Raw genomic sequence first — 125375 nt, 5'->3', positions numbered from 1 at the left:
CAGGCGAAGAAATTGTGTAAGGGTACATGGTAATATTATGTGTGTATCATTTATAACTATTAGTCAAAGAAACTGTTACGCATTTTTGTGAAATGTAAACTCTAACGACTCATTCCCAGACTTTTTACTTTATTTAGGCTGTCAAAACATTTGTTTTAAAAAATATAAAAAGAGCCACCTGTCATATGCATGTGAAACAGTATCACAATGAATTTTTAAAATTCATTATTCTATTTCATATTGCACAGTGCACACAGAGATTATTGCTGACAGCATGTCAATTTCAGTTAAATGTAAGTAAATCAACACATGTGTTTAATAATTGTGTGGTTTAATAAGAAATTAAGAAGAGTATTGTAGCTCAATCAAATCGTGATATATATATATATCAGTCTAAAGATTTGCACAACGGTACTGATATAAGATGTTATAATACGAAAATGTTGTTATTAAATCGTGTTGACAAATATTTCGGCTCAACAAATGGCCTTCTTCAAGTGTCACAAGTTTTAACAATACTGATTGAGGCGTTTGTGGAAAGGCTGCTTTGACTCACCAACATATTGGAGGCCACAAACCGAACATTCTAGTATGTAAATAACATTCATACTTTTGCAGGTAACATTGCAAAATATCTTATAGTTGTTTTCGGTTGCCTTACTGTGAAATGTTGATGAATGCTGCATCTGTAGGCAGCATTTGCAGCGTTTTTCTTCACACGAACGACATTCTCCAGAAGTACTTCTATTATCAGACACTTCAGCCCGCACCAGCAGGTTCCGCAGACTACTAGGTTGCCTAAAAGCTATCATTGGAGGCTCAGGAAAAATCTTGGATAGTTTGGAATTCTTTTCAACTGATTTCCAATGCTCACGAATGACACCAAAGCTGTTTTTGAGAGATGGGTGGTAAGTAAGAACACATGGAGTCCTTTTATTTTTCTTTTTAACTTTGTATTCCAATAGTTCACTCCTGGGAATTGACTCCGCTTTCTGAAAGCTTTTTTTTGATATTCCTGTGTTTGTAGCCCCCTTTCTTCAAGCGAGTTTCAAGTTGACGTAGTTGTCTTTTAGTTGTTTCTGTGTTGGAACATATTCGCTTGACTCTAAGTGCCTGACTGTATGGAATGCTTTTGGTAAAATGAGCAGGATGGCAACTTTTAGGGAACAAATATTGATGAGTGTCAGTAGGTTTAGAATATAAATCTGTAGATATGATGCCCTCTGTGAGCGAACTTGAAGTATCGAGGAAGGCGATTTTGGATTTAGACTTCTCATGAGTAAATTCGATACTAGGATGTATGTTGTTGGCATGAGTGATAAAAGTATCTAAATCCTCGTCGCTTTTATTCCATTTCATATCCACATCATCTATAAATCTAAACCAGGAAAGCGGTTTTTCGATGGAAGTTTCAAGGAGTTGTTTCTCTAATTTGCCCATAAATATGTTATCATATGACGGAGCCATTTTGGTGCCCATGGCAGTTCCATTTACTTGCAAATAATGATCTCCATCAAAAGTGAAGTTGTTTTTCTTAAGTACCAGCGTGAGCATTTTGACCAGGCATTCGGTGGGTGGATATTTCACTGGTCTGGAATTCCAAACTTCTTTACATGCATCGATGCCATCTGCATGTGGAACATTAGTGTAGAGGGAGGTGACATCCATGGAAACAAGAGTCGTGTCGGAGGGGAGTGGATTTAAGGACTGCATTTTTCTAAGATAATCGGTTGTATCTGTGATGTGAGATGGTAAGTCTTCATCATGTTGACGAAGATGGAAGTCAACAAATTCCGATATTTTTTCCGTCGGATGACCGTTCGCTGAAACTATAGGTCTTCCTGGGTTATTGGCCTTATGTATTTTAGGTAAAAGATAAAATCTGCCCGGTTTTGGATTTTCTGGTTTCAAATATTCAAGAGTTTTGTCATCGATGAAACCATCGTCATGCATTTCTACCAAACTATCAGTAATTTCTCTGCTAAAAGATGTTGTAGGATCAGAGTCTAGTTTTTGGTAGAACCTTGCATCGCCAAGTTGTCGTTCAGCCTCTTGAATATAGGCAGATTTATCCATGACAACCACTGCACTGCCTTTATCTGCAGGTTTAATGACGATATTGTTGTTAGATCGTAAGTTGTTTAGTGCAGTCCGTTCTTCATTGGTAAGATTGTCAAAAGGTTTATTGTTATTTTTAGTATTTCTAATAATGTCCGACTTGAAGTTATCAATAAATGATTCCAGGGTAGCATTTTTGCTCGGTCTAGGGATCCAAGAACTCTTTTTAATAAATTTGTAGTTGTTCTCGTCTTCTGAAATTTCTGAGTCCCTCTCCGAGCTTATTATGTTATCCTCCTTCGACGCGAAATATTCCTTAATACGTAGACTTCTAGCAAAATTGTCAAGGTCTTCCGACAATTTGGTGTCATTGACAGGAGCAGGTAGAGGACAGAATTTAAGGCCTCTAGAGAGAAGAGATGTTTCCGATTCCGTTAAATGGTGTTGAGAAAGATTGACAACGATGTTGGAGGGTGAATCAGTCTTTTGAGGTCTACGTTTAAAGCGTCTAATTCGTTTGGTCTTTCTCTCTGATGGTAAGGAAGGGTGGATGTATTCCATGCCATCCCTGCGGAATTTTCGTTTTTGTTTTTCACTTAAATTGTTGGATTGTATAGTAGTTAAGTCCTTGAGGCGAGTGTTGATAGCATCATAACTGTCAGATGTTAGATCTATTTTGCAGCTATTCAAAAGGGTGTTAAACTCGCCAGTGAGAGTTTTGAGATGTCCTTCGCAGTGTTGTTTGAGGAGGACCACTAACCGCTTTGAGCAATGAAAGAGGGTTTGGTCCCATTTGCGAAGTAATGTATTGGATAAAGAGCCAGGTGCTTGTGGCTTGATCTTGATTTGTAGTCCGTTAGGAATACTTTCATTATACTCGTAGTTAATCAAATTAGATAAATGGTGTTCAGTTCTAATTTGTTTTTGTTTAATAGCTCTAAGTTGTTTAAAATAATCATTGATGTTCATGATATTGGAGCTAAAAACTTAAATTTACTGGGATTATGTGAGTAACATGATACAGGTCATTCAGAGGAAAAATATATACATATATATGAGTGCTTATAAATAGCAGCACATGACATACAAATCTATGGGAGTGAGGGTTAATCAGTACAGAGATTAATTCAATTACACAAATAAAATTATAGATTGCCTAACAATGTAATTTTAACACACTATTTAGTATGAAAATATAAGAATGTTTAAAATATTTACAAATGATGAAAATAAACGCAATATTTCGCTAGACCAACTAGCTTTATCAAGCGTGCATCTATCCAGGTGAAATCAGATGTAGATAATAAGAAACTTTTGCAGCTCAACGTCTATGTTGCCCTGAACTGCCTTTAAAATAAGAAAATTTTGCAGCTCAATGTCTATGAGCTCCTGCATTTAGCTGCTTTGAAAATAAGAAAATTTTGCAGCTCAATGTACATGTTGCACTTGGATTTAGCTACCTTAAAAATACATAATTGGTAGTTGAAGTTAGCAACGTCCATTGGCCAATATTACGGGATAAAAAGGACGATGCTTTGTTTTAAATTATTCTTTATCTTTCCTGTATCTTTTTTCGTCTTTTTCGTTAAGACCATCAGGTTCTAAAGTGTGGAGTTGGTGGATCCAAAAGTGTTCTCTTCTCCTTCTCGCCGTGGTGTCCCATTCGGTGTTGACTTCTATAATTTGGAAAGTGAAATTATCAAAAGGATGTTTCGTTTAACGAAGATGTCTTGTGAGAGGACAGTTTTTGTTGGTTTTGTACGCTGAACGATGGTTATTGAGCCGAATATTAAATTTGTCCATTGTTTCTCCCACATACTGAATGCCACAAGTGTCACATGTTAATATATAAATTGAGTTCTTCGTTTTACAGTTGGAATTAGAGTAGATGGTATAATTTTGTTTAGTAACAGAGCTGATGAAAGAACTGCTTGTATTGGCAGCACATTTTTAAAATCAAGATGGTAAGTGAGTACAAGGGGTGTTCTGTTAGCTGCTTTATTCTTATCTTTGTACTTTTAAAAGAAGTTCTTGGATACAATAACAACATTATTGATAGCGCTTTCGAAAGAGCAAACAAAACTAGTCGCCAAGAACTTCTTGAGTACAAAAATAAGAATAAAGCAGCTAACAGAACACCCCTTGTACTCACTTACCATCCTGATTTTAAAAATGTGTCATCCATTGTTCAGAAGCATTGGAAAATTATAGAAAATGATTTAAATCTAAAAAAAGAGTATTTTCTTCACCACCAGTCATGGCCTTCAGAAGACCTAAAAACATCCGTGACAAATTAGTGACATCTGTATTAGCAAAGCAGCCTAATCCATCGCCCGGTTGCTACAAACAATGTGGTCGAAGGAATTGTTTGTGTTGTAAAGCTGCCAATACAAGCAGTTCTTTAATCAGCTCCGTTACTAAACAAAATTATACCATCTACTCTAATTCTGTAAAACTGTAAAACGGAGAACTCAATTTATATATTAACATGTGACACTTGTGGCATTCAGTATGTGGGAGAAACAATGGACAAATTTAATATTCGGCTCAATAACCATCGTTCAGCGTACAAAACCAACAAAAACTGTCCTCTCACAAGACATCTTCGTTCAACGAAACATCCTTAAGATAATGTCACTTTCCAAATTATAGAAGAAATTGAGCTGCAAAATTTTCTTATTTTAAAGGCAGTTCAGTGCAACATAGACGTTGAGCTGCAAAAGTTTCTTATTATCTACATCCGATTTCACCTGGATAGATGCACGCTTGATAAAGCTAGTTGGTCTAGCGAAATATTGTGCTTATTTTCATCATTTTGTAAATATTTTAAACATTCTTATATTAACATACTAAATAGTGTGTTAAAATTACATTGTTAGGCAATCTATATATAAACTTGTGACACTTGAAGAAGGCCATTTGTTGAGCCGAAATATTTGTCAACACGATTTATTAACAACATTTTCGTATTATAACATCTTATATCAGTACCGTTGTGCAAATCTTTAGACTGATAAACCAGGATTGATATTTAATATCTACGCCAGACGCGCGTTTCGTCTACAAGAGACTCATAAGTGACGCTCGAAGCAAAAAATGTAAAAAAGTCAAATAAAGTACGAAGTTGAAGAGCATTGAGGACTCAAAACTCCTAAAAGTTTTCATAAAAGAAACAAATTTAATTAAAACTAGTCGGCAACGTCATGTTAAGAAATATGCCTTTAGATTAGTCGTTCTGCGATTTATTGAATTTTGTTTAGATATCAATAAGTTTGTCGAACACTTACAAGATCTTACTAAACTGACAAACGAGATTCTACTCGATGAGGCATTGCAGTTAAAAAAATAATAATGATGTTCTGTGTTTCTGTTCCTTTTTTACAAGTAAACTGCCATAGGTGTTGGTAGCAGTTAACGAAAGAAAATAACATCTACAGTAAACAATTGAATAAATAAATAGACTTTAAAGAACATAGTGTACTACCAATCTTGCAATGATGCCTAATGAAGTGAATGTTCATACAGCTTTTCATTAATTTTTTATATGTTGCTAACAAATAGTCTCGATGTTTTTTTATGCAGTCAACATGTAGTTTCATGCCGTGTTTTACAAAATATATTTTAGATTTAAACAACTTGGTCAAAGTTCCATCTGAGAATTTCATATGACAGAAGTATCTCATAATCACAAAAAATAAAACATAGTACTCTGGTCAAAATTACACGTTTCCTTTTTCACAATTTAATCGACAGCCGGATTTTAAAAAAAAAATCTCATAAGTGAAGAAAAGAGTTGCAATGATTAAATCTGATACACCAATACTAATACCTATTATAAATTTATTTAAAGAGATAAAATGGTTAAATATCAAATCTAGAATTTCATATAAAAAATATATTCTTGTTTATACAAATTAATGATGTTCAAGAAATACAATGATATTTTATTTCAGTTGACCAAGCGAACCTTATATGCCATTCGAGTTGTTTAAAACCAATCCAGCTCGATGCAGTTACCAATTGTTACAAACCATGTGATACGATTATCGATGTTACATCAAAGATTCGACAATTACGAAAAGACTTGACGATTAATCGGAAAAATACAACCTGTAAGAAGTTATTTCTATAGTATATAATTACACTGATTTAAATGATATATAAATAGTTATAATATGCTTATAAACGTTGAATCAAATGCGTTATATATATATGTTTGTATCAGTTGTCACTTTTGTTTAAGTCACGCTGACAACATTTTGGTGATTATCAAATTACAGTTGATTATTCTTTAAAACCTTGAGGACAAGTACAGAGCACAGGTATTTGATTCTGTTCAATTATCAGCATACTCACTTTTAACGGAATAATAATTTCAAGATTTTTTGTTTTGCAAAAAAAAAAAAATATCCATGCGATTTAACATGACAACAAAGCCTCATGAATAACGTGCCCGATTTCAGAATAATTATCTGATATCTATCACGCATAATATTTATTTTAAGTATGCGCTAGGATTCCATCCCTGCTCTCAACTTTATCTTTTTAGTTTGTTTTCGTAATCCTCCCTTTTCTATTTTTTTGCGTAAGCTAGTTCATTTTTTTTCCCACCAAATGTCATTTAAAAGTTTATATACTTTTCTATTTTTAGCATATAGGAGAACTTTACAAAGTGTTTATGAAGATAGAACCTCCGCAAAGACAATGGGATTGACAGGAGCTACATTTCTCGTCTCTGTTGTTTGCGTATTTATATATTTTGACTGCGTTCGATTTCAAACTGGCAGGTCTAATACCAAAATGACATCTGCAAAGGACAACTGATTATATTTTTAAAGTCGTCAGTAGACTAAAATTTAAACCTGTAAAATGTATAACCAGCCTAACATCCAGTTCTATGGCACTGGCGTGAAAATATGAGTTTTGTGTAATTAAAATTTGCTGTTACAACATTTTTGAAATTATTTAAAATCAAGGAATATATGTTCCTTTAAGTTTATAGCACTTTATTTTTTAATAAACCATGGATTTTCAATTAATTTTTTTCGCCTCGATCATCACTGAAGAGATATTTATTGTCCAAAAGGGCAGCTGGTGCAGAAAATTTAGTCTTTTTACAACACAATGGCAGTTTTTAATTAGAATTTTGGGATACATAGCTAGATTTTAGTTATTTTTCTCACTTTTTCATGTTGTTTCATAACATAGGTGTATACCACAAAGGGTAAAAAAGGACCTTAAATTTCGGTAGAATTTAACATCAGTGATAACAGTTATCATAAATTTTGATGGGGAAATATGTAGACTTGTCTTTCCAAAAAAAACAATCAACAAGATGTCATACATTATATTGTCATTATGAAAAAATAAATGTATACTCGTACGATAAAAAAAATCACCACCTTTTTGGCTAATTTCTGATAATTTACCTTCACGTTTATTTCCGTTTTACCTTGAAAGAAAACGCTTTCATTTTTCGAATTTGGTTGTTATTGGAAAAGCACATAATACTACTCTTTCCGGTAAACGCACGTTAGCTTTGTTTGTCATGGTTCATCATATCACAGAACTAGAGAAATTAAAAGTTCTCTTACTTACAAATTTCGATAAATGGATTAAGATAATTTGAAAATTAGGAAAAAAGGTACATGTAAACTTAATTGATTTTTTTATATAAACTTCTTCTTAGAGGGTAGCAAATAAATTGAACACTGTAAAAGATCTATGATAACATTGTCTAAATCTGTATTAATATTGGTTTTTTTCACCAATTAAGATATTTCCCAATATATGGTGCAATGTATTTATTAACACTTCTAGTTCTACACTCTGTCATTCCACAAAGTTGACAGTTAGTTGGAACTGTACTGATTAGTAATTTAGTCTGGAAAAACATAACTTATGATAATTAGTTGTAATTGCCTACATGCAACCAGCTTTCAATAACTTCGATTACTCTTTCATAGGTACTTTGTTTTGTAGGTTTGTCTTTGTTTATGTATAATGTTGTTTTTTGCTGCCATGTCCGGGGCTTTTGAAGCTTATTATAAGGTATAAAGTTCACACATTGTTGAAGATCACACTGTGACCCAGCATTCTTTACAAAAGGAGCTTACGGTAAAGCAATTTAAATCAGAATCATGAACCAGTTCTTAAAATCAGAACTTCTTGATTTATAAATCCGTCTACAGTTGAAAGAATTCTGGTCGTGATTTAGGAAGAGTGCAAATCATTATTCTCTTTATTGAAATATAGTTATTAGAAGTCAGTACTTTTGCATATAATGGGAACAGAACAAATGTGCTAGTCTAAAGCTTATATAATTTGTGTGTCATCAATGAAGAGTGCCAATATTTTTTTCTCATGTCAATGAAAAAGTGAACCAGATACGATCCATGTAAATATATTAACTCTATGAATAAACTTATTCTTAAAGGTTAGCAATTTAACATTGTAATAAGATCTTTGAATACCGTCTATATCGGTATTAATATTTGTTTCGTTTTAAATAAAACAAAAACGTACTAAATACGCGGTGCTTTGTATTTATTAACACTTCTAGTCCTACGCACTGCAATTGCGAAAAGTGGTTCTTTTCTCTAACTATTTATTACGTCTTTACTCTTAAGTTCGTTGAAATTATAATTGAGAATGGAAACGGGGAGTGTGTCAAAAAGACAACAACCCGACGAAAGAGCAGAAGAGATTTAGCTTGCCCCTAAACAATAATGATTACTAGTTCAGCGAAATGAACGCCACACTAAACTCTGAAACATATAAATGAACCAAAATTTTTTAAAAAGATTTAAAAAAAAACATATAAGATTTACAAAGGCTAGAAATTAACAGATTGTTATTTTACTCTAGTAAAACATCATTTATCATTTCACACCATTGTCCAAGGCTAAGGATAGGGGGTAGGCGCTAGCAAACATGTTTAAGTCCGATACATCTTGTATGATACAGTCCAAAAACAGAAAATTTAATTTGGTGGTTGTAATTGGTTGCTGTCAATCTTATTTATATTTCGTTTGTTTTTATAGCGTAAACAAGGCCGTTGGTTTTTTTGTTTAAATTGTTTTACATTTTGTTATATCCGAGCCTTTTATACTTAATTATTAAACGGTATACAGTTTGCTAGTGTTTAAAAACCTTACGGTGAACTATAGTTCATTTTGGTCTCTAGTAGATAGATGACTCATTGAGAATCGTACCAAATCACATGCATTATTATTATGCAGAATGCCAATATTAAATTATGATCTTATCTATGAAAGAAACTTGACCTGTATTAATATTATTGTTCGTCGTATTAGAAATCAGAACCTCTAGTAACTATTGGTGGATCATTTTACTTAAAATGTGTGCAATGTGTATGACTGCGTCTGTATGTGTAATTTTCTCAAATTTTGTAAGTGTTATTTTGTTCAAAATGTGTTTTATTTGTTTAAAAGAACGTTTAGGGTTTGTAGTTTGTAATTGATTTTTTTTATTACATCTTTTTCTACTGTTTTGCACATTTTGCTCAAGGTAATGTAATTGTTTGCATCTCTTTTCATATTGACACTGTATTGAGAAAATGTTAGTGGTTTTATATTTGTCTTATGACATTGTGCTTTGACTAGGATTATCAATAAACCTAATGGAATTGCAAATTTTTGTATTATCATAACTCATCTAACTTGTTATCAAATAATTTGTTAACCTACTAATAGCCCAGTAGTCAGCACTTCTGTGTTGACATGCAATATCATTGGCATGGTCATAATAATAGTCCGGCCGATTGGTGCAGATGTAGAGTAGAATTGCTCACTTGATGAGGAAAACATGAAACTTTGCAAATATGGCTGCATATATAAACAAAAACAAATAGTGAAATTCAAAATGTTGATCAATATGTTACATGTCATTGTGATTGTTCTTTAAATCTTTCAGTTTTAATGATTGGAATGAAATAGGTTGAAACGAGTCGATTAAAAGTTAATATAGGTCGCTTAAATGTAGTGGAAAAGTAGGTAACTCATCTGAACCTTGAGGCAGTGCAGAGGGCACCTTGTCCTGGGTATATTCAATGCCACGTTTTACGTCACTTATCGCGTGTTCATCTGCAGCACCCACAACATCGTCCAATTATTTTATGTAATCAATATGTGTACCTTTCTTCAGGCGGATTAGACGATTGCCAACATTAAAAATGGTTAAGGGGCAACTATTTCCTTTTCCAACTACGTGCGAAACCAATTCGCAACTATTCAGCGAGCATGGTCCTAAAATGCACTCCTGGTCAGCATTTTTATTAGTTTTAATGGTAACAGTTATTTCTGAGTTTGGTGGAACTGTGATGGTTTGTTTTATGCAAACTTGCTGAGTTGAAATCTCGTTTCCACTGTTAACAAATGCCGTATTTATCACTTTATCACTGCGCTAAGTGTGCCCAAAATATCTAGCCTAAGTATAACATCGTCTGTTAATGGCTCTTTGCACACATCCCATTGCATGTTTACTCTAATAATGTCGAGAGTCGTTTTTTTATAATCTTCCCAATAACAAGCTGTTAACATAAACCACGTAGCGTTACAGTCTCAAAATCTCCGATTCTGCCGAAATTAATTTCTCAGTTATCATTGCAGCAGTGTCAAAAATCATGCTCACATTCTGGTCATGTATAATACCTCGTACTGCTAAGCTCTTTCAAATTGTTCGTCTAATGACAATATTGGACGAGGCCCCGTGTGCCTCTGTTCGATTTTGTGATGAGGTGATGTTTCATGGCCGATAGACTTTGGAATCGTGCGTTGGCCTGCTGACCCGACATTTTGCTGTGTTAAGATTCCATTGTTGGGTTGCACTTTGATTTGCTCCGTATTTGGTGAAGGTGACCGTTGTCTGAAATAAACGGGATTTCTGGAGTTTGTCGATGGAGATGATAACCGTTGTCTTTAGGGACTATATGATCTCTAGCTTAGTGAGGTGTTGTGTTGCTCATCGATAGGCATTAAGCTTGGGTGTATTTCTATCTGGCGATCTACCGCGATTGTATTGCTCAGGAAATCTTCGACGTGCATATTGATCAGGTGATCTTCCACTAAACTGGTGATCGTCCATGATAATCAGATCAGAAGAACCGAGGTTACATTGATCGGCCAATCAACGGTTATGCTGATTAGTTGAAAGCATAACATCAGCTAGTTTTGTGAGAATTTGTGTGAGGTTATGCATCTCATTATCCAAAGGACTGCTCATACTTTCTTTATCGGTCGGTGATACTGCGCCATCAGCAAAGTAGACTTGTCGATGGTCATAATTGGCACTTTTTGATTCATATATCGCAATCTAGTTTGCTATTGAGGTTTTCAACTGTTTTAACGCCTTGTTGAATGTTTCTGGGTTCCTCTCTATTATGATTACTGCTGTACCCATATGTTGACTATTTGATTTATTATGTCTGTTTATTTCACGCATCTTTGTAAATATAATGGAATTTGATTAGACTGTCGTACAAAGTGAGAAGTTTAGCGCTATGAAACCAGGATTAATCCACCATTTTCTACATTTGAAAATGCTTAACCAAGTCAGGTATATGACAGTTGTTGTCAATTATTTTTTGATGGGTTTTGTCATTTGATTTTGCCTAGATTAGGGACTTTTCGATTTGATTTTCTTCCGAGTTCAGTATTTTTGTGATCTTACTGTTTACATGCCATGAAGAATCTTTTTCTTTACATCCTCGGTCGACTGCTTCGGTTCCAATCTTGTTTGATCGTCTTTCTTGCTGAAGCGCTGCTCCAATGGGTTTTTTATGGCCTTGAAATCATCATCTGTGTTTACCTTGCGAGCATACTCAAAGCCAACATCGACCTGGCAATCTGGGGCCTACACACATTTTTCCTGTTTCCCATTGTCATCATCCGGCAGTTCGTTCAAATTGTTAAATGAACGCCTCCCAATTCAAGGATCCTCTTCAATTGAGTTTTTGCATTTTTGGGAGCTGTGGGCTTCGGCTGCGGTCCCTTGCACCAAGATATTCTTGCCATCGGGTATATTCTCTCTAAAATGAGGAGTCTGAAGAAGAGCTGTTGCCACACTCTTTTCGTTTCCTCTGCCTTTCCTGGATCGGTCAGTGGAGTCAGCTTATTGTTATGGGAAGCCTGCTAGAACTCCAGGAGCTGACGAGGTTGTCATAATTGGAGTGATAAAGGTGGGATTTGCCATTGACTCGACGGGATGATACCGTAAGTAGGCACTGCATTCAGCATTGGAGAAACTTGATAGGATCAACTTGCAGTCAATTGTTTCTGTAATGGTGTGCTTCTCGGAACCAAATATTATTGGCTCACAGTAGATGGTAAATGTGCGTAAGAAGACACATAGGCCTTTTGCTGATATCCTTGATTAGTACTAGAGGTTTACAGTATGTTCTTAAATGGAGACTGTCGTTGAATAGTTTGAACTGTCTCATGCAGGGCCAAGAAACCTGACATAGGAATTTTGACCTAAGGTGAAGACACCTTCAACAGAGTTGGCGCGGTTGATGATTCATGCGGACTACAATTGGGGAAAGACCCAAGGCATGGATTTTGTTGTGTACTTTTGGCAAACTTGCTTTGTATTGGCTACTGTTTAGATGATGTGTCCATTGCAGGAATTTTTACTTCTTTATTTCGATTGTCCACTAATTATTTACAACAGATGCCAGTTGTTGGAAGGTATCCTGCTGTTCAAATACACTTTTAAATTGAACTGTGTCTCCTTCCGCATTTGTTATCAGTTTGTCAATTCGTCTCACCACAACACGGAATATCTTATTGGTCTGACCATCAATTCCGCCAAGCAATTACCACTAGCCTTGTGGTGTATCCTGTCTTCAGACTGCTGAAGCTGCTGAGATATTGCTCCCATCTGTTAGTTATTAATATTCTTTGCCTCTTTCTGTTCAGCTTGAATCGTAATGAGACCAATACATATTTTATCAAATTCGGGCTTCGCTCTGTTTTATTTTGCGGTAAATCTCAACTGTTCTTTGAGCATTAGATTTTCTATCTGCTAAAAATTCTTGGTACAATTGTTTAAAAGTCATTTCTGAGCTGTCCTCTGTTAAAGCGTCTTCAGCTGTGGGTTTCTCCATTTCCCCAAGTGATTCAGTTTCTACCATTTCAAAGTTCTTGTCCTTGTTGTCCTCCTTTCCTGCCATTTCACTGATATGAGTTTAAATGATTTTCAATTCATAGTATAATATCTCAAATTGCAAAATATTGCGACTAAAGAAATAACATAGGCACTGAATAATATCTTAAGACAGATAAATCCCAAATCACAGCTTTTATGTGTGACCCAAGACAACAGATAGTGCAGCTTTTAATGAAAGCTACTACTACAGCTTTTTATGAAAGATACTACTTTGTGAATGAAATGGCAAGCCAAGCAAAATCAAAAACGACAGAACTGGGACAGATGCTAAATGAATCTATACATCAATAAAATGCTAATATTCAGGTCAATTCTCAATTATGAAAATTTGCATATTTTTCAAGGCGGCCAGTTTGAAAATAGCCGCCATTTTGTATTTGAAAGATAGATCAAAACAAAATCTTGCTAAGTACACCAAGTCATTTAAATATGTTGATTTTGGGGCTTTCAGCATCAAATCCACTGTGGTTTGTACAATACTGGAAATTATTTTAGAACGTACGGCAGCCATCTTGAAATAAGCCGCCATATTGAATTTTGACGGTGGGTCCATAGCTAATACTGCTCAGTACACAAAAAATGTACCATCATGCAAAAATTGGTGCTTGTCCCTAATCAAATGGCAAAATCAAAAGCTCATGCAAATCAAGCAAATGAAAAACAACAATTATAGACCTGACTTGGTAGAGGCATTTTCATTTCTAGATTGATTGATTGATTGTTGGTTGCTTTTCGCCGCATTAGCACAAAAAGGCTATATCGCGGCGAGAGCTAATTCGAATATTTTTACAATTTAAAGCATATTTTTAAAATAAGACAAAACGTCCTTCAATATACTAAAGTTCTTGACTAAGGTAAATTGATTATATACAAATAAAAATCAACAGTAAAATAACGTAATAAAAATTAAAAACGATTTAAATATAATAACAGTTTTATATTCTATAATAAATTCCAATTTCTTTTAAAAATGCAACACTATTTGTAAATGGAACATTTTTGAATAAATCATACATATTATTGACATTGAAATGCTTTTTACGAATATCAGCAAAGTCAATACAATTAAATAAAACATGTTTAATAGTATACTTGCAATTGCAAGGAACACATTGTGGTTCATCTTCATTTTCTAAAAGATACTCGTGTGTTATTCTAGTATGACCAATACGACATCTAGTAATAACACACTGATCTTTTCTGCACATAATATTATTAAAAGGTTTGCCTAAATTAGGTTTAATTTCATGCAATTTATTATCCTCTTTTTTACTCCATTTATTTTTCAATATATTAAAAACATATTCTCTAATATTAGATTTAAAATCAGTATATGGTATATCACAGTTAGATAGAGGGTCACCCAGGGCATTCTTTGCCTCAAGGTCTACAGCTGTGTTTCCAAGGATTCCAACATGACTCGGAACCCATAGAAATATTATTTCTTTCAGAAGAATTTTTAAATTCCTCATTACATATAAAATTTCTAGAAAAAGGTGGATTAAACCTGGTTTTAAATCTAGCTAAACTTCAGGGAAACACACTAGGAGTTAATTGGAATTGATTTAAAAGTATCTTCAGCCTTATACTCCTAAAACGAATTCGCAAATAGCTTTTATATTCTATTCTCTTTTTTAAAGACATGTATGCATCGTTTTCTAATTAAAGTGTAAGTAAAATATATTGCAAGTCTGCACTGAAAAATATTATATAAAATTGACAAAGGTCTAATCTAGTTATATATGCTACGTTATTTAACTAATCAATAACGTCCATTAACAAAAGATGTCGTTTATTATTGAAATACTCGGTCAAATTCACAGTTTCATTTTTATATAACAAGCATAAGTTATTTACAATTGAAAATACTTGTGGAATCGAATAATACAGATAAATACATTTTGTAAATACACTTACTACTCAATACAATATGCATGCAATCGATTTAAGTTTATACTCACCGACTTTTGGAAAATTTAATTGTATAGCAAATTTATATTAGAAAGGGAGATAACAGTTTACGTTGTTATGGTTATGTTTTCAATCAATCATTATAATTGATATAAGGTATACTGTACTTACACCTGCTACGATAGAGCTTTTCGGATTCATATGATGAAATGATCATCCACTATTCTACTAAGGCATATGTGAGAGGAAGCTTATCCATGAACTACTAATTACTTTGTTTTTACTTAATATTGATATAATTGCATGATCATGAACACTGTGCATATGGTTTGCTTTTGTGAGTTGCTTTTAACACTAAATATTGTTGGCGAGGAAGACTGGCATATGGTATTCAAAGTAGCAACAGGGGGTAGGCATATTTAACGTTTTGAACATATATGTACTATTGCTTTTTTTAACATAGATAAATTAAAATAAAATAAAAAGATAATAATTATAATACGAGGAGAGTTAGTTGCAATTGTATCTTTGAATAAATTAAGATCAACCTAATTTGATTTTAATTTATTTTTTTAAGTAATGATTTTTTTTTTAACAAAACAGTAAACAGTAAATGATTTATGTTTCATTTTTAGTACTTCGATACTGACATGATTTTTACACCAAAACAAATCTTAAATTGTCCGGTCACAAATTAATGAAGTATTAAGAAACGGAGGTTTCATCTTCATAATTGACCCCAAACTAATTGCCGACTATTTGTAAGTTCTTTTTAGTCATATAGCTAGCTCTTTGTCTTATCTGGCTCTTAGATATCCTTTGCTGTCAAACATTGTGATTTTTCTGTAAATCCAGAAAAGTTCTTGTGACGCATGCAATTTATAAAGTTATGTTTGGTTAAGTATGTCTGATATCTGAAACATTAAAGTTAATATTGAAAGGATATTGGATGTCGTAAACGCTACTCTTTTTATACTGTATTTGTTCATATTTAATGAGCTAGTATTAATCCACAACTCGTTGATCGCCTCGTTTTCATGCAATGGTGATAGTTCATTATATAAATTATTTACATCAGGCATTGTTTGTCACCTAAAGATTCAACTGCTTAAATTTTGAATTGCCATTCACCATTTTTGTTTATTCCAAAAAAACAACCTCAACAAAAGAACTAGTCTAACCCCATGTCAAATCAAGTCTAAAAATGTAGTTGCCCTTTTTGTGAAATGTTTAATATTAGTAGAAGCATTCATTTCTGAATGCCAATGATCAAGCAGAAGTCCGTGTATTATACATATAATTTAACGTATCTACAGGTACACTATCGACACCATGTTACGTTTCAGCCAAGGTTAGAATATAGATGTGTGTCTACATGCATGAAACATAGACAAAAAATTCAAATGGTTTGTGACTATATAGAAGCACATGCAAATCGACAAATTATTCTCTACGTTCATTGTTTAAAGAGCGTCTTTATTAGAACGAAATGTCTCGTAAGAAGAAAAGGTTTTTCGCATACTTTTGCTCCTTAATTGTTCTTTCTATTTCATTAGAATTCAAACAAATATATGAATTTAACAGATATTTGTTAGCGTGGATCATTCATTATTATAACCATTCATCAAAATCATTAGATATCTTATCAATAATGTATTTGCTTTTTCTAATTATTCAAAGGATTTTATGTTAATTATAAGTACAACAAGATAAACACGGCGAATTAACCTTTTGAGCAAGTTAAAGTTTGTTCATAATACTTTGATAATTATGTGATCTTGCCCTATTTTCCTTTTTAATCTTTTAAAGATAGAAATGCATGCAGTATATCCATTTGTTGATCCTTACGATCGTGGACGTATACTCTGTCTAGTATAAAAGTCACATAAAATGTAATTACATGTTTCACATCAATCATCATTAAAAAAAAGCACCAATATTGTCATATTGACTTCTACTTTATTTAATTTTTTTATATGATATATTTCTAGCATAGAAAAACACACAAAGCTTCTGTTGAAACTAAGTTCAAATTTGACTGGTAGTAGAATTTTCAATTATTACCAGTTCTTATATGATATTATCTACTAGAATAACAACGTTTTTACTTATATGTCTCATTTTTGTCAGATTTTTCATTGAAAAATATATTGTGGCCCAAACAAAATTAATGATAATTGTGTTCCTCTTTTTTTTCTACATCTTTAAAAAAAGTAGGATGTTTTGGTATAAACCAAACTTGAATGTATTAGTGGATAAACATGAACATTTTATGACTCTCCCACATAACTTACTTAGCTGGTTGAAAACTATATTTCAAGTGAGCTTTAGGAATTCCCATGCATATAAGTATATGCAAATGTTCCAAATGTTGCAATTACAATCCCATTTCCCAGAATATGGCTTACCAAATTAGACTTATTATCGAGTTCGCACTATCACGAGCTACACGAACGACGCCACATGTGGAACATGATTTGCGTATCTTTCCAGAATACCTAAGATCACCCATAATTTTGGGTACGGTTCGTTGATATCATATACCAGTAATACTTTACATGTTTCATTGAGTTCAGTCTTCAGTATTGCAACACAAGTCATCAGGATAGGTCTTAATTGTATGTATTAACATGAAGATGTCGTATGATTGCTAATGACACAACTCTTCAAAAGAGACATAATGACACCGAAATAAGCATTCGTAGGTCACCCGTACGGCCTTCAACAATGAACAAAGACAAAACTGCATAGCCATCTATAAAAGGTCCCGAAATGAAAAATGTAAACTTATTCAAACGACAGCCAGATGCTCCGCAGGACGCAACTTTATACGACCACTGAGGTCGAACCCTGAGCAATTGGGGCAAGTATGGACACAACATTTAAGCTTGATACAGCTCTGAATTTGGATTGTGATTAAACAGTTGACACAACAAAGGTTTCTGACACAGAATGAATTTGGTCTAAGATTTAAACTTTAAAACTTTAAAAAAAAAATCAAATTGAACATTTACCTATTATGGTCCAATATCCAAAATCTAAATACATGGTTAGATTCAGCATATCATAGAACCCCAAGAATTCAATTTTTGATGAAAGAATGTTCAATTTTAGACCCATTAGACCTCAATGTGGACCAATGTGATAACCAGGCCCAAATATTAAAAATCTAAAAACATTGTTAGATGAGGGTCTGGATGGGGGTCTGTTATTCTGTAAACATTTAATTTTCTCCCCTTTTTTCTCTAATCTTCAAATAATTAACCCCTTTTTTCTCAAATCTTCAAAAAAATAACTCCTTTTTTCACTAATCTTCATTTTTTTTTTGCCTGTTATTCTCTAATCTTCATTCTTTAAGGGCATTAATCATTTAACCCCATCCAAACCCTCTTAGATTCAGCATATTGAAGATCCCGGCATATATTAATTTTTTGTTGAAATCAAACAAAGTTTACTTTTTCACCCTTTTGATCTTAATGTAGACCAATTTGAAAACAGGACCAAAAATTAAGAATTCGAATACACGGTTAGATTTGGCCAATCAAAGAACCCCAATAATTTATGTTTTGATGAAATCAAACAAAGTTTTATTTTGGACCCTTTTGGCCCCTAATTCGTTTTGACCAAAACTCCCAAAATTAATCTAAACCTTACCTTTGTGGTCATCAACCTTGTGTTAAAATTTCATAGATTTCTATTAATTTATACTAAAGTTATGTGCAAAAACCAAGAGAAATGCTTATTTGGGACCTGTTGTTGGCCCCTTATCCCTAAACTGTTGAGACTAAAACTCCCAAAATCAATCCAAACCTTCCTTTTGTGGTCATAGACCTTATATTAAAATTTCATAGTTTTCTATTTACTTATACTAAAGTTATTGTGCGAAAACCAAGAAAAATGCTTATTTGGGCCCTTTTTAGTCCCTAATTCCTAAACTGTTGGGACCAAATCATCCGAAATCAATCCCAATCTTCCTTTTTTTGTCATAAACCTTGTGTTTAAATTCATAGTTTTCTGTTTACTTTTACTAAAGTTAGAGTGCGACAACCAAATGTCTTCGGACGACGACAGCGGCGGCGGCGACGACGACGACGACTACGACGCCAACGTGATACCAATATGCGATCAAAAAAATTTCAATTTTTGCGGTCGTATAAAAAGAACTCTTCAGATAACATTTATGATATATATCATTTTAAGCAATAGCACATGTATAATCATTTAATGGCCATTTTCTTGTATATGAAAAATTGATTTATAGTCATAATGTTGTGTGTATATTAACATGAAAAAGGGGTAATATTTTAAGGGAAATATTTGAGGTTCTCAAAGGGAAAACAAACAAGAAAGTGTTTATTTAATACATAAAAGTTTTTTACTGCACACATTTTATTTTCTTATCATTAAATAAATGTTTATTACTGCTGTTTTTTTCTGTAATATTTCATGAAGAACTAGACACTTTGAATGGTCAGACTTATAACTGGAAGTTTGCGTTCGTTGGTGACATTATTTTGGGGCATTTAAATACAAAACTGAGAAGAAAAGTACCACAATTAAAAGGGAAAGCAATAGATATAGTTCTTCATTGCATGTTTTTACCGGGTGTGAACAAAACTTTGCTGTAATAAATTATTTTTAATGTAACTTTCAATCAATTTTTCACACATTATGTTGTTAAAAAGTAACAATTAAAATTTCAAATAAAACTTCCTATTTTTTGTAGAATTTTTAAATAAATTGATTTTCATGAAATTCATAAAGTCTTCTCCTTTGTAGTTTTCAAGTTTTACAATGCTCCTAAGTGCCCAAGTCAGAAATAATTAATGGGCACATGTTTACATAATAAAATCTGTTCTATTCTATTCCATATTTTATGGAGTAATGTAAATATTTGGCCATTTCCATCAGCTTTAACATGTACATGTATATATAGCATTTGACTTGTGTAAACAAATGTTTTAACAATTACATTTTAAAAGAGGTCATAGTTTGGCCTTCTTAATTTCTTAAAGTGTATATTTTTAACTATGAAAATTGAAGAGTGTAGAATTTAACATTGTTTTGAACAATTGAACTTTTTGTGAAACCAGTAAATAGTTATAAAAATATGATTCCCCTTCACAGAACCCATATGAAACCCTGTATGCAGGTGTGCACATAAGAAAGATTATGTAGAGATAAGGCTAGTAAAACATTCTGAGAGGCCCAAATAACTTATCTTTCAGCTTTTAACCATTAACCATAAACCTATTTCAGAAGTGAAATCTACACCTAGGTGAACATGTGTGTCATGTGTGTTTCATTGAAACAAAGCATCCTCACTTTTTCTGACTTAATTGTTCATTAGGCTTTAGAATTGCTCCCCATTATATCAATTGCAACATTAATACTAACCAATTTAAGATGAGTTTAATAAATGGATGCTAAAAAAGAAATTTATCTTAAATTTGATTTTTTTTCTTAATCTGCAAGATGTTGGAATTCAGAATTGTGAAAATGAAAGAAGTTTTAGTCCCTATTCTTAATTATCAAGTAGCGATAATAACTCATTTCCATCAATGAACACCAAACTTATTTTTAACAAAATTGTACTAAGCCGACTTTTAACACTTTCTGCAAGTTGTAAACTTGAACTTTCCAACTTAACTTGTATGAATCGGGATTTAGCCCTAAGCTAGATGCATCTATTCAATCAAAAATTTCAGTTTTTAAATCACAACAGACAACATTTTGCAAATTGAACTTTTCGAATGCGGTCAACCTTAAACCAGATGCTTGCAGGGCACAGCTTTGTACGACCGCAGAGGTCGAACCCTTAACGGTTGGGGCTAGTATGGACACAAATTTCAAACTGGATACAGCTCTGAATTTGGATTGTGATTAAATAGTTGACACATCATAGGTTTATGACACAGAATGAATGTGGTCTAAAAATGTTTTTTTTTTTTTTTTTGCTTCTGGGCAATTCACTATGCTGTTGAATATTAATCCTTTGATATTTGAAGAAATTTTCTTTTTCATTTCTGAAATCTGAAATATGAAAAAATGAACCCCACCAATTTTTTTCCCCTCTCCCTTTCCCTTATTCCAAAAATGATCTCAAGTCAAATTTCTAAGGGAGTTTTCAACAATAACTACTCATTTTTTTAAAAATACATCATAAAATATAAAATGTCATGATTTAAGTTGATTTAACTACTATTCTGGACAAAGAAAGATAACTCCAATGCAACATTTTTCTATTGGCAAATTTCCAATGAAGTTCATTAAAATAAAGTTTTTGGCAAATTTCCAATATACATAATTTAAGATCAGTTTAGGTGAGATATTAAAATGAGTTTCAAATACAAACCTTACACTGCTTTTAAACTATGTTTTGTATTTAAGTTATTGTCCATTAACCTGGAAACCCTTTTTCCCCTTTTTTGCACCTTATTCCATAACGGTTTGAGCCATAACTCTCAAAGACAATTCTTACCATCCCTTTGTGGTATTCCAATATCCAAAATCTAAATGCATGGTTAGATTCATCATATCAAAGAACCCCAATAATTTAATTTTTGATGAAAATCAAATAAAGTTCAATTTTGGACCCTTTAGACCTCCATCTGGACCAATTTGATAACCGGTCCTAAATATTAAAAATCTAAATACATGGTTAGCTTCAGCATATTGAAGAACCCAATATATTCAATTTTTATTGAAATCAAACAAAGTTTAATTTTGGACCCCGATTTGGACCAACTTGAAAACTGAGCCCATAATCAAAAAACTAAGTGCATGTTTAGATTCAGCATATCAAAGGACCCCAAGATTTCAATTTTTGTTGAAATCAAACTAATTTTAATTTTGGACCCTTTGGACCTTAATATAGACCAATTTGAAAACGGAACCAAAAATTAAGAATCTAAATACACGGTTAGATTTGATATATCAAAGAACCCCAATAGTTCAATTTTTGATGAAATCAAACAAAGTTTAATTTTGGACCCTTTTGGCCCCTAATTCGTTGGGACAAAAAATCCCAAAATCAATCCCAACCTTCCTTTTGTGGTCATAGACCTTATGTTAAAATTTCATAGATTTCTAATAAAATTGAGAATGGAAATGGGGAATGTGTCAAAGAGACAACAACCCGACCATAGAAAAAACAACAGCAGAAGGTTACCAACAGGTCTCCAATGCAGCGAGACATTCCCGCACCCGGAGGCGTCCTTCAGCTGGCCCCTAAACAAATATATACTAGTTCAGTGATAATGAACGTTTACTTATACTAAAGTTATTGTGCGAAAACCAAGACAAATGCTTATTTGGGCCCCTTTTGGCCCCTTTTACCTAAATTGTTGGGACCAAAACTCCCAAAATTAATCCCAACCTTCCTTTAATGAAACCTTGCGTTTAAATTTCATAGATATCTAATTACTTTTACTAAAGTTAGAGTGCGAAAACAAAATGTCTTAGTGATACCAATATACGAGCAAATTTTTTTTTAATTTTTGCGGTCGTATAAAAAGGCTGTCATCTTACACCATCGTTATCATGATAACTATCATTAATCAATGTCTTGATTACTTACACCAATGTGACAAATTTTCTTCGTAATGGGTACGACTCAAACATCTGATTTGCAAGAGCATTTTAGTATATGCTATTAAACCACTTATTAAACGCCTCATTGGTTTCTGCAATTTCAAGCATTAACAGCTACCTCATAACGGATATGACAATACCAAGGGTCATATGAAAATAGCCCATAATACTTGAAGTTCCGATAAACTCACAACATGTATGAAGGCTATAATAATTTCGGCTATCAGAAAATGAATTTTATTGCACACTTTTTTTTTTATTTTTGTAAAAAAAACATGGACCAAATTGTGAGACTACATATCTCATTATTGAGTGCTACCTGAATTAGTATGTTAATCATTTATCTATCTCTTTGATTTATTATTCAGGTCCTGGAAATGTGTATGACCTCTACACTGGCGACAGTGTTTTGAATGTTGACAACGCACAAGCACAGTCTCTAACGAAACCAATCCAAGAACATTTCAAATAGGAAATTGTTAATAAATGGACTTCAGTCGGAATTGTTCAGGTACATGTTATATATAGTATTAACACATTTGACTTTTCTACACTTTACACAAGTATTCCACTTTCCAAACTAAAAGACAAATTGAAAGAGTTGATATTGCTTTGTTTCATAAAAAAGAATTGCCAACGTAGATACAAGTATCTTGTCTCAAGGAGGGATAAATCCTACTTTGTAAAGGATCACTCTGATTCAAACAAAAAATTCTCTGAAACATTATCAAGATGCTTGAATTCTTGATTGACAACATATGTGTTACGTTCGGAGGACGTGTTTTTCAACAGACTGTCGGCATTCTCCAATTGAAACCATCTGTGCCCCTCTTCTTGCCGACTTGTTTCTTTATTATTTTGAGGCTGAATTCATACAGGAACTTCTTCCGCTAAATAGATGATGTTCTCTCATTAAATAATTCAATCAAAATTTGGTGACTATGTTGAACACATCTATCCCATCGAACTAGCGATAAAAGATACAACAGATACAGTTAAGTCGGTTGAAATAAACTTCACGACAAAAGAGATGATTTCAGCTTTCCAATTGTGAACTTTCCATTTCTAAGTTCCAACAATCCAGTAGCACCTTCATACGGGGTATATATCTTCCAATGTATACGATATTCCCATGCTTGTGTTTTCTATCATGAATTTCTTGATAGAGGGTTGTTGCTCACAAGGAAGCTATTAAACCAAGAGTTTCAAATGGTGAAGTTGAAATAATCCCTTCGTCAATTTTACAGACGACATCACGAGTTGGTTGACCCTTATGGAATACTCGTTTCACACATAATATCGGATATATTCCTTACTTCGTAACTACAATCTCCTACCCTTTCATGAATGTGACCAAGCGAATTATACTATTTACCGGATTTGTTATAACATGAGCAACACGACGGGTGTCAATTTTGGAGCAGGATCTGCTTACCCTTCCAGAGCACATGAGATCACCCCTAGTTTTTGGTGGGTTTAATGTTGCTTAATCTTTAGTTTTCTATGTTGTGTCATGTGTACTATTGTGTGTCTGTTTGTCTTTTTCATTTTTAGCCATGGCGTTGTCAGTTTATTTTCGATTTACGAGTCTTACTGTCCCTCTGGTATTACTCATGTAGCAGTATCAAATATATGAAATAATAAGATCGATGCACCAACACACACATTCAACTTGAAAAATAGAAAAAAATGAAATGATATGTTTGAAATGAAACATTAAATGTTGCCTTCATAAACAGGTTTGCAAGATATACAGATGTTTCACAAAACTATTTCATATCTTTGAAAACATATAAGCTCCTACAAATTGTGTCCGAGAGAAATGAGAAGTTCTTAAAACATACTTCTTACATAACAACACAAATGTTCAACTTGGTATTTTTTTCAATTTTCATTTTAACTTTTAATTTTAAAATTTAGTCCATACATATCTATATTTCAAGTACGTTTGAAAGTGTAAACGCCAAGCATATACACTATATTTGTGTTTCACGATATTTCAAAGTTATACAAAATGGCGCATATTAAGGGCATATGATACAGAAAGAGGTGGTTTTGGTGTATTTTATGTTGCTCAGTCCTTAGTTGTGTGTGTTATTTCAGGTATACGGACTGTTATTTGTTTTTTTTTAATTTTGGTCTTGGTTTTGCAAGTTTATTTTTGAATAAATAAGAAATATTTCAAACGGATGAGTCTTGTATTCGTATGGTTTATTTAGGCTTTCAATTTTGCCATTTGATGAGGTACTTCCCATTTTGACTTTTAATTTTGGTCTTGGTGTTGCCAGTTTATTTTTGAATAAATAAGATGTATTTCAAACAAATGAATATTCTATTCGTACGTTGTAATTATGTTTTCAATTTTGCCATTTGATAAGGGACTTCCCATATTAACTTTTCTTTCAAGTTCGGAATTTTTGTTATTTTACTCTTTAGATAGTGTACTTTTACTTTTGAGGAGGTTCCTTTGAAGACTTTTATAAATTAATAACAATGCTTTCAGTTCAATCATATCAATTTGCTATAATCATATTAGTCCGCACTATTCAATTATTCAATTTATATAAATAATTTTGAAAAAAAGGTTCGATTGGCCATCCACAAAAATGGAACAGAGGTTGCATACTTCCTATTTGATGGAAAAGAAAGTAACAAGACTGACTGGTTTCTCAAAGAACGGTTACAAAATTCAAGCTATACAGATTTACAGAATTCAACAAGCAATGTACCAACAAATGTATTTTCAATTTATGGGTATGTCCATTTATTCAAATAAAAATATCATGTTTTTCATTTCAGTGCAATTTTTCACGTGTATCAATATCAAGATTGACTACAGAAAAAAAACTAGATTATTTTAGTTTAAAATGCCACAAGTTATATCTAAAATAGTCTCAAAAAAGGCATAAGTATTATTGATTTATCGATTAAAAATTATTTGAAAAATGTAAATATAATTTTGGTTAGCATTTTCAAACCTGCAGATGATTGTTCTTATTTATCTTTCTAGTGTAAACGGTCGTATCTTATTATTTTATTTGCGAATTTATTAAGGTTTATCATATGCGGTAATATTTACTGAATTGAGAACTCTAAATGTTGAATCCGTAATGTAATCAATATCTGCAGATGCCAATAAACGCAAATTCTAATCGAAATATTTTATTAGTAAATCCGAGTGTTCCCTTTAATGCATTCAAGAATCTCTTCTATAATCTTTGGTTTTAGATTGAATGGGGTAATTAAAATGATGATGTAACATCATGATCGCTAATTTTTCTATCAACTTTGATGACATCTACAAATGCCATTTCATTTACATGAGATATTAACCATATTATGCCTATTGACGTATATGTTCTGTAATCAGTTTTTCAGATTAAAAGTGTGTATAAGTTCATTCAATATTTGATGAATTTATACGAACAGATTAACATTTAAATCTCTCGTTATTTTATCAAGGCAGACATTCAAATGCTTATTTAACTGATCCATGAAAATTTCTTCTGACAGGGGATTTCCTGCAATACATAATCCATAAATTGCATATAAAAATACTTAATACCTAGGTTTAAAGTCTAACCAAAGTATTTCACCATTATTAAATATTAAGACTAACACTCTTTAGCAGTTAATACTCTGCAACATATACCATCACATTGCTAACGTTATGCAATTTCTGACGTTCCGGATTGGCTCGTAATTATACTAGTAATCAAAACTGCATATTGGCTTTATAAAGTACGAATGTCTAAATGAATTAATATGTTGCAAATTATGAAGGAATCTAATTGTTAAAGTTGTGAAAGTGATCAATTTTGTAGTTAACTACATTTCTAATTCATATGAATAAGCAAAATCAAATTATTACATAAATTTAAAAAGAACCATTGTGTTATTTGTAACCAAAATATGTATTATTTGTTTTATGTGCTTGATATTATTACGATTATTTATTCAATATTTCATTGGATGCTAAATATTCCATTTATTGGCTTTCATTGTCTCTTAATACTTATGGTTTACGAATATTGTAATAAACCATGGTTAGACATTCGTTATTCATCAATCGACGCTTGAAATATTTTGATATGTATCATTTTGATATGAGCGTCATTGATTAGTCTTATGTATTCGAATCGCGCGTCTGGCGTACTAAATTATAATCCTGGTACCTTTGATAACTATTTATACCACTGGGTCGATGCCACTGCTGGTAGACGTTTCGTCCCCGAGGGTATCACCAACCTAGTAGTCAGCACTTCGGTGTTTACAAAACTTAAATTTTTTTAACTAAGAATTTTGTTTCCCAGGGATAGATTACCTTAGCCGTATTTAGCACAACCTTTTGGAATTCTGAATCATCAATGCTCTTCAACTTTGTTCTTGTTTGGCTTTATAACTTTTTTTATATGGGCGTCACTGATGAGTCTTATGTAGACGAAACGCGCGTCTGGCGTACTAAATCATAATCCTGATACTTTTGATAACTATTGTTACCGCATATACACTGGACGTAAGGTAAATATATTTAAGCAAGGAAACCCAACTGATGTCACTGTTGGAGCAGGCAATGAACTGAACACCACAAATAATCAAACTTTTCTGATTACAATATAGAATTATAATTAGAGTTATGGGAACTTAAATTTCTAGCTATTTAAAATTGAGTTTAATCAAACAGACAAATGTATTTTCTGCAATGGTGATAATGATAACATTGAGCACATATTTTAGACATGCATATAATGCATTGGTGATGTATTTTATCAAAAAGGTATATTCATACTCACAAGACGAAACCAAACTGACATTTTCATGGTAAAAAAAAGGAAAAAATATAAAAAGACAAATAACAGTTAGCAAAACACATCTTAGAAAAAAACAAAACTCAAAACAAATCCTAACAAAACTGAATTGATCTAATTGTTCCGGGAGTCTAGCAGATCTTAAAAGAAATGTGACACAAGTCATACTCATTAGTGTTATCAATATATCGTATGCCTGTGGGATCAGTCCCATTGAGAAGCATCAGCTAGCATTTTCTGCTTATCTAAATGGGTGCAATTATGTGGTTTCTTCCAAAGTGCATACTGAAATTCATTCAAGCTCTTCTTATTGTTGGACATCGTCACTTGGCTAGGTTATATTCTGTTACATCAAACGAGACTATAACTATTATTTATCATCTAGTAATCGGCAATTTTACTAAACGCGCGTCTTGCGTACTAAATTATAATCCTGGTACCTTTGATAACTATTTACTGTACAAATACAGGATTTAAAATGAATTATGAAATGTTCGAAGAATTGGTGTTTTTTTTTTTATTTTGAAAGGCAGTATATATAATAATCCCCACAACTATTATCGTTACGTTTTATCTCTTCATTTTATGTACTAACATGTGCATATAAATCATGATAATGTATGAATTCGTGATTATTTTTTTTATATACAGAATTCAAGGATTTCTGAACATTTATAGGAGTTTTTATATAAACTCGGTGTGGGGTGGTTGTCCAACTGATGCAGGCTGGCTAATGGTTCTTGACACACACAACATGCACAATTTTTTCGGATGTCCTTGGGAACAATATTACCTTTCACATAAGCCAGCAATAATATATAGTCCCATATCAACTCGTGTGCGCTTTTCACAGAGTGAGTTTAGATTTATCATAATAAATATATTACATGTTATTAAGATAGTACAAATATTCGAAAGGATATTTCGATTTCACTGAACAAGTAAGTGTGTGATACTATTCAAACGTCTACATACGACTGTAATCGAATGAAAATATATGTATAGAAATAACAATTTTAATATCTTCTTTTCAGTAATACAAGTAATTTCAAACTTTATTTGTGACATCCTTTTATGATAGATAAAAAGGCTACATTTTAGCCATTTGTCGGCATTACTTTTAGAATCAGGATACAAGAGAGAGGCAAAAAATAACAGAGGGACTTTCAAACTCATAGATCGAAAATATACTGACAACTCCATGACCAAAAAAGAAAAAGGCAAACAAACATAAGATTGTACACAATACACAACATAGAACACTAAAGACTATGCAACACGGACCCCACCAAAACCTCGGGGTCATCTCAGGTGCTCCAGAATGGTATACCCAGCAAATCATGATTCACATTGCTCGTTGCTCGTGTTATTAAAGACTAGGTTTATAGTCTAACTCGGTAGGTAACATTCATGAAAAGGGAAGGGATTGTAGTTACAACAAAAGGAACAATTCCAATATCATCTGTGAAGCGGCTATTCCATAACTATCAACCAACTCGTGATGGCGTCCGTAAAATTTACGAATGGATGATTTCCATTTTAACATTTGGCTTACTTGATTTATTAGCTTCCTTGTGAGCAGCAACCCTCTATCAGGGAAATAGTGATATGAAATACAATCCCGTGAATATTGCTTTAACTGGGAGATATGTATTTCGTATACATGCGCTGCTGGAACGTTGCTACATAGAAATCGAATACACAATTGGAAATCTGAAATCATTTATTTCGTGGTGAAATTTTTTTTTCAATTCACCCTCGTTGTCAATTTATAGATGTAAGTCAAGATATGAGGCAGATTTCACTGTATCTGTTGTATACGTTATCTCTAGTTCGATGAGATAGATGCGTTCAACATGGTCACAACATTTTATTTAGTTTAAGAACTTCATCTTTATATAGTGAAATGGAGAGTTAATGGATATTGTTAATTTCTTTGCTTTCGTAACAAATATGTTGTCAATCAAGAAATCACACATCATAATAATGTCAGTTTTAGAGAATTTGTTGTTAGAATGACCAATCAGAGTTTATTTTACTAAGACAAGTTAACTATATCTACATTGGTCATTCTTTTTTTATGAAACAAAACAATACCAACTCTTTCAGTTTGTCTTTTTGTTTGGAATGAGGAATATTTGAGTAAAGTGTAGAAAAGTCAATTGGTTTAATACTTTTTCAAAATGAAATAGTTTTAGATTGTGCATGTTGTATGTACTCTAAAATATCTTTGGATTTTTTTATTATCCACATCCGATTCACGCCACCTCTAGAATATGCTGTTTTACAAAAACTTTGCAGCTCGGCTTTGATTGCTGACAAATAAAGGCAGCAGTAGTATACCGTTGTTCGAAATTCATCAATCGATTTAGAAAAAAAAACAATTCCGGGTTACAAACTAAAACTGTGGGAAACACATTAAATATAAGAGGAGAACTACGACACAATAGAAAGACATCATTAAAATGTAACACACACAGAAACGGGCTATGATATAACAATGGCCATTTTCCTGACTTGGTACAGGGCATTTTAAGAGGAAAAAGATGAGTTGAACCTAGTTTTGTGGCTAGCCAAACCACTTTTATGGCAAAGTTAAATATAACTTTAAAATGACAACATTACATGACAGGACTACAATACAAATAAATGGGAGAACACATAGGACAGAGAAACACAAAAACAATAGCTATCAATAACATTTTTGATAACATTTGTGTTAGCAATATACCGTTAGGTGTATGGATACATATGTAGTTAAGGTATCCAATACATGTTTGAAGACTGCTTTGACAAGGTTGTATATTGTGGATTCATTATTATTCGTTGAATACGAATTTTCGTGGGTTTCGTGGGCACAGGTGAACTACGCATTCAAATGTTCAACGAATTACATTTTTACAATATGCTTTGTATAGAGAGATTGGCAAAAACCACGAATTCAAACATACACGAATATGTAAGTTTTCAACAATCCACAAAAAATTGATATGCACGGAAATAAATGAATCTACAGAACATTTTGATAATTTAAACGGCTTTATTAGCAACAAAGCAATCGTGTATTTTTTTAACTATTCATACGATTACTGCACAGTCGTTCTTGATTAGCAGACTCCATGACACCGAAAATGTATATGAAAGCCTTTTGTGACGTAACGAGTAGGAATCACTACACAGGCGAAGAAATTGTGTTAGGGTACATGGTAATATTATGTGTGTATCATTTATAACTATTAGTCAAAGAAACTGTTACGTATTTTTGTGAAATATAAACTCTAACGACTCATTCCCAGACTTTTGACTTTATTTAGGCTGTCAAAACATTTGTTTTAAAAAATATAAAAAGAGCCACCTGTCATGTGCATGTGAAACAGTATCACAATGAATTTCTAAAATTCATTATTCTATTTCATATTGCACAGTGTACACAGAGATAATTGCTGACAGCATGTCAATTTCAGTTAAATGTAAGTAAATCAACACATGTGTTTAATAATTGTGTGGTGTAATAAGAAATTAAGAAGAGTATTGTAGCTCAATCAAATCGTGATATATATATATATATATAAGTGCCTATAAATAGCAGCACATGACATACAAATCTATGGGAGTGTGGATTAATCAGTACAGAGATTAATTCAATTACACAAATAAAATTATAGATTGCCTAACAATGTAATTTTAACACACTTTTTAGTATGTAAATATAAGAATGTTTAAAATATGTACAAAATGATGAAAATAAACGCAATATTTCGCTAGTCCAACTAGCTTTATCAAGCGTGCATCTATCCAGGTGAAATCGGATATAGATAATAAGAAACTTTTGCAGCTCAACGTCTATGTTGCACTGAACTGCCTTTAAAATAAGAAAATTTGGCAGCTCAATGTCTATGAGCTCTTGCATTTAGCTGCTTTGAAAATAAGAAAATTTTGCAGCTCAATGTACATGTTGCACTTGGATTTAGCTACCTTAAAAATACATAATTGGTAGTTGAAGTTAGCAACGTCCATTGGCCAATATTACGGGATAAAAAGGACGATGCTTTGTTTTAAATTATTCTTTATCTTTCCTGTATCTTTTTTCGTCTTTTTCGTTAAGACCATCAGGTTCTAAAGTGTGGAGTTGGTGGATCCAAAAGTTTTCTCTTCTCCTTCTCGCCGTGGTGTCCCATTCGGTGTTGACTTCTATAATTTGAAAAGTGACATTATCAAAAGGATGTTTCGTTTAACGAAGATGTCTTGTGAGAGGACAGTTTTTGTTGGTTTTGTACGCTGAACGATGGTTATTGAGCCGAATATTAAATTTGTCCATTGTTTTACCAACATACTGAATGCCACAAGTGTCACATGTTAATATATAAATTGAGTTCTCCGTTTTACAGTTGGAATTAGAGTAGATGGTATAATTTTGTTTAGTAACGGAGCTGATGAAAGAACTGCTTGTATTGGCAGCTTTACAACACAAACAATTCCTTCGACCACATTGTTTGTAGCAACCGGGCGATGGATTAGGCTGCTTTGCTAATACAGATGTCACTAATTTGTCACGGATGTTTTTAGGTCTTCTGAAGGCCATGACTGGTGGTGAAGAAAATACTTTTTTTTTAGATTTAAATCATTTTCTATAATTTTCCAATGCTTCTGAACAATGGATGACACATTTTTAAAATCAGGATGGTAAGTGAGTACAAGGGGTGTTCTGTTAGCTGCTTTATTCTTATTTTTGTACTCAAGAAGTTCTTGGCGACTAGTTTTGTTTGCTCTTTCGAAAGCACTATCAATAATGTTGTTATTGTATCCAAGAACTTCTTTTAAAAGTACAAAGATAAGAATAAAGCAGCTAACAGAACACCCCTTGTACTCACTTACCATCTTGATTTTAAAAATGTGCTGCCAATACAAGCAGTTCTTTCATCAGCTCCGTTACTAAACAAAATTATACCATCTACTCTAATTCCAACTGTAAAACGAAGAACTCAATTTATATATTAACATGTGACACTTGTGGCATTCAGTATGTGGGAGAAACAATGGACAAATTTAATATTCGGCTCAATAACCATCGTTCAGCGTACAAAACCAACAAAAACTGTCCTCTCACAAGACATCTTCGTTAAACGAAACATCCTTTTGATAATTTCACTTTCCAAATTATTGAAGTCAACACTGAATGGGACACCACGGCGAGAAGGAGAAGAGAACACTTTTGGATCCACCAACTCCACACTTTAGAACCTGATGGTCTTAACGAAAAAGACGAAAAAAGATACAGGAAAGATAAAGAATAATTTAAAACAAAGCATCGTCCTTTTTATCCCGTAATATTGGCCAATGGACGTTGCTAACTTCAACTACCAATTATGTATTTTTAAGGTAGCTAAATCCAAGTGCAACATGTACATTGAGCTGCAAAATTTTCTTATTTTCAAAGCAGCTTAATGCAGGAGCTCATAGACATTGAGCTGCAAAATTTTCTTATTTTAAAGGCAGTTCAGGGCAACATAGACGTTGAGCTGCAAAAGTTTCTTATTATCTACATCCGATTTCACCTGGATAGATGCACGCTTGATAAAGCTAGTTGGTCTAGCGAAATATTGCGTTTATTTTCATCATTTTGTAAATATTTTAAACATTCTTATATTTTCATACTAAATAGTGTGTTAAAATTACATTGTTAGGCAATCTATTTATATATATATATATATATATATATATATATATATATATATATATATATATTCATAAGTACGTCTGAGTCAGTGACAACCCTACAACAGATGTATCCATCGGATCGCCATCAATGATGGTGATACATGGCTGTGTACATAATGTATATACAACTCGTCTAAACATCAACCCAGGGAGCCCAGGTGGTCGTGTGGTCTAGCGGGACGGCTGCAGTGCAGGCGATTTGGTGTCACGATATCACAGTAGCATGGGTTCGAATCCCGGCGAGGGAAGAACCAAAAATTTGCGAAAGCAAATTTACAGATCTAACATTGTTGGGTTGATGTTTAGACGAGTTGTATATATTTATATATATTTAAGAATGAACTTTAGTTTCACTTGCGAGGAAAGTCACGAGGGTGAAAAAACTAACCATAGAAACCAGGATTGAATTTTATATCTACGCCAGACGCGCGTTTCGTCTACAAGAGACTCATAAGTGACGCTCGAATCAAAAAATGTAAAAAAATCCAAAAAAGTACGAAGTTGAAGAGCATTGAGGACTCAAAACTCCTAAAAGTTTTCATAAAAGAAACAAATTTAATTAAAAATCGTCGGCAACGTCATGTTAAGAAATATGCATTTAGATTAGTCGTTCTGCGATTTAATGAATTTTGTTTAGATATCAATAAGTTTGTCAAACATTTACAAGATCTTAATAAACTGACAAACGAGATTCTACTGGATGAGGCATTGCGGTTAAAAAAAATAATAATGATGTTCTGTGTTTCTGTTCCTTTTTTAAAGGTAAACTGCCATAGGTGTTGGTAGCAGTTAACGAAAGAAAATAACATCTACAGTAAACAATTGAATAAATAAATAGACTTTAAAGAACAGAGTGTACTACCAATCTTGCAATGATGCCTAATGAAGTGAATGTTCATACAGCTTTTCATTAATTTTTTATATGTTGCTAACAAATAGTCTCGATGTTTTTTTGTGCAGTCAACATGTAGTTTCAGGCCGTGTTTTACAAAATATATTTTAGATTTAAACAACTTGGTCAAAGTTCCATCTGAGAATTTCATATGACAGAAGGATCTCATAATCACAAAAAATAAAACATAGTACTCTGGTCAAAATTACACGTTTCCTTTTTCACAATCTAAACGACAGCCGAATTAAAAAAAAATCTCATTAGTGAAGAAAAGAGTTGCAATGATTAAACCTGATACACCAATACTAATACCTATTATAAATTTATTTAAAGAGATAAAATGGTTTAATTTTAAATATAGAATTTCATATAATAGATGTATTCTTGTTTAAACAAATTAATGATGTTCATGAAATACAATGATATTTTATTTCAGTTGACCAAGCGAACCTTATATGTCATTCGAGTTGTTTAAAACCAATCCAGCTCGATGCAGTTACCAATTGTTACAAACCATGTGATACGATTAACGATGTTACATCAAAGATTCGACAATAACGAAAAGACTTGACGATTAATCGGAAAAATACAACCTGTAAGAAGTCATTTCTATAGTATATAATTACACTGATTTAAATGATATATAAATAGTTATATATGCTTATAAACGTTGAATCAAATGCGTTATATATATATATATATATGTTTGTATCAGTTGTCACTTTTGTTTAAGTCACGCTGACAACATTTTTGTGATTATCAAATTACAGTTGATTATTCTTTAAAACCTTGAGGACAAGTACAGAGCACAGGTATTTGATTCTGTTCAATTATCAGCATACTCACTTTTAACGGAATAATAATTTCAAGATTTTTTGTTTTTCAAAAAAAAAAAAATATATCCATGCGATTTAACATGACAACAAAGCCTCATGAATAACGTGCCCGATTTCAGAATAATTATCTGATATCTATCACGCATAATATTTATTTTATTCATGCGCTAGGATTCCATCCCTGCTCTCAACTTTATCTTTTTAGTTTGTTTTCGTAATCCTCCCTTTTATATTTTTTTGCGTAAGCTAGTTCATTTTTTTCCCTACCGAATGTCATTTAAAAGTTAATATACTTTTCTATTTTTAGCATATAGGAGAACTTTACAAAGTGTTTATGAAGATAGAACCTCCGCAAAGACAATGGGATTGACAGGAGCTACATTTCTCGTCTCTGTTGTTTGCGTGTTTATATATTTTGACTGCGTTCGATTTCAAACTGGCAGGTCTAATAAAAAAATGACATCTGCAAAGGACAACTGATTATATTTTTAAAGTCGTCAGTTTAAACCTGTAAAATGTATAACCAGCCTAACATCCAGTTCTATGGCACTGGCGTGAAAATATGAGTTTTGTGTTATTAAAATTTCCTGTTACAACATTTTTGAAATTATTTAAAATCAAGGAATATATATCTCTCCTACAAATATCTGATTCCTTGCCCTACTTTGACTATAAATGTTGTCCCTTTAAGTTTATAGCCCTTTATTTTTTAATAAACCATGGATTTTCAATTAATTTTTTTCGCCTCGATCATCACTGAAGAGATATTTATTGTCCAAATGGGCAGCTGGTGCAGAAAATCTAGTCTTTTTACAACACAATGGCAGTTTTTAATTAGAATTTTGGGATACATAGCTAGATTTTAGTTATTTTTCTCACTTTTTCATGTTGTTTCATAACATAGGTGTATACCACAAAGGGTAAAAAAGGACCTTAAATTTCGGTAGAATTTAACATCAGTGATAACAGTTATCATAAATTTTGATGGGGAAATATGTAGACTTGTCTTTCCAAAAAAAACAATCAACAAGATGTCATACATTATATTGTCATTATGAAAAAATAAATGTATACTCGTACGATAAAAAAAAATCACTACCTTTTTGGCTAGTTTCTGATAATTTACCTTCACGTTTATTTCCGTTTTACCTTGAAAGAAAACGCTTTCATTTTTCGAATTTGGTTGTTATTGGAAAAGCACATAATACTACTCTTTCCGGTAAACGCACGTTAGCTTTGTTTGTCATGGTTCATCATATCACAGAACTAGAGAAATTAAAAGTTCTCTTACTTACAAATTTCGATAAATGGATTTAGATAATTTGGAAATTAGGAAACTAGATACGATACGTGTAAACTTAATTGATTTGTTTATATAAACTTCTTCTTAGAGGGTAGCAAATAAATTGAACACTGTAAAAAATATCTATGATAACATTGTCTAAATCTGTATTAATATTGGGTTTTTTTCACCAATTAAGATATTTCCCATTACGTAGTGCTATGTATTTATTAACACCTCTAGTTCTACACCCTGTCATTCCACAAAGTTGACAGTTAGTTGGAACTGTACTGATTAGTAATTTAGTCTGGAAAAACATAACTTATGATAATTAGTTGTAATTGCCTACATGCAACCAGCTTTCAGTAACTTCGATTACTCTTTCATAGGTACTTTGTTTTTTAGGTTTGTCTTTGTTTATGTATAATGTTGTTTTTGTGCTGTCATGTCCGGGCCTTTTGAAGCTTATTATAAGGTATAAATTTCACACATTGTTGAAGATCACACTGTGACCCAGCGTTCTTTACAAAAGGAGCTTACGGTAAAGCAATTTAAATCAGAATCATGAACCAGTTCTTAAAATCAGAACTTCTCGATTTATAAATTCGTCTACAGTTGATAGAATCCTGGTCGTGATTTAGAAAGAGTGCAAATCATTATTCTCTTTATTGAAATGTAGTTATTGTAAGTCAGTACTTTTGCATATAATGGGAACAGAACAAATGTGCTAGTCAAAAGCTTATATAATTTTTGTGTCATCAATGAAGAGTGCCAATATTTTTTTCTCATGTCAATGAAAAAGTGAACCAGATACGATCCATGTACATATATTAACTCTATGAATAAACTTATTCTTAAAGGTTAGCAATTTAACACTGTAATAAGATCTTTGAATACCGTCTATATCGGTATTAATATTTGTTTCGTTTTAAATAAAACAAAAACTTACTAAATACGTGGTGCTATGTATTTATTAACACTTCTAGTCCTACAAACTGTAATTGCAAAAAGTGGTTCTTTTCTCTAACTATTTATTACGTCTTTACTCTTAAGTTAGTTGAAATTATAATTGAGAATGGAAACGGGGTATGTGTCAAAAAGACAACAACCCGACCGACGAAAGAGCAGAAAACAGCCCAAACCCACCAATGTGTCTTCAACGCAGAGAGATTTAAAATAAAATTGAGAATGGAAATGGGGAATGTGTCAAAGAGACAACAACTCGCCCAAATAAAAAACAACAGCAGAGGGTCACCAACAGGTCTTCAATGTAGCGAGAAATTCCCGCACCCGGAGGCGTCCTTCAGCTGGCCCCTAAACAAATATATACTAGTCCAGTGATAATGAACGCCATACTAATTTCCAAATTGTACACAAGAAACTAAAATTAAAATAATACAAGACTAACAAAGGCCAGAGGCTCCTGACTTGGGACAGGCGCAAAAAAGCGGCGGGGTTAAACATGTTTGTGAGATCTCAACCCTCCCCCTATACCTCTAACCAATTTAGTAAAGTAAACGCATAACAATAGCTTGCCCCTAAACAATAATGATTACTAGTTCAGCGAAATGAACGCCACACTAAACTCTGAAACATATAAATGAACCAAAATTTTTTTTTTAAATTAAGAAAAACCATACAAGACTAACAAAGGCTAGAAATTAACAGATTGTTATTTTACTCTAGTAAAACATCATTTATCATTTCACACCATTGTCCAAGGCTAGGGATAGGGGCTAGCAAACATGTTTAAGTCCGCTACATCTTGTATGATACTGTCCAAAAACAGAAAATTTAATTTGGTGGTTGTAATTGGTTGCTGTCAATCTTATTTGTATTTCGTTTGTTTTTATAGCGTAAACAAGGCCGTTGGTTTTCTTGTTTAAATTGTTTTACATTTTGTTATATCCGAGCCTTTTATACTTAATTATTAAACGGTATACAGTTTGCTAGTGTTTAAAAACCTTACGGTGAACTATAGTTCATTTTTTGTCTCTAGTAGATAGATGACTCATTGAGAATCGTACCAAATCACATGCATTATTATTATGCAAAATGACAATATTAAATTATGATCTTATCTATGAAAGAAACTTGACCTGTATTAATATTATTGTTCGTCGTATTAGAAATCAGAACCTCTAGTAACTATTGGTGGATCATTTTACTTAAAATGTGTGAAATCTGTATGACTGCGTCTGTATGTGTAATTTGCTCAAATTTTGTAAGTGTTATTTTGTTCAAAATGTGTTTTATTTTTTTAAAGAACGTTTAGGGTTTGTAGTTTGTAATTGATTTTTTTTATTACATCTTTTTCTACTGTTTTCCACATTTTGCTCAAGGTAATGTAATTGTTTGCATCTCTTTTCATATTGACACTGTACATATTGAGAAAATGTTAGTGGTTTTATATTTGCCTTATGACAATGTACTTTGACTAGGATTATCAATAAACCTAATGGAATTATTATTATTATTATAATTATTAATATGATTCATATTTTACTATGTTTGCAATTTTTTGTATTATCATAACTCATCTAACTTGTTATCAAATAATTTGTTAACCTACTAATAGCCCAGTAGTCAGCACTTCTGTGTTGACATGCAATATCATTGTCATGGTCATAATAATAGTCCGGCCGATTGGTGCAGATGTAGAGCAGAATTGCTCACTTGATGAGGAAAACATGAAACTTTGCAAATATGGCGGCATATATAAACAAAATGTTGATCAATATGTTACATGTTATTGTGATTGTTCTTTAAATCTTTCAGTTTTAATGATTGGAATGAAATAGGTTGAAACGAGTCGATTGAAAGTTAATATAGGTCGGTTAAATGTAGTGGAAAAGTAGGTAACTCATGTGACCCTTAAGGCAGTGCATAGGGCACCTTGTCTCGGGTATATTTCATGCCACGTCTTACGTCACTTATCGCGTTTTCATCTGCAGTACCCACAACATCGTCCAATTATTCTATGTAATCAATAGGTGTACCATTCTTCAGGTGGATTAGACGATTGCCATCATTAAAAATGGTTAAGGTAACACGATACCGAATGACGTTACGCCATGAGTTATCGTTCCTGACGTTATCGAATAACGTTCACACATATAAGCCAATGCAGCGGGTTTTGTGTGGCATTTTTAACGGTAACTTTCCCTTGATGCAGAGTGCCGAGAGTTTTGATGCAATACGTAGCGATTATTTGACAAAGATTGTTTTATCGTTTTCCGGCAATCATTCGGCTCATTTTTAATCTTTAAAAAGTATTACTTTACTTTTTTAATATTCTGTTTCTTTGATATTTAAGCATCTGCACGCTTTATCTATATATGTTCTTATGCATAACAGACACAGTTTTATCACTTTATTTTTATTCTTGGTTTAGATATAGGAAGATGTGGTGTGAGTGCCAATGAGACAACTCTCCATCCAAATAACAATTTATAAAAGTAAACCTTGGTTTATTTTTGCAATAAGTACTTATTCATGATTCACGCCGTATCCCCATGAAATTTTGTTTTGAAAGTAGAAATCTACTTTTTAAGCTTAGGATGATGTGTGAAAAAAACCGGGGAATTTTACAACTATTAATTCGTTTTAAAATGGTCATCAAAAACACCGCTCGGACAAAATTGAAATTTATTTGGATGATAATACGGATATAATTAGGGGGAAAAGCACAATACAAGCAGACGTTGAAAATCATACAGAAAATAGTTTGTTTGTATGGAATGTAAAAAAGTGGTTATTAAGCCGAATAACTTTTCCTGTGTTCCATGTGTAAACAGTTTCTGAAATTCATTGGTCTGTACAGAGTAAATTCGATATAGTTTCGGAAATATTTATAAAATACAGTGCCAGCTTTGTAATCGTATAAACCACGTCTACTCCGGACAGACAGCAACATCGGAATGAAGCATTAGAAAGTTAACGAAGGCTGAGAAATACATGGGCACTTGATTCGGCAGAAATAAAATAACAAAATTCAGGTTCCGTTACAGTCTGAATAAAGCCAGCCCCGAGTATCCACTTGCGTCTACAAACGCAAGTTGATAGTTGGGGCTGGCTGTAGTCAGACCGGTTCCGTGCTCCCTGATTCCGTTATAATTTTTTTCTCGAAATTTACATGCAAACGGCTGACTTTTTATTATTCAAACGGCAAGAGACTGTAAAAAAGCTAAATCTTGAAATCATTTAGATTTTATATTCGTGTTAATTTACGCTTGCATGGGTATTCGGTGTTTTTTTTAGTTTTGAGTTGGAAATAATGTACATGTCCAAGTTGGGAGACAAAACGACTGAAAGAAAATTAACAAAGATACCTTTTAGGGCTCTGAGGGCCATATTGCTCGCATACTAGGCGTCGGAAAAGGCCCGGAAAGTTTCTTTCTTAAAATTCGTTTTTAGAACAAGTATACAAGTATATATATACATGTATAGCGTCAGTTCAAATTTACCTGACCATCATCGCGGATGCCCTGCCTCTCTTGCAAAACCTACCTATTGTATTTATTATTAAATTGTTCTCGTCCTGAACATGCATAAAATATTTTCCACTGGACGTTAACTAACCAATAATCAAAGCAATCAATCCTACAATTTACACCCGTCACTTGGAACTTTAGTTGTTAAAATTTAAATCATTGCCTCTAATTTTTTCAAAAAAATCGACAAAGTTTAAACGCAGACCACGAGGAAGACCAAAATTGAACAGTTACGCAAAACTAAATATCTACGTTACCGCTTGCTCATTTTGGAAGTGGGGTAACATGAGACTTTATTTGTAAAAGTACAAGTACAAATACAAAAAAAAATTGTGTACATGTACATGTTATTTGTACAAAAGTTGGCTGATAGAATGATAATATCAGATTATAACATGGCATTTTTCATATTGCATGTATTATCAGACCTAGGTTCAATATCAGCCCAAGAGCCGCATGTCTCAAGGGCTGATATTGACCGAGGGCTGATAATACATGCGATATGCAAAATGACATGTTATGATCTTTTTATCATATGCTTCAACAATGGAGAAAATAACAGATTCATATATTGATCCTTTTACGTTGTTCCCAAAAAGAAGTTCAAAGAGTGAAAAGTTCACGGACGTCGGACCCCAAATTAAGTACATTCGATATGAAATCTTTTTAGCATATGCCCCCATAGAGTAAAGAAAACAACATTTTAATAAGGACAAATCGACAATAAAAAAATAATCCAACAATATATAATGCACACTGTTTGAAAAGATCAACCTCTTTTAAAGTAACTTTCTAAATTATGTTTGAAACTTTTAAAAACGGCATTTATTTAATAATTTGTTTTGTTGTATTTTTTATGTTTTTTGTTATTATTATTTTACACTATATACTTTCCAATATCCATGTATCCAAATAATTGGTTTGTGTACAATTATAATAGGCAATATAAGAAACGTGTACTGACATAATTATAATACTTTATAATGTTTTTCACTGAAAACGTAGCATTGAAGTGTATTTTCCGGAATTTACCGAGTATCACCGGAAAGCCATGCGATAACGTTACGGAAAGGCATGTGATAACAATCGAAGCATGTGATAAACTTTTCATATCAGCCCGCTAAGCACCAATTCGAAAAATATGAAGTTTACGTAAATTTTAATGCTTTTATCATACAGTAAAATTCATATGTTATTTAGTCTAAGTATATAATAAATGGAGATATGTGATATGCAATTTACAAGATAGCAACAGCTGGGCATTAATTAACTGACATCAATACCTTGAAGACATCAAGAAAATCGTGACTAATGCTCATTGGAGTAGTATCTTTACACTTCTTATTTGTAGTTTTAGTAAACGTTGGAAAATTTTGAGTATGTGTAGTAAAATTGTCACAGTAACATTTCAGTCTCTTGGTAAATATTAGTTAAAGTCTTAAAACTTTTGATTTCAAACCATTATGAAATATAAGGAGATGCGGTAAAATTTCCAATTAATCAACTTTCCACCAAAGACGAAATGACGGAAATGCTATCCTTCTTACATTGCTACTACATTTCAGATCTCCAAATTACCATTCCATTATATGAACTGCATATTCAAAAATATGCATTGTCACCAAATTACTTATAGAGCACGTATAATCATATTGTTTTACATTTGTCCGTTTGACCGTTAATCCCGCACTTACTATACATAGGGTTAATTCGTCTAATTATTTAGAACTACAGTAGTTTTGCTTCAGCTTTAAAACTATGTACCTGGTGTTACTACTCATATCATAGGTGCTCATATCGTCTCGAGTTTTTTTTTTTTTTTTGTTTCATGACAGGCTGCTGGATCAGGCATTTTGATAAAATACAAAGGCACACAGAGTACAGACTCCGGCTTACATCTGATACAGGTTGAATTTCAAGCTGGAACTTTTAAATTTAGCAGTTGTTTTACTTATATAAAGAATGTATATATGATCTCAAGATTTGTTATGTAAATAATTTTTCACAAATGACAGAATGTTGAAATTTGTGAAATTTTGCATACAGTTTGCTAACCCGAATAATTCAGTCCCTCCCCGTAATCGATCTCTGCTACTTACTTAATGTAGTAAGCGGAATATAACGACTGAATTATTCGGGTTAACAGTTTGCAAGGTTTGTCCGACTTGCTGAGCAAACAAGTAACACATTTACACCACGCAGAGTACATTATACTACATGTATTGTATGTACCAAGTCAAGAATATGACAGCTGTTTATCATTCTTTTGATGTTTTTCAGCTTTTGATTTCGTCATTTGATAAGGGATTTTTTCGTTTTGATTTTTTCTTGGAGTTTTGTTATTTTATTTTTTGGAATGTGTATTTTATCATGATCATTATTTTTACTCATAATTTTCACAAATAACAGAATATTTAATCTTTTTTTACTGGTGCATCAAATCTGTCTTTTATGTTCGTGTTGTTTATTCTTTAGTTTTCTATGTTGTGTCGTGTGTACTATTGTTTTTCTGTTTGTCTTTTTCATTTTTAGCCTTGGCATTGTCAGTTTGTTTTAGATTTATGAGTTTCGTCCCGAACATGCATGAACTATTTGCCACTGAACGTTAAGCAACCACCAAACCGAATAATTAAAAAACTGTTAAATGAATCAAATTTTTTAAAATACTATATTTCTGCATCACGGGATGCAGTGATGATACCACCATTGTCTAATATGATGGAGTTAAAAATCAGCAATTCGGATGAATCTCACGTGAAATGTTTCATTTAATTTTCACGTAAACTTAACAAAAATCTGAAGGTATTTTTTATGGTTTTAATCAAATTTTAGAACAAAGATATTATTTAAATAATTGTATTTCAAATATTTACGTGAATTTAACGTGTACAAAATTCCGGTGATTTATGCATGAACTATTATCATAAGATTCACATGGAACCTGTTCACGCAAGTTTTAAGTATATGCTCGTTTGATGTGAAAATCGGACGATATTGATATTAATTCATATGAGTGAAATTCCATGTGCAAGAGGAAATAAAATTATATCTGATTCAGTAGAATTTTATATTGCATTACTAGGAACTTTACGACAGTCGACAGGGGAAATGAAAATAAAATATACTCATTCAGATCCCGACACATATTTTTTTCTCCATTTCTCTGAGAAGGAATAACGTTATATTCCATACACCATAACGTCACACGTTTTTGGTCAAATTATAGGCCTATCGATCAACTTTGAAGCCATTTATTTCAAAAACAAGGATATTGACATATGAGTTTCTATACGTGAATGGATTCATTATGCAATCCTGGATATTATGTTAGTTTTTTGTTTTTCTCCGTATATAAGAAAATAGCCATCCATTCGAAAATCTAAAAAGGTAAGCCGAAAAAAAGGCATTTCCCCTATATACCTAAGTAAATTTGTCTCCAAAATTGACGTTTTCCTTTGAAAATTACAAAAAAAATAAAATGGTGAACCCTATTTTTTATTACATATTCCGATGTAACTCGATTCAAAGTACATGTATGCCAAACAATTTTGGAAATCGGGAGATATGCCATTCGGTATTGTGTTACCTTAAGGGGCAACTATTTCCTTTTCCAACTACGTGCGAAACCAACTCGCAACTATTCAGCGAGCATGGTCCTAACATGCACTCCTGGTCAGCATTTTTATTAGATTTAATGGTAACAGTTATTTCTGAGTTTGGCGGAACTGTGATGGTTTGTTTTCTGCAAACTTGCTGAGTTGAAATCTCGTTTCCACTGTTAACAAATGCCGCATTTATCACTTTATCACTGCGCTAAGTGTGCCCAAAATATCTAGCCTAAGTATAACATCGTCTGTTAATGGCTCTTTGCACACATCCCATTGTATGTTTACTCTATAGCTAGTAATGTCGAGAGTCGTTTTTTATAATCTTCCCAATAACAAGCTGTTAACATAAACTACGTAGCGTTACGGTCTCCAAATCTCCATTTCTGCCGAAATTAATTTCTCAGTTATCATTGCACAGTGTCCACAATCATGCTCACATTCTGGTCATGTAGAGTAACTCGTACTGCTAAGCTCTTTCAAATGGTTCGTCTAATGGCAATATTGGACGAGGCCCCGTGTGCCTCTGTTCGATTTTGTGATGAGGTGATGTTTCATGGCCGATAGACTTTGGAATCGTGCGTTGGCCTGCTGGCCCGACATTTTGCTGTGTAAAGATTCCATTGTTAGGTTGCACTTTGATTTGCTCCGTATTTGGTGAAGGTGACCGTTGTCTGAAATAACCGGGATTTCTGGAGTTTGTCGATGGAGATGATAACCGTTGTCTTTAGGGACTATATGATCTCTAGCTTAGTGAGGTGTTGTGTTGCTGATCGATAGGCATTAAGCTTGGGTGTATTTTTATCTGTGGATTTACCGCGATTGTATTGCTCAGGAAATCTTCCACGTGCATATTGATCAGGTGATCTTCCACTAAACTGGTGATCGTCCATGATAATCAGATCAGAAGAACCGAGGTTACATTGATCGGCCAATCCACGGTTATGCTGATTAGTTGAAAGCATAACATCAGCTAGTTTTGTGACAATTTGTGTGAGGTTATGCATCTCATTATCCAATGGACTGCTCATATTTTCTTTATCGGTCGGTGATACTGCGCCATCAGCAAAGTAGACTTGTCGATGGTCATAATTGGCACTGTTTGATTCATATATCGCAATCTAGTTTGCTATTGAGGTTTTCAATTGTTTTAACGCCTTGTTGAATGTTTCTGGGTTCCTCTCTATTATGATTATCGCTGTACCCATATGTTGACTATTTGATTTATTATGTCTGTTTATTTCACGCATCATTGTAAATATAACGGAATTTGATTAGACTGTCGTACATAGTGAGAAGTTTAACGCTATGAACATGATGAAACCAGGATTAATCCACCATTTTCTACATTTGAAAATGCCTGTACCAAGTCAGGTATATGACAGTTGTTGTCAATTATTTTTTGATGGGTTTTGTCATTTGATTTTGCCAAGATTAGGGACTTTTCGATTTGATTTTCTTCCGAGTTCAGTATTTTTGTGATCTTACTGTTTACATGCCATGAAGAATCTTTTTCTTTACATCCTCGGTCGACTGCTTTGGTTCCAATCTGGTTTGATCGTCTTTCTTTCTGAAGCGCTGCTCCAATGGGGTTTTTATGGCCTTGGAATCATCATGTTTCTTTACCTTGCGAGCATACTCAAAGCCAACATCGACCTGGCAATCTGGGGCCTACACACATTTTTCCTGTTTCCCATTGTCATCATCCGGCAGTTCGTTCAAATTGTTAAATGAACGCCTCCCAATTGAAGGATCCTCTTCAATTGAGTTTTTGCATTTTTGGGAGCTGTGGGCTTCGGCTGCGGTCCCTTGCACCAAGATGTTCTTGCCATCGGGTATTTTCTCTCTAAAATGAGAAGTCTGAAGAAGAGCTGTTGCCACACTCTTTTCGTTTCCTCTGCCCTTTCCTGGATCGGTCAGTGGAGTCAGCTTGTTGTTATGGGAAGCCTGTTAGAACTCCAGGAGCTGGCGAGGTTGTCATAATTGGAGTGATAAAGGTGGGATTTGCCATTGACTCGACGGGATGATACCGTAAGTAGGCACTGCATTCAGCATTGGAGAAACTTGATAGGATCCACTTGCAGTCAATTTTTTCTGTAATGGTGTGCTTCTCTGAACCAAATATTATTGGCTTACAGTAGATGGTAAATGTGCATAAGAAGACACATAAGCCTTTTGCTGGTATCCTTGATTAGTACTAGAGGTTTACAGTATGTTCTTATATGTAGACTGTCGTTGAATAGTTTGAACTGTCTCATGCAGGGCCAAGGGCCCTGACATAGGAATTTTGACTTAAGGTGAAGACATCTTCAACAGAGTTGGCGCGGTTGATGATTCATGCGGACTACAATTGGGGAAAGACCCAAGGCATGGATTTTGTTGTGTATTTTTGACAAACTTGCGTTGTACTGGCTACTGTTTAAATGATGTGTTCATTGCAGGAATTTAAACTTCTTTATTTCGATTGTCCACTAATTATTTACAACAGATGCCAGTTGTTGGAAGGTACCCTGCTGTTCAAATACACTTTTAAATTGAACTGTGTCTCCTTCCTCAGTTGTTATCAGTTTGTCAATTCGTCTCACCACAACACGGAATATCTTATTAGTCTGACCATCAATTCCGCCAAGCAATTACCACTAGCCTTGTGGTCTATCCTGGCTTCAGACTGCTGAAGTTGCTGAGATATTGCTCCCATCCGTTAGTTATTAATATTCTTTGCCTCTTTCTGTCTAGCTTGAATCGTAATGAGACCAATACATATTTTATCAATTCGGGCTTCGCTCTGTTTTATTTTGCGGTAAATCTCAGCTGTTCTTTGAGCATTAGATCTGGTAAAAATTCTTGGTTCAATTGTTTAAAAGTCATTTCTGAGCTGTCCTCTGTTAAAGCGTCTTCAGCTGTGGGTTTCTCCATTTCCTCAAGTGATTCAGTTTCTACCATTTCAAAGTTCTTGTCCTTGTTGTCCTCCTTTCCTGCCATTTCACTGATATGTGTTTAAATGATTCTCAATTCACAGTATAGTATCTCAAATTGCAAAATATTGCGACTAAAGAAATAACATAGGCACTGAATAATATCTAAAGGCAGATAAATCCCAAATCACAGCTTTCATGTGTGACCCAAGATAACAGATAGTGCAGCTTTTAATGAAAGCTACTACTGCAGCTTTTTATGAAAGCTACAACTTTGTGTATGAAAAGGCAAGCCAAGCAATATAAAAAAGGACAGAACTGGGACAGATGCTAAATGACACTATACATCAATAAAATGCTTATATTCAGGTCAATTCTCAATAATGAATATTTGCATATTTTTCAAGGCGGCCATTTTGAAAATAGCCGCCATTTTGTATTTCAAAGATAGATCAAAACAAAATCTTGCTAAGTACACCAAGTCATTTAAATATGTTGATTTTTGGGGCTTTCAGCATCAAATCCACTGTGGTTTGTACAATACTGGAAATTATTTTAGAACGCACGGCAGCCATCTTGAAATAAGCCGCCATATTGAATTTTGACGGTGGGTCCATAGCTAATACTGCTCAGTACACAAAAAATGTACCATCATGCAAAAATTTGTGCTTTCCTCATTATTTGAGCAATTTTTTCACCGATCCGGCCGGACTAAATGTTGAATGTTTCGAATAAAATATTAAACAGAGACAAAAGATACCCAAAGGGACATTCAAACGTCACGGGAAAAAAATCGACTCAAAGACAAAACAACAGTTCACAAAACACATCATAGAAATAGAAATTTTGGGGAATGCGGACCCCATCAAAATTAGAGTTGATCTCATTAGCTCCGTAAGAGTACGCAGATCTTGTTCCACATGTGGCACTCGTCTAATTACAGCTTTAACCTTTATCACTTTGTCAAACGAGAACCTTCTAAAGTTAGCTATACGGAATCTTTTTTGCGTAATTTCATTGTTGAAGGCCGTTGGTGACTCACAATTGTAATCATCCCTACACCCTTTAGTATATTGGGGATAGTTGTCTCCGTAGAAATCATATTACTTTTGTGATTTCTATACGTCTTTGAACAGTGGTACCTATTTTTTTGTATAATTCGAATTCCGGAAATCCTACTGAAAATATTTACCACTTATTAATTAACTTGTTGATTAAAACCAAACTTATTGCAGAACTGTTGTAATCGGAAATACGTATACCTGTCATATACGTTATATTGATAATATCAGCACTTTAAGAAAAACAAACGATGTATATTCAAGAGGTTACTTGGTACAAATACAGTAACAAAACAAATAAAACAAGACTATATTAAAAGTTATGTAAACATAGCGAGCAAAAGGAAGAGCTTGTAAAAAACTCTTTTAAGCACGTACGTTAAATTCAAAAAGGAAAGTCCCTAATCAAATGGCAAAATCAAAAGCTCATGCAAATCAAGCAAATGAAAAACAACAATTATAGACCTGACTTGGTACAGGCATTTTCATTTCTAGAAAAATGTGGATTAAACCTGGTTTTAAACCTAGCTTAACTTCAGGGAAACACACTAGGAATTAATTGGAATTGATTTAAAAGTATCTTCAGCCTTATACTCCTAAAAAGAATTCGCAAATAGCTTTAATATTCTATTTTCTTTTTGAAAGACATGTATGCATCGTTTTCTAATTAAAATGTAAGTAAAAAATATTGCAAGTCTGCACTGAAAAATATTATATAAAATTGACAAAGGTCTAATCTAGTTATAGTAATGCTACATTATTTAACTAATCAATAACGTCCATTAACAAAAGATGTCGTTTATTATTAAAATACTCGGTCAACTTTCATTTTTTATATAACAAGCATAAGTTATTTTCAATTGAAAATACTTGTGGAATCGAATAATACAGATAAATACATTTTGTAAATACACTTACTACTCAATACAATATGCACGCAACCGATTTAAGTTTATACTCACCGACTTTTGGAAAATTTAATTGTATAGCAAATTTATATTAGTAAGGGAGATAACAGTTTACGTTGTTATGGTTATGTTTTCAATCAATCATTATAATTGATATAAGGTATAATGTACTTACACCTGCTACGATAGAGCTTTTCGGATCATATGATGAAATGATCATCCACTATTCTACTAAAGCATATGTGAGAGGAAGCTTATCCATGAACTACTAATTACTTTGTTTTTACTTAATATTGATATAATTGCATAATCATGAACACTGTGCATATGGTTTGCTTTTGTGAGTTGCTTTTAACACTAAATATTGTTGGCGAGGAAGACTGGCATATGGTATTCAAAGTAGCAACAGGGGGTAGGCATATTTAACGTTTTGAACATATATGTACTATTGCTTTTTTTAACATAGATAAATTAAATTTAAAAAAAAAGATAATAATTATAATACGAGGAGAGTTAGTTGCAATTTTATCTTTGAATAAATTAAGATCAACCTAATTTGATTTTAATATATTTTTTTAAGTAATGATTTTTTTTAACAAAACAGTAAACAGTAAATGATTTAAGTTTCATTGTTAGTACTTCGATACTGACATGATTTTTACACCAAAACAAATCTTAAATTGTCCGGTCACAAATTAATGAAGTATTAAGAAACGGAGGTTTCATCTTCTTAATTGACCCCAAACTGATTGCCGACTATTTGTAAGTTCTTTTTAGTCATATAGCTAGCTCTTTGTCTTATCTGGCTCTTAAATATCCTTTGTTGTCAAACATTGTGATTTTTCTGTAAATCCAGAAAAGTTCCTGTGACGCATGCAATTTATAAAGTTTTGTTTGGTTAAGTATGTCTGATATCTGAAACATTAAAGTAAATATTGAAAGGATATTGGATGTCGTAAACGCTACTCTTTTTATACTGTATTTGTTCATATTTAATGAGCTAGTATTAATCCACAACTCGTTGATCGCCTCGTTTCCATGCAATGGTGATACTTCATTATATACATTATTTACATCAGGCATTGTTTGTCACCTAAAGATTCAACTCCTTAAATTTTGAATTGTAATTCACCATTTTTGTTTATTCCAAAAAGAAACCTCAACAAAAGAACTAGTCTAACCCTATGTCAAATCAAGACTGAAAATGTAGTTGCCCTTTTTGTGAAATGTTTAATATTAATAGAAAAATTCATTTCTGAATGCCAATGATCAAGCAGAAGTCCGTGTATTATACATATAATTTAACGTATCTACAGGTACACTATCGACACCATGTTAAGTTTCAGCCAAGGTTAGAATATAGATGTGTGTCTACATGCATGAAACATAGACAAAAAATTCAAATAGTTTGTGACTATATAGAAGCACATGCAAATCGACAAATTATTCTCTACGTTCATTGTTTAAAGAGCGTCTTTATTAGAACAAAATGTCTCGTAAGAAGAAAAGGTTTTACGCATACATTTGCTCCTAAATTGTTCTTTCTATTTCATTAGAAGTCAAACAAATATATGAATTTAACAGATATTTGTTACGGTGGATCATTCATTATTATAACCATTCATTAAAATCATTAGATATCTTATCAATAATGTATTTGCTTTTTCTAATTATTCAATGGATTTTATGTTTATTATAAGTACAACAAGATAAACACGGCGAATTAACCTTTTGAGCAAGTTAAAGTTTGTTCATAATACTTTGATAATTATGTGATCTTGCCCTATTTTCCTTTTTAATTTTTTAAAGATAGAAATGCATGCAGTATATCCATTTGTTGATCCTTACGATCGTGGACTCTGTCTAGTATAAAAGTCACATAAAATGTAATTACATGTTTCACATCAAACATCATTAAAAACAGCACCAATATTGTCATATTGACTTCTACTTTATTTAATTTTTTTATATAAGATATTTCTAGCATAGAAAAACACACAAGGCTTCTGTTGAAACTAAGTTCAAATTCGACTGGTAGTAGAATTTTCAATTATTACCAGTTCTTATATGATAGTAACTACTAGAATAACAACGTTTTTACTTATATGTCTCATTTTTGTCAGATTTTTCATTGAAAAATATAATGTGGTCCAAAACAATTTAATGATAATTGTGTTCCTCTTTTTTTTCTACATCTTTAAAAAAAAGTAGGATGTTTTGGTATAAACCAAACTTGAATGTATTAGTGGATAAACATGAACATTTTTGACTCTCTAACATAACTTACTTAGCTGGTTGAAAGCTATATTTCAAGTGAGCTTTAGGAATTCCCATGCATATAAGTATATGCAAATGTTCCAAATCTTGCAACTACAATCCCATTTCCCAGAATATGCCTTACCAACTTAGACTTATTATCGAGTTCGCACTATCACGAGCTACACGAACGACGCCACATGTGGAACATGATTTGCGTATCTTTCCAGAATACCTAAGATCACCCATAATTTTGGGTACGGTTCGTTGATATCATATACCAGTAATACTTTACATGTTTCATTGAGTTCAGTCTTCAGTATTGCAACACAAGTCATCAGGATAGGTCTTAATTGTATGTATTAACATGAAGATGTCGTATGATTGCTAATGACACAACTCTTCAAAAGAGACATAATGACACCGAAATAAGCATTCGTAGGTCACCCGTACGGCCTTCAACAATGAACAAAGACAAAACTGCATAGCCATCTATAAAAGGTGCCGAAATGAAAAATGTAAACTTATTCAAACGACAACCAGATGGTCCGCAGGGCGCAGCTTTATACGACCACTGAGGTCGAACCCTGAGCAGTTGGGGCAAGTATGGACACAACATTTAAGCTTGATACAGCTCTGAATTTGGATTGTGATTAAACAGTTGACACAACAAAGGTTTCTGACACAGAATGAATTTGGTTTAAGATTTAAACTTTAAAACTTTAAAAAAAAATTAAATTGGACATTTACCTATTATGGTCCAATATCCAAAATCTAAATACATGGTTAGATTCAGCATATCATAGAACCCCAAGAATTCAATTTTTGATGAAAGAATGTTCAATTTTAGACCCTTTAGACCTCAATGTGGACCAATGTGATAACCAGGCCCAAATATTAAAAATCTTAATACATTGTTAGATGAGGGTCTGGATGGGGGTCTGTTTTTCTGTAAACATTAAATGTTCTTCCCTTTTTTCTCTAATCTTCAAATAATTAACCCCTTTTTTCTCAAATCTTCAAAAAATTAACTCCTTTTTTCTCTTATCTTCATTTTTTTTGCCCGTTATTCTCTAATCTTCATTCTTTAAGGGCATTATTCTTTAATCATTTAACCCCATCCAAACCCTCTTAGATTCAGCATATTGATGAACCCGGCATATATTAATTTTTTGTTGAAATCAAACAAAGTTTACTTTTTGACCCTTTTGATCTTAATGTAGACCAATTTGAAAACAGGACCAACAATTAAGAATTTGAATACACGGTTAGATTTGGCAAATCAAGAACCCCAATAATTCATTTTTTGATGAAATCAAAAAAAGTTTTATTTTGGACCCTTTTGGCCCCTAATTCGTTTGGACCAAAACTCCCAAAACCAATCCAAACCTTCCCTTTGTGGTCATCAACCTTGTGTTAAAATTTCATAGATTTCTATTAATTTATACTAAAGTAATGTGCAAAAAACAAGAGAAATGCTTATTTGGGACCTGTTGTTGGCCCCTTTTCCCTAAACTATTGGGACTAAAACTCCCAAAATCTAACATTACCGTCCTTTTGTGGTCATATACCTTATGTTAAAATTTCATAGTTTTCTATTTACTTATACTAAAGTTATTGTGCGAAAACAGAGAAAAATGCTTATTTGGGCCCTTTTTAGTCCCTAATTCCTAAACTTTTGGGACCAAATCATCCGATATCAATCCCAATCTTCCTTTTATTGTCATAAACCTTGTGTTTAAATTCATAGTTTTCTGTTTACTTTTACTAAAGTTAGAGTGCGAAAACCAAATGTCTTCGGACGACGACGACGACGACGACGACGCCAACGTGATACCAATATGCGACCAAAAACATTTCAATTTTTGCGGTCGTATAAAAAGAACTCTTCAGATAACAATTATGATATATATCATTTTAAGCATTAGCACATGTATAATCATTTAATGGCCATTTTCTTGTATATGAAAAATTGATTTATTCATAATGTTGTGTGTATATTAACATGAAAAAGGGGTAATATTTTAAGGGAAATATTTGAGGTTTTCAAAGGGAAAACAAACAAGAAAGTGTTTATTTAATACATAAAAGTTTTTTACTGCACACATTTTATTTTCTTATCATTAAATAAATGTTTATTACTGCTGTTTTTTCTGTAATATTTCATGAAGAACTAGACACTTTGAATGGTTAGACTTATAACTGGAAGTTTGCGTTCGTTGGTGACATTTTTTTTGGGAGCATTTGAATACAAAACTGAGAAGAAAAGTACCACAATTAAAAGGGAAAGCAATAGATATAGTTCTTCATTGCATGTTTTTACCGGGTGTGAACAAAACTTTGCTGTAATAAATTATTTTTAATTTAACTTTCAATCAATTTTTCACACATTATGTTGTTAAAAAGTAACAATTAGAATTTCAAATAAAACTTCCTATTTTTTGTAGAATTTTTAAATAAATTGATTTTCATGAAATTCATAAAGTCTTCTCCTTTGTAGTTTTCAAGTTTTACAATGCTCCTAAGTGCCCAAGTCAGAAATAATTAATGGGCACATGTTTACATAATAAAATCTGTTCTATTCTATTCCATATTTTATGGGGTAATGTAAATATGTACATGTATATATAGCATTTGACTTGTGTAAACAAATGTTTTAACAATTACATTTTAAAAGAGTTCATAGTTTGGCCTTCTCAATTTGTTAAAGTGTATATTTTTAACTATGAAAATTGAAGAGTGTAGAATTTAACATTGTTTTGAACAATTGAACTTTTTGTGAGACCAGTAAATAGTTATAAAAATATGATTCCCCTTCACAGAACCCATATGAAAGCCTGTATGCAGGTGTGCACAGAAGAAAGATTATGTAGAGATAAGGCTAGTAAAACATTCTGAGAGGCCCAAATAACTTATCTTTCAGCTTTTAACCATTAACCATAAACCTATTTCAAAAGTGAAATCTACACCTAGGTGAACATGTGTGTCATGTGTGTTTCATTGAAACAAAGAATCTTCACTTTTTTCTGAATTAATTGTTCATTAGGCTTTAGAATTGCTCCCAATTATATCAATTGCAACATTAATACTAACCAATTTAAGATGAGTTTAATAAATGGATGCTAAAAAAGAAATTTATCTTAAATTTGATTTTTTTTTCTAAATCTGCAAGATGTTGGAATTCAGAATTGTGAAAATGAAAGAAGTTTTAGTCCCTATTCTTAAATTCTTAAATATCAAGTAGCGATAATAACTCTTTTCCATCAATGAACACCAAACTTAATTTTAACAAAATTGTACTAAGCCGACTTTTAACACGTTCTGCAAGTTGTAAACTAGAACTTTCCAACTTAACTTGTATGAATCGGGATTTATCCCTAAGCTAGATGCATCTATTCAATCAAAAATTTCAGTTTTTAAATCACAACAGACAAAATTTTGCAAATTGAACTTTTCGAATGCGGTCAACCTTAAACCAGATGCTCGCAGGGCACAGCTTTATACGACCACAGAGGTCGAACCCTTAACGGTTGGGGCCAGTATGGACACAAATTTCAAACTGGATACAGCTCTGAATTTGGATTGTGATAAATAGTTGACACATCATAGGTTTATGACACAGAATGAATGTGGTCTAATGAACTTAAAATGTTTTGTTTTTTTGTTTTTGGGCAATTCACTATGCTGTTGAATATTAATCCTTTGATATTTGAAGAAAGTTTTCTTTTTCATTTCTGAAATCTGAAATATGAAAAAATGAACCCCACCAATTTTTTTTCACCTCCCCCTTTCCCTTATTCCAAAAATGATCTCAAGTCAAATTTCTAAGGGAGTTTTCAACAATTACTACTCATTTTTTTAAAAATACATCATAAAATATAAAATGTCATGATTAAAGTTGATTTAACTACTATTCTGGACAAAGAAAGATAACTCCAATGCAACATTTTCTATTGGCAAATTTCCAATGAAGTTCATTAAAATAAAGTTTTTGGCAAATTTCCAATGGAATTTATTAATTATTAAGTTTTTGGCAAATTTTCAATATACATAATTTGGCTATTTATTTTAGGTATTATTAACATATAGCTCTTCAACGATTTTCGGTACTTATACATCTTCGGATTTCAAATGTTTGGCTTTGAGCGTTCCTGATGAAGGTAAATCCAGAAAAGCGCTTCGGACGCAATAAATTATAAAACGTGTTGTTTTCCATTTTATACATCACTGGGTCGATACCTCTGCTGGTGGACTATCAGTCCCCGAGGGTATCATCAGCTCAGTAGTCAGTGCTTCGGTACTGACATGATTTAACAAACTTTACTAAAATTGTCTGTTTATAAATTTTGTAATTATTATGAAACTAAGGTTTCAACTCCCTCAGGCAAAGTTGGCTTTAGATGAATTTGGCTATTTATTTTAGGTATTTTTAACATATAGCTCTTCAACGATTTTCGGTACTTATACATCTTCGGATTTCAAATGTTTGGCTTTGAGCGTTCCTGATGAAGGTAAATCCAGAAAAGCGCTTCGGACGCAATAAATTATAAAACGTGTTGTTTTCCATTTTAAGAGCAGTTTAGGTGAGATATTAAAATGAGTTTCAAATACCAACCTTACACTGGTTTTAAACTATGTTTTGTATTTTAGTTATTGTCCATTAACCTGGAAACCCTTCCCCCCCTTTTTTGCACCTTATTCCATAACGGTTTGAGCCATAACTCCCAAAGACAATTCTTACCATCCCTTTGTGGTATTTAAATATCCAAAATCTAAATACATGGTTAGATTCATCATATCAAAGAACCCCAATAATTCAATTTTTGATGAAATTCAAATAAAGTTCAATTTTGGACCCTTTAGACCTCCATGTGGACCAATTTGATAACCGGTCCTGAATATTAAAAATCTAAATACATGGTTAGCTTCAGCATATTGAAGAACACAATATATTCAATTTTTGTTGAAATCAAACAAAGTTTAATTTTGGACCCCGATTTGGACCAACTTGAAAACTGGTCCCATAATCCAAAAACTAAGTGCATTTTTAGATTCAGCATATCAAAGGACCCCAAGAATTCAATTTTTGTTGAAATCAAACTAAGTTTAATTTTGAACCCTTTGGACCTTAATATAGACCAATTTGAAAACGGGACCAAAAATTAAGAATCTAAATACACGGTTAGATTTGATATATCAAAGAACCCCAATAGTTCAATTTTTGATGAAATCAAACAAAGTTTAATTTTGGACCCTTTTGGTCCCTAATTCGTTGGGACTAAAACTCCCAAAATCAATCCCAACCTTCCTTTTGTGGTCATAGACCTTATGTTAAAATTTTATAGATTTCTAATAAAATTGAGAATGGAAATGGGGAATGTGTCAAAGAGACAACAACCCGACCATAGAAAAAACAACAGCAGAAGGTCACCAACAGGTCTCCAATGCAGCCAGACATTCCCGCACCCGGAGGCGTCCTTCAGCTGGCCCCTAAACAAATATATACTAGTTCAGTGATAATGAACGTTTACTTATACTAAAGTTATTGTGCGAAAACCAAGACAAATGCTTATTTGGGTCCCTTTTGGCCCCTTTTACCTAAATTGTTGGGACCAAAACTCCAAAGTTAATCCCAACCTTCCTTTTATGGTCATAAACCTTGTGTTTAAATTTCATAGATATCTATTTACTTTTACTAAAGTTAGAGTGCGAAAACCAAATGTCTTAGTGATACCAATATACGACCAAAATTTTTTTAATTTTTGCGGTCGTAGAAAAAAGTAAAATCACAAAAATACTGAACTTAGAGGAAGATCAATTGGGAAAGTCCATAATCACATGGCAAAATCAAATAACAAAACGCATCAAAAACAAATGGACAAAAACTGTCATATTACTGACTTGGTACAGGCATTTTCAAATGTAGAAAATGGTGGATTAAACCTGGTTTTATAGCGCTAACCCTCTCACTTTAATGACAGTCTCATCAATTTCCGATATTTTTACATTGATGCGTTAAATAAACAGACACAATAAAAAAAAAAGGGGGCTGTCATCTTACACCATCGTTATCAAGATAACTATCATTAATTAATGTCTTGATTACTTACACCAATGTGACAAATTTTCTTCGTAATGGGTACGACTCAAACATCTGATTTGCAAGAGCATTTTAGTATATGCTATTAAACCACTTATTAAACGCCTCTTTGGTTTCTGCAATTTCAAGCATTAACAGCTACCTCATAACGGATATGACAATACCACGGGTCGTAGGAAAATAGCCCATAATACTTGAATTACTCAATCTTGAAGTTCCGATAAACTCACAACATGTATGAAGGCTATAATAATTTCGGCTATCAGAAAATGAATTTTATTGCACACTTTTTTTTATTTTTGTAAAAAAAACATGGACCGAATTGTGAGACTACATATCTCATTAATGAGTGCTACCTGAATTAGTATGTTAATCATTTATCTATCTATTTGATATATTAATCAGGTCCTGGAAATGTGTATGACCTCTACACTGGCGACAGTGTTTTGAATGTTGACAACGCACAAGCACAGTCTCTAACGCAACCAATCCAAGAACATTTCAAATCGGAAATTGTTAATAAATGGACTTCAGTCGGAATTGTTCAGGTACATGTTATATATAGTATTAACACATTTGACTTTTCTACACTTTACACAAGTATTCCACTTTCCAAACTAAAAGACAAATTGAAAGAGTTGATATTGCTTTGTTTCATAAAAAAAGAATGGTCAACGTAGATACAAGTATCTTGTCTCAAGGAGGGATAAATCCTACCTTGTAAAGGATCACTCTGATTCAAACAAAAAATTCTCTGAAACTGACATTATCAAGATGCTTGAATCTTTGATTGACAACATATGTGTTACGTTCGGAGGACGTGTTTTTCAACAGACTGTCGGCATTCTCCAATTAGAACCATCTATGCCCTCTTCTTGCCGACTTGTTTCTTTATTATTTTGAGGCTGAATTCATACAGGAACTTCTTCCGTTAAATAGATGATGTTCTCTCATTAAATAATTCAATTCAAAATTTGGTGACTATGTTGAACACATCTATACCATCGAAATAGAGATAAAAGATACAACAGATACAGTTAAGTCAGTTGAAATAAAAACTTCACGACAAAAGAGATCATTTCAGCTTTCCAATTGAGAACTTTCCATTTCTAAGTAGCAACAATCCAGTAGCACCTTCATACGGGGTATATATCTTCCAATATATACGATATTCCCATGCTTGTGTTTCCTATCATGAATTTCTTGATAGAGGGTAGTTGCTCACAAGGAAGCTATCAAACAAAGAGTTCCAAATGGTGAAGTTGAAATAATCCCTTCGTCAATTTTACAGACGACATCACGAGTTGGTTGACCCTTATGGAATACTCGTTTCACACGTAATATCGGATATATTCCTTACTTCGTAACTACAAACCCCTACCCTTTCATGAATGTGACCAAGCGATTTATACTATTTACCGGATTTGTTATAACATGAGCAACACGACGAGTGTCAATTTTGGAGCAGGATCTGCTTACCCTTCCAGAGCACATGAGATCACCCCTAGTTTTTGGTGGGTTTAATGTTGCTTAATCTTTAGTTTTCTATGTTGTGTCATGTGTACTATTGTGTGTCTGTTTGTCTTTTTCATTTTTAGCCATGGCGTTGTCAGTTTATTTTCGATTTACGAGTCTTACTGTCCCTCTGGTATTGCTCATGTAGCAGTATCAAATATATGAAATAATAAGATCGATGCACCAACACACATTAAACTTGAAAAATAGAAAAAAATGAAATGATATGTTTGAAATGGAACATTAAATGTTGCCTTTATAAACAGTTTTGCAAGATATACAGATGTTTCACAAAACTATTTCATATCTTTGAAAACATATAAGCTCATACAAATTGTGTCCGAGAGAAATGGGAAGTTCTTAAAACATACTTCTTACATAACAACACAAATGTTCAACTTAGTATTTTTTTCAATTTTCATTTTAACTTTTAATTTTAAAATTTAGTCCATACACATCTATATTTCTAGTACGTTTGAAAGTGTAAACGCCAAGCATATACACTATATTTGTGTTTCACGATATGTCGAAGTTATACAAAATGGTGCACATTAAGGGAATACGATACAGAAAGGGGTGGTTTTGGTGTGTTTTATGTTGCTCAGTCTTTAGTTGTGTGTGTTATTTCAGGTATACGGACTGTTATTTGTTGGTTTTTTTTTTAATTTTGGTCTTGGTGTGGCAAGTTTATTTTAGAATAAATAAGAAATATTTCAAACGGATGAGTTTTGTATTTGTATGGTTTATTTAGGCTTTCAATTTTGCCTTTTGATGAGGGACTTCCCATTTTGACTTTTAATTTTGGTCTTGGTGTTGCCAGTTTATTTTTGAATAAATAAGAAATATTTCAAACGGATGAGTCTTTTATTCTTATGTTTTATTTAGGCTTTCAATTTTGCCATTTGATGAGGGACTTCCCATTTTGACCTTTCTTTCGAGTTCGTTTTTTTTTATATTTTAACCTTTCGAAAGTGTACTTTTACCTTTGAGGAGGTCCCTTTCAAGACTTTTTTTTTCTAAATGAAAGACAATGCCGTAAGTTTTTGAGAACTTATACAAAAATTAATTACATCAATTTGCATTTATTCTGTCAATTTGCTTTAATTCTATCAATTTATACTAAGCATATCAATTTGAATTTTTCAATTATTCAATAAATATATGATTTTTGAAAAAAGGTTCGATTGGCCATCCACAAAAATGGAACAGAGGTTGCATACTTCCTATTTGACGGAAAAGAAAGTAACAAGACTGACTGGTTTCACAAAGAACGATTACAAAACTCAAGCTATTCAGATCTACAGAATTCAACAAGCAATGTACCAACGAATTTCTTCTCAATTTATGGGTATGTCTATGTATCGCAAAAAAAAACAACGATCATGTTTTTCATTTCAGTGAAATTTTTAAAGCGTATCAATATGAAGATTGACTACAGACCAAAACTATGTTGTTTTAGTTCAAAATGCCACAAGTTATAACATAGTCTCAAAAAAGACATGAGTATTCGATTTAATATGATTTGTGAAATGTATACATAACTATTGGTTCGCATTTTCAAACCTGCTGAATATTGTTCTATTTATCTTTCTAGCGCAAACGATCATATTTTCTTATTTTATTTGCGAATTTATTAAGGTTTATCATATGGTATACTATTGAAAGTATTACAATGTATCTACTCAATTGAGAACTCTAAATGTTGAATCCGTAATGTAATCCATATCTGCAGATGCCAATAAACGCAAATTCTAATCGAAATGTGTTATTAGTAAATCCGAGTGTTCCCTTTCACAGGTAGTAAGGTCGTCATATTGAGGAGCGTTTATTATAGTGATTTTGTCATAGTTTGGTTAAGATGGTCATGGATAAGTTATGTCACTTCCCAAAACATTTGCCTCAGTTCTTTTAAAAAGAGCAAGTGAAAAGCAAATTTAATGTTTGAATCTATATTGTAAGTCAAACTATCTAAATTGAAATTGATTTTTTTAAGAAATTAACGCAGGATAACCAAAATATCCAAATTGGTATGGTTTGGTTAAGAGATTGACATGGTTCAGTTAAGAGTCTAGAAATTCGTCATGGTTTTGGCTACATCTGTCATGGTTTAGATGCAAACAAATTCAATTTTTTTGCACCTTAATATTGATAGTTTGTTGGAAGGCAGTTGTGAAAAGTTAAAGTAACACAATTAACTAATTGATTAAAGAGAAAGAAAGGCCTTTTAACCATATTTGGTGGGCGTAAACGGCAAATCTGACATTTATATATTTTTGTACCCCGCGTATCATAGTTTTTTAGTAATATATTTGGCTAGTTCGAAAATCAGTGCCGATCATTTATTGGTAAAAGAGTTATGCCCCTTGCTGGTCAATTTATTTTAAAAGAATTGTGTTCCTTAGAAATATAATTATATGGAGAACTGCATTTTAAGCGCTCTCAAATGTACAATTCATACAAGAATTTTATGAAAGTTAAATCATAGGTTGATATCAGCAATGTTTTTATCTACTATCTAACTGTTACGTTTTGCAACTCTAAGTAGACGTCATTAATCATTTCTCACGATAATTATCCCCGACAGAGTCCACCTACTTAGAAATGATACCGTCCTTGATACAATAACTCAACTATAAAATTAAATAAAAGATATCGAGGTTACACCATCAGTCTTCAAACATTCACGGAACAAAATGTTAACCCGAACAAAGTTTAAACTTATTTATCTAGTAAACTGTAAAATTAATTTCATAGTGTGAATTTTAAATGTATTTAAGATCGCAAGTTCGAATTAGAAATAGGTCCACAATGTCTATTTTAACGAACGAATAAAAATGATTATGTTTTTTTTTTTCATATTGTCTAAGTGCATTATGCAGTACCACTCAACTCGTTCAATCATTTTTTTTGTATGCCATAAAGTTCCGATAATATCAGAAAATAGCTCGATCGGTCTACTAGTACTCAGTGTGAACAAATTATTCAATAAATGTGAATGAAAAATTCAATGATACACGTACTGTTGTGCTTAGTACAAGTACATTTAAACTGTGTACATTTCTCATTCCTGACCCGACAAGGCGAGAAATCACAGACAATAAGATGAATATTGATAGCAGTATTCCATCCTGAAATTAATAAAAGAAACTTTTTGTCTTATATAATTATTTTGTTCTTTCTATTAGTTGTTATTGGCTTGGAATATACTCATAGATCAGTACTTTCTTTGGTGTTTTTGTTATTTGTTTACTTTGCTCTGTATTGATCTGATTAGTCAAGTTCTTTTATACTATCTTTTATAGTGTGTTGTGCTGTAACTTGTATGCCCAGATTAACTGTTTGGGAGCCCGCAAACAATTAAACCACGTCATATTCTGTATGAATTCTACAGTCTGTGATGAACTGGCTTTCGTTTTTTCCTGTATATCATATTAATTTCTTGCTTATTGTTTTCAACATAGGTCAGGCTGTAAGTTTTCTTATTTGAATTGCTTTATCTTTAATTTTTTCTGAGCTTTTAATTATTTGCTAAGAGGTATGAGTTTTGTTAATTGTTGAAGCCCGCACGGTGACCGAACATATACGTCATTCGGTCTAGGGTGCAAAGTTGTCTCATTGAAAATCATACTGTATTTACTAATGTATATTACTATATGCTTTCTAAGGTCAAAGTGTATTCCAGCTTTTAAAGATGCATCAAAATATTACTCTTGTGATCTCTTATACGTGCTTCTTCCTATATATATATTGTTCTATAAGTATGATAATTATAATGATAATATCTTAGCTTTACTGTAGACGACTTATTTTCACGAGCGGTGTAGTTTTGCGAGTAGAAGATCAACGTTAATATATAAAACTCAGATCTACTCGTCTAGGAACAAAACAACAACATATAAAAATATCGACACTACTAGTATATTGAAGTAGTTCAAAATAGGATAGAATGTATCAGCGAAAATATTGATTTTTAGTATTTTAATAGTTGTACATTATGTCTGTTTATTTTGATCGTAACATTTCCATCATTCACGACAGAAATTTCATAACTGAACCATGTCGAACATGAACTAAAGCATGACAATAATGAACCAAACCATGACACCGAATTTTCTGTAATCTTAAATTGTGTTCAAATGTAGGTTTTTTTTAGGAATAATTGACTGCAGGTTTATACCATAACGAAATATGGGATGTAACAGACAGTAAAGAAACAACTTTACTTTATGCATTAGAAACGAACAATTATAAATTTCGATATACACAAGCATTATTCTCTGTCAAATTATAATTTTATAATGATAACATTAATGTACTAATATATAAGCAATACACAAAGATACATACCAGCTTGAATTTATATTCAGATGTTCCTTTAGCGAAAAATCCGAATGCTTATATTGTCTCATTAAATATCAATAAAAACTCTTAACACAACCATGTCTAACTTAAGCAAACTATGACAAAATCACTATACTTAACGCCCCTCGATATGACCACTTTACTACCCGTGCCTTTAATGCATTCAAGAATTTCTTCGGTAATCTTTGGTTTTAGATTAAATGGGGTAATTAAAACTGATGACATCTACAAAAGCCATTGCATTTACATGAGATATTGACCATATTATGCATATTGACGTATATGATCTGCAATCTGCTTTTCAGATTCAAAGTGTTCATAAGCTCATTCAATATTTGATGAATTTATACGAGCATATTAGCATTTAAATCTCTCGTTATTTTATCAAGGCAGACATTTCGAATGCTTATCTAACTGATCCATGAAGATTTCACACAGGGGATTTCCTGCACTACATAATCTATAAATTGCATAGACAAATACTTAATACCTAGGGTTTAAGTCTAACCAAAGTAATTCCCCATTATTCAATATTGATACTAACACTCTTTAGCAGTTAATTCTCTGCAACATATACCATCACAATGCTAACGTTACGCAATTTCTGACGTTCCGGATTGGCTCGTAATAATAATCAAGAATGCATATTGGCTTTATAAAGTACGAATGTCTAAATGAATTAATGTGTTGCAAATTATGCAGGAATCTAATTGATAAAGTTGTGTACCGGTAAGTGATCAATTTTGTAATTAACTATATTTCTAATTCATATGAATAAGCAAAAACAAATTATTACACAGATTTAAAAAGAACCATTGTGTTATTTGTAACCAAAATATGTATATATATTTTTTTTATGTGCTTGTTATTATTACGATTATTTATTCAATATTGCATTGGATGCTAAATATTCCATCTATTGGCTTTCATTATCTCTTTATATATGGTTTACGAATACTGTAAAACAATTTATTTTCGCGGATACTTTATTTCGCGTTTTGCCCTTGATAGACCACTTCACGGCAATTTAATTTCGCGATTTTCTGACTAACTTGATGAAAGTCGGAAAAATAAATCGCTCTCGAAAATAATTTGGTTTACAGTATTGTAATTAACCATGGTTAGACATTCGTTATTCATCAATCTACACTTGTTACCGTATATACACTGGACGTGAAAATATATAAGCAAGGAAACCCAACTGATGTCACTGGTGGAGCAGGAAATGCACCGAACTACGCAAATAATCAAACTTTGCTGGTTACAATATAGATTTGTAAATAGAGTTTTGGGACATAGATTTCTAGTTATTTAAAATTGAGTTTAATCCAACAGACAAATGTACTTTCTGCAATGGTGATAATGATAAAATTGAGCACATATTTTAGACATGCATATAATGCCTTGGTTATATATTTTATGAAAAAAGGTATATTCATACTCACAAGACGAAACCAAACTGACATTTTCATGGTAAAAAAAGGAAAAACTACGAATAGACAAATAACAGTTAACAAAACACAACATAGAAAAAGCCAACCTCAAAACAAATCCTTATAAAGTCATACTCATTAGTGTTATCAATATATATCATGCCTGTGGGATCAGTCCCATTGAGAAGCATCAGCTAGCATTTTCTGCTTTTCTAAAAGGGTGTAAATATGAGTTTTTATCCAAAGTACATACTGAAATTCATTCAAGCTCTTCATATTGTTGGACATCGTCAATTATCTAGGTTGTATTTTGTTAAATCAAACGAAACTAGCACTATTAGTAATCATCTAGTAAGCGGCCATTTTGGTGTTCGAAGAATTGCTTTTTTTTTATTTCGAAAGGCAGTATAATAATCCCCACTACTACTATAGTTACGGTTACTTTTCATTTGTATGTACTAACATGTTCATATAAATCATGATAATGTATGAATTTATGATTAATTTTATTTTTTTATACAGATTTCAAGGATTTCTGAACATTTATAGGAGTTTTTATATAAACTCGGTGTGGGGTGGTTGTACAATTGACGCAGGCTGGCTAATGATTTATGACACACAAAGTGCTGCAGGATGTCCTTGGGAACAATATTACCTTTTAGATAAGCCAGCAATAATATATAGTCCCATATCAACTCGTGTGCGCTATTCACAGAGTGAGTTTAAATGTATCAGAATAAATATATTGTATGTTATTACATGTATTATGATAGTACAAATATTCGAAAGGATATTTCGATTACACTGAACAAGTAAGTGGGTGATACCATTATAACGTCTACATACGACTGTAATCGAATTGGAAATATATTTATAGAAATAACAATTCTAATATCTTTTTTTCTGTAGTACTAGTAATTTCAAACTTTAATTATGACATCCTTTTATGACAGATAAAAAGGCTACATTTTAGACATTTGGCGGCATTACTTTTAGAATCAGGATACAAGAGAGTGGCGAATGATATCAGAGGGACTTTCAAACTCATAGATCGAAAATATACTGACAACTCCATGACCAAAAAAGAAAAAGACAAAAAGACAAATAATGGTACACAATACACAGCATAATAAACTAAAGACTATGCAACATGAACCCCACCACAACCTCAGGGTAATCACAGGTGCTCCGAAATGGTATTCCCAGAAGATCATGATTCACATGTGGCACCTATCTCGTTGCTCGTGTTATTAAAAACTCGGTTTATAGATAAATTCGGTAGGTAACATTCATGAAAAGGGAAGGGATTGTAGTTAAAACATAAGGAACATTTCCGATATCATCTGTACAACAGCTATTCCATAACTATCAACCAACTCGTGATGGCGTCCATAAAAAAATTACGAAGGATTATGTCAACTTCACCATTTGGCTTACTTGATTTATTAGCTTACGTGTGAGCATCAACCCACTTTCAGGGAAATAATGATAGGAAATACAATCCCATGAATATTGTTTTAACTTTGAGATATGTACTCCGTATACATGAGCTGCTGGAATGTTGATACATAGAAATAGAAAGTTTACAATTGGAAAGCTGAAATCATTTATTTCGTCATGAACTTTTGTTTTCAACCGACCCTCATTGTCAATCTATAGATGTAAGTCAAGATATGAGGCAGATTTCACTGAATCTGTTGTATACGTTATCTCTTGTTCGATGAGATAGATGCGTTCAACATGGTCACAACATTTTGTTTAGTTTGAGAACTTCATCTTTATAGTGAAATGAAGAGTTAATGGATATTGGTAACTTCGTTTCTTTCTTCCTTATAAGTTTCTGTATGAAGTCAGCTTCAAAAGAATAAAGGAACAAGTCAGCAAAAAAAGGGGCACAATTGGTTCTCATGGGAATTCCGATTGTTTGTTGAAAAACACGTCCTCCAAACGTGACAAATATGTTGTCAATCAAGAAATCAAACATCTTGATAGTGTCAGTTTCAGAGAATTTTTTGTTAGAATCAGAGTTTTTTTCCTAAGGCAAGTTAATAGTGTTGTCAAATCGTACACTTTTGCGTAACAGGTTACTCGGATAAACATTCGACCGATTAACCGGTTAACCGGTATTTAAAGTTGATGTTTGAAGGCCTTATCTATAGTACCCTACATATAGATATAAGAAATGTGGTATACGTGTCAATATGACAACCTTCCATCCAAGTCATAAAGTTACGTTTTTATAATACGATGAATTGAAGTTTTTCCTTTGGCCTTAAAAGGCTTATCTGTGAGGATTCATGACGAAGTTTGAGTTTTAATAATCAATTATGGCGTTTGTACTTACTCATTGTTACTTCAGATTGAAAAATAAAAAAAGCCTTCTTGATCTCGTAGAATTGAATGTCTGAAACAATTGATTCTTTTATTTTCTCCTGTTGTCTCCGAATATAATGTGTAGTGTTTCAATTTGAAATGATTAAGCATGTTACTCGAACTATCAAGTATACATTGGTTACATTTACAATTTTTTAGTTAGCCTTTCTTTTAAAGTATGACAAAGCCTTGCACAACAGAGGTTGCACACTGGATATAGGTTTACTCAATATTAGATTAAAAATGAAAGAATGAAGTAAATCATAAAATTTAATTGTATTACTGATTTAAAGTCACTGTTCAAAAAACATGTATACTGATTATGTTTCCTCAAGATCTTGCCCCGAGCTAACAGACAAGTTCTAATTAATTTTATGTTTTTTTGGATTAACAATAGCAATCGATATACTGGACAATTGACTTAATTACCACGACGACATTTTTTTGAAATAAAACATAACTATTTAATGATGTCAATACGAATTTATACTTAATCTATTAAAATTGAAAAAAAGAGTCCGGTTAACCGGTTAGCGTTTTTCGTATTCGGTATTCGGTCGTTCAAACGGTTAACCGGTTAACCGTTGACAACACTACAAGTTAACTGTATCTACGTTGGCCATTATTTCTAATGAAACAAAACAATACCAACTCTTTCAGTTTGTCTTTTTGTTTGGAATGAGGAATATTTGTGTAAAGTGTAGAAAAGTCAATTCTTTAATACTTTTGCAAAATGAAATAGTTTTAGATTGTACATGTTCTATGTAGATCTTTGGAATTTTTTGTTTATGATCCACTTCCACATCCGATTCACGCCACCTCTAGAATAATCAGTTTTACAATAACTTTGCAGTTCGGCTTTGATTGCTGATAAATAAAATTCATAAATCGATTTAGAAAAAAACAAATTCGTGTTACAAACTAAAACTGTGGAAAACACATTAAATATAAGAGGAGAACTACGACACAACAGAGAGACATCATTAAAATGTAACACACACAGAAACGAGCTATAATATAACAATGGCCATTTTCCTGACTTGGTACAGGGCATTTTTAGAGCAAAATGGTGGGTTGAACCTGGTTTTGTGGCTAGCCAAACCTCCCGCGTTTATGGCAGTGTTAAATATACCTTTAAAATGACAACATTACATGACAGGACTACAATACAAATAAATGAGAGAACATATAGGACAGAGAAACACACAAATAATAGCTATCAATAACATTTTTGATAACATTGGTGTTAATAATTCAGAAAGATGTTTCGTGGAGGACTTGGAAGACCTAGAAATAAACCGTATGGACACTTATTCAGTTTAGGTATCAAATACATGTTTGAAGACTGTTTGACAAAGTTATATATACTGTGGATTCATTATTATTCGTTAATTACCAATTTTCGTGGGTTTCGCGGGCACAGGTGAGCCAAGAATTCAAATGTTCAACGAATAACATATGTTCAATATGCTTTGTATAGAGAGATTGGCAAAACCACGAAATCAAATATCCACGATTATGCAAGTTTTAAGCAATCCACAAAATATTGTTCCGCATGGAAATAAATGAATCTACAGTACATTTTGATAATTTAAACGGCTTTATTAGAAACATCGTGTAATTATTTAACTATTCATCCGATTAATGCACAGTCGTATTTGATTAGCAGACTCCGTGACACTGAAATTGTAAATGAAAGCCTTTCGTGACGTAACGAGTAGGAATCACTACACAGGCGAAGAAATTGTGTAAGGGTGCATGGGAATAATATGTGTGTATCATTTGTAACTATAAGTCAAAGAAACTGTTACGTATTTTTTTTATATGTAAACTCTAACGACTCATTCCCAGACTTTTGAAGTTATTTAGCCTGTCCAAACATTTGTTTTAAAAAATATAAAAAGAGCCACCTGTCAGATGCATGTGAAACAGTATCACAATGAATTTTTTAAATTCATTATTCTATTTCATATTACACAGTTTACACAGAGATTATTGCTGACAGCATGTCAATTTCAGTTAAATGTAAGTAAATCAACATATGTGTTTAATAATTGTGTGGTTTGATAAGAAATTCAGAAGAGTATTGTAGCTCAATCAAATCGTGATATATATATATATATATATATATATATATATATATATATATATATATAAGTACGTCTGAGTCAGTGACAATCCTACAATAGATGTATCCATCGGATCGCCATCAATGATGGTGATACATGGCTGTGTACATAATGTATATACAACTCGTCTAAACATCAACCCAACAATGTTAGATCTGTAAATTTGCTTTCGCAAATTTTTGGTTCTTCCCTCGCCGGGATTCGAACCCATGCTACTGTGATATCGTGACACCAAATCGCCTGCACTGCAGCCGTCCCGCTAGACCACACGACTACCTGGGCTCTCAATAAAAGAGCTTTCGCTGACCGTGTGTTACCTTTCCAAGTCAGTTTTAATCTAGCGGCGTACTGCAGTACATGATATATAAGGCATGAAGATGTTATTGTTACAGATCAGCTAAATTATCTATAGTAAAGGATCCTACAAATGAATGTAAGATACAGACACAGAAAATAATTATATTTATAAGTACGTCTGAGTCAGTGACAACCCTACAATAGATGTATCCATCGGATCGCCATCAATGATGGTGATACATGGCTGTGTACATAATGTATATACAACTCGTCTAAACATCAACCCAACAATGTTAGATCTGTAAATTTGCTTTCACAAATTTTTGGTTCTTCCCTCGCCGGGATTCGAACCCATGCTACTGTGATATCGTGACACCAAATCGCCTGCACTGCAGCCGTCCCGCTAGACCACACGACCACCTGGGCTCTCATTAAAAGAGCTTTCGCTGGCCGTGTGTTACCTTTCCACGTCAGTTTTAATCTAGCGGCGTACTGCAGTACATGATATATAAGGCATGAAGATGTTATTGTTACAGATCAGCTAAATTATCTATAGTAAAGGATCCTACAAATTAATGTAAGATACAGTCAAGATACAGACTGTATCTTACATTAATTTGTATATATATATATATATATCAGTCTAAAGATTTGCACAACGGTACTGATATAAGATGTTATTATACGAAAAAGTTGTTATTAAATCGTGTTGACAAATATTTCGGCTCAACAAATGGCCTTCTTCTGTATCACAAGTTTAACAATACTGATACATAATGTATAAAGTGTAAACATAGATCAGTAGAAAAGAGTTGCAAAGATTAAACTTGATACACCAATACTAATACCTATTATAAATTTATTTAAAGAGATAAAATGATTAAATATCAAATATAGAATTTCATATAATAAATGTATTCTTGTTTATACAAATTAATGATGTTCATGAAATACAATGATATTTTTATTTCAGTTGACCCAGCGAAACTTATATGTCATTCAAGTTGTTTAAAACCAATCCAGCTCGATGCAGTTACCAATTGTTACAAACCATGTGATACGATTATCGATGTTACATCAAAGATTCGACAATTACGAAAAGACTTGACGATTAATCGGAAAAATACAACCTGTAAGAAGTCATCTCTATAGTATATAATTACACTGATTTAAATGATATATAAATAGTTATTTATGCTTATAAACGTTGAATCAAATGTGTTATATATATGTTTGTATCAATTGTCACCTTTGTTTAAGTCACGCTAACAACATTTTAGTGATTATCAAATTACAGTTGATTATTCTTTAAAACCTTGAGGTTAAGTACAGAGTACAGGTTATTTGATTCTGTTCAATTGTAAGGATACTTACTTTTAACGGAATAATAATTTCAAGATTGTTTTGCAAAAAAAATTAAAATAAATCCATGCAATTTAACATGACAACAAAGCCTCATGAATAACGTGCCCGATTTCAGAATAATTATCTGATATCTATCACGCATAATATTTATTTTATTCGTATGCTAGGATTCCATCCCTGCTCTCAACTTTATCTTTTTAGTTTGTTTTCGTAATCCTCCCTTTTATATTTTTTTGCGTGAGCTAGTTCATTTTTTTCCTACCGAATGTCATTTAAAAGTGAATATACTTTTCTATTTTTAGCATATAAGAGAACTTTACAAAGTGTTTATGAAGATAGAACCTCCGCAAAGACAATGGGATTAACAGGAGCTACATTTCTCGTCTCTGTTGTTTGCGTGTTTATATATTTTGACTGCGTAAGATTTAAAACTGGAAGGTCTAATAAAAAACGAACATCTGCAAAGGACAACTGATAACATATTTTGTAGGTAATTAGTTCACGCAAACTATAATCCTTCACTTCTTCATTTATTATTTCGTCTGGCTATTTTTTTTTACATGAATCAAACAAGGGAGCAAAACAGAAAAAAATATTGGCAATGCTTTAATAAATATGTGCATATCATGTGTATAGTTATACTTCTTAATAGGGATGTCAACTCGGTGAACAATTAATAATCGAGTATTCGTTTAATCGAGCGATACTCGAGTATTCGTTTAATCGAGCGATACACGAGTATTCGTTTAAAAACAAAAAATACGTATTTTACATTCAATGGTTTGTTGTTCAGCGGATGAAAACCGTTCACATAAGTATCTTAGACAATGAATTAAACACCCGCATTAATCATCATAATTAAAGTATTTGTTAATTCTTACGAAAATACATGTGTTGTTTTGGTGTCATACCACCAATTACTCCCTCAAATTTAGAACGTATGTGAAAGTAGGGCTACTCGGACAAAAAAAAGTGCATTTGATGTCATTGTTCACCTAAACTAACTAACAAATTTGCAGAAATGAAAGGTTTGTTGAAAGAGAAATATATTAAGACCATTTTGAGCCAAAATTTACCTGTCTATGAGTTTGCATTAAAAATTGAGGATTAATGCGCTCCATAGTATACTAATTTAAGATTTCCAGAAAACCAGGGGTTATTTTTAGTGGTACCTCCTTTCGGAAGCTCTCTGCTTTCTTATATGATTTTGAATGTATGTTGAAAATTGGCATGCAGAAAGGTGACACCTGTACAATTCAGGATATACCTAGTTTCTATGAAGTTAAACTTAAGGTAAAATATTTAGAAAGCTGTGAAAATTGCAAAATTTGGTTGAACAGATAGGGACTTTTAATTGGTGGTATGACACCTTTAAGCAAAATGCGGTGAAACATCAAAATCAGAAAACAATTGTTTTTTTTTTGTCTTAACTGATCATTTGAGATAATAGTGGCCACATTTCAATCTTTTTGGGGGCAAAATGTCACATATTGCAAATTTAGAGCCTAAAACTTGAGTTTGTCCTATTTTTAGCTTTTCCCATCCTGACAATATGCTTTTATATAAAAAAATGTCCTAAATAATGTTATAAATGCACAGAAAGTTATTCTGTGGTGTTAAACATTGAAACATAAGTTGTTTACTACCTCCAAAAAAATTTTGTCATGCAGATTTAATGAAATTATTTGATTTTTACCCCTTATAGCATTGCGTCATACTATGTACTTGGCAGATAGCATAGCCTAATGTAATCACTGCAGAAACTCACAAAAGCACCATTTATTATTCCTAATGAAATTTTTATATCTTAAATTTTATTAACTGATGTAAATAAACACAGCTAAATGACCATGACTGCACTTTTGATCAAATCGTAGTACTTTACTGACACCAAATGAAAAAAAGGGGGGTCAATATTCCTTGACACTTCAATACCTTGGATTTTTTACTAAATTCATTGCAAAAATTGTTGGAAGTCTTTAAAGAAGTAGAACAAACAAGAAAAAATCAGCAAACAATGATCTTGATATTGAAAGTTTATGTTCCTGTAGCCCAAAATGAAATTTTCAAGTGATTTCTATCAAAGTCATACATTACAGTCAGTTTAAATTGAGCTGTGAAATTTTTATTATAAGTCGCATAATGCTCAGATAGGCTGTTTTTAACTACAAATTGACTAAGGATTAAGAATAAAGCAAAATAAAAGATTTCTAATCAACTTTTTTGTCTCTTTAAGCAAAATGCGGTGAAACATCAAAATCAGAAAACAATTGTTTTTTTTTGTCTTAACTGATCATTTGAGATAATAGTGGCCACATTTCAATCTTTTTGGGGGCAAAATGTCACATATTGCAAATTTAGAGCCTAAAACTTGAGTTTGTCCTATTTTTAGCTTTTCCCATCCTGACAATATGCTTTTATATAAAAAAATGTCCTAAATAATGTTATAAATGCACAGAAAGTTATTCTGTGGTGTTAAACATTGAAACATAAGTTGTTTACTACCTCCAAAAAAATTTTGTCATGCAGATTTAATGAAATTATTTGATTTTTACCCCTTATAGCATTGCGTCATACTATGTACTTGGCAGATAGCATAGCCTAATGTAATCACTGCAGAAACTCACAAAAGCACCATTTATTATTCCTAATGAAATTTTTATATCTTAAATTTTATTAACTGATGTAAATAAACACAGCTAAATGACCATGACTGCACTTTTGATCAATTTGTAGTACTTTACTGACACCAAATGAAAAAAAGGGGGGTCAATATTCCTTGACACTTCAATACCTTGGATTTTTTACTAAATTCATTGCAAAAATTGTTGGAAGTCTTTAAAGAAGTAGAACAAACAAGAAAAAATCAGCAAACAATGATCTTGATATTGAAAGTTTATGTTCCTGTAGCCCAAAATGAAATTTTCAAGTGATTTCTATCAAAGTCATACATTACAGTCAGTTTAAATTGAGCTGTGAAATTTTTATTATAAGTCGCATAATGCTCAGATAGGCTGTTTTTAACTACAAATTGACTAAGGATTAAGAATAAAGCAAAATAAAAGATTTCTAATCAACTTTTTTGTCTCTTTAGGTGTCATACCACCAATTACTCCCTCAAATTTAGAACGTATGTGAAAGTAGGCCTACTCGGACAAAAAAAAGTGCATTTGATGTCATTGTTCACCTAAACTAACTAACAAATTTGCAGAAATGAAAGTTTTGTTGAAAGAGAAATATATTAAGACCATTTTGAGCCAAAATTTACCTGTCTATGAGTTTGCATTAAAAATTGAGGATTAATGCGCTCCATAGTATACTAATTTAAGATTTCCAGAAAACCAGGGGTTATTTTTAGTGGTACCTCCTTTCGGAAGCTCTCTGCTTTCTTATATGATTTTGAATGTATGTTGAAAATTGGCATGCAGAAAGGTGACACCTGTACAATTCAGGATATACCTAGTTTCTATGAAGTTAAACTTAAGGTAAAATATTTAGAAAGCTGTGAAAATTGCAAAATTTGGTTGAACAGATAGGGACTTTTAATTGGTGGTATGACACCTTTAAGCAAAATGCGGTGAAACATCAAAATCAGAAAACAATTGTTTTTTTTTTTGTCTTAACTGATCATTTGAGATAATAGTGGCCACATTTCAATCTTTTTGGGGGCAAAATGTCACATATTGCAAATTTAGAGCCTAAAACTTGAGTTTGTCCTATTTTTAGCTTTTCCCATCCTGACAATATGCTTTTATATAAAAAAATGTCCTAAATAATGTTATAAATGCACAGAAAGTTATTCTGTGGTGTTAAACATTGAAACATAAGTTGTTTACTACCTCCAAAAAAATTTTGTCATGCAGATTTAATGAAATTATTTGATTTTTACCCCTTATAGCATTGCGTCATACTATGTACTTGGCAGATAGCATAGCCTAATGTAATCACTGCAGAAACTCACAAAAGCACCATTTATTATTCCTAATGAAATTTTTATATCTTAAATTTTATTAACTGATGTAAATAAACACAGCTAAATGACCATGACTGCACTTTTGATCAATTTGTAGTACTTTACTGACACCAAATGAAAAAAAGGGGGGTCAATATTCCTTGACACTTCAATACCTTGGATTTTTTACTAAATTCATTGCAAAAATTGTTGGAAGTCTTTAAAGAAGTAGAACAAACAAGAAAAAATCAGCAAACAATGATCTTGATATTGAAAGTTTATGTTCCTGTAGCCCAAAATGAAATTTTCAAGTGATTTCTATCAAAGTCATACATTACAGTCAGTTTAAATTGAGCTGTGAAATTTTTATTATAAGTCGCATAATGCTCAGATAGGCTGTTTTTAACTACAAATTGACTAAGGATTAAGAATAAAGCAAAATAAAAGATTTCTAATCAACTTTTTTGTCTCTTTAGGTGTCATACCACCAATTACTCCCTCAAATTTAGAACGTATGTGAAAGTAGGCCTACTCGGACAAAAAAAAGTGCATTTGATGTCATTGTTCACCTAAACTAACTAACAAATTTGCAGAAATGAAAGTTTTGTTGAAAGAGAAATATATTAAGACCATTTTGAGCCAAAATTTACCTGTCTATGAGTTTGCATTAAAAATTGAGGATTAATGCGCTCCATAGTATACTAATTTAAGATTTCCAGAAAACCAGGGGTTATTTTTAGTGGTACCTCCTTTCGGAAGCTCTCTGCTTTCTTATATGATTTTGAATGTATGCTGAAAATTGGCATGCAGAAAGGTGACACCTGTACAATTCAGGATATACCTAGTTTCTATGAAGTTAAACTTAAGGTAAAATATTTAGAAAGCTGTGAAAATTGCAAAATTTGGTTGAACAGATAGGGACTTTTAATTGGTGGTATGACACCAAAATTTTGAAAGGCGTAGGAATTATGAGTTTAACTATTCAATGATGGTCACCACAGAACACAACGAATTTATAAAGGATCTTCAAATGTTACTGTGAAGATTCTAAAAATAGAGAACAGACAACATCACACTTACAATAATATAGTCGATACATCTGCTGGAGGACTGGTAGACTGCAAGGGTATCATAATGATTTCCAAATGTTGCTGTAATGAGAATAATTCAGAAACATCAAAAATAACACGATGGGGCGATGCTTCCGCTGGTGGAGTACTACTCCATTCCGGTCTATAACGTGTCATCCTTTTAATAATCTTTTAAGATATTCAAGATCTGGCTTCAAGCATCACTAAATATATATTAACTGTCGACACGAACATATAGTGCTGATTACATAGTAGTGTTACTGATATATATCTACCAATGGATTGATACCTCTGTTGGACTGTAGTTATCGCGGGTATCATCAGCCCAGTAGCCCGTACTTCCGAACAAGCATGAAATTACGGATTTTGTGTTATTAAATTTGTTGTAAAGAGATTCTGAAAGTTATGTTAAATACAAAAAATATATGTATCGCTTTTATACAAAACTCTGTAACTTCTAATTTCTTGCCCGGCTTTGACTATAGTTTTTGTTTTGTTTGGTTCATAGCTCTTCATTTAGATTGATAATGTTTGGATTTCCAAAAAATGTTGTCCTCGAGCATAACGGAATAGACATTTTTTGTGCAAATGCACATGGAAGCAGAAAAATTGTTAATGATATTACCACCACTGGGTTTAACCTTTTGCTACTTGACTGTAAGTACTCGGTGGTATAACCAGCTAAATTTTCTTTCTAACAGTGATGACAATACGGATTTTGTGTTCTTGTTAAAAGATTCTAAACATTATCTTAAATTAAGGAATATATCACTTTCATACTAAGACTCGGCTTTGTCTATACTATTTGTCATTTAGTTTGATAATGTTTTCATTTTCAAATTTTTTGGCCTCGAGCATCACTAAAGAGACAATTATTGTTGAAATGCAAATGGGGTAAGAAAAATTGGTACTAAAATGCTATAACTAACTCTGGGTTGATGCTTTTGCTAGTTGACTGTAAGTTCTCGAGGGTATAACCAGCCCAATATCCAGCACTGACATAAAATTAGGATTTTGTATTATTTAAGAGCATACGATACAGTTACAGGGGAGGTAATGACGTGTCTAACGTAATTGTTATTTTCGGGACGTCAAACTATGACTTGTGGTAATAGATTCAGTTTTCGAATGATTTTTGTCATTCAAACTTATCTAACTTGAAAACGAGTTCATGGACCCATCTTTTTTAAAATACCATATGGTTTGATCACGTAAGAAGATTATCTGTGCCAATTTTCATGAAAACGTAAATAGTGCAATTTATTTAAATTCGATAAATATACAGCAAAAAATGACATTTATTTTCTACATTCGTGAACATTTGATAAATATGAGTTATTTGAAAAACAAATTGGACAAATTTAAAGGACATTTATAAAAAAAAAACAGAATTTACAAATAATTTAACAAAAAAACAGCTTGTGTTTATCTTTTAAGACAAAAAAGTTATGTATAAGAAAAATACGTCCACACATTCGAATTTTGAGCAAATATATAAAATTTGGACCTCATTTTTCTAAAAAAAATAAAATAGCACATAAACGTATATTTTTTTTGTTGTTACATATTTGATTTAATTAGGCAAAATATACCCTTTATTCAAATTGTTAGCAAAATTTCAATATGGGATCAAAACTTTATTGTATGCCCTTAAACTTACAATAAAAGTATTAGAAATTGTATAGAATAATGAAATATATCTCTCTCCTTCAAAGATCTGATTCCTTGCTCGACTTTGACTATACTTTTTGTCCATTTTAGTCAAAATTCCTTCATTTTAATTTGTTAATAAACTATGGATTTTCAAGAATTTTCAAATGTGTTCCGTCAATAATCATTGAAAATCAATTTGTTGGCGAAATGCAAATCTGGTGCTGATAATTTTGTCGTTTTGCAACAATAGCAGGTGTTTTTTTTACAGCAGAATTGTTTGATACCTAGATGGTTTTGGGATGCTTTCGTGGTTTTTTATTTCATAACATAGGTGTATGCAACCAATGATCAGTACTGACCCCAAATGTTGCTAAAATGTAAGTTTTATAGTGATAACAGTTATCATTCATCTTTAACATTGTTTAAGGACAAGTAAACTTGTCTTTCGAAAAAAAACCAATCATCAACCTACGATGCATTAGAACCATAACGTCGTCATTATGACATGATAAATGTATACTCATATAAAGATGAAAATAATGACTTTCACTAGCTTTTTGGCTAATTTACTGACAATTGACTTACTCGGTTTTTTTTTCCGTATTACCTTAATAACATAACATATAATAAATAGTTGTTATTCCTTACTCATACTTAGTTTTCGATAAGCTAGTCAACACTTCAATAATGTGGTCATTTTTTTTTATGTAAATTTCCTGTTTACCAACTTTGAATTATTCGAAAAACTAAGGATTTTCTTATCCCAGGCATAGATTACCTTAGCCGTATTTGGAACAACCTTTTGGATTTTTATCCTCAATGCTCTTCAACTTTGAACTTGTTTGGCTTTATAAATATTTTGATATGAGCGTCACTGTTGAGTCTTATGTAGACGAAACGCGCGTTTGGCGTACTAAATTATAATACTTGTACCTTTGATAACTATTTATTTTTAATTTTTAAGTGAACTATATGATAGTTCCATGTAAACTAATGTTCTTTTATGTAAACTTATTCTTAAAAGTTGACACTGTCAAAAGATCTTATGTTTTCATCAATTCATATCTTTCTCAATATGAAATATTATGTGGTGCTATGCATTTATTATCACTTGAAGTTCAATACTCGTTCATTTCACAAAGTTTGTTCTTTTTTTCTTATTGGTTAATTTATGACGTCTTGACATTTAGTTGGACTGATTTGTATTTTAGTCTAGAAATAAATAACTTTTAAGCAATTGTCTATATACAACTAGTTTTCAGAAACTTTTAGTACTCTTGCATAGTTAGTTTATTTTGTTGGGTTTGCATTGTGTATGTATATGTTGTTTTTGTGCTGTGCTGTCATGTCATTTCCAGATCTTTCGTATCTGGCTATACGATATAAAATTACACACTGTTGAAAGTCCCACTTTAACCTAGAGAACCTTATTAATAAATTTAGTTATTTGATGTCAGTTATTTTGCATATAATGTGAACAGTACAAATGTACTAGCCCGCAGCGTTTATTGTCTTTTGTGTCATCAATTAAAATTGCCAATATTCTCATTTTAATGAAAAAGTTAACCAGACGCGATCCATGTAAACATATTTATTCTATGAATAAACGTATTCGTAAAGTATTCAATTTAACACTGTTATAAGATCTTAAAGTACTCTTTATATCGGTATATATGGGTTTTTTTTCATCATCTTACTTAATACGTGGTGATGTGTATAAATTAACACTTCTAGCCTTACAATGTCATTGAGTAAAGTGGTTCTTTTCTTCGACGGTTTATGACGTCTTAGCCCTGAGTTCGTTGAAATTAGATATCTCAAGGACATCTCAAGGCCACCAACGGGTCGTCAACGCAGCGAGAATTCCCGCAAACGGAGGCTAACATTCACTGGTTACTTAACAATAATGTAAACTAGTTAAGTGAAATGGACAAAACAATTAACTCTGAAACATATAAATAAACCAATATAAAAAATAATACAGCTCAAAAGACTAACAAAAGCTAGAAATTAATAGATTGATATTTCAGTCAGGAAAACATCATTTATTATTTTACATCCACGTCCATGTCTCAGGAAAGGAATAGCAGATGGTCGCTAGTAAACATGTTGACTGCATTTATTTGCACCTGTCCTAAGTGAGGAAACTGATGTTTAGTGATTGTCGTTTGTTGATGTGGTTCATAAGTGTTTTTCATTTCTCGATTTTTATAATTTGTATCTCATTTGTTGTCTAGAGAAAACCAGACCTTTGGTTTTCTTGTAAAAATTGTATGTAATTTTGTTATATTTGACCCCTTTTATACTTTATTGGTATACATTTTTCTCGTGTTCAAAAACCTTACAGTGAACTTTAGTTTCTGTTTTGACTACTGATGACTAGTTGACAATCGTATCAAAGCACATGAATTGTTTTTCTTCGGAATTAACAGCAGGTAAATAAGAACCTTGTCTATGAACGAAATTAGACCTGTATCAAACTTATCGTTCGTCGTGTTGGAAATCTTAACTTTGATACATGTATATATGCGCCTTTTTTATTGATTGGTTTACATAAGGTGTTTGCCATATACATGTCTTTTTGTGTAATTTTTCTCCAAATTTTGTAAATGTTATTTTGTATAAAACTTGTTAATTTTTCTACAGAATGTTTAGGGTTTGTATTTTGTAATTGACTTGTGTTTAATAAAGAGTGTCTCTACTGTAGTCAATCACTTTGCTCAAGGTGATGGCATGCGTTGTACTTTTGTCATGATATGGACATAATTAGGAGGAATTGTTTATAGGTTTTCGATTTGTATTTGAACGATTATCAATTTTTTTCATTATTATTCTTATATTATAATTATTATTATTATTATTACCTCAGATGATAAATTCCTATGTATTGTTAACACATTCCTTGGCATTTGGCATTTTCAAATTTAATAGGAAAACAAAATTATATAAATAGATAGTAACTATCAAATACAAACAAAATTGGAGTATTTAAATTTGTCAAAGTATATCACAAACGGAAGATGCTTCCCTAATCATGCTAATTAATAGTGGTATACTAATGTTGTCTTTACTGTAATGCAGCGAGTTGTAGTGTTAATTTGATACCAGAGTTATTCTTATCTGCATCGATATTCTCTACATCTCTACTCTGGTTTATATTGCATCGATATTCTCCACAACTTTACTTTGTTTATTGCATAGATACTCTCCACAACTTTACTTTGTTTATTGCATCGATACTCTCCACAACTTTACTTTGTTTATTGCATCGATACTCTCCATAACTTTACTTTGTTTATTGTATCGATATTCTCTAAAACTTTACTTTGGTTATTGCATCCATATTCTCTACCCCATTACTAAAGAACGTTTCTTCGCACACATAATGATCTGTATGAAATCTAATCCAAAGTACAGCTGCTGATTTGACATTTCCATGTCTAATGTTTTCTTTCAAAGAGGAGAGTCCGATATGTGTTAGGATTATTTTAAAAGCACAGGTTTATATTGAAATGAATTTTGTTCTCTTGTCACTATTGAATCCACACGACTATGTCAATCTCAATGATGCCCACTGATTAGGTAATAGGAAGATAATGTTTTTCTATCAACGATATTTATTTGTTATTATAAACTGTACTGGTTTTTTCCCGTGATTTTGTACGCTACTTTCTTTCCTGTTCTTGTTTACTCTTAGCATTTAGTCATCTGTCTATTTAAATAAAGCACTCTTCTGCCTTAACGTTGCCAGGCAATATAATATCATAGTTGCTAAACTTTAACATAAATATCAGTTATTACCCTAGCTGTGCAAGTAAGGCTGGTATCGTTCTTGTATAATATATTTGCCTCCTCGTATTAATCGATTGGTACAAATATTTTGCATATTCTTACCTTGATGTTAGAGGTAATAGTTTATATGAAACATTGATATAGTAAAAATGTCTTATATGGTTCCTAAATACTACTAATTTAGCTGATAATATTTGCATGCATCTTCATATGACGGAGGGGCAGTGACGATAGGAGGTATATTACTGATGTTGTATTCAGGAGAGTCCCGATGTTCTACATGCGTGTTATCACCGGAAGCGGAAGTAAAAATTTCTTCCGTTGGTATTGTTACTGAATCATACAATGGCGGTGCTAACGGGTCGAATGCTGTTCTTTCTGGTTCTATTATCTGACTGTGTAACATATTCTGTGTTTCACTAGGTTCATTAGATCTCCTTCTAGATAAACCGTTTTGAGGCATATGGCTGTACATGTTAATTTCTGAAGTGAAAAATATATTTATCAAAATTTGAAATCTGGAAAGTACATTGAACAAATTGATCATGTTATGTTAAGCAGGTAGATATACCGTATCTATTAATAAAGAGATGCGCCATGAGGACATGATACACCAGTCGCATTTCAAAGAATAAAGTTTCATAACTCCTCAATGTCATATCAGAAATTTATAAAATTATATAAATGTAAATTTAAAAAAAACTACAAGGGGTTATTTAATAGATATAAACTAGTCACGAAAGTTTCATAAAAAAAACTGCTCAAAGCATCGAAAACTGGAAAACCACCGTTTTTATGATCAAAATCACATATCTCGGAAACAGAAAATCTAAAATGTATAAAATCAAAAGGGAGCTAATTAATTACATCTATACATATAAATAATCCACAGAAGTTTCACAAAAACTACTAAAAGTTATTTTGAATTATTATCCGAAAATGTGGATATCTCCCTTTTTAAATCAATTAAACCACTTTTATAAGCTATTTGAGTTATTGTGCGAAAACTGGGAAAGCTCACTTTTTTAACAAATAAAACCCCATATCTCGGAAACGTAAAATCTAAAATTTATCAAAAAAAAAAGGAAAGGGAGCTCAAGTCAATATATATTGTGACGGTCTGGCTTAGTGGTTAATTCTTTACTACAGTTTTTAGTCTGTATTTACAATAACGTTCATTTGACTTGGAAATAAAGTAACCAAATTGAAACTAGTTAACCAAAGAAGATGGGCAAGACTAAAGGAAGTTTTCATATTTTATTGATGCTTCAAGAATACATGTTAACAATTAAATAAAGGAGAGACTATTTGAGTTATACCTCTTATCATACATTTATATTATAATAGCTACTGCATATAGAGAAATATGGGAGAGACCTCCACTAGGCTCGACTGGCGTTCGTACTGTCTATATACTAGTATAATATTATTTCTGACAGTTTCTTATCATAGTACACATACGTGTAATCAGCCATAGTCATTCCGAAGAACGACATATAAAATAGCATATGTTTTATATAGCATGAGCGCTCCTCTTGAATTGGTTTTTAGAGATATTTCTCCAATCTACAGAGCCATTAGCAATAATTATTTATGTGTTATATATTACAAATTTTAACAATAACTAAAGATATTTACAACTATTTACACTGAACATGACAAAAAGTAGATTCTTCAAAATCTGACCCCCCTTTTTCTTATATAAATAAAAATATCATTCTAGTAAAGAGCTTAAACATAGCACAGGCGACTTATTCTCCCAGCTAAGATTCACTTTTGTAAAACTAGCACTAGGATAATTCCATATCCCCAAGTTACACGCTAAAATTTACGGATATGAATTTAAGGTTTATTCCCCTAAACTATCATATCATTTGCAAGATCTCTGCAACTTTATTAACATACATGGCCCAATATTCTGTAACTTCTAGAGAAAAGCCCTAAGCTCAAAAAAAAAATAAACATTAATTTTTCTCCTTTTTCTCATGTTCATAAATTTACTCAGCTATTGACCATAGTCAAACATACCTTTTTCTGTTGATAATGCTGATTACAGCACAGGTATATAAACTGAGGGGAAGCAGCTTCTTTTTATTACTAGCTTAACCGAATTCGAACTTTGCCGCTACTGAGCTTTTATATGTCAGCGCCAGCAGTATAGGAGAATTTAGGCCTTACGATTGGTTCCAACAATATTCTCCTTACTCTAATAATCACGTGACCATTACTTTTTATGTTATTGTATCTTTCTAGACTTGTATTTATGTAACATTGAATCAAACTAATAATAAATTTTATTTATAAAGCTATATAGTTTGTCAGATTCTTGGTTTGAAGTATATATGGCTCGAAACCGAACTTTCTTACCGATAAGCCTAAAGCTATCGGGTTGCCTAGTAACTACATCAAGGAGAAGTAGTATTAGAAGCGAGTACTTGACTTCCTTTACAAAACATGTGAAACCAAAATTGATCATGAAGACCTCAATATCTGCTGTTCTAAACCAAATACGATATTACAAACAACAACGACCATTTCCTAATGATTGATACGATATGAAGTAAGCATATAAATACTCCAAACAACATGTCATTATATATTCTATTATAAATCCACCCAGTAACCCGTTTCGTTCAGATGACAGATTTCCCCAATCACCGAACATATTTATCACACATAGCGAACATTACAATATATTAACAATTTAACAAAGTTTATTGCAAATTAATTTATGACTTTTCAAAGTTATCGTCAGACGTTTTGGGCGACCGACAGACGGACAACGGTATACCATAAAACGTCTGGCAAATGGGTGTATAAAAATCATTGGTAAGAAAATATCGATATTTTTTTTATAAATATGTTATAAGCATCTAAATGTTATACAAACTGTTGACCTCTATTTGACATGTTTGACGCCAAGGATGACTTGGTTATAAAAAAAATGGTCATACCAGTGTTCAGCCGACAGGCAGTAAAAAAGGAAGATGCATTTGGCAGAGAAAGCTGTATAATTTCTCATAACATACGGTCATAATGGGGACGTTTAATATCAATGTCACGTGTAAAGTGTGTGCCATGCTCTCTGAAAGTAAAGAATCATTGCAACAATTTGTTTTGGATTGGGGTTCGAAGGTGACCTGTTGTAAGTCAAAAAAGAAATTCCTATCCATTATATCCTAGATATAATATCCCATTGGGCTGCTTTCCAAATTTCCCACTTATCTTCGCAGTCGACCCCTTATACAAGGGCTTACTTGTTTTTATCGTTATTTTTTTCTCTCGTCCAGAACATTTAAATCAAAATTTGCCATGTTAAACAAACGACAATTAATCAAGCAATGAATTAAGTTTGTATGCGTGCTTCAAACGCAGTTATGGCACTTACTTTAACTAATGCATTGCTAAATTTAATGTTATCTTTACAACCTTTAAAATCACAATCATTTTTTTTTTCATTTTGAATACTCTTTTAAATTTGAATATACGTATCTAATAACAAAGAAAATGTGAGCAAAGATTTTGGACGGACGGACGTAGCGGGCGTATATGCCAACGTATAAAACAGTATGATCACTCCAACAGTGATTATTAATTCATAACAGACATAATTATCCAAAATAACAAAAAATATCGAACAAGGAAATTTTAAAACGGCAAGTCCTTATCAAATGGAAAAAACATTAACATGATACAGAATTGTTTACTTAAATAATCACTAGTGTTTTGTACAATGATGTTTGTCTGTTTGATTGATAGTATTCTTTCCCGTGGTTTTATAGGTCCATCTTCGACTTATAAATTTTGATTGTGTCCCTTTGGTACATGTGTAACTTCCGCCTCTTTTTCAACTCCTCTGAAAAAAAATAGTCATACCTTGATTTAAGTAAGGTTCGTCCCGTCTTGTAGATTTGGATGTGCAGAGATTTTTACAACACGTGCAACAAATAGTCAGTCCAACTATACCCCCAACTGCACAGAGTACAATTATCGGAAATCTACTATGGTCATCACTGTCGGATGATGAGGAATCATAATTGTCAACACCATCATTATTTGAACTCCATGATGACCACTGGTATGACTGTGTAGTAGTAGAATATCCTGTAAGATTAGTGTGATCTTATACAATCATGTTAGAAGTTAGCAGACTTAAGTTAACATAGACAATACAGACGTTACTAACCAAACATTAAATTGTGTGATTTTTGTTTTGTTTTGTTCGATTTGCTTATTAATTTTTTGTTTGTTGTTGTTTTAAATGAGGGTACCAATTAAGGCTGTAACTTTCATTTTTTCATCTTATCTATAGCATGTAGGTACGTTTTTATTCCAAATTTTCAATTGATATAAAATATGGAGATGTGATATGATTGCAAAATAGTAAAATCACAAAAATACTGAATTCAGAGGAAAATATAATCGGAAAGTCGATAATCAAATGACAAAACACATAAAAAACGAATGTACAAGAACTGCCATATTCCTGACTTGGTACAGGCATTTTCAAATGTAGAAAATGGTGGATCAAACCTGGTTTTATAGCGACAATAGGTAATGCCTCTGACTTTAAACAAAACAATAATGTGTCCCATGTACACGGATGCCCCATCCGCACTGTCATTGTCTATGTTCAGTGGACCGTGAAAATGGGATAGAATTTCTAATTTGGCATTAAAATTAGAAAGATTATATCATAGGGAACATGTTTACTAAATTTTGAAGTTGATTGGACTTCAACATCATCAAAAACTACCTCGACCAAAAACTTTAACCTGTTGCGGGACGAACGGACGAACAAACAGACGGACGGACGGACGGACGCTCAGACCAGAAAACGTAATGACCATAAATTGGGCATAAAAATGGGGCATAATAATAAACAGTCAATCACTCAATTCACATGCATGATACAGTAGGATATATTTGAAGTTTGAGACAGTACGTATGTTTAACTCGCGTCTCACATACTCACATAAGGCCGCAGTTATTAATTCATTTATTTTTCCCCTGGTATTTTTAGTCCGTTTAAATTTAAATATAATTACATGGTTAGTGAAGAAATGCAACATTAGTGCATGGAAATTAATGCTGGTGCGGCATCTAATATTTGTAAAAATGTGAAACAATGAAAATGCTTCAAACTTAATGAAACTTTACAGATATCTTAACTGGTATACATTGCATGTAGAAATGTAATTTGACTTTGGATTTTCCAAAATGGCCACCATAACCATGGAAACAAAACAAACTGTAAAATTTGAAATTTGATCCAATTTTTTTGTCAGAAATGTGACCTGTAATGTGTAATTCTGCTAGCAGATTGAATTTCCAACATAGCTGTAGTTACCATGGATAAAAAGGAACGGTTCGGGCCGTTTGTGCGACATTTGTCTTTGCAGCGTAAATATGATCAATTGTATATATATGATTGTTTTATCTTTTATTCGCATTGGATTCTTCATACTTTGATCTGGCTTCTGTTTTACAGCTGGGAAAATTTACATCATGCTTACCTTATGAAAGGCCATATTCCCACAAAGGAACTTCTTTTATTTCTTGTGTGTGCATTATGTTGAAGAACATGCAACTATAGTACTTAAACATTTCGTACTGACAAAAAAAATATTAACATAATTACATACTATTTTAGAATTCTCTTTTCATGATTAATGTTAATTTAAAAAAAAAAACATGAAATTTTTTTAATTGATAAATTATTTGTTAAATAAAATTTTAAAAAAATTACGACTTGCGACATTACTATATGACCTTAAAGTTGTGGATCGACATAACTGTGAAATTTTGTTTAGGGAAACTATTTGTATTTCAACTGCACATTTTCTATCTGACACCAGATCGCAATTCCATCCAGAATCCACACCAAAGGTAAATTTCACTGTTTTTCCTTTTAATTCCCATGGAAGACACCACGTCCAGTGTAATCCACTGTTCAGGGTCTACAATTCAAAATAATCTTCATGAAGACAAACATGAGTATATATATATATATATATATGTAATATTAGAATGAAATTAATAAAGTAAAGTTAAGTAAAGTTGATAAACTAAACTAAACAAAAGTTTTCCTGTTTGAATGGTTTAACACTAGTATTTGTTATTGCCCTTTATAGACTGCTGTTCGGTGAGCCAAGGCTCTGTGTTGAAGGCTGTACCTTGACCTATAATGGTTTACTTTGATAAATTGTGACTTGGATGGAGGGTTGTCTCATTGACACTCATACCACATCTTGCGATATCTATTGAGAGGAGTGCTTTGTAAGCATCTGGGACAAATGAATCTATTAAAAACATAAATATTAAGAGAAGTAAATTATTTTATCGTTGGCATCTTTGAAAAACTACTTGGTAAGTATATACAATGTATATATTTATGTTGTTTCGTTTGAGTTTGGTGTTTATTTTGTTTTGTTTTGTTTTTTGTTTTTAGGGGACGGTGGGTCAGAGACACACATGGTTTTTTTAATGGAGTTCAAGTTATTCCTTGACATTACATATTATAACAAAATATCAGAAATTGTGTTTGATCTATGTGCATTTGTAGCTAACATTCTTTTCATTAACTGATATAACTAGCTTTGTACAATAAGTATATAATATGATACAGAACTTATATTACTCAGTTAATTTGGCTGATAAGATGGTATTTTATTTCCAAACCGGCTATTTAATTCTTACTAGAACACACCCGGGATATCACGGGTCCGTGACTGAATTAAAGTATACAACTATGCGCAAGCCTTATTTTAGTATTAGTATTGTCATCTGATAAAGTCATGTCGATTATAAGATACACAGTTTTTCTCTGCTTTCAAGTCTTTCTGTTTGAACCCGTTGAACTGGAACTTATCAGTTATTGGTAATATTAATTATTTTGAAAACAAAAGGTCCTGGAATGGAGTATTTTTTAATCAACAGCATTGTCCTATATAAGTTATAAATAAAGTTGAATTCTTTGCTTTGCTGTTTTACGTCATACCCACTAACAAATTGAAAACTGTACCTATACGCCTTATTTTTAGTCCAGATTTTTAGTATTCGTATTGTTATCCTAGAAAGTCTTACTGATTAAAATACTACAATAGGTAACAATTTGACGATTTAGTAGTGTCAACCCTGTGGTTATGACCCGTGTATATAGCATATTAGTCCTGAATACAACGTTTGGTGGTGCGCCTGTCAGATGCGGTACATACAGATAAGGTAATAGGTAACAGGTGAATATACTATAGGTATCGGTAGCGGACTCGACCCGGAACTTCTTAATTATTGGCAATATTAATTACGTTGAAAACAAAAGGGCCTGGAGTGATGTAATTTTTAATCTACACCTTTGTACTATATTAGTTATATATAAAGTTGAATTCTGTGATTCGTCGTTTTAACGTGATGACGGCTGACAAATTGGACCTCGTAATTTTAGTATTATAGATGTGTTTCATGTACAAAACAGATACCAAAGGGATACTCAAACTCATACATCGCAAATTAAACTAAAAATATCATGGCTAAAAGCTGGACATTGACCAAAGAAAAACAACAGTAACTGTACACAAAACAAACCAAAGAAAACTAAAGATTGGGCAACACGAAACCACCAAATATGGACGGGATCTCTGGTGCTCCTGAAGGGTATGCGAATCCTGCTTCACGTCTGTTTAAATTATTCTGTAATACAGATATTTTAAAAGGTAGATAGATTGTGTTGCAACAATATGAAGTTTTCAAGCAAGTATTTAAAGATTTTTTTTAATCAAAATTGAGAATGGAAATGGGGAATGTGTCAAAGAGACAACAACCCAACCAAAGAGCAGACAACCACCAAAGGCCTACAATATGTCTTCAATGCAGCGGCAAATTCCCACATCCGGAGGCGTGTTTAAATTAAATAATGTGTATAATTAATACCAGTGCAGTTCTTCCGTCTATCTCCAATGAAACACCACAACCTTTCCCCTCATCCCAATATCTAGTTCCTGCATACGCTTTTAAACATAGTTGTATAGAGTCTTTAACCGTGAATTGTATTCTTCTGCAATATGGACAAATACCGGATATTCTGTTAGCATGTAAATATGCGGAGGGAAGGAAATCTGAAGTACGGGAACCATATCGTTCGTGTACATACAGCAAATCTTTGTCCGCTAAACAAATGTGTTGTCCACAATAATCTGTGACTGTAAATAAAAGGAATTTTAATTTACTACATGCATACATAATGACATGCAAGCAATTATTTATATTAAAAAGTTATCAAATTTCATATGTGAGCTAATTCAAACTTTTAATCGAAAAAAGAGGTAGGGTGTAAGAGCCTTATTTACCCTCAATATCAAGTCCATTATTTATTCAAAGATCTTCAAAGGCAGTAAGTTACCTTTTACTTTCGATATAATTTATCGGTCTCATCCGAGTGTTCCTAAACAGGAAGGAATTATAAAAGAAGTTACCTAGTGAGTACATGTTTTGTGATTTTGTAGTCAAGATGGATTAATCCACAATTTATTACTTTTCAGGAATTTCAAGTGGCGGATCCAGAACTTTTCGTAAAAAGGGGGGGGGGGGGGGTGCTGACTGAACTAAAAGAAGGGGAGCTCCAGTCATGCTTCAGTGATTCCCTATGTAATCAACCATTTTTTTTAACGAAAGGGGGTGCCCGGGCGCCTCCCCTGGATCCGCCTATGGGAAATGCTAATGCTAAATTGCATCTTCAAAGAGTATATTAATGAACTATAATAACTTTCAAAATCTACATTACGATCTTTTTTTTCACACAGAGTTATAAAGTTATTTCAAAAGTTATTCGGTTGATTACTCGTAATGCCAAATGCAGCTATATTGAAAGATTTGAAAAATAACAAAAAACACCTGTCGATTTTGGAATGACTAGTTTTAACGAACTACAATGAGAAACACAATATATCATTAAAAACAACAAAAATAAAATAAATTATACCGGACAGCAAGCTATAAAGGGCCCCCAAAAAAATTACTAGACAAGTGTAAAACCATTCAAACAGGAAAACCAACGGGCTACCATAGTAGGCGAATACAGTAACATAGAAAAAAAGGTTAAATTGTTCATTTGCTAATCATTTTTTATGTATTTTGTAATCAATGTATTTAATAAAACTTAGTTCTTAAAACTTGGTGAACCCAGTGTCTTCATGTCATTGAGTAATTGAATTTGTGACTACCACTTGTAAATAATGTCAGTTTGAATTGTTTTACATTGTCATATCGGGGCCCTTTATAGCTGACTATGCGGTATGGGCTTTGCTCATTGTTGAAGGCCGTACGGTGACCTATAGTTGTTAATGTCTGTGTCATTTTGGTCTCTTGTGGACAGTTGTCTCATTGGCAATCATGCCACATCTTCTTTTTTATATTGGAACGTCATGGATATTCTTTGTGCCATGTCATCTCCCGTCCCACAGGAAGAGATTTTGAAAACTTTCTTCAATGTAAAAATGTAAAAGCATGTCTCACACTCCCCAAAATAAAAGACAACATATTCAATACCACCAAAGCAAAGGCATCTGACAAAATCTTTATTTATCCTCTATTCGAGTCATATGGGCGGACAGTAGATATAGTGACGAGAATACCTTTTAAATTGCAGGGTTGGATCTAAGAAAGCCGCAACGCATGATCCCTATATATTTTTTTTAAAGTTCTTGATAATGGCACTGAAATGTAACTGGGTGTATTCAAGAACACTGCATACAAAATTTTACACATTTCTAAATATCACCTCGATGATCTAGATTTGTGTTTTGTAGCAAACGTCAAGAAACTAAATAGTGATATTGATCTATAAATGCATCCATTTGTTTAGAAACAGCCATTTAATACCACAACAAATACATCATTAGGAACTTATCATAACATAAATCGTATTAAGTTTATGATTTCCACTGCGCGTCGCGATATTATTTGCTTTTGCGCTGACGCGATCAACCAATCAATACCACCTTTATCTTTTTTATTATTTCTCTATACTACATGTATAACATAGGAATACTTGCTTCGGTTTCTAACTGAAGACACCTTTGGTGTTTGAAAACAATCACTACAATGTTTGAAGCTGACGTTGGTCAATAGAATGTCATTCACGTCTTCATTCACGTCTTCTCTCTTGGAATAAACATAGCGCAAGAAAATATCCTTAGTTGGGAAAGGGCCTATCCAATATGGATCACTATCACATTTCATTTTCTGTAAGAACAAACACATGCACATTAGAAATTTATTGCGCAAATAATCATAGTTTCATATGAAATGTACTTCTGCAAAATTTTGAAAATTATAATTTGAATAAAAATTCTGATTTATTGCAACCCGAGTGCGTGTTGATCATAATGAAATCAAAGATCGGGGAAATTATGAACAATCATATATTGTTTAAAGGTAACCAGTCGAAAATATTCTTTTAGGTATATATATTGACTAATATTTTTCATCATAATATTCGTACAGGTTTGTTCACGGTATTCCTGGTAATTTCAAAACAGTCTTTTTTTCACACTGTTTTAAACGAGCTTAGAATGGTTTACACATCAATCAATAGCGATATATAAAGAAAAAAAACCTACTATACTGCTGTATGATGCAAATACATTTATGTTAAAAAACTAAACCCTATATTATATATATGTCTAAAACTATTCTAAAATAAAATCGAGGGAAAAAACAGATGACTTAAACAAAGTATTTATAGGACTATAAAATACCTTTATACGTCTATTGGTGGTTGGATCCCCTGGGTATATTTCTATAGCATATGGGCAGTCCTTTGGAATATCCATGGAAACGTTAACTACTAGCTTTTCATATCTATAACCGTAGTTACTGTTCAGTTTAATTGCATAATAACAACCATTTATATCGGGGAAATATCGGCTTCCATTTCTCTTCAGAACAAGTTGCACGGTTTCTTCTTCACTGGTTGATAGGACTTGTGTGTTGCAATTACCAGTACTTAAATGAGCTACTACAACATAACAGTAAGATATTTTAAGGTTCAGCAGTGACGCTTTGTGAAGAGCTACTACAACATAACAGTAAGATATTTTAATGTTCAGCAGTGACGCTTTGTGAAGAGCTACTACAACATAACAGTAAGATATGTTAAGGTTCAGCAGTGACGCTTTGTGAAGAGCTACTACAACATAACAGTAAGATATTTTAAGGTTCAGCAGTGACGCTTTGTGAAGAGCTACTACAACATAACAGTAAGATATTTTAAGGTTCAGCAGTGACGCTTTGTGAAGAGCTACTACAACATAACAGTAAGATATTTTAAGGTTCAGCAGTGACGCTTTGTGAAAAGTACTACAACATAACAGTAAGATATGTTAAGGTTCAGCAGTGACGCTTTGTGAAAAGCTACTACAACATAACAGTAAGATATTTTAAGGTTCAGTAGTGACGCAGGTTCAGCAGTGACGTAGGTTCAGCAGTGACGCAGGTTCAGCAGTGACGCTTTGTGAAGTTTAATGATAATTTATAAGCACACGACCATCCTTTTTGTGAATAGTATTTTTAATAAACATGGTAAACATGCGGTTAAATTGATCTACCCTGCCTTTTCTTAATGTATAAACATCAAGACCGCTGTTCCCACTTGAAAAGGGAAATGACGTTAATAAAAGTTTTTTACCTACTTACACATTGTTACGTTTTCTATGTGAATTTTAATTTCCGGGGGAGGGACTATACATATGCATTCGTTTCTCTCTTATCCGACTATTAAACATGTGTTGTCAACTTCTAAGTCATTTGGTTTCTGGTGGAGAGTTGTCTCATTGGCGGTTATATATGTTCAACAACTGAAGTTATCCAAAAGAAAGATGCGACTTGCGACTATATAAGTTAACCTTGGTCTGCTCGTGTTACCCATAGTTTGTTGAGAGTTTGAAATCCCGTTACAAATGAAAACTGTCGTTATTGGAATACATGTCTATTCTTGTCAAACTATGAAACAATTAAAATTTAAAAAAAGGGGGAAAGGTCTTGAATCTTTACCAAAATATAAGGCCACTCAAATTCAGGTGTGTACGTTGAGGTTCTGACAATATAGTATACTAGTAAAGTAATTCTTTTTTTAAACTTACATGTTTTCAATCGTTGTGTGTGTATGTGTGTTGTCCTATAACATTTACCCCTACTTCAAAATGAAATTCATGCACTGCTCCTTGTACTGTATGTATAGTATTGTTGAAGGTCGTAAGGTTGCCTATTGTTGAAGGTCGTAAGGTTGCCTATTGTTGCTTACATCCACTTTATTGAACTTCGTTGGATTATTGATGGACGTCAAGTTGGTTACCTATTCCCTATTCCCTATTCGTTACCTATTCCCTATTCCCTATTCGTTACCTATTCGTTACCTATTCCCTATTCCCTATTCGTTACCTATTCGTTACCTATTCCCTATTCCCTATTCGTTACCTATTCGTTACCTATTCCCTATTCCCTATTCGTTACCTATTCGTGACTTATTGTTTTTGCTCAGTTCTTATTATTTTTATTCTTCTTCTTCTTCCTCTTCTTCTTCCGCCACTTTAAAAATGAACTTGTCCGCAGCATTTCTCAAAAACTACTTGTCAGATTTACTTAGGATTTCATAAAATGTTAGACTAATATGTCTAGGTGAGCCATCAATCGTTCATTTGTGCATTGGGGTCTATTAATGGGTATTTGGGGGGGGGGGGGGGGGGGGCAGAAAGAAGGGAGGGGTTTACTATAGAACCCTATGGGATTTTATTTTCTAAAATTTTCAAATGAATATAACTTGAAAACTGTAAGTGATAGATACATGCAGTCTCCAGAAATGATTAAAGGACAATGAAACAAATCACATGAAATATAGGGGGTCCCTGGGGGGTCATCCCTACCCCCTTCAATTCGAGAATATGCTTTTAACTTGTAAACGGTCCAGATCCCCACCCCTAAACCATATATATTCTTGTATGGGACAATAAAACTAATCAAATGAAATTAAATAAAAGTTCCTGGGGGTCACCCCCACCCCGTTCAATTTGAGAATGAACTATTATCTTGAAAACGGTCCAGATCCCCACCCCTAAACCATATATATTCCTGAATAGGACGATAAAACAAATCAAACGAAATTAGATGGAAGTCCCCGGGGGTCATCCCCACCCCCGTTCAATTTTAGAATGTGCTATTATCTTGTAAACGGTCCAGATCCCCACCCCTAAACCATATATATTCTTGTAGGGGACAATAAAACTAATCAAATGAAATTAAATGGAAGTTCCTGGGGGTCACCCCACCCCGTTCAATTTGAGAATGTACTATTATCTAGTAAATGGTCCAGATCCTCACCCCTAAACCATATATTTTCTTGTAGGGGACAATAAAACAAATGAAATGAAATAAAAGGAAAGTCCCTAGGGGCCACCCCACCCCCTCTTGTTTGAAAACTTGTAAACGGTCAACATCCCCACCCCTAAACTATATATATTCTTGTAAGGGACAATAAAACTAATCAAATGAAATTAAATGGAAGTTCCTGGGGGTCACCCCCACCCCGTTCAATTTGAGAATGTACTATTATCTTGCAAATGGTCCAGATTCCCACCCCTAAACCATATATATTCTTGTAGGGGACAATAAAACAAATGAAATGAAATAAAAGGAAAGTCCCTAGGGGGTCAGCCCACCCCCTCTTGTTTTAAAACTTGTAAACGGTCAACATCCCCACCCCTAAACTATATATATTCTTGTAAGGGACAATAAAACTAATCAAATGAAATTAAATGGAAGTTCCTTGGGGTCACCCCCATCCCGTTCAATTTGAGAATGTACTAGTATCTTGTAAATGGTCCAGATCCCCACGCCTAAACCATATATGTTCTTGTAGGGGACAATGAAACAAATAAAATGAGATAAAAGGGAAGTCCTGAGGGGGTCATCCCACCCCCTCTTGTTTTAAAACTTGTAAACGGTCAACATCCCCACCCCTAAACCATATATATTCTTGTAGGGGACAATAAAACAAATAAAATGAAATGTAGGAAAAGTCCCTGGGGGTCACCACCACCCCCTCCTGTTTGAATACTTGTAAATGGTGGAGATCCCCACCAGTAAGCCATATATATTCTTGTATGGGACAAAAAATCAAATCAAATGAACATGGGACCATATGAATTGCGAGTTATGGGAGCTTTGTTTGGGAGACTTCGCAACAGCATCCTGTTACAATTACTTCTTGTTGTTTATACTCTTATATCTGGTAATAGTTCTAAATTTGTTGAGGTAAAATGATCTTTTTATGACCTATTTATATGTGTTTGTGCTCAACCGATCCTTTTACTTTATGTTCGGTACTCATTTGTTCCTTATTTGATTTTTATACGTTCTACCTTTTAACTGCTTTATGTCCGTATGTTTGAAGATGGATCTTGGTTCGAAGGGATGAAATCACCGTGTTAGCGCTTGCATAAAAAAAAGATGTGGTATGATTGCCAATGAGACAACAACCCACAATTGACCAAAATGACACAGAAACTATCAACTATAGGTCAATGTACGGCCTTCAACAATGAGCATAGCCCAAACCGTGTAGTCACCTATAAAAGGCCCAGATATGACAATTTCAAACAATTCAAACAACAAAACTAACGGCCGTATTTCATATACAAAAAAATAAACGGAAAACAAATATGTAACACAAAAACAAACGATAACTACTTAATTTCAGGCTCTTGTCTAGGGACAGGCACATACTAACATAATGTGGTGGGGTTAAACATGTTAGCAGGGTGTACATCGTTTCGGAGCATGCTATTACCTTGTTTAATTCGTTCCATCACTCGCTTATAATTCGCTTATAATACGTGTATCATACGTTGCACCTTTTAAAACATGATTTTCAATTGTTTTGTTGTCTCTGGTGGTAGATTTGGGTTCTTAGAGGTGATATAACTCTATAAGCGCATATGTACCCGTTCCAGCGCTCGGATAATACCCTGTTAAATATTCGTTACTTATTCGCTTTTAATACGTTTGTTGTACATTGCACCTTTTAGAAAAGGATTTTTCAATTGTGTTTATATCTCTGGTGGTAATAATGTGTTCTTATAGATGAACTATCCCTATTAGCGCGTATGTACCCGTTCCAGCGCTCGGATAATACCCTGTTACTTATTCGTTCCTTATTCGCTTTTAATGCGCGGGGTAAGTATACGTTGCACCTTGAAATAAATCGTTTTTTAATTGTGTTCATGTCTCTGGTGGTAACAATGTGTTCTTAGAGACGAAATGACCCTATCAGAGCGCATGTACCCGTTCCAGCGCTCGGTTAATACCCTGTTACATATTCGTTACCTATTCGTTACCTATTCACTTATAATACGTTTGTTGTACGTTGCACCTTTTAGAAAAGGATTTTCACTTGTGTTCATGTCTCTTGTGGTAACAATGTGTAATTAAAGATGAAATGACCCTATTAGCGTGCATGTACCCGTTCCAGCGCTCGGTTAATACCCTGTTACCTATTCGTTACCTATTCGTTACTTATTCGCTTTTAATACGTTTGTTGTACGTTGCACCTTTAAGAAACGGATTTTCAATTGTGTTCATATCTCTTGTGGTAATAATGTGTTCTTATAGATGAAATACCCCTATTAGCGCATATTACCCGTTCCAGCGCTTGGATAATACCCGGTTACTTATTCGTTTCTTATTCGCTTTTAATGCGCAGGGTATACGTTGCACCTTGAAATAAATCGTTTTTTAATTGTGTTCGTGTCTCTGGTGGTAACAATGTGTTCTTAGAGATGAAATGACCCTATTAGCACGCGTGTACCCGTTCCAGCGCTCGGTTAATACCCTGTTACCTATTCGTTACCTATTCACTTATAATACGTTTGTTGTACGTTGCACCTTTTAGAAAAGGATTTTCACTTGTGTTCATGTCTCTGGTGGTAACAATGTGTAATTAGAGATGAAATGACCCTATTAGCGTGCATGTACCCGTACCAGCGCTCGGTTAATACCCTGTTACATATTCGTTACCTATTCGTTACTTATTCGCTTTTAATACGTTTGTTGTACGTTGCACCTTTAAGAAACGAATTTCAATTGTGTTCATATCTCTTGTGGTAATAATGTGTTCTTATAGATGAAATACCTCTATTAGCGCATATTACCCGTTCCAGCGTTCGGATAATACCCGGTTACTTATTCGTTCCTTATTCGCTTTTAATGCGCAGGGTTTACGTTGCACCTTGAAATAAATCGTTTTTTAATTGTGTTCGTGTCTCTGGTGGTACCAATGTGTTCTTAGAGATGTAATGACCCTATTAGCGCGCATGTACCCGTTCCAGCGCTCGGTTAATACCCTGTTACCTATTCGTTACCTATTCGTTACCTATTCACTTATAATAAATTTGTTGTACGTTGCACCTTTTAGAAAAGGATTTTCAATTGTGATCATGTCTCTGGTGGTTACAATGTGTTCTTAGAGATAATATGACCCTATTAGCGCATATGTACCCGTTCCAGCGCTCGGTTAATACCCTGTTACCTATTCGTTACCTATTCGTTACTTATTCGCTTTAAATACGTTCGTTGTACGTTGCACCTTTTAGAAAAGGATTTTCACTTGTGTTCATGTCTCTGGTGGTAACAATGTGTAATTAGAGATAAAATGATCCTATTAGCACGCATGTACCCGTTCCAGCGCTCGGTTAATACCCTGTTACCTATTCGTTACCTATTCGTTTTCTATTCACTTATAATACATTTGTTGTACGTTGCACCTTTTAGAAAAGGATTTTCAATTGTGTTCATGTCTCTGGTGGTAACAATGTGTAATTAGAGATGAAATGACCCTATTAGCGTGCATGTACCCGTTCCAGCGCTCGGTTAATACCCTGTTACCTATTCGTTACCTATTCGTTACCTATTCACTTATAATACGTTTGTTGTACGTTGCACCTTTTAGAAAAGGATCTTCACTTGTGTTCATGTCTCTGGTGGTAACAATGTGTTCTTAGAGATGAAATGACCCTATTAGCGCATATGTACCCGTTCCAGCGCACGGTTAATACCCTGTTACCTATTCGTTACCTATTCGTTACTTATTCGCTTAAACTACGTTTGTTGTACGTTGCACCTTTTAGAAAAAGATTTTCATTTGTGTTCATGAAAGTTGTAACCACCAGAGACATGAACACAAGTGAAAATCCTTTTCTAAAAGGTGCAACGTACAACAAATGTATTATAAGCGAATAAGTAACGAATAGGTAACGAATAAGTAACAGGGTATTAACCGAGCGCTGGAACGGGTACATGTGCGCTAATAGGGTCATTTCATCTCTAAGAACACATTGTAACCACCAAAGACATGAACACAATTGAAAATCCTTTGCTAATAGGTGCAACGTACAACAAACGTATTATAAGTGAATAGGTAACGAATAGGTAACAGGGTATTAACCGAGCGCTGGAACGGGTACATGCGCGCTAATATGGTCATTTCATCTCTAAGAACACATTGTGACCACCAGAGACATGGACACAATCGAAAATCCTTTTCTAAAAGGTGCAACGTACAACAAACGTATTTAAAGAAAATAAGTAACGAATAGGTAACAGGGTATTAACCGAGCGCTGGAACGGGTACCTGCGCGCTAATAGGGTCATTTCATCTCTAAGAACACATTGTAACCACCAGAGACATGAACACAAGTGAAAATCCTTTTCTAAAAGGTGCAACGTACAACAAATTTATTATAAGTGAATAGGTAACGAATAGGTAACGAATAGGTAACAGGGTATTAACCAAGCGCTGGAACGGGTACATGCGCGCTAATAGGGTCATTACATCTCTAAGAACACATTGTTACCACCAGAGACACGAACACAATTAAACAACGATTTATTTCAAGGTGCAACGTAAAACCTGCGCATTAAAAGCGAATAAGGAACGAATAAGTAACCGGGTATTATCCGAGCGCCGGAACGGGTAATATGCGCTAAAAGGGGTATTTCATCTATAAGAACAGATTATTACCACAAGAGATATGAACACAATTGAAATTCGTTTCTTAAAGGTGCAACGTACAACAAACGTATTAAAAGCGAATAAGTAACGAATAGGTAACGTATAGGTAACAGGGTATTAACCGAGCGCTGGTACGGGTACATGCACGCTAATAGGAATTCATCTCTAATTACACATTGTTACCACCAGAGACATGAACACAAGTGAAAATCCTTTTCTAAAAGGTGCAACGTACAACAAACGTATTAAAAGCGAATAAGTAACGAATAGGTAACGAATAGGTAACAGGGTATTAACCGAGCGCTGGTACGGGTACATGCACACTAATAGGGTCATTACATCTCTAATTACACATTGTTACCACCAGAGACATGAACACAAGTGAAAATTCTTTTCTAAAAGGTGCAACGTACAACAAACGTATTATAAGTGAATAGGTAACGAATAGGTAACGAATAGGTAACAGGGTATTAACCGAGCGCTGGAACGGGTACACGCGCGCTAATAGGGTCATTTCATCTCTAAGAACACATTGTAACCATCAGAGACACGAACACAATTAAAAAACGATTTATTTCAAGGTGCAGCGTATACCCTGCGCATTAAAAGCGAATAAGTAACCGGGTATTATCCGAGCGCTGGAACGGGTAATATGCGCTAATAGGGGTATTTCATCTATAAGAACACATTATTACCACAAGAGATATTAACACAATTGAAAATCCGTTTCTTAAAGGTGCAACGTACAACAAACGTATTAAAAGCGAATAAGTAACAAATAGGTAACGAATAGGTAACAGGGTATTAACCGAGCGCTCGAACGGGTACATGCACGCTAATAGGGTCATTTCATCTCTAATTACACATTGTTACCACCAGAGACATGAACACAAGTGTAAATCCTTTTCTAAAAGGTGCAACGTACAACAAACGTATTATAAGTGAATAGGTAACGAATAGGTAACGAATAGGTAACAGGGTATTAACCGAGCGCTGGAACGGGTACATGTACGCTAATAGGGTCATTTCATCTCTAATTACACATTGTTATCACTAGAGACATGAACACAAGTGAAAATCCTTTTCTAAAAGGTGCAACGTACAACAAAAGTATTATAAGTGAATAGGTAACGAATAGGTAACGAACACAATTAAAAAACGATTTATTTCAAGGTGCAGCGTATACCCTGCGCATTAAAAGCGAATAAGTAACCGGGTATTATCCGAGCGCTGGAACGGGTAATATGCGCTAATAGGGGTATTTCATCTATAAGAACACATTATTACCACAAGAGATATTAACACAATTGAAAATCCGTTTCTTAAAGGTGCAACGTACAACAAACGTATTAAAAGCGAATAAGTAACGAATAGGTAACGAATAGGTAACAGGGTATTAACCGAGCGCTCGAACGGGTACATGCACGCTAATAGGGTCATTTCATCTCTAATTACACATTGTTACCACCAGAGACATGAACACAAGTGTAAATCCTTTTCTAAAAGGTGCAACGTACAACAAACGTATTATAAGTGAATAGGTAACGAATAGGTAACGAATAGGTAACAGGGTATTAACCGAGCGCTGGAACGGGTACATGTACGCTAATAGGGTCATTTCATCTCTAATTACACATTGTTATCACTAGAGACATGAACACAAGTGAAAATCCTTTTCTAAAAGGTGCAACGTACAACAAAAGTATTATAAGTGAATAGGTAACGAATAGGTAACGAATAGGTAACAAGGTATTAACCGAGCGCTGGAACGGGTACACGCGCGCTAATAGGGTCATTTCATCTCTAAGAACACATTGTTACCACCAGAGACACGAACACAATTAAAAAACGATTTATTTCAAGGTGCAACGTACACCCTGCGCGTTAAAAGCGAATAAGGAACGAATAAGTAATCGTGTATTATCCGAGCGCTGGAACGGGTAATATGCGCTAATAGGGGTATTTCATCTATAAGAACACATTATTACCACAAGAGATATGAACACAATTGAAAATCCGTTTCTTAAAGGTGCAACGTACAACAAACGTATTAAAAGCGAATAAGTAACGAATAGGTAACGAATAGGTAACAGGGTATTAACCGAGCGCTGGAACGGGTACATGCACGCTAAATAATAGGGTTATTCATCTCTAATTACACATTGTTACCACCAGAGACATGAACACAAGTGAAAATCCTTTTCTAAAAGGTGCAACGTACAACAAACGTATTATAAATGAATATGTAACGAATAGGTCACGAATAGGTAACAGGGTATTAACCGAGCGCTGGAACGGGTACATATGCGCTTATAGAGTTATATCACCTCTAAGAACCCAAATCTACCACCAGAGACAACAAAACAATTGAAAATCATGTTTTAAAAGGTGCAACGTATGATACACGTATTATAAGCGAATTATAAGCGAGTGATGGAACGAATTAAACAAGGTAATAGCATGCTCCGAAACGATGTACGCCCTGCTAACATGTTTAACCCCACCACATTATGTTAGTATGTGCCTGTCCCTAGACAAGAGCCTGAAATTAAGTAGTTATCGTTTGTTTTTGTGTTACATATTTGTTTTCCGTTTATTTTTTTGTATATGAAATACGGCCGTTAGTTTTGTTGTTTGAATTTTTTGAAATTGTCATATCTTGGCCTTTTATAGGTGACTACACGGTTTGGGCTATGCTCATTGTTGAAGGCCGTACATTGACCTATAGTTGATAGTTTCTGTGTCATTTTGGTCTATTGTGGGTTGTTGTCTCATTGGCAATCATACCACATCTTTTTTTTATGCAAGCGCTAACACGGTGATTTCATCCATTCGAACCAAGATCCATCTTCAAACATACGGACATAAAGCAGTTAAAAGGTAGAACGTATAAAAATCAAATAAGGAACAAATGAGTATCAAACATAAAGTAAAAGGATCGGTTGAGCACAAACACATATAAATAGGTCATAAAAAGATCATTTTACCTCAACAAATTTAGAACTATTACCAGATATAAGAGTATAAACAACAAGAAGTAATTGTAACAGGATGCTGTTACGAAGTCTCCCAAACAAAGCTCCCATAACTCGCAATTCATATGGTCCCATGTTCATTTGATTTGATTTTTTGTCCCATACAAGCATATATATGGCTTACTGGTGGGGATCTCCACCATTTACAAGTATTCAAACAGAAGGGGGTGGTGGTGACCCCCAGGGACTTTTCCTACATTTCATTTTATTTGTTTTATTGTCCACCTACAAGAATATATATGGTTTAGGGGTGGGGATGTTGACCGTTTACAAGTTTTAAAACAAGAGGGGGTGGGATGACCCCCTCAGGACTTCCCTTTTATCTCATTTTATTTGTTTTATTGTCCCCTACAAGAACATATATGGTTTAGGGGTGCGGATCTGGACTATTTACAAGATAATAGTACATTTTCAAATTGAACGGGGTGGGGGTGACCCCAAGGAACTTCCATTTAATTTCATTTGATTAGTTTTATTGTCCCTTACAAGAATATATATAGTTTAGGGGTGGGGATGTTGACCGTTTACAAGTTTTCAAACAAGAGGGGGTGGGCTGACCCCCTAGGGACTTTCCTTTTATTTCTTTTCATTTGTTTTATTGTCCCCTACAAGAATATATATGGTTTAGGGGTGGGAATCTGGACCATTTACAAGATAATAGTACATTCTCAAATTGAACGGGGTGGGGGTGACCCCCAGGAACTTCCATTTAATTTCATTTGATTAGTTTTATTGTCCCTTACAAGAATATATATAGTTTAGGGGTGGGGATGTTGACCGTTTATAAGTTTTCAAACAAGAGGGGGTGGTGTGGCCCCCTAGGGACTTTCCTTTTATTTCATTTCATTTGTTTTATTGTCCCCTACAAGAAAATATATGGTTTAGGGGTGGGGATCTGGACCATTTACTAGATAGTAGTACATTCTCAAATTGAACGGGGTGGTGGTGACCCCCAGGAACTTCCATTTAATTTCATTTGATTAGTTTTATTGTCCCCTACAAGAATATATATGGTTTAGGGGTGGGGATCTGGACCGTTTACAAGATAATAGCACATTCTAAAATTGAACGGGGGTGGGGATGACCCCCGGAGACTTCCATCTAATTTTGTTTGATTTGTTTTATCGTCCTATTCAAGAATATATATGGTTTAGGGGTGGGGATCTGGACCGTTTTCAAGATAATAGTACATTCTCAAATTGAACGGGGTGGGGTGACCCCCAGGAACTTTTATTTAATTTCATTTGATTAGTTTTATTGTCCCATACAAGAATATATATGGTTTAGGGGTGGGGATCTGGACCGTTTACAAGTTAAAAGCATATTCTCGAATTGAAGGAGGTAGGGATGACCCCCCCCCAGGGACTCCCCTATATTTCATGTGATTTGTTTTATTGTCCTTTGATCATTTCTGGAGACTGCATGTATCTATCACTTACAGTTTTCAAGTTATATTCATTTGAAAATTTTAGAAAATAAAATCCCATAGGGTTCTATAGTAAACCCCTCCCTTCTTTCTGCCCCCAAAATACCCCTTAAAAGACCCCAATGCACAAATGAACGATTGATGGCTCACCTAGACATATTAGTCTAACATTTTATGAAACCCTAAGTAAATCTGACAAGTAGTTTTGGAGAAATGCTGCGGACAAGTTCATTTTTAAATTGGCGGAAGAAGAAGAGGAAGAAGAAGAAGAAGAAGAAGAAGAAGAAGAAGAAGAAGAAGAAGAAGAAGAAGAAGAAGAAGAAGAAGAAGAAGAAGAACTGAGCAAAAACAATAAGTCACGAATAGGTAACTAATAGGGAATAGGGAATAGGTAACGAATAGGTAACGAATAGGGAATAGGGAATAGGTAACGAATAGGTAACGAATAGGGAATAGGGAATAGGTAACGAATAGGGAATAGGGAATAGGTAACGAATAGGTAACGAATAGGGAATAGGGAATAGGTAACGAATAGGGAATAGGGAATAGGTAACCAACTTGACGTCCATGGATTATTGTCTCATTGACAATCAAATCCATCATCTTATTTTTATAAGGACTATCTTTGAAAGACTCAACGAGGTTAAAAAACAATAAAACGACATCTTTATCGTAGTTAAAAGCTTCAATATGAGTTTAAACCGGCATCTTGTGAAGTTTCAATGATCTTGGTTTAATCAATTTGGGGGTGTGGGGGGACAAGAAAAACTGTTACCGTCTATATCTAAATATACAATCTAATTAAAAATAAAAACCTATCTTTCATCGCTCCTGTTTTCTGATATGTCGCGTGGGACATATCAGAAAACGGGAGCGATGAGAGATCAGTTTTTAATTAGATTGCTAAATATATAAAGTATGGTGAAACCAATGCTGACGTCGCGTACGGTGTTGGTGTTAGTTTTGGTAACGTTATTTAGACGTTATTTTTCATGCATTGTATAAATAACGTCGTACTTTTTTTTTATTTCATGCAGCTGAATCATACAGCATAATTTATATGAGCGGTTTGCTTGACTTGCTTTGTATAGACCCGAAATGCAAAAGTGGCACACATTTTTTAAGTACAGTTAAATTAAAACGGAAAAATAATATTCATTTACATTAGTATCCCCTTGGAGCAAAGATATTTTCTCTTTCTTTTGATTGAAATAGGATATTTTAAAAACAAGTTAAAACCACTGTCTAATCTGCTGCTTTTTCTTTTAGTTTAAACATATTTATTTATAGTGGATTGGGTAACAAGTTATTACAACTTATATTAATCCGTTTCAACTTTGAGGGTGCGAGTGCTTCCTTGTAGCATTAGCCTGCTCTTTCCGAAATCTAAAAGGGTGGATTTTATGTGCAAGAGATATTGCTCTCTCTTAATAAAACACGGGTCAGTCATTTATCGCCCCCTGCCGACGGACTATCATTGTTTCACAAGACCATCATACCCGTAAATGGTGTCAAGGGCTTATTCTTTTATCCGCTTTTGATAATTTCCGAAGAAAAATGTTATTAGTTGAATCGTTTGTTTCATCGCCTGTATTAAATGTTAAAAGAATCAACAGTTGAAAGCAAATTCAAAATTAACCACAAATAAGATTAATTTAATCAAATTTTCAAATTTCATAAACAAAAAGAAATTTAATCTCAACTATGAACAAAAAACAGATGGGCGTAGATAATTTTAGCGCAAAACTACTAGGAGACATTTTATCGCAGACGTTAGAGCCAATTTTAGCGCAGGATTAATCCGTTCAGCTGTATTTTCGATAGCCCATTTTAACGAAAACTTTCTTAGTTGAATAATACGAAAACCACGAGCATTAATTTATGCTGGTTTAATATTAAAGTTGTATGTATATATATGTTCACTTTGGTTCATCATGGAAATAAAAGTAATTATATAATATAGTTGTCACTCAGCTATTTACGTTTTTCTTGATACTATCATCAACTTGCAAACAACAACATATATAAAAATACAATGTATAGGCGAATGTGCTCCACAATCTAGACAAGATAAAGAGAAAAATCAGCAACTTTATCAACAGTATTGTACTGATTGTGCTTGGGTTTTCTCTTTTAGATCTCGCGCATGGGTCTTTGTTTTTTAATAAAAAGTGCGCAAACAAAATAAATATTGAAACAAACATATAAAGAAAAATGCAAGGATGAACTTAAGGATGTTTCATTTATCCTTGTATAATCCCATCGAAATTGATAAAGAAGCATGCCAGCATTTTTTATCCTTGCATGTTCCTATGTCCCTAGAAACACACTATCCATTCTTTCTGATTTGCAAATGTGCAATATAAATGTATCCTTTTTCTATTATAATCGTTCGTTCTAAGACACCAGGTCCCATGTACTGAATAGAGAATCTTCAAACTAGTCCCCCAAACTGCCTCAAATAATAGATAAAAGGGGAGGGAGAGGGTTTCAGAAACATTAAACCTGTTAAGAAAGTTTTGAATAAGCATTTAATGACATATTTGTCACTGGACGTCAGATAAACAATGAATCAATACACAAAAAAATGCGCCAATTTGGGTTACACAATGTTTCAAACAATCTCATTATTATAATTTTGTTATATCAAATTGACAATTTGTTATTTCTAATTGATAATTTGTTATATCAAATTGATAATCTGTTATATCGAATTGATAATTTGTTATAACAAATTGATAATCTGTTATATTAAACTGATAATTTGTTATATCAAATTCATAATCTGTTATATCAAATTCATAATTCGTTATATCGAATTGGAAAAAGTTAATTAGCATGGCACGTATAGGCTTCCGCAATTTTCGACGTTAGGCACTACATTTCAAGTTTGACAGAACGTAACGTCAAAACAAGTAAAAAAGCTTGGTGTGACATTATGACTAGACAAAAGTAGTCGCTGACTGTGTCGTTAATACTTCCGACATGTGATCGAAAATGGGTTCAAAAAAATCCCTGAACAGTAGATTTTAATGTTATATAGTATTTTTTGTGCTATTATAATTTCAAATTTTCCCCCCTCCAAAACTGTATAATATGAATTATCATACTTGTAACAAAAATGTAAAAAACGGCGTATTGTGACATTTTGACTAGACAAAAACAAAGAGATCGCGTTTAATTTTTTTTCAATATTTTCTCTTAAAACTTCGACACAATTTTTTTTCATACACTTAAAAAAAAAGTTTTCACGTTTGAATAAAATTTTATATCGTAGAAAAGAATGCAACTGCCTATTACTTTTCATAAGACACTTAACAAATACACTAAAACGTCAGAAAACGGCGAATGTGACATTTCAACGGATTTAATAAAATGAACAATTTAGGACATAATTTAAACAATACTTACTAATTGAAGACATAGAAAGTTGTATATTTATTGTATAATTTTGACACAGGAAGGGTGGATATGTAAATTGTGGTTTGGATCTGCAGCATTCGTTCGAATTTTGAAGAGCTCCAAAAAATATGCGAGATTTGGGTTTTGTGACAGAAATACAAATTTCAAAAAATCATTAATTCTGCCACGATCTTTTGAAATGTTGTAACACAACTTTTTATAATTTGTTTCCTTATTATATACAGAATAAAAATATATATTATTTTCGGAATAATCTATTTGAATTACCTTTAAAAATCACTCTTAACTTCACCCCTATCCATATTTTTTTTTCAATTTTCGGCTTGACCACAAAACAAAGTGAACTTTTCGTCCTGGTCAGACGCGTCCAGTTAACGATGACGTCATAAATAAAACATACACCATTAACACTAAAGACTACTCTTGTTAGCAGTACAACTTTTTTTTAATAAGTTTAAAAAATGACAAGAATAACTTCAAAGCAACGCTGCTCATATGTCGCGGTGTTACTTGTCTACACGCTCAAAATCAGTGTTATTAGGGATCATTTGAGTAACAAAATGAATAAAAGTATTGATTTTAAGGCATATTCCATTTCTACTTTTAATTACGCACATTTTGATATATTCATTTATATAGTTATCAATTCCGAAACTTCTAACAAACGCAATAAAGGCGAACTAGAAAGCAAAACCCGTATTATCACCAACACCGTACGCGACGTCTGCTATATATATATTTTAAGGGAATTTTTGTACTTGTAGCATGAAAACAAGTTTGGTGACATCATTTTTATACGACCACAAAAATGTTTGCAGTCGTATATTGGTATCACGTTGTCAACGTCGTCGTCGTCGTCAGCGTCGTCCGAAGACGGATGGTTTCCGGATAATAACTTTAGTATAAGTAAATAGAAATCAATAAAATTATAACACAATGTTTATAACCACAAAAGGAAGCTTGAGATTGATTTTTGGGGTTATGGTCCCTAAGGTATAGGAATTAGGGGCTCAAAGGGGCTCAAAGGGGCCCAAAACAAGCATTTATCTAGTGTCAGGACAATAAGTTGTGTATTATAAGTATTTCAATTGTTCTGAAATTGTACCACAATGTTTAATACCATAAGTAGAAGGTTGGGATATATATTTTAAGGGTTATGGGGCAAACAGTCGAGATATAAAGGGCAAAAAAGGGACCAAAAACAAGCATTTTTGTAGTTTCAAGACAATAAATTGGAGTTATCTTTCTTTGTCCAGAATGGTTGTTGAATCACCTTAAACCAATGCTTTATGAAATCTTCTTTGAAAATTGGAGTTATCTTTCTTTGTTCAGAATAGTAGTTGAATCAACTTAAATCAATGCTATATACAATATACAATGCAATATTCACTTTACTACCAACTGATAAATTAAAGCATCTTTACTATTCAGTGATTACAAGCACTTTGATTACCATTCTAGGGTTATGCCCCTTTACAAGTGGAAAAATTGAAGATTTTTTTACTTTCTGTTCTCTTAACTTAAGTTTGCCTTAACTAAATTTAATGAAATGTGTATATATTACAGGGAATTTGTAAAATCAGGGATTTTGTAAAATCACTGGACTAATCAGTGATTGTGTAAAATCACTAAAACTGAGTTTCAGTGGTTTTGTAAAATCCCTAAAATTGTTAGGGATTTTACAAAATCACTGAAAATAGAGCTAGGGATTTTACAAAATCACTGAAAATAGAGCTAGGGATTTTGTAAAATCCCTGATTACAATAAAGTATTACATGCTATTAGAAATGTGTTTTTCTTAATATAAAAACAGACCAAATGAATTATCACTAATGATTTGGAAATATATTTGTTTAATAAACACTTTGAGCTAGAACTAGTGTATAATGATAATGATTAAAAGGCATAAAAACGAATATTTAGACCACTCTGAATTTGCTTATTTTTGCATGACAAGTTTGGGTGACATCCCTACCACTATAAGTTAAATGTTTTATGTGAATTTTCTTAACTATGCTTTACATGTCTTCAAGACATACATAATATTTTTAAAGCATCTTCATCTGATGAATACCGTTTTTAACATTTTTTTCAGATCTCCACATTGGAGAACTTCATACCTTCATTTATCAACAAAACATTTACTTTATTTGGATTAAAAGAGTCGGGAAAGTTTAGAAACTAATTCAAAGTTATACCACTTTGTGATAGAATACATGTGTCTGATATATGACCAAAGTAGGTAAAACTTTGTTTATTTTTGCTTGGTTAGAACCTATTCATATACATGCAAGTACAAAACAAAGTAGAATTACCAATATGTTCTGTTGTCTTTTTTTTATTATTATTTTGTGAATATAAATGTTATTTTGTAGGCAGCAAATTAATAATACAACACTTATTAGTTTTTTATATATCAATTTTCATGCAGCAATAAGATGCTCTTGCTCTGATATGCATGTGATATTTGCCACTGGATCACATACCTTTACCCACTCAATGTCTTATACCTTACATATGTGTTTTCTTCTCTAATGACAGCAATCAACCTAATGTTCCGTTTTATATTTGATTTTAAAAAAAATTATATAATTGGTTTTATTTTCTACAGTAATTATACAGAAAAACTATAATAAACAGTAACTTTCATTCAAACAAGCTTGTTTTGTCTTCTTTCTGTGGTTCATTTACAAAATATTCCTAAATGTTTATCATATTTTCCCTGGTTCCATATGTTGCCCTTTAATTTTACCTCACTTTTACCTCAATTATTTGAAGTAAGTGTTGTGTGTATGTTTGTTCTTGATTTCAAAACATTTGTGCTTGAGCCATTGTTCTACAGTATGTCATTTGTTTTGTGCATGAAAACCGCTCACTTAATATTAAAATAAAGACTAGATTAACCTCAAACTTTTTCACAGAAATTCTTAATAAAAATGAATGAATGTATTTTACAAATTCCCTAAATTTAATCAGTGAATCTGTAAAAAAGATTTTAATTCTTTCAGAGATTTTGTAAAATCACTAGTCAAAATCAGGGATTTTATAAAATCACTAATCAGTTCAGTGATTTCACAAATTCCCTGTAACATATATAATGCTTATTACCTCTAAACTCTGTTTAAGTTCAATTTTTGGCAGCTTCACTTTTACAGTTCTTGAATTATGTCCCTATATAACGTTATATGCTTAGGGGGGGGGGGGGCATAATCTGTGTCCCTTTGGACACATTCCCCATTTATTTTTTTAGAATTTACTATTGATTAATATTAATTTTAACCATGACTGTATGACATTTTATATTTAATATTTTATGATGTATTTAAATGAGCAGTTATTGTTGCAAACTCCATTAGCAATTTGAATTGAGATCATTTATGGAATAAGGGAAAGGGGGAGGCGAAAAAAAAGGGGGGGGGCAATTATTCTCATTTCAGATTTCAGAAATTAAAAAGAAAATTTCTTCAAATATATTTTTTTTGAGAGGATAAATATTCAACAGCAAGGTGAACAAAATATTTTAAGTTCATTAGACAACATTCATTCTGTGTCAGAAACCTATGCTGTGTCAACTATTTAACCACAATCCAAATTCAGAGCTGTATCCAGTTTGAATGTTGTGTGTCCATACTTGTCCCAACCGTTCAGGGTTCGACCTCTGCGGTCGTATAAAGCTGAGCCCTGTGCAGCATCTGGTTTCTTTCTTTTCTTAAAACATATTATTATAAAACCTATCTTCTCACAATTTATTTAAAATGATATCGCATAGATTTCTTTTTATGCACACAAATGTGTTTCTTCATGGACAATCTAACCAAATTAAGGCAATTTTCAACGACTTATAGCTTGGAAAATATCAAGGTTGCCCACACTTTTTATTATATTTTTGGAAAAAGCATAGAAAATCTTAATTTATGCAAAAGATAAGAAAATTCTATCTTAAGAAATATTTAACTATGATCTACCTTAAGTGGAAACTGTCAAGAGGGCTTACACAGGATATATGTTAGTTTCATCTTCAATTTACAATGAACAATATCTAAAATAAAGACAACAAGAATGTGTCCATAGTACACGAATGGCCCACTCGAACTATTTTCTATGTTCAGTAAACCGTGAAATTTGGGTCAAAACTCCAATTTGGCATTTAAATTAGAAAGATCATATCAAAGGGAATATGTGTACTAAGTTTTCAAGTTGATTAGACTTCAAATTCACAAAAAATCTTTAACCTGAAGCGACCAAAAACCATAAATCTGAATTCAGAAGCGACCAAAAACCATAAACCTGAACTCAAAGGTGACCAAAAACTTTAACCTGAAGGGAAACAGTATCATTTTCTATATTCCGTTGACCGTGAAATTGCATGGAGCCAAAACTCTAATATGGTAATAACATTAAAAAGATCGTATCATATGGAGCATGTGTACTAAGTTTCAAGTTGAATGAACTTCAACTTTATCAAAAACTACCTTGACCAAAAACTTGAACCTGAAGAGGGACAGATGGACAAACGGACGCACAGACCGAAAAACATAATGCCTCTAAGTGTGGAATAAAATATTAAATAAATAGTAAACAGACTTTGAATTACATGAATACTTGTCTGATAGATTGTTTTGCCATTCAACCCATTTCATTGTGGTATACGGATATATTAAGACATATCTATAAATATACATACATGTAGGTTTACCTTTTAATTTGATTGTGGTGTACTCTTGTATTAAGACAAAGATCATGAGCAAATAAATCTGAAAGCAGAATTTAAAAAATCTATTTTATTATACAACATATACAAATAGTATGAACCTATATAGAAAAGAACAAACGTGTTGTTTCAACAATGAGCAATTTACAAGTTCGATATATTTAAAACGTTGTAATCAGGCTACAATTATACAATTTTGTATATTTTTTTAAACTGAGACTGAATTCAGTGATTGTTGCTTTTTGTTGTATACAGGATCTATGATTATGCAATGTGTGTTTTGCTTTTATTCATTGCTGACTTCTTAGCCATTCAAGTATTTTCATCGTCCCCCTTTTTTATAATCAGCTTGTTTCTTTTGCCATTCTGGTCCTACACAGTTATTTGAGTCATGATATGGTTGAAATTTTATTTCTTATGCAAGTAAATATAGTCTACAATGATATAAAAACTGTACATATGGTTTTATGAACAACTTTATTACTTTTTGGAATGTGTAAAATGTATAGCCACTATTTAAAGCAAATGTTCGATAATATATTCTCAAATATTCAATTTCCAGTGACATTAATAAGGCAGCAACCATTTGATTTTCTGGGGGGGCTATGGATTTTTTTTTCTGGACAAACTTTTTTTTCGCCTTCGGCGAAAGACAATCTATTTTTGGCGACAAGTCGAAAACAATTATTTTCTTTCAATTTTAGCATTACATATAGTGGCAGCTGAGGGTGAAACAAACATTTTTTTTTCTCAGGGTCAAAAACAAATTATTTTTTTCTCCAAAAACTGGAAACAAACTTTTTTTTCCAAAAAAATCCATAGCCCCTTCCCCCCAGAAAATCAAATGGTTACTGCCTAAGCTTTGAAGTCTATACATTTAAAGCTTGTCATTGCCTGTTAGAGAAACATACACAGGGCAAGTTCACCTGAAGTCCTTTCAACAGAGGTGGATCATTGGGTGGGGGGGGGGGGCTGGAGGTTGTACCCCATTTTGGTTTGACAAGCAATGCATTTGATGTCCCTCTCTCGTCCTTCATCGCGTCTGTATACACTTTATGGCAAGAGAGTGGATTTAATTCCGCTAAGCCGCCCTCCCTCCTTTGGAGTAGCTTCATGTTGTTTAATGCATAGACTTCTTACAAGTGAGCTCCTACTGTTGCTTTGTTGATCCCTGCACTTTCAAAATCTATGGGTCTGCATTTTAATAATAGCTATGGTTAGGCCACACCAATTTGATTCCTTGTTCGACGGACCCGCCCGCACCTTTTTTTTCAAAATAGAATATTTTTATTTTTTTTTATATTCCCGCTTCCCGCATCCGGAAATGTAATCATGTCCATTTCCTGCACCGTTTTTTTGTAAATATTATAAAAAGATATCAACATTTGGTTTTAAAATCACAGTCTAACCTGTATATAACGATTTTAAACATAAAAGCACCCCACCACACTGTGTAAATATCTGTGAGAATATTTGTTTTAGCATGAAACCTATTTATCAAAAGTGAGAGTGCTCCGATGTAAATTTATAACACCAGGAATACCTGTAAAGAACAAAAAATTGGTTTCTTTCCCCCTTACTTATATTCCCTATCAAAAAATGTTCGTTGTTAGAATAAAGTACAAAGAACTTCTGAAGGATTTGCCTTCAACTGCAATTATATTGTATGCTGGCGAAACAAACTATCCATAGCCGCTGCATGTTTATGCACCTGTCCTGATTGATTCAGGGGCCTGTCGTTCAGCAGTTATCATTTGTTGATGTGGTTCATTCAATCATTGGTATTTTCCGGTTCGGATATATAAATTAGATCGTTGGTTTTCCTGTTCGAATTGTGTACGCTAATAATTTTGGGGTCCTTTTTAGCTTGCTGTTTGGTCTGTATCAAAGCCCTGTGTAAAAGGCCGTACTTTGACCCGTGTTTGTTATTATCAGGTTGAGAACAACCCTCCCTCAGACAAGGGGTCATTTTACTGATGTAGAAAAGAAAATAGAAATACCAAGGATTTGTATAGTTCTTCTATACAAAACCTTTGAAAACTTAGAATTTTGTACTCAAAAAGAGGAAAGTTACATCATATGTTAAACAACTTTTTCTAAAAGAGGGGTCCACTTATTTTGAATAATATTAAACTGTTAAAGTAAATGTGTTAACATGGTTAAAGTCCAGGAATATTACAAAAATTCTTGGACATGTTTTGACCATTTAATACCAGATAGATATATAGTTCTTTGAGAAAATATGAGCCCTTTTGTTCAAACAAATATATTATATTTTATATTGTTCCCTCATAAAACATGTAAAAGGGATATTTATAACATTAAGAGGTTGCCCCAAAACTGATTATGACTTGGATTGAGAATTGTCTCATTGTCAGTTACACATACATAGACCAGATTTAATTATTTCTTGGTGAACAGGGAAAAAATACTTCAGAAATTAAAGAAATGTCAAAGTTCAAGTGATAAATCAAGTTTTAATATTGTCAAAACCTACTATTTTATGTTTACAAAAAAAAATTATAATCGCTCGCCTTTACTTTTCAAGCTTCGCCTCAAAATTTTTCAAATTATAAATTTTTTTATTAAAATTTTCAAATCGCTCGCTCGCCCCAAATTTTGGAGTCCAAAAATCCGTAGAACAAGAAATAAAATTGGTGTGGCCTTACTTTTAATTTGATTTTTTTTTTTTTTTTTTTTTTTTTTTTTTTTTTGCCAAATATGATATGGCCGTTAAAAGTCATGGCATTGTACCAAATTGTACTCGGATCTACCTAGGACTAAGTATATTAGTCCCAGGATCTATTCAGGACAACATGGACAAGAGCAAAAGAACAACTATATATTATCGCTATTTTGAGCATTTTTCCTTTGATCTTTTTTGTGATAATTTTTCATATCATGCTTCTCGCTTCAGATGGGAAATTATCGCTAGAAACTAAGGAGGCACATGGTGTTGCTAATAAAATTGACATGAAATTGACAACGTCGTCATAGCCGGGTAAATAGACAATAACTGTTTAGTGTCTTTAAATATCAGCTGTATTTGTACGAGGCTAGGAAAAAACGTGTATGGGAGCTTTTAGCGAGCTAAGTACAACTGTTTCGAGCCGACTACAAATACAGCTGATATTTAAAGACACTAAACAGTTATTGTCTTTATCCTGCAATTAATTATGTATATTGTTTGTGTTTTGAAAGACACAAAAACTATCATATTTAGCATTTATTTTCGATTTGTAATCCCTTGAGGCCCGCGTAGTAATATCAAAATCACTCATTACGCTGAAGACGGGTTCGCAAAAAAAGAATCTAGAATGGTCAACAATAATACATCGCTAAGGGGGAATAATTATCTATTTTAGCATAACAAATAATTTCAACAGTAAAAACAAATAACAAAACATTGTCAAATTTGAAACAGAAGTGTACGAGTTGTCCTACGCTTCAGACTTGACATTCACTAAACACGCATGCTGAAATTGACATGGTTGATTTTGTAACACAATGATACACATTCAAGTTTTGAAATCGACAATTGTCATCGTCATTGGAATGCAACTGGAATACACATTCTGAGGTCACGTAGGTTCAAACAATACTCAGTCCGGCAGTGGATGGAGCTTTTAAGCGATATCTGTATAGTATACAGATACAGCTGTATAGTATACAGATACAGCTGTATAGTATACAGATACAGCATAGCGATATCTGTAGGGCTGTATCTGTATAGTAGAACACCCAATTGCAGGATAAAATAGCGATAAACAGATTATCATTGGTCATCTCAACGATAATCTATAAATACAATTTAAGTCACGTGTCGGTTCTGCATGCAGTATACATGATATACATGTAATAGTTGACGGGGATGACAGAGGCGGATTTAGGGGGGGGGGGGGGGGGCAGGGGCCCGGCCCCCCCCTTTTTGGGAAAAAATTTGGTTGCTTATATAGGGAATCACTGAAGCGTGACTGGAGCGGGCCCCCTCTTAGGTCAGTCAGTGGGCCCCCACTTATGAAAATTTCTGGATCCGCCACTGGATGAAGGGATAAGAAATTTTTACTACCACTTTAAATGAAAATATGTTAAATAGGAGCAGAACGATTCCCTATGGACGTGTATTCATACACCCCGAGGCGGAATTTAATAAAGGGGGCCAGGCCGGGGGTCCACCCGCCCCCCTTTCTGGGAAGAATTTGGTTGGATATGTAGGGAATCACTGAAGCATTACCGGAGCGGGCCACCCTCTTTAATACATTGTAGGCAGTCAGTGGGCCCCACCTTAATATGAAAATTTCTGGATCCGCCACTGTACACCCCTTACATCCGAACGACAAGCGTTTTACTGCCGCCGGGTGGGAGACGGGCAGGGATGTCCATGTATATTGTTATACCCAACAATTTTGCCCAAGACAACACTCAAACATTCAACATTTAAACATGAACGAGAGTTTGGATGGGGTTAAATGATTAAAGAATAATGCCCTTAAAAAATGAGATTAGAGAATATAACGGGCAAAAAAAATGAAGATTAGAGAAAAAAGGGGTTAATTTTTTGAAGATTAGAGAAAAAAGGGGTTAATTTTTTGAAGATTAGAGAAAAAAGGGGTTAATTTTTTGAAGATTAGAGAAAAAAGGGGTTAATTTTTTGAAGATCACAGAAAAGAGGGGTGAAAATTAAATGTTTACAGAATAACGGAACCCCCCCCCCCCCCCCCCCCCATCCAGACCCTCATGAACAACGACACAACAAACGAAATCTCTGGTTTGAAAACAAGCTGCACTAGCGTGAAAATGTTGATAAATTGTCAGTACGGGATGGGTGCAATGACTAATCGGTGTAAAACATTACAAATTACTACATTGTACTATTATAATAATAATTATTCTATTTTTGTGCAGAACAACACGACCGTAAATCAATCAATCAATAATACATAATTACATAATGTATACACATCATATATATAATTTTCTGCTACAAAAAAATGTTATTATATATATTATATACTTACTATTAATAAACTATCCATGTGTTTTTAACACACTGCTGCTAGAAAATTGTGTGTAGCAATACTGACCTATTTATACGAAATACAACAAATATTAGTCAATCTAAAAATAAATGTTAATATACAAGTAGTAGCTTTTTAAAAAGCTTGTTTGATCTGGATGAATCAAATTCTAGGACTGTAATAATTTATAGAAAAAAAGCTGGGTTTAGAACCTCATGATGTGTATTTTATTTATATATATGCGCAGGTCATACAATGAAAACGATAAAGAAGAGAAATTACTCTTGATAACTAAAGTGTTGAGTCTGGAAGAGGTCAACCAAAAGTATAAGGTATATATATTATAGCACGACTAAAAGAGTACAACAACACAAAACAAAACAGTGAAATCATGAACAGATATAAAATATTTCGGAAAACTAATATTTATACTCATTCAGTAAGATGTCAAATAATTCTTCTCTTGACATGTTATATATTTACTATATAGTACTAAGTCGAACTGTTTTTTAGTGTTTTTTTAATCATAAAATGAGTCCCTACCACCACTTTTTTTTCCTGTAACGAAGGCTTTAGTACACAAGACTCAATCTTACAGTTTTGAGAATTTATTCTTCCTCCCAAACATCAAAAAACAAGTTGCTTTAAAAAAAAAAAGCAATACGTGAACCCAAAACTTCTGACGGGTCGGCCATCCGATTTTTGTGTGTTTGTTTTTGAATTGAAATAATTGACTGAATAGAATATTGGTGATGTTAAAACACCTTTATTAAAAGTAAGTTATTGTGTGCAAGTTCCAGCACATGTCAGTTGAAAGCAGTGTTGGATAGTTTGAAAAGAAAAATGTATAATATACAGCTACTATTTGAATATACATGTTAAGGCTCGACTGTTTTATTTATAACTTCGGAGTGTTCATCATTTATTCCTAACTTGCAAATCCCAGTTTCTACAAACCGTATGTCTAATGCAAATTGCACAAACCAAACGTAATATAAATTTAAATATTCAGTTTGCATAATAATCTGAATGCATTTATTTTAAAATTTAAATGGTTTTTTGGTCTAATAAAACATCTCTTTTCCTGACTTGACTTAAACATATATGCACATTCTAATTATGTAAAATTATTGTATTAGAAATAAATTCAGTCTCTGTTCAAAATTAATCCATTGCAATGAATATACAGAATATCAAATAATAAACGTTCTGAAATGATCAGTTTATTCTGGGACATTATAAATAAATTAACCGTATTCACAAGTTTATTGTCACAATGCACAACAGCACGCTGTATTAAATATTACACACACAACGTGTGTCTCAAAGCATGAATTATATAATTGTGCTATTATATTATACTTGGTATTAAATACACATTCACATTATTAAAAACACATAATATGTTTTGTCAAAAGGCAAAAAGATTCTAACATTTAAACGATTTTTAAACTGCAGCCTATAAAAAAGAAGATGTGGTATGATTGCCAATGAGACAACTATCCACAAAAGACCAAAATGACACAGACATTAACAACTATAGGTCACCGTACGGCCTTCAACAATGAGCAAAGCCCATACCGCAGTCAGCTATAAAAGGCCCCGATAAGACACTGTAAAACAATTCAAACGAGAAAACAAATATGTAACACATAAACAAACGACAACCACTGAATTACTAGTCTTTATTGTTTCACTTTCCAATCTGATAATTAAATTTGATTGTTGAAATATATAATGCTGCGTGGTAGCCTATCCATAGAGGGACAGCATTGATTCCACGGATATCGAATGGCCATATTCACTTTTAAACTCATCAATAGATATAAGCGTGAATACCTCAGGGGGTTCACCCCAAAATTACCAGCGTATTGATTCGTGATAATTTGTATGACGTTCAAGATTAGTATTTTGCAAAAGACCATATGGCCATATCATGTACCAAGTTGGAGTAATAATCGATGCTTGGTATATGACATCGCACATGTACAGTGTAAGTGCCTTTGCAAATCACAGTGCTTAACCGAAAACTTTGCAATATGTAGTAGTTATCTCCACGAACACTGAAGAAAGTGACAAATGTATTTAACCAAATTGCTCGATATATTTTCAGGATGTTTTGTCCACTTATGATCGAAGCGGTACAAAAACTGCGTATGAGAGTTATTTCCCCTCCTGTATTTGACATATTAAAGTGGTAGATTAATGTATAGCATGAATGGTAAGTGATAGAGATCTTAGGTATATTGATTTGAGATCATGTGTTCACTAAAATGAAATTGAGATCAAAAGGCAAGGTCATATTTAAAATTTTGACTTTTTCTTGTATTATGATCTCCTCTGTAACTTTTAAAGATACATATAAAAAGAAATAGTTTGCCTGTTCGGGATTGATTGTCCTCGAAATGATTAAATACATCTTTTAATTGCGAAAGAAAATTTACACACAAGAAATAAAAGTGGCAGAGGAAGAAAAAAAAACATAATCACAAAATCAATTGGTCCTTCCACAGAAAAGAGGCAAGACCAATCGTGACATATTAGTTTGGATAAAAGGCCGACTTCCCGGTAATGGAGATGTTTTTCTTCTATGCAAATGTTGTTTTTAAATACATTGACGACGTGTGTCTACTACAATATGAATCAGAAACTATTTTGTATATCTTTTGAAAAGTCTTCAATCATTTTTTGTTTATTATTTATTTCAATAGCGTATATTATCATTAAGTTATATCAACAGGACTGAAGCATTTTTTCTTCAACGCCCATTGGGTTACATTTACAGTACCTTTTCTTTTGTTATCACTATTCAATAATTTACACAATGCGCATGCTCCCTCTTCAATAACATGCGAGTCGAGGATCGAATAGGTCGTATACCTGTCTTTAGCTTGAAGATAGGATAAATACTTGGTTTTATTCAGTGCTACATCCCTGAGATAAAGAGCTAATACTTTTGTAGAATTAAAATCCGAGGTAGAAATAAAGGTATCATTTGGTAAAATATCCTTAATATTAGGAGCTCCCCTTATTACAGGAACTATATTGAAATCGTCCTTGTACAATTTGAATGCCTTTTCTGTTACATAATCTTCACACAAAGAATTTTCGAATGAAAGATAGAATTTATAGTGTCTACTTAATTCTTTCATGCAGTTATCGCCCGTTCTGGTGCACAGTTTTCCACAGTTTCCAAATATGTCTACATTGATATATTTCTTCATCATTTGCACGTACCTCATCCTTTTTGAATGTGCAAGACAATTACTAACTATCCAAGCCACATCCTTTGATTTCTTTTTAAAGATATCTGTGTAATTCTTTTTTAGAGGCGTTAATCTTTTAGACAATTTTGCATAGGGGGTAAATATGTCCGAATCTTTTCGATAGCTCATCGTCCAGTTGAATGCATCATTCCACGGTTGGTTTCTATTGATCTTGCGCATGTGTACTGGAGACTCTAACGTCATGTATATCCACATTTGATTTTCAGTTCTAAATGGCGGATATGTTTTCAGATCAGCCTGATGAAATAACAAAACATCGCTTTTATTTATCAAACTCTTGTCAAATGATATATCACAATTTTTGAATACACAATTTTTCAATCCTTTCTGGGGTTTAATCATATCGTTTCGAGCCCAAAATGGTGGTGCATACCACAGTAATAAATAATTGCTTTTATTTTCACTCCTTGGTATCACTTGTTGAAATATTGGTGTCTTAAGTGCTACTAGAATGGCATCGTCTACTACGGCACGTAAAATCCAAAATGTTGCAAAGATACAAAAAATATATCTTTTTTGAAAAAGACTTGCACAATTGCAATCTGAAAGAAAATATATAATGTAATCAGGAACAGCACAATCAAGTAAATCAAAATAAATTATTCAAATAAATTATTCAAGATAAATTATTCAAAATAAATTCAAAATAAATTATTCAAAATATTTTTTTCAGTCTGAATATACATATTATTAAATGAGTGCTGCATTTTCATGTGAAACGAAAATGTTGAACCATATACGCAAAGGCACTTGTATCAGATTTCCCCCTATATACCTTAATATTATGGTATATAGGATAAACAATTCTGAGACAAGTGCAGTGGCGGATCTAAAAATTTTCATAAGTGGGGGCCCACTGGCTGCCTAAGAGGGCCCCGCTCCCGTCACGCTTCAGTGATTCCCTATATAATCAGCCAAATTTTATTCTCAAAAAGGGGGGGTGCCCGGGCCCCCGCCCCCTAAATCCGCCTCTTAAGTGCATGTGTCAATACAGCATTATAAATAAATGATATTCGATCCATAAATTCCATGTACAATCGAGATTATTCCGTTCAACTCATAATCAACAAAATATTTATCTTTTGCACTTCTGGTGTCATGAATATGGCCAGCCCTTGTAATATTTATTCAAACTTCAAGTTATCTCATATAATATATAAGATATCTCATTTAGTATATAAGATGTGTCATATACTTTATAAGATATCTTATATACTTTATAAGATATCTTATATACTTTATAAGATATCTCACATAGTTTATAAAATATTTCATATGGTTTAAAATATAAGATATCTTATAAATTATATATGAGGTATTTCATAAACTATATAAGATATCTTATAAATTATATGAGGTATTTCATAAACTATATAAGATATCTTATACATTATATAAAATATCTTATAAAATTTATCTTGCTTGGCTGAGTACTTGGCTGTCCTACCACAGAGAAGGTAACATGTAGAAAAAATTCCAAAATCAAAAGTCGGTAATATGAAAATGGGCTACTGGTTGAGACAAATACGGTGAAAATATAAAATTTAATTTACTTAATTCGTACTATTTTTGCTTCAATAACGCCATGTGACAACCGAACTTCAAACAGACCACTCGGTACAATAAAGAGTACAAAGTCGAGTCAATATTGAACTTAACTAAACTAATAAAAAAAAACACAAAAAAACGGTAGAATAGATTAAGTTTTCTCGTTTGAATTGTTTTACATTGCCATTTAAGGGCATTTTACATGTATAGCTGACTATGCGGAATGGGCTTTGCTCATTGTTGAAGGCCGAACGGTGACCTATAGTTGTTAACTTCTGTGTCATGTTGGTCTCTTGTGAAGAGTTGTCTCATTGGCAATCATACCACATCTTTTTTTTTTTTTTATATTATAAATTGATTTCAAATAGATTTTAGAATAGTTTTGTTTTTCTCTTTGAGAATATCAAAAGAAAAGATATAGTCACAGTACGTTTTTTTCCGGCTAAAATACAAAATAGCAAAATTCCATGTAGGTTCTTTCGGAAAATGCACTATTTCAGAATTACCTCCCCTGAAAATGCCTATTTAAAAACATTTAAAATCAAGCAAAAATAATCTACGCTTGTAAAAATATTAATATGTATAAGTTATAATGTTATAACTTTGTTATCTTAAATGAACATACATAATTTAGTTATCTGCATTATTGCATTAAATTATGCTAACTTGATTAAACATCTGGACCTTATGTTCTCTGTTTTTTTACACTCCAAGATGGCGAAAGAGGTAAATAATCAGTCTATAAGATATTTAGATAAATACTTTTCCCAGCGAATATAGAGGAAATTTATCAGTCCCGAAGATATGCCGTACAATTATACTTTTCCCAGCGAATAAAAGGCAAACAATCAGTCCCTAAGATATGCCATACAATTTAATTATACTTTTCCCAGCGAATAAAAGGCAAATAATCAGTCCCTAAGACATGCCATACAATTATACTTGCCCCTGCGAATAAAAGGCAAACAATCAGTCCCTAAGACATACCATACAATTATAATTTGTGTATACTATATGTAATGCTAAAATTAAAAGAAAAAAATTGTTTTCGACTTGTCGCGAAAAAATAGATTGTTTTTCGCCGAAGGCGAACAAAAAAAATTTGTCCAGAAAAAAAACCAATAAAAAAAGACATAAATAGTGCTGAAGTGAACAGGACTGACTGGTCAATACTTTTCCAGTAGAATGAAGATACGTAATCAGTCTCTCAACAGCTAAATTTTAGATATTTAACTGTCTGAGTGATAAATTTAGATTCTTACATTGATACGAGTGGATTATCGGATTTATCCAATTTAACTATCGAGATTGGATAAATCCGATAATCCACGAGTTATGTAAGAATCTGTTCCTCTAATGATTAAAAAATACATTTTCTTTTTTTGTTCTTCGAGTGCCGGCTTTCACATTGCACGAAGTTGTCAATTTTATTAACACCTGTTATAGCATATTTTGATTCATTCAGTTAGCTAAAAAGGTCATGACCCTTAAAATCATCCAATGATCTTCTGAGATCACCAGCTACCACACGTTGATTATTTTTTTTTTATATACAATGGGTTCAGAAAGGGATAAATTTCCATAAAATTAGAGAAATATCATTTTAAACTTGATGCAGTGGCGAAATCTATATATATTCGTTGTATACGATACGGAAATTCGTAATGTAATTAGTATATCTATAATAGATTTACAACTAAAACATTTTATGGTATAAGTGTCTCCTATATTGACATATTCTTCTGAGATTTTGGGTTTGAAGATAAAAACATAATTTAGAAGAAAAAAACATGTACAGTTTTGTAATAAAATTTCAGGAATTAGAACCGGACGCATATGGCGAACTTGGGTGATACCCTGTAGAAATACATATAAAATCTTTGAATACTGTGTTTCGTGAGAAAAAAAAAACTAGTCGGAAATGCAGAGATGTTGTCTTGTAAAATGTACAAATAATTTACTATTCAAATTATGTGAAAATGGCAATAGAAACATACTTTTGGTAAATTATATTAAATCCATATATGTGTCTTGCATTATGATTTTAGTTGTAAACTCTGTCCTGTCTTTTCATTATTCGCTTGATTCTGACCTGCCTTTTTTAAAATTTAATCCTGATTTTTTTTAATATAAATTGTCATCATGCCCTTATTTTGAGGGAAAAGTGTTACATTCTGCCTTTTTTTTTTTATATATATATATCAAATCTCCTGACCTGCCCTTATTTTAGGGGGAAAAGTGTTTCATCCAGCCTTTTTTTTACTCAAATCTCCTGACCTGCATTTTTTTTTACAAATTTCAAACTTACCCCCCCCCCCCCCCAAAAAAAAAAAAAAAATCAAATGGTAGCTCCCTTAGACAAGAGGTTGCACTTATCAAATTTTACAAAAGAGGTTTTCAGATAATACAAATTCACAAAACAACAGACTGGAAGAGTTCACTTTTATATTATGTAAGTATAAGCTATATCTGCAGAATTGAGAACAAGCAATCTAACATTTCCAATAGAGACGAGATGTTGGGCTAATATACTAAGGGATGAAGGGATCATATGAAATAGATCGTGCATTCGTATACAAGTAGTCGGGACTGAAATAAATTTAATTATATTTTCTGTTGTGATGAATTGAAAGAAATCCGAACTAAATATATAGAGGGTTACTTTGTCAATGTACTTTTAGGTTAGTGAGTTAAAAATGTATAAAATGTTGAATATAGGAAATACATAAGTTTTACTTACCCATGATTTCTCCAAAAGGCTTGAAAAGCTATATAGCACAACACACTATTAATAACACGTGGTGGTGACGTACAAGAACCGAATCGAGTGCACCCAAAAAATAGTTAAAGACTTAGTATGAACTTTTGTATACCTTTAATTTGAAAATATACATCATTGTAATTCACAGTTTTACAATTATTTATAGGTAATTTATCTATCATTTTTGTTTAAACTTTCAAAAACTTGAAATTTTTATAGTTTTATATGTTAGATAATTTCTACTCATTTTGTCATTTTTAACACAGGCACTTTACTTCTCGCACAAACAAATCAAGCTACAATGAGACAAGGGCCTGTGATCTGTGATTACGATATATTATGTATAAATAGTGCTTCTGTAGCGCAGTTACTGCGTCTGACTTTGTTTAATAAAGTTCATAACTGCGAGTACTCTCAGATCTGTTCCTATTGGTTTTTTTTGTCGGGATGTACAAGTACCCGGCCACGTCCAATTGTATTTTTTGTCCATCTGATGAGTTAAACCTTTTTCAACTGATTTTTA

At 32.9% G+C, this 125375-nt stretch overlaps 4 protein-coding genes and 1 long non-coding RNA gene across 5 annotated transcripts; 2 read left to right on the top strand and 3 right to left on the bottom strand.

Moving 5' to 3' along the window:
- The first annotated feature begins 10363 nt into the window (after nt 1-10363).
- On the top strand, nt 10364-34607 carry LOC143084216 (uncharacterized). Its single transcript, XM_076260628.1, has 4 exons — nt 10364-10402; nt 25334-25503; nt 28236-28313; nt 34604-34607. Exons 1-4 carry the CDS (start codon nt 10364-10366, stop codon nt 34605-34607), a joined length of 291 nt encoding a protein of 96 aa, XP_076116743.1.
- Nucleotides 34608-44439: 9832 nt separating this feature from the next.
- Nucleotides 44440-65848, top strand: LOC143084215 (uncharacterized). The gene is made up of 4 exons (XM_076260626.1): nt 44440-44511; nt 60317-60486; nt 65456-65603; nt 65843-65848. The coding sequence occupies exons 1-4, from the start codon at nt 44440-44442 to the stop codon at nt 65846-65848; spliced, it is 396 nt and encodes a 131-aa protein (XP_076116741.1).
- Nucleotides 65849-81075: 15227 nt separating this feature from the next.
- LOC143084214 (uncharacterized) lies at nt 81076-89823 on the bottom strand. Its single transcript, XM_076260625.1, has 4 exons — nt 89515-89823; nt 87350-87545; nt 85462-85689; nt 81076-82068 (listed from the first exon to the last, which is right to left on the bottom strand). Exons 1-4 carry the CDS (start codon nt 89821-89823, stop codon nt 81761-81763), a joined length of 1041 nt encoding a protein of 346 aa, XP_076116740.1. The 3' UTR covers nt 81076-81760.
- A 1868-nt stretch (nt 89824-91691) lies between these two features.
- On the bottom strand, nt 91692-117346 carry LOC143083266 (uncharacterized). Its single transcript, XR_012980607.1, has 4 exons — nt 117257-117346; nt 112212-112281; nt 92340-92599; nt 91692-91824 (listed from the first exon to the last, which is right to left on the bottom strand). It is a non-coding gene; the product is annotated as an uncharacterized LOC143083266 (long non-coding RNA).
- Nucleotides 117347-119936: 2590 nt separating this feature from the next.
- On the bottom strand, nt 119937-125070 carry LOC143081759 (4-galactosyl-N-acetylglucosaminide 3-alpha-L-fucosyltransferase FUT5-like). Its single transcript, XM_076257475.1, has 2 exons — nt 124832-125070; nt 119937-121085 (listed from the first exon to the last, which is right to left on the bottom strand). The coding sequence occupies exons 1-2, from the start codon at nt 124833-124835 to the stop codon at nt 119980-119982; spliced, it is 1110 nt and encodes a 369-aa protein (XP_076113590.1). The 5' UTR covers nt 124836-125070; the 3' UTR covers nt 119937-119979.
- Nucleotides 125071-125375: the final 305 nt, after the last annotated feature.

Source organism: Mytilus galloprovincialis, chromosome 7, assembly GCF_965363235.1.
Source record: "Mytilus galloprovincialis chromosome 7, xbMytGall1.hap1.1, whole genome shotgun sequence".
Lineage (NCBI taxonomy): Eukaryota > Metazoa > Mollusca > Bivalvia > Mytilida > Mytilidae > Mytilus > Mytilus galloprovincialis.
The sequence above is the reverse complement of the archived record's forward strand: the minus strand, read 5'-3'. Positions and strand labels throughout refer to the sequence as shown.

Bases quoted from the DNA above. Each gene is read 5' to 3' on its own strand.
- LOC143084216 (XM_076260628.1), top strand. From the start codon at position 10,364: ATGGTAACAGTTATTTCTGAGTTTGGTGGAACTGTGATG. The intron at 10,403-25,333 runs GTTTGTTTTATG...TTTGAAAAAAAG, and splicing joins AGTTTGGTGGAACTGTGATG to GTTCGATTGGCCATCCACAA. The intron at 25,504-28,235 runs GTATGTCCATTT...GAACATTTATAG, and splicing joins AATGTATTTTCAATTTATGG to GAGTTTTTATATAAACTCGG.
- LOC143084214 (XM_076260625.1), bottom strand. From the start codon at position 89,823: ATGTATGCATGTAGTAAATTAAAATTCCTTTTATTTACAGTCACAGAT. The intron at 87,546-89,514 runs GTATTAATTATA...TTTGAATTGTAG, and splicing joins TAGACGGAAGAACTGCACTG to ACCCTGAACAGTGGATTACA. The intron at 85,690-87,349 runs GTAATGTCGCAA...CTAATCTTACAG, and splicing joins CACAACTTTAAGGTCATATA to GATATTCTACTACTACACAG.
- LOC143084215 (XM_076260626.1), top strand. From the start codon at position 44,440: ATGCACTCCTGGTCAGCATTTTTATTAGATTTAATGGTAACAGTTATT. The intron at 44,512-60,316 runs GTTTGTTTTCTG...TTTTGAAAAAAG, and splicing joins AGTTTGGCGGAACTGTGATG to GTTCGATTGGCCATCCACAA. The intron at 60,487-65,455 runs GTATGTCTATGT...TTTTTTATACAG, and splicing joins AATTTCTTCTCAATTTATGG to ATTTCAAGGATTTCTGAACA.